The following is a 144,179-nucleotide window of genomic DNA, read 5'->3' as shown; positions in this document are numbered from 1 at the left end:
CCATCGCAAATGCAAACAAAGGCCCGGGCAGTCCTGATCGCAAATGCGACCATTTGGCTCGGAAATGCGGAAGGCCCTAGTCGCAAATGCGACGCCTTCTTTGCAAATGCGAACCCCTCAGAAATAAGGGATGGTCGCAAATGCGATATATTTCTTCGCAAATGCGAAGGTCTCAGCATTCTGAGGGTTGCAATTACGACATCAGAGACCTGTAAATTCATAACTTAGATGCATTTCAACCATTTTTCACACTCTTTCAAAACCAAAACAATCTAGGGCAATTTTTTAAAGGCAATTTCTTCTCCAAATCAATTGTAAGTGATTTCTAACTAGTTTTCTTCAATCTTTAACATCTTTTCCCCTGATTTCAACTCAAAATCAATGATTTTCATGGGGGAAATTAGGTGTTTTGGGTAGAACCTAGGTTTTTCAAAAAAATGGGGATTTGGACCTCGATTTGAGGTCCGATTTCAAAACAAATTATATATTTGGGTTCGTGGGAGAATGGGTAATCGGGTTTTGGTTCGAACCTCGAGTTTTGACCATGTGGGACCGGGGGCGATTTTTGACTTTTTGGGTAAAACTTTGGAAAAACTTATTTGCATGCATTGGCATTGATTATTTAGCATTTATTGATGTAATTAAGTAACTTGTGGCTAGATACGAGCGAATTGGTGGTAGAATCGAGAGGCAAAGCGATAGTTGAGGCTTGAATTGTGTTCGTGGCATCGAGGTAAGTGTTTGGTCTAACCTTAGATTGAGGGATTAGGAGTTGTGTCTTATTTGCTACGTGTTAATTGTGGAGTACGACAAATGGGCATGGTGACGAGTATATATACGTCGGTGTCAAGCATGCCCGTGAGTCTTGTATTGTAATTTTTATGACTCTGTTGTGGTTTATTGCGCTTCACATGTTATTATCTTTATTGTTCCCTTGCCGGGATGTTATTATCATTATTACCCTTGCCGGGATGTTGTCTTGATATTATTGTTCCCTTGCCGGGATGTTGTTGAAATATAATTGTTCCCTCGCCGGGATTCTTTTGTGATTGTTGTTGATTTGTAAATGGGATCGAGTGGCACGCCGCCATGAAAATATATGAAATAGGAGCGGGTCGGACGCCTGCAACGAGATATATGAAATGGGAGCGGGTTGCATGCCTGCAACGAGATATATGAAATGGGAGCGGGTTGCACGCCAATAACGAGATATATGAAATGGGAGCGGGTTGCACGCCTGCAACGAGATATGTAAAATAGGAGCGGGTTGAACGCCTGTAACGAGATATATGAAATGGGATCGGGTTGCACGCCTGCAACAAGATATATGAAATGAGATCGGGTTGCACGCCTGCAACGAGATACATGAAATGGGATCGGGTTGCACGCCTGCAACAAGATGTGAAATAAAAGTGAACTCTGCATTTGTTTTTCCTATCCTTGTTAGTAATTGGATTTTGGTTTCTTTATATTCCTTTTGATATTTTTTTGTTAACTGTTACTCCCCGCAGCATGTTTTCCCCGCACAATTTTAATTGTTATTATCTGCTTCTATTTTCGATGTATATGATTTAACTGCACAGGTTTATTTGGTAGTCTGGTCCTAGCCTCGTCACTACTTCGCCGAGGTTAGGCTGGGCACTTTCCAGCACATGAGGTCGGTTGTGCTTATATGTCACAACCCCGGTTCACCCTCCGTGAACCATCGTGACGGCACCTAGTCTCTACGACTAGGTAAGCCTAATTTGCGGAGCTAAACAATTTAAAACAGAAATAAAGTAGTAACAATATTTAAATGTGTTGCTCGGCTTACACCATGTTCAACTCTCAATACCAATACATAAATCCAAGGCCCGAAAACCCACGAATCACAAGTTAAGTTCAATACTACATAGCTCTAACTCTGGAATGTCTAATAAGAACAGAAAAGTACATAAGGGCTAAATACTAAAAGTAGGAATAGAAAGGGACTTCTCGGTCTACGCACACGACAGATGTACCTTAAAGTCTCTAGAGCAGTCGCCTCCTCAAGGCCTGAGTAGCGGTACCTGGATCTGCACATAAAAAACATGCGTAGAAGGGGCATGAGTACACCATAGCGGTACTCAGTAAGTACCAAACCTAACCCCGGTTGGGTAGTGACGAGGAAGGTCAGGGCCCTACTGAGGTTAAATAAAATATAAAGATGACAGGATAAGATAAGCAGTGCAATTGAGAATCTACAGTAAGAATCTATACAGGATAATAAGAGTACAATACGGAAACAAAGATGAAGGCAAACCACAAGGAAGTACCACAAATAACAAGGATGATAACCGAGGATCTGTTGGTATCCTCAATACATGCTAGGGATCTCTTGGTATCCTCAATACATGCTAGGGATCTCTTGGTATCCCGAGGATCTCTTGGTATCCTCAATATATCCTAGGGATCTCTCGGTATCCCGAGGATCTCTTGGTATCCTTAATATATGCTAGGGATCTCTTGGTATCCCAAAGATCTCTTGGTATCCTCAATATACGTGCCAGGGATCTCTTGGTATCCCACACCTCAGTTCAGATCATAAATACGTACATGGGATCTCTCGGTATGCCATCCCGTAGTCCCAAATTAAAAACACACAGAAGCAACACAAGAATACTCTACTAAATGCTAATTTCGTACCAAGTAAACAGTTAATTCTAGCCTAACATGCTTCACGCAATGCAATTAAAGCAGTTTAAGCAAATAGGCAATTAAGTCAACTAAACATGCTTTTCTAAACTACAACAGGCTAAATTCGCAAGTAGAATAAAGCAGGAAAAAGGAACTCAATTGAAATACTTAAAGTAAAACCAGATTTTCAACAATTAGATCAAGTACGCACTCGTCACCTCACGTACAAGGTATTTCAACTTCAAATATATCATATCCTAAGGGGAAGGTCCCCCATACAACGTTAGACAAGCCACTTACTTCGAACCAGTTCAAATCAATTCGAAACCACACTCTTGCCACGAGTACTCGACTCCAAATGGCCCAAATCCATTCAATTCAATTTCATAATGTAAATAACACTTCAAGTAACTGATTCTACAATTAAAGTCTAGGCTAATACGCAAAATTATGTAAAATGACCAAAACGCCCCTCGAACTCACATCTCGAAATCAAGTGAAATTTACATTTTCAGAAACCTTGTACTCCCACGAGTCTATACATAACAAGAACACTGAAATCGGAGTCCAAATGACCCATCAAATCCTCATTTAAAGATCTCTTAAACTCAAGCCCTAATTACCAATTTTTTCCCAAATTATTCACCACTAATTAGGTCTTTAATCACATAAAAATGAGTTATGAAGTCAAGGATGTTACCTCCAAGTGATTCCCCTTTGTTTTCCTCAAGAATCTTTCTCAAAAGCTTCAAACCCGGATGAAAATGGTGAAAGAATAGCTCAAATTCGCGAAGGCAACTATTTATATGTTATGGCCAGTGATTACCACATCTGCGGTCCCGCTTTTGCATAACAAAAGTCGCATCTGCGACAACTCATTAAAATCCCAAATTCCGCACCTACGACCTTCTCACCGCATTTGCGGTTACGCATGTGCGTAAATCCTTCTGCATATGCGGCCTTTGCTACTCCTCCTTATTTTCACTTCTGTGGTGACAACTCCGCTTCTGCAGCTCCGCACCTGCAGGACCCAAACCGCAGGTGTGGTTATGACAGATATCTGCAATGCAAAAATCTTCCTAAGTCAAAATTCAACTTCCGTTAAGCACCCGAAACTCACCCGAGGCCCCCGGAACCTCAACCAAACATACCAACCAATACTAAAATATCATATAAACTTGTTCCAACCTTTGGAACGCTCAAAACAACACCAAAACACCAATTTAACCTCGGATCCAAGCCTAAGAACTCCAAAATTCTAGAAATACGCTTTCGATCAAAAAGTTTATCAAATCTCGTCCGAATGACCTAAAATTTTTCACGCACGTCATATTCAACACTATGGAGCTACTCCAACTTCCAGAATTTCATTCCGACCCTCGGATCAAAATCTCACTATCGGACCGGAAACTCCAAAAATTCAACTTTCGGCATTTCAAGGCTAAATTAGCTACGAACCTCCAAAACACAATCCGATCACACCCCTAAGCTCGAAATCACCCAACGGAGATAGCAAAACTATCGGATTTCCATTCCGAGGCCATCTTCACACTGTTCTGACTACGACTAATTTTCCAACACTTAAGCTCTATTTAGGGACTAAGTGTCCCAAAACTCTCCGAAACTCAAAACCGAACATCCCCGCAAAAAAAAATAGCATAAATAAACTCGGGAAAAACAGTTAATAGGGGATCGGGGCGTTAATTCTTAAGACGACCGGCCGGGTCATCATATGATACTACACTCTGCACTCTTTTGTGCATATCTTAGAGTTGTAGACTTCGTAGCGCAGTGAGATTGTTGTTACCTGTTCATCAGGTGACCCGAGGTAGTCTTGCAGGCATCCGCAGGACTTGGCGTCACCTCCTATCTTTCCTTTATCCTATTTCCTTTACTTATTTTAGAAACAGTGTATCTTGTATTTCTTTCAGACCTTTATTTATTGTACTCTTAGACTGTCTGTGAAGCTGTGACTCCAGTTCTAGGTAGTCTTATTTAAACATTTGTATTGGTTATACTTAGTACTTTTATTATTTTTCTCCGCTTGATATAAATGTCGTTGTCTTTATGTTATTGCTCATAATTTCTTGTAATGGATTAAAATGGGAAAAAGGTAATTTGATCAACCAGTTAGATTGCCTAGCTCATACTAGTAGGCGCCATCATAAATCTCGAGGGTGGGAAATTCGGGTTGTGACAAGTTGGTATCAGAGCTATAGGTTACATGGGTCTTACAGTTCACAGACAAGCTTAGTGGAGTCTGAGAGATTGGTACGGAGACGTCTATATTTGTCCCACAGAGGCTACAGAGTTAGGAAAAACCTCTCATTTATTCTTTCATGTCATGCGGTTTGGCTTCTCAAAGCTTATCGAATTTTTACTCTGTTCTTTCGCGGATGGCGATAACACGCGCTTCCTCATCTACTGACCAGCAGCCCGAGCCCTCAGCAGCAGCTCCCACGAGGGGCAGAGGGTGAGGCCAAGGCCGTGCTAGAGGCCGAGGTAGGGGCAGAGCTCAGCCAGTTGGAGCAGTTCAGCCGGGTGTGGTAGCTCAGGCCGGTGATGGAGCAACTATGTCAATCGATGCTTTATGGAGATTGGACAAGTTCACCAAACTCTTCACTACTACTTTCAGCGGTGCATCTTCTGAAGATCCCCAGGATTTTCTAGACAGCGTCATAAGGTTTTCAGGAACATGGGGATAGTGGAGACCAATTGGTTCGATTTTGCTACTTTTCGCTTGTCGGGATCCGCCAAGACTAGTGGAGAGATTATTGCTTGGCTAGACCAGCCGGATCGCCAGCTTTGACTTGGGAGCAGTTTACTCAGCTATTTCTAGAGAAGTTTCTCCCCATCACTCAGAAAAAGGCCTATCAGAGGCAGTTTGAGAATCTCAGGCAAGGTTCTATGACTGTTAGTCAGTATGTGATCAGATTCATCGACTTAGCTCGTCATGCTCTTATCATTCTTCCCACCGAGAGAGAGAGGGTGAGGAGGTTCATTGAGGGACTTATTCAGCCGATTCGACTTCAGATGGCAAAGGAGACTAGGAGTGAGATTTCTTTCCAGGAGGCGGCCAATGTGGCCAGGAGAGTCGAGATGGTTCTATCGCAGGGAGGTGGTCAGGGGTCTAACAAGAGGCCTCGTCATTCAGGCCGATTCAGTGGTACCTCGTCTGGAGGTAGGGATTTGTATGGTAGAGGCCATTCTCCTAGGCTTTTTCAGTCAGCACTTCAGGTTTCTCACGGTGCTTCAGGTGGCCGTGGTTCTCATATGTAGTATTCCGATCAGCAGACCTACAATGCACCACCAGCTCATATCAGTGCACCGCCGCTTCAGAGTTTCCAGGGTCATCAGCCCCAGCAGCCGAGGGCTTGTTTTACTTATGGCAACATGAGGCACATTGATAGGTATTTCCCTCAAGCACCGAGTAGCTCTCAGTATCAGGGTTCCTATGCCATAGTTCAGGCACCGAGTGTTCCACAACCCGCCCAGCCAGCTAGAGGTGGGGGTAGAGGTGCTAGAGGTGGAGGTAGAAGTATTAGAGGTGGAGGCCAGCCAGCAGCAGGCCATCTCAGAGATGTAGTTTAGGGTGGTAGGGCCCAGCCCCGATGTTATGCTCTTCCAGCCAGGCCCGAGGTTGAGGCTTCCGATGCAGTTATCACGGGTACTATTCTGGTTTGTAGCAGAGATGCTTCAGTTTTATTTGATCTGGGATTTACGTACTCCTATATGTTATCTTATTTTGCACTGTATCTGGTCATGCATAGTGATTCTTTGAGTACTCTTGTTTATGTGTCTACACCGGTGGGTGATTCTATTGTGATAGATCGAGTCCATCGTTCATGTGTAGTTGTGATTGAGGGTCTTGAGACTCGTGTAGATTTGCTTCTTCTGGACATGGTTGATTTCGATATCATACTGGGATGGACTGGTTATCACCTTACCATGCTATCTTGGACTATCATGCCAAGAATCTGACCTTAGCCTTGCCGGGTTTACCTCGTTTAGAGTGGAGAGGGACTTCGAGTCATTCTACCCGTAGTGTTATCTCTTATATGAAGGCTCGGTGTATGGTCAAGAAGGGGTGTTTGACCTATTTGGCCTATGTTTGTGATTCTAGTGCTGAGATTCCTTCTATTGATTATGTGCCCGTTATTCGTGAGTTTCCTAAGGTATTCCCTTCAGACCTGCCAGGTATGCCACCCGACAGAGATATTTACTTTTGCATTGATTTGGCTCCGGGCACTTAGCCCATTTCTATCCCGTCGTATCGTATGGCCCAGCCTGAGTTGAAAGAGTTGAAGGAGTAGTTGCAAGACTTGCTTGAGAAAGGTTTTATTAGACCGAGTGTTTCGCCTTAGGGTGCGCCGGTGTTGTTTGTTAAGAAGAAGGACGAATCGATGAGAATGTGTATTGATTACCGGCAGTTGAACAAGGTTACAATCAAGAATAAGTATCCACTGCTAAGGATTGATGATTTGTTTGATCAGCTTTAGGGTGCCAAGGTATTTTTGAAGATTGACTTGAGATCCGGCTACCATTAGTTAAGGATTAGGGCATCTGATGTCCCTAAGATATCTTTCCGCACTCGGTACGGGCATTATGAGTTCTTGGTAATGTTATTCGGGTTGACAAATGCCCTAACAACTTTTATGGAGTTGATGAACCGAGTGTTCAGGCCTTACTTGGATTAGTTCATGATAGTCTTCATTGATGATATTTTGATCTATTCCCATAGCCGGGAGGAGCATGAGCAGCATCTTAGAGTGGTTCTTCAGACTTTGAGGGATAGTCAGTTATATGCTAAGTTTTCGAAGTGTGAGTTCTGGCTGAGTTCAATTGCATTCCTAGGTCATGTTGTATCGGCAGAGGGTATTCAGGTTGATCCGAAGAAGATTGAGGTAGTCAAGAACTGGCCTAGACCAGTATCAGCTACAGAGATCCGAAGTTTTTTGGGATTGGCAGGCTACTATCATCGGTTCGTGGAGGGGTTCTCATCTATCACATCCTCGATGACCAGGTTAACCCAGAAGGGTGCCCAATTCAGATGGTCAGACAAGTGTAAGGCGAGCTTTCAGAAGCTCAAGAAAGCTCTGACTATGACACCAGTGTTGGTTTTGCCCACAGTTTCAGGGCCTTATACAGTTTATTGTGATGCATCTTGTACTGGACTTGGTGCGGTATTGATGCAGGATGGCAAGGTCATTGCCTATGCTTCACGGCAGTTGAAGATTCATGAGAAGAACTATCCAGTTCATGATTTGGAGTTGGCAGCCATTGTTCACGCGTTGAAGATTTGGAGGCATTATCTGTATGGCGTGGCATGTGAGGTGTTCACGGATCACAAGAGTCTGCAGTATTTGTTCAAGCAGAAGGAGCTAAATTTGAGGTAGAGAAGGTGGTTGGAGCTATTAAAGGACTATGATATCACCATCTTATATCATTCGGGAAAGGCCAATGTGGTGGCTGATGCTTTGAGTAGGAAGTCAGCCAGTATGGGCAGTCTTGCTTATATTCCAGTCGGTGAGAGACCGCTTGCTTTGGATGTTCAGGCCTTGGCCAATCAGTTCGTGAGGTTGGATGTTTCTGAGCCCAGCCGTGTGTTAGCTTGCACAGTCGCTCGTTCTTCTCTATTGGAGCGTATCCAAGATCGGCAGTATGATGATCCTCATTTGTGCGTCCTTAGAGACACGGTGCAGCACGGAGGTGCCAAGCAGGTTACCTTAGGAGATGATGGAGTTTTGAGATTGTAGGGTCGAGTTTGTGTGCCTAATGTGGATGGGCTTCGAGAGTTGATTTTAGAGGAGGCCCATAGTTCCCGGTACTCTATTCATCTGGGCGTCGCGAAGATGTACCAGGATTTGCGGTAGCATTATTGGTGGAGAAGAATGAAGAAGGATATGTTGCGTATGTGGCTTGGTGTTTAAACTGTCAGCAGGTTAAGTACGAGCATCAGAGACCTGGTGGTTTGTTCCAGAAGATTGAGATTCCTGAGTGGAAGTGGGAGTGGATCACTATGGACTTTGTTGTTGGACTCCCACGGACTCAAAGGAAGTTCGACGCAGTGTCAGTTATTGTTGATAGGCTGACCAAGTTAACACATTTCATTCCTGTGGCAGTGTCCTATTCTTTCGAAAAGTTAGATGAGATCTATATCCGGGAGATAGTTCGTCTTCATGGTGTGCCCGAGTCTATCATTTCGGATCGAGGTACGCAGTTTACCTCACATCTCTGGAGCAGTTCAGCGAGAGTTGAGCACACGAGTTGAGTTGAGCACAGCATTTCATCCTCAGACGGACGGGCAGTCCGAGTAGACTATTCAGATTTTGAAGGATATGCTCCGAGCTTGTGTCATTGACTTTGAAGGCTCGTGGGATCAGTTTTTGCCTTTATCAGAGTTTGCCTACAACAACAGCTACTAGTCGAGTATCCAGATGGCTCCTTATGAGGCTTTGTATGGTAGGCGGTGTAGGTCACCGGTTGGATGGTTTGAGACAGGGGAGGCTCGGTTGTTGGGTGCGAATCTAGTATAGGATGCCTTTGACAAGGTCAGGATCATTCAGGATAGGCTTCGTACAGCTCAGTCCAGGCAAAAGAGTTATGCCGACCGTAAGGTTCGAGATTTGGCATTAATGTTTGGTGAACGGATATTGCTTCGAGTGTCGCCTATAAAGGGCGTGATGAGATTTGGGAAGAAGGGCAAGCTTAGCCCTAGGTTCATTGGCCCGTTTGAGATTCTTGATCGAGTGGGAGAGGTGGCTTATAGACTTGCGTTGCCGCCGAGTTTATCTGTCGTGCATCCAGTGTTTCATGTGTCCATGCTTCGGAAGTATCATGGTGATCCATCCCACGTGTTAGATTTTGGCACTGTCCAGTTGGATAAGGACTTGTCTTACGAGAAGGAGCGGTAGCTATTCTAGACCGGCAGGTTCGTCAGTTGAGATCGAAGAGTTTTCCTTATGTTCGTGTTCCGTGGAGAGGTCAGCCTGCTGAGGCATCGACCTAGGAGTTCGAGTCCGATATGTGGAGCCGTTATCCCCGTCTTTTTCCCGACTCAGGTACTTCCTTCTTATGTCCGTTCGAGGACGAACGGTTGTTTTACAAGTGGAGAATGTGATGACATCACTTGTTTTAGAAATGAAATCTATATTCTGAGGCCTTAAAAACCTCTTTTTGTCTCACCTTGATTTGCGTGCACAGTCCAGGCGCATAGTCAGAAAGCTATTATGTGAAAATCTGTGAAAATGATGAATTTTGACTTTAAAATGGATTTAAGTTGACTTCGGTCAATATTTTGGGTAAACGGACCCGGACCCGAGATTTGATGGTCCCGGAGGGTCTGTAGGAAAATATGGGACTTGGGCGTATGCCCGGAATCGAAATCCGACGTCCCAAGCCCGAGAAATGAATTTTTAAAGAAAATTATTTTCTGGAGTTATTTATGAGTTTTGGAAATGAAAAGTGTCTAAAACTTGATGGTAGCTGGCCCATATTTTGGTTCCGGCGCCCGGTACAGGTCTTATATGTGATTTAAGATAAGTCTGTGAAATTTGGTAAGAAACGGGCTTGAAATGACGTGAATCGGATCATTTTTGAGAAAATTGGAAAATTTGAAGTTCTTAAGAAATTTCATGATTTTGATGCTAAATTCATAGTTGTTGATGTTATTTTAGTGATTCGAATGCGCGAGTGAGTCCGTATGATGTTTTTAGGTTGGTGTGCATATTTGGTTTGGAGCCCCGAGTGCTCGGATGAGTTTTGAATAGGCCACGGGTTAGATTTTGGACTTGGAAAATTGCAGGTTTTCAGCTGGTATGATCAGGTCTGCAGGCTTCGCAAATGCGAAGCCTGGCTTGCAAATGCGAGAATCTCCATCGCAAATGCGAACAAAGGCCTGGGTAGGCCTGATCACAAATGTGACCATTTGGCTCGCAAATGCGGAAGGCCCCAGTCGCAAATGCGACGGCTTCTTCGCAAATGCGACGGCTTCTTCGCAAATGCGAACCCCTCTGAAACAAGGGGTGGTCGCAAATGTGACATATTTTTCGCAAATGCGAAGATCTCAGCATTCTGAAGGTTTCGCAATTGTGAACCCTGGTCGCAATTGCGACGTCAGAGACCTGTAAATTCATAACTTAGACGCATTTCAATCATTTTTCACACTCTTTCAAAACCAAAACACTCTAGGGTGATTTTTCAAAGGTAATTTCTTCTCCAAATTAATTGTAAGTGATTTCTAACTAGTTTTCTTTAATCTTTAACATCTTTTCACAGGATTTCAACTCAAAATCAATGATTTTAATGGGGGAAATTGGGTGTTTTGGGTAGAACCTAGATTTTTCAAAAAATAGGAATTTGGACCTCGATTTGAGGTCCGATTTTAAAACAAATTATATCTTTGGGTTCGTGGGGGAATGGGTAATTGGGTTTTGGTTCGAACCTCGGGTTTTGACCCTGTGGGCTCGGGGGCAATTTTTGACTTTTTGGGTAAAACTTTGGAAAAACTTATTTTCAAGGATTGACATTGATTCATTTAGCGTTTATTGATGTAATTAAGTAACTTATGGCTAGATACGAGCGAATTGGTGGTGGAATCGAGAGGTAAAGCGATAGTTGAGGCTTGAATTGTGTTCGTGGCTTCGAGGTAAGTGTTTGGTTTAACCTTAGCTTGAGGAATTAGGAGTTGTGTCTTATTTGCTACTTGTTAATTGTGGAGTACGACGAATAGGCATGGTGACGAGTATCTATACGTCGGTGTCAAGCATGCCCGTGAGTCTTGTATTATAATTGTTATGACTCTATTGTGGTTTATTGCACTTCACATGTTATTATCTTTATTGTTTCCTTGTCGGGATGTTATTATCATTATTGTTCCCTTGCCAGGATGTTGTCTTGATATTATTGTTCCCTTGCCGTGATGTTGTCTTGATATTATTGTTCCCTTGCCGGGATTCTTTTGTGATTGTTGTTGATTTGTAAATGGGATCGGGTGTCACGCCGCCACAGAAATATATAAAATGGGAGCGGGTTGCACGCCTGCAACAAGATATATGAAATGGGAGCGGGTTGCACGCCTGCAACAAGATATATGAAAAGAGAGAGGGTTGCACGCCTGCAACGAGATATGTGAAATGGGAGCGGGTTGCACGCCTGCAACGAGATATGTGAATTGGGATCGGGTTGCACGCCTGCAACGAGATACATGAAATGGGATTGGGTTGCACGCCTGCAACAAGATACATGAAATGGGATCGGGTTGCACACCTGCAACGAGATGTGAAATGAAAGTGAACTCTGTATTTGCTTTCCCTATCCTTATTAGTAATTGGATTTTGGTTTCTTTATATTCCTCTTGATATTTTGTTGTTATCTGTTACTCCCCGCAGCATGTTTCCCCCGCCCAATTTTAATTGTGATTATCTACTTCTATTTCCGCTGTATATGATTTAACTGCACAGGTTTATTTGGTGGTCTGGTCCTATCCTCGTCACTACTTCGTCGAGGTTAGGCTGGGCATTTACCAGCACATGGGGTTGGTTATGCTGATACTACAATATGCACTCTTTTGTGCAGATCTCGGGGCTGTAGACTTCGGACCGCAGTGAGATTGTTGTTACATGTTCATCAGGCGACCTGAGGTAGTCTTGCAGGTGTCCGCAGGCCTTGTCGTCACCTCCTATCTTTCCTTTATCCTGTTTCTTTTACTTATTTTAGAAATAATGTATCTTGTATTTCTTTCAAACCTTTATTTGTATTACTCTTAGACTGTCTGTGAAGCTGTGACTCCAGTTCTGGGTAGTCTTATTTAAATAGTTGTGTTGGTTATACTCAGTAATTTTATTATTTTTCTTCTGCTTGATATAAATTCCGATGTCTTTAAGTTATTGCTCATAATTTCTTGTAAATGATTAAAATGGGAAAAAGGTAATTTGATCAAACAGTTAACTTGCCTAGCTCACACTAGTAGGCGTCATCACGACTCCCGAGGATGGGAAATCCGAGTCGTGACATTATGACTAATAGATTCAAGAATCTACCAAACAAATAGAAATCATTTCATGTTATTTCCTTATTGGTAGCGCAACGCAATCACCGGGTGTGGGTGTGTAATGGCGGGTGGTGGCAAAATAGATTAAAGAAATAGTTATTTGTCCATATTATTCATTAAAAATGGGTTGGATAATAAATTTTTTTAAAAACGGGGTTGACTACGGATAAAAACCATATTATCTATTTAGAAAATGGATAATCAATGAGTTTAACTTTTATATTTGAATAAGCCATAGATAATATGGATATCCATATTAGCTGCTGATTAACCCATTTCTTATCCATATGAAATATAGGTTGAGTCGAAAAAATTTATCCGTTTTTTGTATTATTCATATTCGATTAGTCTCATATCCAACCTGCCCGTTTGCCACCCCTAGTAATGGTAAAACTAGCACAGGTTAGCTAATTTTTGGACTGTTCTTTCAAAAATAGCCAGCGTTTGCAAAGTCATTAAAAAATAGTCACTATTTTTCTGCAACACAAAAAGTTCCAGCATAAATATACTGGAGATCGGTGCACCTGTGTATTAACTTCCAGCATAATATAATTTTTCCGAATTTTGGATAGTGTTTTCGTTCAAATTTATCTTTACATAAAAAGTAGTTAAATTTCAATTACTTTTAAAATTTTGACTATTTTTGTATGAACACTTGTAAATCTGATTATTTTTGAATTTCTCACTGAGTAATGGCCAATATCCACCTTAGCCCAACATTCCCACATGGGTAGCTAGATAAGAACCGTTTGTCCCAAATCCCAAAATATTCTATTTCGATAAAACATATGGTCCACACTTGCCAACGCCCAAGCTCTTACCTAGGATTTCTGTATGCTCTTCTCACGACCATTCACAATAAAGCTGCAGCTGTGTTTCGTACACCAATTGTTTCCAATTTATGTAACCAGATATTCAATTTAGATGACACATTTTTTTATTATTCTATTTTAAAAAGAATTATATATTTTTATAATTAAAAATAATTTGATTTTAAATATATTATCTTATTGTTCTGACAGACGCATCCAAATTATTCATTTTTCTTGGTGTTGTAAATTAAAATGTGTAAATTTCTTGTTTCTGACAAATGCATCCAAATTATAGGTACAAATTATTAGACAGGTGGATAATATAGATACTCATATTATTCATGTATTTTTGAATGTGGTAACTTTTAGGAAAAGTCTTCCAAACTTGAGGAACCACCATTCTGAGTATTTTCTGTAAAAGTTAAACTCATTGGTTATCTATTAAGTATTCATTTTTAAGTGGATAATATGAATCTTTTCCATATTTGATCCATTTTTAAAAAGTTCATTATCTAACTCATTTTTTAGTAAATAATATGGATATACATTTATTTTTCCACCACTATTCATACTCTATAATTTTTTTATCGGTAAAAACATACTCGTACCCGATATTTATATTAAACTATATTAATTTATTATGATCCAATATTTTAACTAATGAAATAAGAATATATATATTAATTAATCGCGATTAAGCGAGATAGTTTATGTACAAAGCCATATCACATATATGTACTGATTTGCTATAAATACTAATTGAGTAAGTTTTTACTAAGGATATAAATGATGATAGTATTTTGATGATACGTTTTGAGTAATAATATTTGACTACAGTAGTGTTAGCGGAAACAAGTACTCTATATATTATATTTTGTATGCAACTTTTTTGGTATATAATATGATTAAAAAAGAATGGGGTTTCCTATATTTAAATATCTTTTGGCTATATATAAATTTTCTATTTACGTTTAATGACATACTAATTTTATAAGTATAGAAATCTCGTTGCATATTTAAGATTTCATACTGTAAAAATACTTTAATTTGTTTATAAATCCTTTTTTCTTTCTTTAATTTTGCATCTAGTCAAATATTATTGTATAAAATAAAATAAAATAAAAATAATAATAGTTACAATAGAACTCCTAGTAAGAAACTTTTACCTATAAAATGATAGACATTATTCTCTTCCCCTTTCAACAAAAAATATTTTTTTACTAATTCAAGATGACCAAAGGGCTGAGAGTTCCATTTTTTTTTTTTTTTGTAAAGTTAATTTTTTCCACGTACTCAAATTATTAGTTATAGAAGATCATTTTATCCTCGGCGCATGGGAATTGAACCAACGATCTTATAAAGGTTTTGAAACCCCTTGATCATGAGTTATGTTTTTAGGTTATTAAAGAATTCAAAATATAATATTTAAAAGTACAAAACGAATTTTATCTTATATATGTACAATGTTATATGCCGACCAACAGGGTATTCGGGTGAAACACTTCCGGTACGCACCTATTAAAACGATATTTTGTGTGTTATTGTTTGACAATTTTTATTTTGTTTTTAACTGCCCACGACAGGGGAAGGGTCCAAAGGTGGGACCCTAATCTCAATAGGGTAGTTCCAGCCTCTCACTCCACCTTCAATGATCATCATATACGTATAAATAAACTAGCTTTAGTGTTGCGCGTATGCCTAACCTTAATCAATAAAGTACAGAAAGAACATGTAAATCAAGTTATCAAATGGTAAGTTTTAAAATGCCTACATTAAATTAATATTTTACAATAAGTAACTTAGTACACAGAAAAGTATAAGGAGTTGTCATTTGTTTAAATGAATACCAAAGAAAAAAGAACTAATGACAAAAAAAAGGTAGTTTAGAATACCTCATTTGTTGTTGTTTGTTGACATTGTTACTCAGTCTTGAACTCTTGACCTAGTAGGTTAGAGAGAACTCCCCAACCACTATGTACAAGGATGGCCGGTAATGGCAACTCACTTAGAATATATTTTATCGCTTAAAGTGTTATGCTTATTGTTTGTCATTTGTATTTTAACAATTTGACTCTTAATACTATATTATAACAAATTTATATGATGAACTTCGAAAAGAATGGCTTGGATTTTTCAGAAATTAGTTATATCAAAGACTTTTTTGGTTAATTAATTTAAGGACTTAATTATTTATTCTTAATATTTTTGTTTATTCAAATCTTAATATTAGCTCTCCCAAGTTTTAATATCTAACTGTAATTATAATTCTTTTCGGTAAGAATTCCATATTCAGAATAATAAAAAAATCACTCTGACATATCACTTTTAAATTTGTATGTTAGTATAACCATTAATGTTATTGAATCTTACGAACACTTCTCTTTCTTTTGTATTCTTAAAATTAAATACTTTATGTTAAGCTTGATACTTGAATTCTAAAAAATTGGAATTGATGAATTTTTGAGATTACTACTTTTGTGATCGCTAGATAATTGTTCTTGCTCCCAAGCATCATTTAATAACAAAAAATTTAGTTGATATCAAAATTTTAAATATAAGAAAAATAATTAAATAATCATGTTTAAACAAAATACCCGTGAACTTTTAAAAAGAACTCCTAAGACTGGAGAAAAAGAGGAAATTAGGATAACTAAACCTAAATCTTTGTAACAAAAAAAAAAATACTCATAAACCTAATATAAAAAGAATACTCGTGAAGTGCTTGGATTTAATACCTTAAACCTGAGTTTATATGAAGTATTAGGGAAATAACTAAGAGAGTATTTCTAAATATATCGAAATAATTAAATGAGTATTCCTACAATTTAGGAAAATAACTTAAATTACTATTTTGTCCAACGTGAAAACTAGTTTTAAAGGGTAAAAAAAGATGAACGATATTTCGCTAAAGGTTTTCGTGCTTTTAATCTATCTATATTATTATAAAAGCATGAATGCAATGTCGATTTACCAAAATAACTTTATAATATTAAGCATAATAACTCATAATAAAAGGATATAATCGGAATTCTAGATATTAGCCTTATAATCTTATTAGTTTTAGGACATAATACTACACTTTAGGAGTCCAACATAATTACCTTTAACAATCCTATTAGTATAATTACTTTCGAGCGGTCTAATTCATATAAAATTGAACAGATACTTAAATACTTTATACACACTTGACAGACACAAAAATCTTTCACCGCACTACATCAAATTTGTAATGCTTTAGGTCCTAACTCCCTAAATACTTAAAGAGTTCTTATTCAACTGGGAATCATTACAGATTTTAGTTTGTATAGATCACCGTATGCTTTCTTTGTCTTTCATCTAACCATAGTTCGTAAGTGTTTTAAAACCAATAGTAAAAAATAAGCTTTACTAAAATTTTAATTTTTTTTTTTACAACTAAATTCCTTTAGCTTTCTTTTACGTGGTTTTTGGATTACTCTATGGCTCTGCGATGCATTAGTTTTTTTTAATTGGTTATTACTTTACTGAAGAGTTGAAGATATCTTATTAATTTAAAATGGGATTGATCTTCCTTGTATATAAGTTAATTTTGAAGAAAAGTGAGCCCATAATGCTACTGAAAAACTAACATTCATCAAATGACTTATGTAATGTTAACTAGAAAAGTAAATATCTTTAGCCATGTAATCCTATTACTTTTAGGATATACTTCTTAAAAATTTCTATTACTAATTTAATTTGAAAACGTATTATAATGTCCTATTGCTAATTTAATTCGAGAATGAATTATATTGTCCAGATTCATTTAGAAAAAGGAGAGCCTATATTATTATAAAAGCATCAATACATTAATATACCAAAATAACCCTAAAATATTAAACGGAAGAACTCATAGGTAAATGACATAACTACAATAACCTATTTTTTGGACTACAATACCTTCTATTCTAATTTTTAATATTTAAAATTTTAAAATTAATAAAATTTTCTCTATTAAATTTTTATTAAAAATATGTAGGAAGGTTTAATAAAATCAATTTCATAAGAATCCTCCATATTGGCAATACATTACAACTCTATAATGTCCAATACCAACAAAAAAATAAAATTAATATTAAATGGACTGTATAAAGAGTAAAAATTGAGGAGAAAAAAAAATACCCCCACGATAATATATTTGTATATTATATTTGAACTATTTTCCTCCTCAAATAATATTTTTTTTAATTAATTTCATGTAATATTAAAAAATATCCAGTTATTAAACAACAACTAAGAAACTATTTAAGAATATAAATGTATGAGAAAGAGAAAAAAAAATTGGTAAGAGTCAATACCATTAATGATTCTACAGACATAAAGATCTAAAAATGAAATGTCATATCAATCTTTTATACTTTGAAAATAAAATTTATGGTGGATAAAATTATAATTAAGATTAAATAATCAAAATAAGAGATGAACTAATATTATGTAGCGACCCGACCGGTCGTTTTGAGCTTTTGCACTTTGATCGCCAGTTCTCGGGCATGACTTGCCCCGTGTGATGTATTATGACTGATGTAAATCGTTGGTTTTGGTTTTCATGGAAATCGGTATGAATTTGAAAGAACGGTCTCAGTTGAAAGCTTTAAATTTGAAAGATTTGACCTATTTGTATATGAGCTCGGATCGGAATTTTTATGATTTGGTTAGTTTTGTTGGGTGATTTGTGACTTAGGAGCACGACCGAAATGGATTTTGGAGTTGTAGAGAAGATTTAGGCTTGAATTGTCGAAGTTGATAGTTTGGCGATTTCCGGTTGATAGGCGAGATTTTGATATAGGGGTCGGAAAGGAATTCCGAGAGTTGCAGTAGTTTCGTTGTGTCATTTGGGATGTGTGTACAAAATTTCAGGTCATTCAAATGAGATTTGATAGACTTTTGATCGAAAGCATAATTTAAGAGTTCTTGGAGTTCTTAGGCTTGAATCCCCTGTTAAATTGGTGATTTGATGTTGTTGTGAGCATCCCGAGGTTTTAAACAAGTTTGAACGATGTCATGGGATGTGTTGGTGCAATTGGTTTGGAATTCCAGGAGTTCCGGGTAAGTTCAGGGATGTTTTAGGCCAAAAATCATAGTTGTAGCAGGTCCATAAGGGTTGCAGGCCTTGAAATCCACCCATGCGGACCGCACAAAAGGAAGTGCGGTTGCGGTATGTGCTGTGTGGACCGCACAAAATGAAGTGCGGCTGCGGTGGTTTTGTGCGGGCCGCGGTGGTTTTGTGCGGACCGCGTTTCTTTTGCACGGACCGCGGTGGTTCTGTGCGGACCACAGAGGCTGAGATCTGAGGGGTACTCCATAAATACGAGATTTTGGGTTTTATTTAATATTTTGATCTAGAGAGCTCGGATTTTGGCAATTTTTCGAAGGTTTTTCAAGAAATTCATCGGGGCAAGTGATTCTAACTCAGATTTGGCTAGAGTACATGAATCTATCATTGAATTCATCATTTAATTCATGATTTGGGATGGAATTTGGGAAGAAAATTGTGAAACCTTTCAAAAATATAAAATGATGATTTGAAGGACCAAATGGTATCAGAATTGGATAACTTTGGTATGGTTAGACTCGTGAGGGTATGAGGATTCTGAAAATGTAAATTTTACCCGATTCTGATGGCCCGGGGCTCGGGTTTTACTAATTTCAGAATTTTTGATATTTTTCAAATGTTTTCGCTTGAGCTTTGTTCCCTTAGTATATTGTGACGTATTTGTTCCGATTCTGGATAGATTCAACGCGCGTGGAGGCCAATTCGAGGGGCAAAGGCGTCGCGAGCTAGAGAATTAGCCGGTTCGAGGTGAGTAATGATTGTAAATGATGTCCTGAGGGTTTGAGAACCCGGATTGCACATCGTAGTGCTATATTGAGGTAAGACACGCGTTGGATGATGAGTGTGGGGTCTTTTACTACTGGAGATTGTGACTTGGTCCGTCCCGATTGATAATTTTTACCGTGTATTTGACTGAAATTTTATTTGTTATCATCATGATTTGGGCTGATTTCCATATTTGGGCTTCATGCCAACTATCTGAACCCTTCGGGGATTTTGACTGATTTTCCTCGCTATACTTATTAAAAATCATATCCTCAGTCATATTTCTATCTGTTTTAAACGATTCGAGCTGGTTTTATCATACTATTCCTAAATGAGAGCAATTTATGGACTAAAATCCCTATCTCTTGTTATTGTGCCCGAGAGGCTGTAAGGTTAATGACTGAGAGGATTTAAGAACCCAATAGTGAGGATATTATATATGTTATGGATCGGGCTACATGCAGCAGCAATACTTATATGGATCGGGCTTCACGCCGCAACAATATAGCGTTTGGGCTGTAGGAGCCCCTCCGGAGTCTGCACACCCCTAGTGAGCGCAGTCGACTATCTATATGGATCGGGCTGCACGCCGCAGCGATGTACGGATTGGGTTGTACGCCGCAGCGGTTATTCTGATTGCGGTTATTATGAGAGATACATGGGTCGAGAGTTGAGAATGAGCACTAGTGATGAGAGTGAGCCCGAGGAGCTGATACTGTTCTAAGTGATTGATACTGTGCCCGAGGGGCAGATTTCTACTCCTTATTTACCTGCCAAATTACCTGTTTTACCTGACTTAAAGAGATTTCACTTGACTTCCTCACTAATTTACTGCTTTACGTGATTTTTACTGCTTTGATATAGAATTGCTTTGTGCCTTACGTGTTTTCATGCTTTCAGCCATTATTTATAATTATTACTCACTAAGTCGGAGTACACACATTACTCCCTGCACCCTGTGTGCAGATTCAGGCATCATAGAGTCCGCTCCTGAGTGCTGATCCTCCCAGTTCAGGTAGTGATTCGGAGACTACGAGGTAGCTGTTGGCGTCCGCAGCCCCGTGCCTCCCTTATCTTATCATTTTCATGTTCTTAGAACTATTGTATTGGATTTAGTGTTCAGTAGACTTGTATCCGGATTTCTTAGTTGCTCATGACTTGTGATACCCCGGTTTGGGCTGTGTCGGAATGGTTCTTACTGAGGTTTTCGTTAATTCCGCAAATTATGGATATTATATCATGTTTTAGAACTACTTATGATATTTAACTGTTTAAAAGAGGTGTTCTGTTTGGTTCGGCTGGCCTTGTCTTCACGAGAGGCGCCATCACGATCGGGTTCGGGAATTGGGTCGTGACATATTAAGATATGAATCAACATAGAATAAATTATTTTTTATGTTAAAACCAAATAATTAAATCTTCTAATTAATTATTTAGCAAGAGAATCCAATTCAATTATTTTTAAATTCATCATATGAGTAAAATTCTTATTCAAGTTTATCTAGCTTGTCAAAGTTATACTTCTGGCCTTAAATGAAAAAGATTCAACTAACAAGAAATATAAAGTAAAAACAAATCCAGTATTTAGTATCTTCTTACTTCGTGCTGGAAACGAAGAAGAACATCCAATAAAAAGATGATTTGGTTCTTCATAAACACTTGGTTATCAATCCCAATGGTAATAGCAGTGCATTTAATAAGAGAAATATTTCTATCATTAGATTAAAACGCAATTTGTGCAAATTACATGATAGAATTAAAAAGATATCTTAGCTAGCAGAAATGAATATGTTGATCAATTAAATAAAATATTGATTGCAAAATTTTATAGTAAAAATAAAATATTTTTCTATTTTTGACTCAGCAGAAAATGATACCAATATTTACTACCAAGAAGAATACTTTAATACCAAATGACCCTCTACCATACATGTTTGTTGTCAAGTTTATTATTTCTTGCGTATGTTAGTGTCACAGTATATATAATAGACTAAGTTAAAATTGATCTTCCATTGTATATAGGTTGATTTTGAAGAAAAATATGTCCGTCATGCTACTGAAAAATTTAGATACGCCGAATAGCTTATGTAATAGCACACAGATGATATATAGAAGTTTTGACAATAACGTCATACATGCAAAAATTATGATACTGGTTAATGTGCTTCTAAGTATATTATTATCCCTGAATTCAATTTTCGTCTTCCGAAACTAAGGAATACCTTTTTTAATTTGTGTGAAAATAATTTTTAGTATGTTTATGGTTTGCAAATATAATAATTAAAGCACAAGGACAAACATCCTAAATATTGGACTATATTTACTGCAATATGTTTTCTTGCATGAACAACTGTATGTTGTACTTTCAAGAGGGATATCAAGATCGACAATAAGAGTTCTGGTTAAGGCAGAGCAACCAAAGCATTAGGAGGAAACATACAAAAAAAGTATTGTCCACAAAGACGTGTTCGTTAAGATACCATCACATTAAATACTTTTAAACTATAATACATAATTATCTAATTAACATGGAAAAATTGATCATTTGTGTAAGTTTTGATGATGTCCTTTTATTTTAAATTCATAATATTATGCTAATGTAATAATATTTTTCGGTATTTAGATGATTTTTGTATTATTATACATAAAATTTCTATCATTAGTTATATTTTATTGTTCCTTTATATAAATAAATATTTAAATCATCAAGTGTCATTATTAACGTGCATCGCACGTTTATAGATGCTAGTATAGTATAGATATAGATGGATAGATTTGAATATGTCAAGCCTTCGTTGGAGTATACAAGTTAATCTATACAATTAGGATATATTATGTGTTTTATTATTTCAAACTGAGCCGAATGAGGACTTTTTGGTCGTAGATGTAATCCTACTTAAATAACATAAAAGCGAAGAACTCGAATAATTATTAATTTTTTAATCGTCATTTATGAGAGTCGAGATATAATATTTATTATTTTCAATGACTTCTACTTTTTAAATTTTTATTTTATTATTCAAATATATTATTTGATAATAGTCACGTGCCTTTTTAACATTATGTAATCATTTTTATGAGTAAGCATCTTGTTTTACGTGCAAATATAGTTCCACAAGAAATATATTTTCTTTACATAACTTGTTTTTACTTCGTTAGACAATTATTAGGAGTAGAAGATTTGACTTCCATAAATATCAATTAATTTCCTTGCATAGAAGTACTAATTAATTAATATAAGGAAATAATAATAAAGCTTTTATAAATTAAAGATACAATGTATGTGCAAATTAGGACTCGTACAAGTTAAAATAAGAAAATATTTAGTAGTCATCAATATTTTAGTTGATTTCAAACTCTTAATTATTAGAAAAATAATTAAATTACTATTTTGCCTAGTGCGAAATCTATTTTGAAAGGGTAAAAAAGTCGAACGACATTTCACTAAGGGCCTTCGTGTTTTTAATATAATATAGATAAATACTCCCTCCGTTCTATAATAAGTGACCAATTTGCTTTGGGCACACCCATTAAGAAAATACTAAATTCTAGACGAAAATAGTTAGTGTGACTAAACTACCCTTCATTAAATATTGCACCATAGTTATAGTAGTACTTACTTCTCTTCTCAAATGTGAGGAGTAAATGACTTTAGAGATACGTATATAAGGGTAATTTTGGAAAAATAAATTGATTTTTTTCGTATTATATAAATGGACCCTTATTTTGAACTAAAATAAAAAAAAGCAAATTGATCACTTATTATGGACCAAACAAAGTAAATAAAAAACTATGACCTCCTAACCACGTGACAACAACTTTACTACCAAAGCTCCCCTTCACCGTATATGTAATGTAACACAAATTAAATACTTTTACTACACGTGACTGCTGACAACTATCCATTTCCACAGAAGTAGTATAAATTCACATTTAATCATCCTAAGAATGCATCAATCAACAATTCTACGTACGCTTAGGAGAATAGTAGTAGTACGTTATATAGTTTCTTCGAACAGTCAAAAATTAAGAATAGTAATAGTACGTTATATAGTTTCTTCGAACAGTCAAAAATTAAGAAGTTGACTGGACTAGACTGTGTTTAATTCTCCACATGGCCACTATTACAGAGAATGTTCGGTTCTTGATTGTGAATCCCGAAAATGGAGGAATCTGGGACCTCGTACGCTTTGGCGTATAGGGAGATAAAGAAAGTGGTACTAAGTTTCTTGAATATTCTAGTACTGGTGATCATGATCATGTCCTTGAAAATGAAGAGTTACAGCTGCGTGAGAATGATGATGAGGTGGCAGATCATAGATGGGTCATATTTGTGAGGAAGATATTGAAGGTTTTTGGCAAGCCAATGGAATGGACTGACTTTTTTCTGGAGTTTATATATGCTGACTCTCTTCTCTCTCAATGGCAGCAGCTTTCTTGGTTTACTTTACAACCATTTGAAATAGAGACTGATGCATGCAGCATGGGCATTGGAGCTATATTAATGCAGAAGGGGCAGTCTGTTGCATACCTAAGTAAAGGGTTATGTCACGACCCATTTTCTGAACAAGTCGGGACCGGCATTCGATCACTAAACATGACCGAGCGAATCATCTCTGCTTATCAAATCTATTATAACCCCAAACTTTATATGCAACAAGGCAATACTCTAACCAAATGCTTTTGATTAATTTTAAATATTTAAATAAATCAACTCCAAAACTTTTTTCCCCAAGTTTATTTCTGCTATTTTGATTTACCGGGGTGTTCGATTTTGAGTTTCGGAGAGTTTTGGGACACTTAGTCCCTAAATGAGAGCTTAAATGTTGGAAAATTGACCGTAGTCAAAACAGTATGAAGACGCCCTCAGAATGAAAATCTGATGGTTCCGTTAGCTCCGTTGGGTGATTTCGGGCTTAGGGGCGTGTTCGGATTGTGTTTTGGAGGTCGGTAGCTAATTTAGGCTTGAAATGCCGAAAGTTGAATTTTTGAAGTTTCCGGTTCGATAGTGAGATTTTGATCCGAGGGTCGGAATGGAATTCCGGAGTTGGAGTAGCTCCGTAGTGTTTAATCTGACGTGTGTGCAAAATTTCAGGTCATTCGGACGAGGTTTGATAGACATTTTGATCGAAAGCATATTTTTAGAGTTTTTGGAATATTTCTTAGGCTTGAATCCGATGAAAAATAGATGTTTTGATGTTGTTTTGACCGTTCTGAAGGTTGGAACAAGTTTGAATAATGTTTTAGGATTGGTTGGCATGTTTGGTTGAGGTCCCGGGGGCCTCGGGTGTGTTTCGGATGCTCAATGGGTCATTTTGGAACTTAGAGAAATTGCAGAAAATTTGCAGCAGCCCAGTTCTGGTTTCTTTCTTCGCGTTCGCGAGTGGGGTCTCGCATTCGCGAAGAGGATCTGGGGCTGGTGAGGAATTAATGTTTCGCGTTCGCGAAGGAGCTTCCGCGTTCGCGAGGCTGTGGGACTTTGTGCCTACGCGTTCGTGAAGGCAGTCTCGCGTTCGCGTAGGAGGAGAGAAATATTCATCGCATTCGCGACTCAGCCATCGCGTTTGCGAAGAGGGAGACTGGCCAGTGGAACTTTAGTGCATCGCGTTCACGATAGTAGCCTCGCGTTTGCGATTAAGGAATTGCCTGGGCAGATTTTTAAAACTCAAAATCGAGGGTTTAAGCCATAATTCATATTTTGGACTTGGGAGCTCGGGAGATTGCGATTTTTGAAGAGATTTTTACCTGGACGATTTGGGTAAGTAATCCTACTCGGTTTAGACTAATTTCCATGAATCTACACTTAAATCCATCCTTTAATTTCGAAATTATGGTGGAAATTGGGGGAAAAGTTCTTAGACCAAGAAATTGAGTTTTGATTGGGGATTTGGCATTGGATTGGGATAATTTTGATATGGTTAAACTCATGAGAGCGTGAGGATTCTAAAAATATAAATTTTACCCGATTCCGAGACGTGGGCTTGAGGGACGTTTTGGTCATTTTACCTAATTTCACATATTAACTTAGAATTTCTTTGTAGAATCAGTTACTTGAAGTGTTATTTACATTATGCAATTGAATTGAAAAGATTTGGGCCATTTGGAGTCGAGTACTCATGGTAAGAGCGTGATTTCGGATTGATTATTGAGTCGGTTCGAGGTAAGTGGCTTGTCTAACCTTGTGTGGGGGACCTTCCCCTTAGGATTGGTATATTTGGTAATTAAGATGCCTTGTACGTCAGGTGACGAGTGCGTACTTGTGCTAATTGTTGGAAATTCGGTTTTCATTAAGTAATCATTAGCGTGTTTCCTTTCCTGTTTTTATTACTTGCACTATTAAGCCTGTTGTTAGCTTAGAAAAGCATGTCTAAGTGACTTAATTGCTTTATTTGCTCAACCTGCCTTACCTGAATTATGTGCAGCATGTTAGTCTAGAATCATTTGTTGCCTTAATATGAAATTTTTGCCATTTCTGTATATTTTCCTATTGTTGCTGTGTATTTATTTTGGGACTACGGATGTGGGATTCCGGTAGCTCCCCCTTGTCTGTTTATTTTGGGACTACGGATGTGAGATTCTGGTAGCTCCCCCTTGTCTGTTTATTTTGGGACTATGGGTGTGGGATTCCGGTAGATCCCTCTGCACAGTTATATGGAACTACGGGAATGCACCCGGTAGATTCCCCTAGTACTGGATATTTACATTTGGGGACTACAGAACAGAATTTCGGTAGATCTCCGCGCACTATGAGTTGGACTACGGGACGGGATCTCGGGAGATCCATTGGATATGTACATATGGGACTACAGGACGGTATCCTGGGAGATCCCCGATTGTTATTATTGGTGCTGAGCTGTATTCCTTTCTGTGTTTACCTTGCTTCTATAGTTGTTGTTGTCCTGTACATCCTGTGTTATTTTACTGCTGTACTTAGTTATACTGTTCTGTTCTATACAGATGATCTTTATATTTTATTTAACCTCAGTAAGGCCCTAACCTTCCTCGTCACTACCCGACCAAGGTTAGGCTTGGCACTTACTGAGTACCGCTGTGGTGTACTCATGCCCCTTCTGCACATGTTTTTCATGTGCAGACCCAGGTACTGCGATTCAGTCCTATCACCCTTGAGGCGAGGCGACTGCTTCAGCGACTTCGAGGTATATCTGCCGCGTTCGCAGACCGAGGAGTCCCTTTCTATTCTAGCTTTTGAACATTTGCCCTTCTGTATTTCTTTCCCTTATTAGATATTTTGGAGTTAGACTGTGTAGTGATTCTTAGCTTGTGATTCATGGGTTTCCGGGTCTTGGAAGTATGTAATGATTTGAGAGTTAACTATTGTGTATGCCGAGCGGCACTTTTAAACACTATTTTATCGTTCTTCATTCTGTTTTAATTTGTTTTTATTCCGCACTTGGTTTAACTTCCGCAATTTAGGCTTACCTAGTCGTAGAGGACTAAGTGCCTTCACGATGGTTCACGGAGGGCGAACCGGGGTTGTGACACTAACCAAATACTTTTGATTAATTTAAATATTTAAATAAATCAACTCCAAAACTTTATTCGTAGTAACTATTGAATTACTGCTAAGTTATTATCAAAAACATCTGAATCTTAACCCAACGACTATGTCTATGAAACCTTTACTGATAAAATGACGCACTGCTCAGGACATGAGATTTCTTGGCCAGTTCTCTAAGTAAACAAAGAAATAACTAAATAAAGATAACTCTAAGGAATACTCCACGAACAAAAGCGGAGCTTACCAATAGCACTGGAAGAGAATGAAGTCCTAACTAGTAGCATGCTCGCCTGCAAAACCGGTTCCTACGTTGTACCGCAGACCAATGTAGGTTCCCAAAAGAGAACGTCAGTACCATTCATTGTACTCAGTGAGTCTCAACAACAGGGGGCGAAACTTTAATAACATATACATTACGAGCAAATGTTCTAAATGCATGTAAAACATAAAACTTATAAGAATAATTCAAAAATAATTGCATAATAGCAGTTTATGAATATTCTAAAAGAAATTCTTTTCTTTTGCTTTCTTATAATAAAAAAATACTTCACTTTATACTTTGGGAGTTCCAACTATCCTGACTTAATTTTGTCTCAATCAGCGTGTGATCGGCACGAGTTCGATCCCAACCTGATCGAATAGGCCCAATCCACGAGGTACCACTCGCTTCATGGTTCTCAGCGCTCATGTATAATACCTTAGCATGGCTAAGTAAATTCTCAGCAACGAGACCCTCGGCTCGTGTGCTCCCTACTTTGGCACAAGTAGTTTCAGGAAGTCAACGCCTTGGTCAGGACCCTCAGCCTGGACGATGACCCCTTCTCAGAATAATACTCCCAAAAATCTTTTCTTTCTAAAACTTCTTCTTGTGACTTTTCAAGTCTAGATCTTTTCTTTATGGAACATCATGTACATGCTCATGCTGGTATCCTTAAATGTAAAGTATGGCATAGGAATGAAATAAACATGTAAAAGTATTTCTAAAGATTCTTGCTTCTTCATAAATTTTTAACATGAAAATAGCATATAAGAATAACACAAAAATCTAAAAATTTATGCACGTATATCATAATAAATCATTTAAACTTTTGCTAGAACAATTCTAAGTTAATAGGTACTCACTAGCTCCAATTAAGTAAATATAAACTCTTTTAAGCAATTCATCAAACACCTTGTATGCGTGCTTTTGTGAGTTAAACCACTTTAGTAAAGGGTTGTATCAACTCACCTCAAAACTCCTCGAGCCAATACGTAGGCCCCAGTCCAATTTATGCCCGTCAAACAGTTGATTCTACAATGACCGATGCCTTTTAAATAATTTCAAAGTTTCACACCTAAACATGAAATTTAATGTTGATACAGAGAAAGAAGGGAATTAACTATTCAATTCTTACCTACTACTACTTTAGGATAATTGAAAATAGAAAATTTTATATACCTGAGTTCGAGAATTAGTGATTTGTAAAGAACCCTATAATTACTTGTCTGCGTAAACAACCTTGCTGCCTTTGTTACTTATTGATACGTGAGTCTCACGAATAGAAGTTTTAAACCTTCTGTTTTGTTAAGGCTTGCCTTCAGGCCTTTTTTTAGTTGTGTTTGATTAAGGCTTTCAAGCCTTTTGACTTTTTTTAAAAAGAAATTCGTTTCAAGCCACTTTATGCCCCTCCCCCTCCTTTTTATTTTTATTTTACTTTTATTTCTTTTCCCTTTTTGTTTTGTTTTGACTTAACTAATAACTAATGATACCCACTTTTAATAATTAGTAATATTAAAATTATTAATATTACCATAATTATGTAACCAATTATTTATAAATATAGAAGTAACTCAAAAATCAATCACAAGGGGTTTTAATCCGTAATAAAAGTATAATTTAAGATTATAAAAATTAAATTCTATATTTAGCGGTCTGGAAACTTTTATAAATTTGAGGAGTGTTACAATCTTCCTTCCTTAAAAACATTCGTCCTCGAATGTTGCTAGGGCCGTATTCTTAAGCTAACAATCATTCCTTAAGTCCTTGAACCTCTTAAGTTTTCTTGCATTACTCACTCTTCTAAGGGACTCAAATTTTGGCTAACTCCCTAAATTTTCAAAAATTTCGGCAGAGTTTCCCTTGTAAATTGGATTATCCAAAAAAATATCCCTGTCACAAATACCACAACTATACCAACATCAACCAAATATACCATAACAGGCCATTCTTAGGCACCATACACAACTCATAAATTAATTACTCACACTCCGGCAAGGAGGTACCACAATAACCAACAAGAATCTAAAGCACAACACTTTAGCAAAAGTAAATCACTTTAAGGAGTTAAATGTACTCTGGCATGGCACTAAATTATTAAATAACTAAATACTCTGACAAAAACTAAATTACTTCAACAACTAAGTATAATCTAGTAAGGACATAAACACTGTCAATCCAAACCTAAGTTCACATACCTTTTTTTTCAAATAAATATGGATATTTCTTTCTCATATCTTCCTTGACCTCCCACGTAGCCTCTTTTGAATCATGATTACTCCACAAAATTTTTACCGATGCTAAATCTTTTGTTCTCAACTTTCTTACTTGCCTATCGAGAATTTCTAGAGGTACCTCTTCATAAGTCAAGCCTTCTTTAATTTCTATGGTATCGGCAAGTATTATATGCGACTCATCATGAATGTACTTTCTAAGCATAAACACATGAAAGACAGGATGAACAGAGAAAAACTCAACGGGCAAAGCTAGTTCATAAGCCATGTTTCCCTTCTTTTCTATTATCTCATAAGGTCCAATAAATCTAGGACTAAGTTTTCCCTTCTTACAAACCTCATAACTCCTTTCATTGGTGAAAATTTCAAAAATACCTTGTCACCAACCATAAACTCTAAGTCACGATGCCTCTTGTCAGAATAGGATTTCTGACGACTCTGAGCCGCTTTCAATCTTTCTCTAATTAGTTGAACTTTCTCTAAGGCCTCACAAACAAACTTTGGACCGATCAATGACACCTTATGCTGGTTAACCAACCCACTGGATACCTACATCTCCGCCCATACAACGCTTCATAAGGAGCCATACCAATGCTGACCTGATAGCTGTTATTGTAAGAAAATTCTATAAGTGGCAAGTGATCATCCCAATTACCTCAAAAATCTATAACACACGCACGCAACATATTTTCGAGAGTTTGAATGGTCCTTTGCCTGGCCATCGGTCTGTGGATGGAAAACGGTGCTTAAATTGACCTTGGTACCTAATCTTTTCTGAAATGCCTTCCAAAAATGCACCGTGAACTGAGGGCCACTGTCAGATATGATTGAAATTGGAGTACCATGCAATCGGACTATTTCTTTGATGTACAACTGTGCATACTGCTCTGGGGAATCTGTCGTCTTTACTGGTAGAAAATGCGCGGATTTTGTCAGTCGGTCTACAATAACCCAAATTGAATCATGCTTACGATATGTGCGAGGTAGACCTACTACGAAATCCATATTAATTATCTCCCACTTCCACTGTGGTATCTCTATATCTTGAGCTAGGCCACCAGGCCTCTGATGCTCGGCTTTGACTTGCTGTCAATTCAAACATTTAGCCACATGTTCTATTACTTGCTTCTTCATGCCTTTCTACCAATACAACTCTTTCAAGTCCAGATACATTTCGGTAGCACCTGGGTGGACAGAGTACCTCGAACTGTGAGCTTCTTCCATTATGGTTTTCCTAAGACCATCTACATCAGGCACACATAACCGATCATTCAACTTCAAAACTCTGTCACTTCCTAGAGTGAAAGCAGTGATTTCTTTGTTTCTAACTCCTTCCTTTTAACTTCACTAAGTACGAATCTTCATCTTGCTTAGCCTTAACATGTGCAACTAGAGAGGATTGCGCTAAGGCATAAGCAGTTATACCTCATTCTTTGGTCTCATCCAATCTAATTCCATCATTTGCTAGTTTTTGAATTTCTCGACCCAAAGATCGCCTTTGTACTACAAGATGGGCCAAGACACCCATTGACTTCCTACTAAGTGCATCTGCTACCACATTAGCTTTGCCCGGGTGATAAAGGATATTGATGTCATAATTTTACAATAGCTCGAGCCACCTTCTTTGTCTTAAATTTAATTCTTTTTGCTTGAAAATGTACTGGTGGCTTTTGTGATCTGTAAACACTTCAAAATGCTCGCCATAAAGATAGTGTCGCCATATTTTTAAAGCAAACACCACTGCTGCAAGCTCCAAGTTGTGTGTGGGGTAGTTATTTTCATGGTTCTTTAACTACATGGAAGCATAAGCAATAACTTTTCCATTTTGCATAAGAACATAATCAAGACCAACTCTTGAGGCATCACAATACAATGTGAACCCACCCGAACCTATCAGCAAGGTTAACACGGGTGCAGTGGTCAACCTCTTCTTTAACTCTTGAAAACTCTACTCACAAGCGCATGACCACTGGAACTTAACTGCCTTCTGAGTCAACTTAGTTAATGGAGCTGCAAGTGAGGAAAACCCCTCTACAAACCTTCTATAGTAGCCAGCTAACCCCAAGAAACTTCTTATTTCGGTTAGCGTTGTCAGCCTTGGCCAGTTTTTGACTGTTTCTATCTTCTGAGGGTCTACTTTTATTCCTTCACTAGATACCACGTGGCCTAAAAATGCCACTGACTACAACCAGAACTCACATTTTGAAAACTTGGCATAAAGCTCATTCTCCTTCAAGGTCTTCAAGGCTATTCTGAGGTGTTCTGCATGATCTTCCTTGCTCTTAGAGTACACCAAAATATCGTCTATAAACACAATAATAAATGTATCCAAGAATGGCTTGAAAACTCTGTTCATAAGGTCCATGAATGCAGTTTGAGCATTTGTCAACCCGAAGGACATCACTAGAAATTCATAGTGCTCGTAGCGAGTTCGAAAGGCTATTTTAGATATATCTTCTTCCCTGATTCTCAACTGATGGTACCCCAACCTCAAGTCTATTTTTGAAAAGTACTTTGCACCCTGAAGTTGATCAAATAAATCATCAATTCTTAGCAGTGGGTACTTGTTCTTAATGGTAACTTTATTCAACTACCGATGGTCGACACACATTCTAAGAGACCCATCTTTCTTTTTGACAAACAGGACGGGGGCACCCCACGGTGAAACACTCAGCCTGATGAAGCCCTTGTCAAGAAGGTCTTTCAACTGTTCTCTCAACTCATTAAGTTCTATTGGAGCCATTCTATAAGGAGGTATAGATATGGGCTGAGTGCCTGCATGAGATCAATGCCAAAGTCTATGATTCATTCAGGAGGAAATCCGAGAAGGTCATCTGGGAAAACTTCTAGAAATTCTCTAACAACTGGCACAGACTGAAGAGCTGGTGGTTCTGATTCTGGATTAATGATGTGAGCCAAATAGGCGAGACACCCCTTACCGATCATTCGTTGTGCCTTAAGGTAAGAAATAAACTTACCTACAAGCGCTGCTGAACTACCCTTCCACTCTAAAACTTCTTTATTTGGAAATTGGAACCTGACTATCTTGCCATGACAATCTAAGATGGCATAGCAGGAATATAACCAATACATACCCATGATCACATCGTAATCCACCATTTCTAACTCTATGAGATCGGCTTTGGTGTTGCGACCTTGGACTGAAACTATACAACCTCTATAGACTCTTGTGACTTTCACTGACTCGCCAACTAGAGTAGATACTAGGAATGACTCACTAAGTTGTTCAGGTTCTAGTCCAAGGTTAATTGCAAAGTATGGAGTCACGTATGAAAATGTTGAACCTGGATCCATTATGGCATAAGTATTATGTGAGCAGACTAAAAGTATACCTGTAATAACTTCTGCAGATGCCTCTGCACTCTGACAGTCAAGTGTAGCAAATAAACGGGGTTGCCCCTCTCCCTGAGTAACTCGATCTGCACCTCTGCCTTCCCCATGCCCGGTATGATTATGAGAACCACGAGCCTGGGATGGTGGAACTACAGTAGCTTAGGAACTAGAAGGACAAGTTGATCCACCACTAAAATTACGTCGCAACGTTGGGCAGTTGGCATTTATATGACCAATGTCTCCATAATGATAGCAACCATGAAACCCGAGCTTGCACTAAGCTGAATGTTGCCGCTTACAGGTTCCACAAAGACCTTATTGGTGTGAATGTTGCTCATCCTAACTCTGGCTATGTGAGGATGATGTCCTAAAATTCTGATTCTGGCGAGACTGATTTCCATAACTCTGAGTACGTCTAAAGAAAGACCCACCACCAGACTGATGACTGGACTAAGCTGGTGCTAATGACTCCTTATTAGAGGAATCCCTTCCATCTCCGCTGGGTATACCATTAAACCTGCCCGCTGTCCAGACTTTCTTGTTATGCTCTTTTTCTTCTCTCCTTTGTTGTTTGTCTTTTTCTAAGTGCTTAACGAATCCCACAACAGAGGAGAAAGTTGTCATTCCTACCACTGCAGCTGATGTCGTATCCTTAATGTGGTAAGCCAAACCGCTAACAAACCTGTGAATCTTTGCTTTTTCTGTCTTAACCATGTGAGGAGCATGTTTAGCTAGCCTTATGAGTTCCACGTAATACTCTTGAACACTTTTATTCCCTTGCTTAAGCTGTTCGAACTCTATAGCCTTAGCTCCCTATCCTCTTCTGGGATAAAGTTATCACCAGCCTAAGGCAAAGGTTGGACGACCTGGACCGAATGGTGCTCCAGGCCGAAGTTGACATAGAAAACATCAGTCGCGACTTTGAGGGAGACCGACAAACGGCAGCCATAGAGGCAGCCGAAATTTTTGGCAAATTTGAGAGACTCCAATAGGAGCGTGCCGAGGATTTAGCTTACGGGGCACAAGAGGCAGAGAGGGTGACTGCCATGCAACAAACTATTGATGACTTGACAGACAAGCTCAATGTTGTCAATGCTGCTTTACAGGGCCGGCTTCAAGGCGATGGAAACCAAATCTGGGGCGCTACAAACCCCATTTCCTTGACACAAAAACTTAAAATTCCTAATCCAAAGCCATACAGTGGAGCTAGGAATGCCAAGGAAGTGGAGAACTTCATCTTTAACGTCAAACAGTATTTCGATGCTGTTGGGGACCTAGAAGAATCTAAGAAGGTAGCAACTGCTGCCATGTATCTTCAGGGTGATGCTAAACTCTGGTGGCGGGTGAAGTACGAAGCCATCAGGGCCGGTGAAGATGCTCTCGAGACATGGGCAGAATTGAAGGCAGCCATACGCCTACAGTTCTTCCCCGAAAATGTGGAATACAATGCAAGGAGAAAACTACGGGAGCTCCGCCAGACCAAATCAGCGCGGGACTACGTGCGGGAATTCTCCGCGTTCATGATAAACATACGTGACATGGGGGACAAAGACAAGCTCTTCACCTTCCTGGAAGGGTTGAAACCTTATGTCCGTGTGGAGCTACAAAGACAAAGGGTAGATACCCTGCCCAAGGTAATCCAAGTAGCTAATGCCTTTGGGACTATTAAATGGAAGCTCGGAAGGATAGGCCTCAGCCGCCTACCCGAGCGGGATTCAAAGGGGGCCAGCCTAGAAATGGTGGCCCTAGCAAAAGTGGGGGATATCAGAGCTCAAACAAATATAAGGCTCCCTCCTCAGCCAGCAACAGTGTTGCATCAAACAACAATGACCGGGGGAGAAAGCCTCCTTCAGGATGCCGTCATTGCGGCGGACCACATTGGAACAATGAGTGTCCACATGCACAGATGAATGCCCATCAGGCTTTTGATGATGGGACTGATGATGACTCAGACGATGCGGACCATACTGAACCAGTAGGTGCCTTCAATGCAATTGTCGGCTCCATTTCTAAGGCATTAGCAGAGACCAGTGCTGGTATCCGTAAGAAGAAGGACCCATGTCCGTCACCAAGAAAGGAAAAAAGAAGGAGGATGAGGAGACTACTCTTAAACAAGAGAGAACCTTAATATTCGTTGAGATGAAGGTGAATGGCAAGCCCATTCAGGCTATGATAGACACGGGTGCTACCCACAACTACTTAGCCTCAACTCAGGTGGAGAGACTTGGTCTAGTTGTAGGGAAAGGTAGAGGTCACATCAAGGCTATTAACTCACCTCCCCAGCCAATGGGTGGAATAGCCAAAGAGGTACCGGTGAAGCTTGGCCCTTATGAAGGAAATTCAACCTGCGAGTGGTGATCATAGATGACTTCGAGTTGATAGTTGGGTTGGAATTCCTAAGGCAAACCAATACCATGCCTGTACCATTTGCAGACATGCTACTGATGATGGGAACCAATAGGTCCAAGCCCTACATTATCCCGTGCATGCCCATGAAGATAGCCGTTGAGAACATCTCGGCCTTGCAGTTGAAGAAGGGGGTCAAAAGGAATGAACCTACGTTCCTGGCAACTGTCTGCATTAAACATATTGAACGTTCCTCGAGTCCCATTCCTGAACCCATGAAGGAAATACTACTGGAGTTTGAAGATGTCATGCCACAAGACATGCCAAAGCGGCTCCTGCCTAGGCACACTGTGGACTATGAAATTGAGTTGGTGCCAGGTGCGAAGCCACCTGCCCGAGCGCCTTATAGAATGTCACAACCCGAACTCACCAAGCTTCGGAGACAATTGACGGAAATGCTAGATACAGGGATCATTGTACCCTCCAAGTCCCCATACGGGTCCCCTTGTTCTATTCCAAAAGAAACATGATGGCAGCTTGCGACTCTGTGTGGATTATTGAGCTCTAAACAAAATCACCGTGAAGAACAAGTACCATATTCCTCTAATGGCAAACTTGTTTGATAGACTGGGTGGTGCGACAGTATTCACCAAGATAGACCTCAAGACAGGTTACTGGCGAGTTCGGATCACAGAGGGTGATGAACATAAGACGGCTTGTGTGACAAGATATAGGTTGTACGATTTCCTAGTCATGCCATTCGGCTTGACTAACGCCCCAGCTACATTTTGCACTCTGATGAACCAAGTCTTCCGAGAATACATTGACGAATTCGGGGTGGTCTACTTGGATTACATTATGGTATATAGCCAAACATTGGAGGAACACCTGATGCACTTGCGGAAGGTCCTAGCTCGATTGCGGGAGCATGAACTATATACGAAGCTATCCAAGTGCTCTTTTGCTAAAAAGCAAATTGACTTCCTCGGACATGTCATCTAGGAAGGACGGATCAAGATGGACCAACAAAAGATTCAGGCAATCACAGATTGGTCGCCGCCTAAGGATATCCACGACTTGAGGCTGTTCCTTGGCCTATGCAATTTCTACCGGCGATTTGTGAAAAACTATTCCCTCATTGTGGTGCCCTAGACAGAACTCCTCAAGAAGGTCACACTCTGGATTGGGGACCGAGGCGAGCAGAGGCCTTCAACGCATTAAAAGCGGCTATGTCTAGTAGCCCTGTCTTGGCCCTCCCTTATTTGGCCAAGCTATTCGAGGTACAAACGGATGCATCCGACTATGCCCTGAGCGGTGTCTTGCTACAAGAAGGGCATTTTGTAGCGTATGAGAGTCAGAAGTTGAAGGATGCAGAGCAGCGCTATGCCGCCTATGAGAAAGAATTATTAGCTATCATCCACTGCTTGCGCCTTTGGAGGCACTATCTACTGGGGACCCCGTTCATGGTCAAGACAGACAACACAGTTGTTATCCATTTCATGACTTAGCCGAAGCTAAATGGTCGACAAGAACTTCTAGATGAATTCCACTTCAGCCTGGAGTACCGAAGTGGGAAGACCAATCATGTTCCTGATGCGCTCAGTCGGAGAGCTGACCTAGCATTGGTGTGCTTACTCACCACCCTAAGAGGGAGCGAAGTAGCCACCTCCATCAAGGACCAGATACAGGATCTACTCATTAAAGATCCTGTTGCACAATATTTGGTTGATTTGGTAGGACAGGGCAAGACTCGCTAGTTCTACATGGAAGATGGTTTCCTGAAAGTGAAAGGGAACCGACTTTATATTCCTAAAGGAGGAGATCTGCGAAGGACTCTTCTGGCGGAATGCTATGATACTTTGTGGGTCGGCCATCCCAGTGAAGAACGCACCATGGCGTTACTTCGCCGTGCATATTATTGGCCTCAAATGGCCGATAACGTCGCTTAGTATGTGAAGACTTGTCTAGTATGCCAGAAGGACAAGTCGAACCGCTTGACATAAGCGGGACTCTTAGAACCGCTAGCTGTCCCAAAAAGACCTTGGGAAAGCGTTTCCCTGGATTTCATCACCAGATTGCCCAAGGTCGGAGATCTCACAACTATCTTGGTTGTGGTGGATCGATTTTCCAAGTATGCTACCTTTATTGCAGACCCACAATATATATCAGTAGAAGATACAGCTCGAACTCTCATGTCGTCAAATATTGGGGCCTGCCCAAAGACATTGTTAGTGATCGCGACTCACGCTTCACTAGCAACTTTTGGACCCAGCTCTTTAAGTGCCTTGGGTCAAAATTGAGTCACAGCTCAAGTTTTCATACGCAATCTGATGGCCAGACGGAGCGGTTCAATGGTATGTTGGAGGAATATCTCCGCCACTTTGTAATCGGATCGCAGAAGAATTGGGTGAAGCTTCTGGATGATGCTCAACTGTGTTTCAATTCAATAAAGAGCTTTAGTACAAATAAAAGCGCTTTTGAAATTGTTACCGGACAACAACCGCTACTCCCACACACTATGAATGCACCAAATATGTCTAAATCTCCTCGAGCTGCTAGCTTCTCAAAAGAGTGGAAGCAAACTTTGGAGATAGTGCGAAGCTATCTTGTCAAAGCTAAAAAACGGATGAAGAGGCATGCTGATCAGAATCGTCGCTTTGTTGAATACCAGGTAGGAGAAGTGATGGTCAAAATTCCAAAGCGGTACTTATTTGCGGGGGTCCATGACCCTCTCATATTGCAAAAATACATTGGACCTCTGTCCATTGAAAGGCGCATTGGGAAAGTTGCATACCGGGTGGATACCCCAGCTTGGTGGAAAATTCATCCTGTCTTCCATGTCAGCCTCCTGAAACCTTTTAGGGAACACACGAAGGATCCTTCACGGAGCCAGCTCACAATACCCAGTATTCGAGGTCCCAATTCAACCGAGAAAAGGAGTGTTGAAGTTATCCTTGATGATAGAGTTATTCATGCCTCAAGGAAAGATCACCAAGAGTTGTTGGTGAAATGGCAGGGCTGTGATGCAGAGGAGAATACTTGGGAGAGGGGAGCAAACCTCAAAGCCTACAAGAGCCTAATTGAAGATTATATTGCAAGTAAGGCGCTGAGGACGTCGCCAACTCAGGTGGGAGAGAATGTCATGGGCGGCTTTCCAGCCATATTCCATGACCCCTTGGGCGCGCCCCGTGACGTCCTAGCAAGCCTCCCAATGCCTAGCGCCACGGATGGCCCCGTGGTCTTGGCCGTGCCAAGTGACAAACGCGCATGTGCCTCTATCACCCCACCGATATCCCTCGCCAGCGCCCAGCCGTAGGCAGATGCCAACAGCGCCGTGTTAGACAATGTCGCGTGTGCCGACCGTGATGCCAAAGACGCTACTGTTGACAACGGACCTGTTTCTGCCTTGTAGAAAACTAAGTCCTTTTCATTGTAAATGTAGAGTAGGTTTATTTCATGTACTTCCATTATGTTTCTCTAGCTTAGTCAAGTCTAATCTTGTAGCTTTGGATTATTTTTTTAAGCATTATTAGGGGGGATCAAACAATCAAACTTTCTAGCAAGCAAACAATTCTCTGTACTGGTGTCTCCCCCTCGACACCGCGTTGCTTTTTGTAATAGCTTTCATCAATGCAGTCAAGCTTTCTTTCATTCTCAATTCTCATTTCTGTTCTCTCAATTGCTCTTGACATTAGTTTTTCCGTACGACACTGAAAATCTAGTCTAGCGTACGGAGGGGACCTCAGTTGGCGGACAATAACTGCACTGACATCAGTTGCTTAGCCTTACGTCGCCCTGCCAAGGAATCTCAGGAAGGCGCCGCGTAACAGTACCATTGGCCATGTAGATGGGCGAATAAACTTATACAAGACTGAAATTTTAACCAACGAAATTGATCAACCTGATTTCGGAGATACGAAAATTCACGTGGAATAGGACACAGACCTCTTATGGACTTATGTATGATGGCTTCAAAGTTAACGAAAAGGTCGTTAGAGATGTTGTAAATCTTCACTGGAAGGTATACTTTAGCTTGTTTATTATTTTCTTTACCTTTTTTGTGGTATATTTTACATTAGCTGATCCAAGATTATGCTTCCCTTGTCATTTATCAGATGCATTTTGTGGGTTTTTACAACTGCTGGAATGGTGAGAACTCAACTTATATCCTTCATTTTCAAAAGATTTATCACATTGCTCCTTGCTTTTATGATCATATGAGTATTTGCTCTCTTCTCCTGTGTATTTATTGCGACAGATTACCAGAAAGAGAGATCCACACAAGTATTTATATTATGCGATAAGCCAAAAGATGCAAACTTGATTTTGATCAGCTTTAGGGGTACAGAGCCATTCGATGCTGATGATTGGATCACTGATTTTGACTATTCTTGGTATGAGATTCCGAAATTGGGAAAAGTACACATGGGATTTTTGGAGGCTTTAGGCTTAGGAAACAGAGGAAATACTTCGACGTTTCATGAACAAATCTTCGTTAAAAATGCAAAATATACCAATTCAGAGAATGTTGATGCAAACAGTGGATCAAACCAATCCTCCTCCGACTCAGAGCAGCCGCCACAGAAGACTGCTTACTATGCTGTTAGAAGTAAACTCAAAAGCTTACTAAAGGAGCACGAGAATGCTAAATTTGTTGTTACAGGACATAGCTTAGGAGGAGCGTTGGCTATACTATTTCCAACGGAGCTAGTGATGCACGAGGAAGTGAAAGTCATGCAACGATTATTGGGCGTATACATATACGGGCAACCTAGGATTGGGAACAGACAGTTAGGGAAGTTTATGGAAGCTCATTTGGAACATCGAGTGCTAAGTACTTTAGAGTTGTTTATTGCAATGATCTTGTTCCGAGGTTACCTTATGATGATAAAACATTCCTGTATAAGCATTTTGGTATTTGCATGTATTACAACAGCTTATACATTGAGCAGGTAAACATCAATGCCTTATTGTCTGCATTTATCTCGAACTTTTTTGGGCTGCGATTCGTGTTACCAGTGTATCTGAATGCTGGTTGGGAGTTCATTAGAAGCTTACATATATGGATCTGAGTACAAGGAGAGTTGGGATTCAGTACTGCTTGGGATTGTAGGGCTATTTCTTCCGGGCATTTCTGCTCACAGTCCAGTTGATTATGTCAACTCCATAAGACTTGGAAGGGAGAGCTGCATTCAGATGTCATCCTTCTAGAAATTACTATTAGTTGATGGAAATGCATCGATAAGGTGATTTTATTATGAGTTTCTGCAGCATTTGTATCAAATGTTGTTGATTTTGAAGGTCTTTTTTAGCATTTATGCCTTGAAAATAAACTCATTAAAGCTTTTGTTGTCTTGAATAACGTTATATGTTTACACATCACTACCCGCATAAGGTAGGGGCAAGGTCTACATACTCACTACCCTCCTCAGACCTCACATATAGGAATATACTGGGCATGTCGTTGTTGTTGTTATTTACACATCAATTTTAGGTGTTGTAATTGCAAGAATTGTTGAACCAGTTATGAGTTTTCGACTGAATGTATTAATAAGATGACATTCAAAGGGTTGTAGATTGGATTTGTTCCTGTCACCTTATTGAATAAATCTTATTTCAATTTTTACATGTTAGATTTGTTTGAATATGAAGATGAATTGCATCAGTTGATTTTTTATTCCACAAATCTTTAGCCAGGAAACAAGTACTTATCTGTGATCAGTTAAAACTTGTAAATGATGTAAGTGTATTTCACTTCATACTGCAAAAGATAGATTACACCTAGAATATATACACAAAGCTAGAGACATAATTTCAAGAGTGTATCCCTAAGATCATGACTTTTACCCACAATCTTTGACTATACCATCAGACACAATCTAACATACAATCTAATATTGAAATACTCTCTCACAAAATCTAAGTCTTAACACTCCTCCTCAAGCAGGAGCGTACATGTCATATGCTCCAAGCTTGCTACAAATGTATTCAATCAGAGCTCCTCTAAGGGACTTAGTAAGGACATATGCCAATTGGTCATTTGAACCGACAAAGCTAGTGGCAATGCATTCGGACTCGATCTTCAGCCTAATAAAATGACAATCCACCTCTATATGTTTCGTTCTTTCATGAAAAATTGGATTAGAGGCAATATGAAGGGCAGCCTGATTGTCGCATATAAGCTCCATCTGTTTGAACTCAACACATTTTAACTCTTGGAGGAGTTGTTTCAACCAAATAAGCTCGCATGTAGCAAGGGTCATAGCTCGATATTCTGCTTCTGCACTAGATCTGACAACAACATATTGCTTTTTGCTTTTCCAAGAGATTAGATTTCCCCCAATAATGATACAGTACCCAAAAGTAGAGCGTCTATCTGACGGAGAACCTGCCCAATCAGCATCAGAATATCCAACAATGTCTGTGTGACCTTTGTCTTCATTTAATAGTCCTTGCCCCGGAGCTTTTTTGATGTATCTTAGGATGCGAATTACTGCGTTCCAATGATCTTTACACGGAGCTCGGAGAAACTGACTAACCACACTTACTGCAAATGAAATATCAGATCGTGTGATAGTAAGATAATTCAGTTTACCGACCAGTCTTCGATATCTGCCAGGATCATTTAATGGCTCCCCCTGTCCAGGGACGAGTTTGACATTTGGATCCATAGAAGCGTCAATAGGTTTGCAGTTTAACATGCATGTTTCCTCTAGTATGTCCAAAGCATATTTTCTTTGTGAGATAGCAATACCGACCTTGGATTGTGCTACCTCGATTCCCAAGAAATACTTTAACTTCCCCAAGTCCTTGGTTTGAAAGTGACTGAATAGATGCTGCTTTAGTTGAGATATTCCTTCTTGATCATTTCTAGTTATGACAATGTCATCAACATAAACGACCAGATAAATATTATTTTCTAGACCATTATGTCGATAGAAAATGGAGTGATCTGCTTCACTTCGAAACATCCCAAATTGTTGGACAACATAGCTAAATCTGCCAAACCATGCTCTCGGAGATTGCTTAAGGCCATATAGTGAACGTTTCAGACGGCATACTAAATTTGACTTCCCCTGAGCAACAAACCCAGGAGGTTGCTCCATATAAACTTCCTCAGCAAGCTCACCATGTAAGAAGGCATTCTTTATATCTAGTTGATGAAGTGGCCAACAATGCATTGCTGCTAAGGAGATAAGCAGTCAGATAGATGCAATTTTGGCAATGGGAGAAAATGTGTCACCATAATCAAGGCCATAAATTTGGGTGTATCCTTTAGCAACAAGGCGAGCTTTCAGCCGATCAATTGTTCCATCTGAACCTACCTTTATTGTATAGATCCATCGACATCCAACAGTAGATTTTCCTTTCGGTAACTGGACTAATTCCCAAGTGTTATTGGTCTCTAGAGCAGTCATTTCTTCGATCACAGCACCTTTCTACCCTAAATATTCCAATGCTTCACCAACAGTCTTTGGTATAGGTACATGAGATAAGGCAGATACAAAGGTATAATATAATGGGGACAATCGATGATAACTTAAGCAGTTAAATCGTACTGGTTTTTGAGTACTGCGTATACCTTTGCATATGGCAATTGGTGGAGTTACTGCATCTGATGAAGGCATGAATGGAGCAGGTGACTTAGGAGCAAGAGATGAGTCATTGGGAGCTTCCAATGTATCCGGATCAGGTGTAGTGCTATCAATAGTATTAGCTAGAGGACGGGCACGTCTGGAGTATACTTGGAGAGGAGGAGGAGTGACTTGAGGTCTGTCTTGAAGACTAACCTGCGGTATAGGAAATGTAGGCACTGGCAAAACTTGAGGCATCAAATTTCTGTTTGTAGTGTTTAGTGAAAAATAGGGAGATGTCTTAAAGAAGGTTACAGCTGCAGAGATCAAATATTTATGTGCTTTTGCATCATAGCATTTATAACATTTCTGGTAACGAGAGTATCTAAGAAAGACACACTTAATTGACTTTGGTTGGAGTTTGTCATTTCCAGGACTGTGATCATGAACAAATCAAGTACATCCAAACAATCTCAAAGGTAAATGATAGGGATTTTGACCTGGAAAGAGAATTGAGTGTGGACTTTGATGTTGCAACACAGAAGAAGGCATCCTATTGATCAGATAACAAGCAGTGAGAGCAGCATCTCCCCAAAAACGAAGAGGAACGTGATGGTGTATAAGTAAGGTAGGAGCAGTTTCAATGAGATGACGATTTTTACGTTCGGCGACTCCATTTTGTTGAGGAGTATATGCACAAGAGGTCTGATGAGTGATTCCTTGAGATGACATGAAACTAGTGAAGGGGGATGATAAATACTCTTTTGCATTGTCACTACGTAATATTTTTATTGAAACACCAAATTGATTATTTACCTCAACGCAAAAGTTTTGAAAACTAGAAAACAATTCAGAACGATTTTTCATTAAAAATACTCATGTGCAACGGGAGAAGTCATCAATAAAGGTAACAAAATACTGAAATCCTAAACTTGAAACAACACGACTAGGATCCCAAACATCTGAGTGAACAATGTCAAACATAGATGACGCCCTATTATTGACTCTTTTAGGAAACGAAGTGCGGGTGTGTTTCCCAAGTTGACAAGATTCACATTCAAAAGAAAACAATGTGGAAAGACTAGGAATTAATTTCTGAAGCTTTGCAAGACTCGGGTGACCTAAACGACTGTGGAGTAGATCAGCTGATGCAACGGAAGTGAAGGCAACTGGTGGTTGTGATCTGGACATATGATATAGTCCCTGTGACTCATATCCTGTTCCAAACGTCTTCCCCATTCTCTAGTCTTGCACAACAACAGAGTTAGCAAAAAAAGTGACAGAACAATTAAGACTTTTGGTTAATTCACTAATAGAAATCAAATTGAATGGGCATCTAGAGCAAATAAAACTAAGTTTATAGAGATCGAGAGAAGAAGTTGCACTTCTATTATTCCTTTTACTGCAGTTCACGAGCTACTAGCAAGGGTAACCGCAGAGAGGGTTGATGAAGGAATAAGGTTCGAAAAAAGATTCTGATTACCGGAGATATGGTCAGATGCACCCGAGTCCAGTATCCACGAGCAATTGGGTGAAGACCTGCTCAGACAAGCAAAGGAATTACCAGTTTTTGAGGTGCCAGATGAGAGTGATTGTTGTTTAGCCGCTTGATACTGCAGGTAATCACTATAATCCACTCTAGATAAAGTAATAAAATCAGCATGTTGATCATCTGTTTCACCACCATTTTGAACCATGTGGGTTGTACTGCGATTGTTTGTACGTGATGGTCGACCATGCAGTTTCTAACAAGTTTGTCGAGTATGGCCTGGCTTGTTGCAGTAATTGCAGTATGGTCTGGTGCTTTTACCTTTTCCTCTTTGAGAGACATTTTGTTCTTGTGAATTTTCATTTTGCACAGCTAATACAGATGTCTCCACTTTATTAGTATCAAGTGTTTCTGTTCTAATATGCAATAGTCGAGCTGAAACCTAAACTAATGAAGGAACTATAGAGCTTGCCAAGATCTAATCCTTTACAAGGCTGAGATCAAATCGAAATTCTTTCAGTGCCAAAACCATAAAAAAATCTTATTTCTTTGTTCTTCCTGGGTGGTGACACTTGCAGTAAGTGGCATGAGTGAGTCAAATTGATCTTTCAAGGTATCTATTTGTCCTAAATAACTCGCCATATCTTGATTGGTCTTCTGAAGTTGGACTAAATCTGAAAGTACTTTGTATATTCGTTGTATATCGTTCGTATACAAAGCTTTAGCTTTAGTCCAAACTTTATAGCAAGTTGAGTAATTTAGGATCCAAAGAGTTCCATAAAAGATTACATAATTATGCATCAATTCGGGTCCACTTAGTCTTTTCACTAGTGTCAATTTCACTAGCATTTTTAACTAAGTGATCCTCGTATCCCTCTCCCATGAATCACATCTCAACTGAAGAAGACCATGGTGAATAATTATTACTACCTTGTAATTTAACAGTAGCAATAGTGGAAGGATTCGAAATTGAAGAGAAAAATGGTTTAACTTCTTCTATTGTGGATGACTCACCTGTCATTTTGATATTAAATTTCAAGAAGGTAAGGGTACAAAATAATATGGGAAAGAGGACAAAAGTAAGAGCACCATGTAATGAAATAGAAGACTTTGTTGGACAAGAAAGCTTGTAAGAATGGCCCTCACATGTAAAGATAAAGTAATAAAGTATGACTTGAAATAAAGAAAGCTTTATTTTTGAAAAAAGCTTTTCAAAACCAAAGTTTTACTCTTCTGCTTCGAACAAAAAATCTCCTCTATCTAACAGAATAGTTTTCTTTTCCTCTCACCAAAATTACAAGATCTGGCCGGGAAAAGAGCTTATTAATAGAGTCAGATCAGAGGGTAACAAGATCTGACCGTAAACTACTTCGGAGATTTTAGAGAATGTGATGGGTAAGACCGGAATAAATGGTCGACCCTCACGTATCTGAAATAAAAGTCAGAGATGGCCGGAAAAATCCGTCGAAGAAGTGGATGCCGGGAAAAGCAACCGAAAAAGGTGGTCGAAAAAATCCATCGGAGTAGTGACTGCCGGAAAAACAATCGGAAAAAGTATGAGTCTCTACCGAGATCGTAGAGGCTCTGATACCATGTGAATGATGTAAGTGTATTTCACTTCATACTGCAAAAGATAGATTACACCTAGAATATATACTCAAAGCTAAAGACATAATTTCAAGAGTGTATCCCTAAGATCGTGACTTTTGCCCACAATCTTTGACTATACCATCAGACACAATCTAACATACAATCTAATATTGAAATACTCTTTCACAAAATTTAACTCTTAACAAAACTGAAACTAAAATGTTCAAAATGGTTTACATCCATATATCAGTATTCCCTTTTGGATGTTTAAGTTAATGATGTTCTTTGTCTACACGATTAATGATGTCATTGTTATAGCTAAAGTGCATTCAACCTGCAACAACAATAACATAAACATACCAGTATAATCCTACATAGTGGAGTCTGGGGAGGGTAGTATGTACGCAGACCTTACCCCTATTTTGTGGAGATAGAGAGGTTGTGTTTCAATAGACTCTCGGCTCAGGAGAGCATAAGCACCACATTAATGAAAAGAAAAACAAGAAGGGACAACACCGAAAAGCCATATAAAAGCAGCATAAAATAAGAAAACTTTTCTTTCTGAAAATCTGCCAAATGATTACGAAATTTCAGAAACTACTGAATTAGTAAACAGATTAAATGCCCCTTCTTATGGAGCTTTATTATCACAAATTTGATTTGGTTCTAGCTGTCATATAAAGTGGTACAACAAATTAAAAGCAAGACACACCAAGGATTATCTTGACTTCCCTCGTAGAAACCTCAATTAGAAACACCCTCGACATGGTTGGTACATAAGATCATGAACAGCATTGTCTCTTGACATGTCTCTCGTGGAACGCATGAAATAAGATTTACTCTCGAGACAGATGGACAAGTTTGTTATAGGAGGAGATGGGATCTGTTGCTCGCGGATTCAAACTGTATAAGCCGTTTGAATTTTGTTGAAGTCCAGATTCTTAAGTCTTGCTACTGATTCAATATGACCTCTCAATGTATACAACTCTCTGAGCCTGCAAAGATTATATACAGCAAAGAACATTAGTCAAGCAGTGCATTCAACTGTCAGTTTGAAAGCACAACGTCCCAAATAGAGAGAAGGTAAAACTTTACTTGCACCCGGTGTTTATACCAAACCAAGAAATTTAACTTAGTTGTTGAAAATTAACGCGAGACTACATATCACTTAACCATGGCTAAGTGAAAAATGTGTGTATGCAAGACACCCGTCTTTCATTCATTGGTTTGATGTTAACACCAGATGCGGATAAGTTCTGTCAAGACAATGTATATAGGAGACCTGGTTATTTCTGCTCGATGCTTAGCTTGTTCAGCAATCATAGAAGGTCTCTTGCTTTTAGTTTCAAACTCCGGTGATATTACCCCTTGTAGAGTTCTCACATGAACCACCCACTTGGCCTCTCTGTCTTCCTTTCCGTAGTCCTTTTTAGAAGTAAAAGCAGTCTATCCAAACCCAAAAAAAAAGAGAAATGAATGACTGTAAACTAAGAAACCATAGTCTTTTAGTCGAATGACAATGAAATCCAAAAAATTTCCTCTAACCTTCTTATCAAAAAGTAGGTTCCAGGCTTCTCCAGTGAGACCATAACGAACAGCGAATTTAATTATATCTAAGGGAATATAGAAAATAAGACTATATAACCATATGACTCCTGCCCATCCCCAGCCGATGCCACTAATTGACGCGAATTCAATATGTGCATAAACTGCTATCAAGGTAGCAACCTGTACAAATAAATAAAAACATGTTTAAACTCCTAAACAACGAACGGAGTTGGGAGCTATAAATTTGGTACTCCTTACCAGTTGGGCAACCACAAATGCAAACATCAAAAGAAGCCCTGGTCTCTCCATAAATGACCAACTCTGACTGCGCGTAACAAATATTAGCGCCTGGCTAATAATACTGACTTGCAGATATATGGCTGCTGAGATTTCTTCAGTATTTCCACTTATAGATTTTACATGGAAGTGAGTCTACATGTAATAAATAGCTAACTAAGTAATTGAACGAAGTAACTGAAGTTAGAAAAACTAAGAATAATGATACCTCAAAGAGTTGAGTGCTGTCTGCAAGCCAGTAAAACAACACAGTAACTAAAGCAAGATAGGTGCCAATCACAATGCCAGTTGCAAATATCTCGTTAAGCTTCCAACTGTCGGGTCCTGGAGATGGTTTAACGCGATCTTTGGAAATAGTCATGATAGTACCTATCAATAAAGCAGAGAAAAATATGAAAGTCTAAGGAGAAACAGACAGAAGCGAGGAACTATGTGTGGTAATAAGGATTACAACAAGTCCTTCCCGAATAAATTCATATAAGAAAAAAAGGCAGCCCGGTGCACTAAGCTCCCGCTGTGCGTGGAGTCCAGGAAAGGGCCGGACCACAAGGGTCTATTGTACGCAGCCTTACCCTGCATTTCTGCAAGAGGCTGTTTCCACGATTCGAACCCGTGACCTCCTGGTCACATAGCAGCAACTTTACCAGTTACGCCAAGGCTCCCCTTCCCCGAATAAATTCATATAAGATTTTGATTTTGGTGATACCTTAGTTGCCATTCTTGTTGAATATGAACTTCTAAAATAAATAGCCATAAGATAAAACCTTACCATCATTTAGGATTGCAATTATCAGTACCATGAATGGAGGAAAGTCATATTCCCATATTAGTGCCAGAAGCATGAAACCAAGCTGCACACATAAGGTTTATCGCATATGATCATAAAGTTAAGACTAACAGGAACTCGATGCTAAAAATAAAGAAGTTAACAGGAACTCGATGCTCTACCACAATTCGTATGGTTATGGAGACAGCATAAATCTGCATTATTAGGAGTAGCAACGCATTAAATGAAGTTAGAACGGCAAAGATAGCAAATTATAAGATGTAGACAGGTGTATCGAAACACACACAAATAATGGATTTGACTTAACTGTATAATTTTTCATTCTTTGAAATATAGCCCTGCTAGTCAAAACAGCACTGACAATCACACTTAAGCCAGGCTCAGTCAAGACAAGATCAGAAGCGCTCCTAGCAGCATCAGTAGCATCAGCAACTGCTATACCAATATCAGCTTTCTTGAGTGCTGGAGCATCATTTACTCCATCACCAGTCATTCCAACTATGTGCCCGTTCGCTTGCAGGATCTTTACTATCTCATATTTGTGTTCTGTGTATAATATCGGAAAAATAATTGATATGGAACAGAAAATAATTTTGAACAGCTATAGTACTAAAACAAAAGCACAAGGATCGGAGAGGTTATGCTACAACACTGTTTTGAAATTAAGGGGAATTAGGTATAGAACAACATTGTTCGAAATTACCAGGGAATACACCAGCAAAGCCATCTGCTTTTTCAATGAGCTCATCAACTGGTAAAGCTTCATTTTCATCCTTGTCACGACCAAACAATGAAAATGAGGGGTACATATTTGTTCCCATTCCAAGTCGTCGGCCTGTTTCCTTTGCAATGGCCAGCTGGTCACCTGTTCTGGCATAAAACAAGTCAAAATAGAACTCGTTCTACTAGCCGCCTAGCTAGTCTTTTACTTTTCAAAAGGAAAACATGTCATGGACATGAACATTGAAACTTCTTCTAATGTTATTCCTCTATTTCCCTTTTCTTTTTATGTTCTAATCTTTGTTTTAAAACTTTTTCTCCTGTCATCATATTATTGAAGACGTATTTAAGTAAATAAAAGTTTGTTCTCTCTAATTGCTTAAGTTTTTAGATAAGATAGTCACACACTTCAACACAGTAGAGGTCCTGGGTTTGAGTCTCACCGCCACCCAACATCAAAAAGAATTTGCACGTGCTTGGCTCATAAAAAAGAATCAAGCCCGCACGCCCGTGAGGGGCATATTGAGGGCGTAATTTTCTTTTATATGTTCTAATCTTTGTTTTATAACTTTTTCTCCTGTCATCATATACTTCATCGTAAATATCCATGCCTATGCCATTTGTATTCCTCAGAAGAGATTGTAGGAAGTTTGCTAAAAAGAAAGTAAAATGAAATTTGACATGTTTCTGCTTTCCCCAATTAGGTGAACCATGATAAATATGAGAACTAACCATGTTATTATGTGTGCACATTAGCCGATTAATATTAAGTTATATACCTGTAATCATCTTAACGCAAACTCCTAAATTGAGTGCTCTGCGGATGGTCTCAGCACTATCGTGCCTTGGTGGATCAAACAACGGAAGCAATCCACAAAATGCCCAAGGCCCGCCAGGACTCTCCTTCGAATTTTCTGGAATTTCCTACAATACTCATAGCATATAGAAGATATAAGCTTTGTTACAGGAGAATTGTACTGCTAAGAATCAGGAATGTATCATAAAATCCTATACATTGGCTCATGTATCTGGCTAGTTTTGATACAATAAATACAAAGATCAACCTTCCATTTGCCTAATTTGTTTTTGTCAAATGTTTTTACATACTTACTAATCTCCACTTCAATTAACATGACAAACTATAGTAACTATATTCAGTGACTTGTAAGTTGTAATAGTAAATAAACAAGGAAAACCATTACCTGAAAGGCAACAGCTAGAGAGCGCAACCCTCTTTCGGCAAACCTGTCAATGATTGCATGCACTTTTGCAGCTATCTGTTGCTTCTCTTGGCACAAATCCAGTATCTAAGTTTCAGTAGAAAAAACAAACATGAATTAGTGGTAGATATCATATAAGGGCAATAATTACAAAAAATTCTCAAGGACACTGAAACTGGAAAAATGGATCAGGAAGAATCTGAAGCATAAGCAGAAAGGAAACTCATATTATTCACTACAGACATGCATCCATTGGCTGAGAAAAGAGAAAATATGGTCAAATTTTGTTGCTTCTTTCTGCTTTTCTCTAGGCAATTAGTAATAACTCAAAACTGTTTCCCTGCAAACTACTAATAATGTGATTATCAAATATTAGGTGCCAGTTACTTAGGCTAGAGAGATACCGTTGCTTTGAGAAAGGAGGTTAACAAACTGATCATAAGAAACTCAAAAACCTTAATCATTTAAATGACATCAGCACCTGTTCAGGAGCTCCTTTGCTGGCTCGATACCACTTGCCATCTGAATCAATGTAAGTGATTGCAGTCCGTTTATCCACAGGATTGAATGGAAGGAAATGCACTTGCCTGATATTTGCACGCGCCTGCATATACGAATGTAACTATAATTTTTGTCGTAATGCCCTAAGAGCTATTCAAGAAACTCTGTCGCTAAAGAAAATGATGAGGTCCCCAGATGGCATTAGGCTTCACCTCCTTTGGATCAGCAAGCATGTTGATAATTGCTGCATCGATAGCGTCCTGATTTTCCAGTCTTGATGCTCTAGCAGCAAGTAACATAACCATATCTTTGTCCATATCTCTTTGGAACACCTGTTTAGGGAAGGTTTTAATTTAAAAATTCATATGAAGAAAAGTCAAATAAAAAGGTTGTGTACCTCAATAAGATTCCTATCAACAGTGAGGCGATTCAGGGTCAGCGTCCCTGTCTTGTCACTGCAGAGTACATCCATACCCGCCATCTCTTCAATTGCCGTCATCCTTTTTGTTATAGCTCCCTGAAGTTAAAAAGGACAAAAAGCAAAAAAATTACTACATTATACAAGTACAGTCCAAACGCCAAATTAGAGGTTAGCTCTTGAGATCTTTCGGATGAGATGTGATGCATTATTATTTGTCTAGAGAAGATAGGCTAGTTGCATGACATTTTCAGAATATTCACAACTGTGTACCTGTTGAGAGAGTCGATGGGAGCCAATAGCAAGAGTAACTGATAGAACTGTTGGCATAGCTATTGGTATTCCACCAATTAAGAGAACAAGAAGGTTGTTAATTCCAGTCCTATATGAACGACGCTGAACAGCATACATGATAATGATTTCAAGTATCATTCCCACAGCTATTGAGCATATGCAGAAATTTCCAATGGAAGCAAGGACCTACAGGTGAAGCTCGCAAACTTTTAAACCACGAGTAGTGCAGCTTCTATTCTATATCTACTCTCGGCCTCATTCTCAGCATAACATGAAATTATCCAAATTGAAGAATCAAGAAAGAGCTAAGTATCACTGAATTCTTGTCTAACCTTCTGGAAGTGACCACTGACTTCAGTGGAGTCAACGAGATGTGCAGCTTTTCCAAAGAATGAGTTAACTCCAGTGGCGATTACTACAGCTTCTATTTCTCCATGTTTACAAGTGGATCCAGAAAACACTTCATCTCCTGTCTTTTTCGTGACGGGTAGAGATTCCCCAGTAAGAGCTGACTGCAAGAAAACCGTATTCATTAACCATACTTAAAAGGGCAGCCCGGTGCACTAAAATACGCGGGGTCCGGGGAAGGGCCGGACCATAATTAACCATACTTAAGTAACAAAATTAAGTAACAAATTCCATATTCCAATAAACTAAAAGGCTGTCATGGTACTATTTGTCGAATAAGGAATTGCCTGATCAACTTTCAATGGATCTCCTTCGAGCAATCGAGCATCTGCAGGGATGATATCACCGAGCTTTATGCTAATGATGTCTCCTGGCACTAAAATAGCAGCATCTTTTTCTTGCCACCTCCCATCTCTAAGAACCTATATATATATATATATATGCAGAAAGGGGATATTTTACATTTTAATTATTCCGACAAGATCATTGTGACAAGAGCAAAACCTTAGTTCGAGGAGCCAAACGTGCCATTAGAGCTGCTGCAGCATTTCCAGCATTATTTTCCTCTATGAAACTAATTGTTGAATTTATCAACAACAGACAAATAATACCAACAAAATCCTGCCAATCAGGACCTTGCCCCTGAAAATTCATGAACGCAAAAGATACTCCGGTAAAGATCTGTATTACAAACTGATCAACTGCAAACCAATTTGTAGTAAACGTAAACTCACTCCGCCATTAGCTAGTCCAATAGCCATGATTGCTGCTGCTTCCATCACCCAAGACAAAGGATTCCACATGAAACTAAGAAACTTAATAAACTTGTTCTCCTGCATCAATATATCAGTACCACTTTTATGATCTAGAGAGGCATTCAACTTTCAAAGGCCGACCTTAAATCTGAAGTAGAGCATTATTAATTACGTATTACTTTTATTCAATTCTTGGAAAACAAAATGTTTTAAAGCTCGTAACAGTCTATCTTCCGGGGCATACGACGATTCTTTCAGGACATTTACCTACTAGTAAATAATATCACCTGTCTCTACCCATGATGAATGCAATAATGCATTGTTATCCAGAGAAGCAGTTCTCCTCTAAGATTCAGCAATTATCTGATATTATGTACACGTATAAATATGGTGCTCTTGCTTAGTTAATTCTATTGATTCAACACTACAAAAGTTGGTAAGGTATACCATTGTCCTCAGTTAGAAACTTACTCGTTTCTCTTCAAGCTTGTTAGGCCCAAAAATGTTGAGTCGTCGCTCTGCATCTTCAGCTGAAAGTCCTTCCTTTGATGTTATCAATTGTTCGAAAACTTCTTCAAGTGGCAAGTTTTCCTGCAACAAGTCATGTGAATACGATTAATATGGAACTGCTAAAGATGGAAAAAACGCAATGAACGAATTTGTGAGGTTATTTAGGTGTCCATATATCAATGTTAAGAGGCACTACTATTAAATTTGAGTGTTGCACACATCTTACCAGATCAATCCCTTCCTTCATGAAATTTTCAGGACCTAGCAATGGTTTCTCCAGATCTTCAGCCATGTTTACTCTATGGAAACTGAAATTTACAAGTAAATAATACTCCATCTTTTAGGATGAGGAAAAATAAAATTAAAGCATATTGAGAAAAACACTCCATTACAATGTCCAGCATGACTGATCTAAGGCAGGTCGAAATTAAAATAAACTTGATGAGGATATTTAGCTCGTCCATTTGTTCCGATTTATATGGCACTCTTTCTTTCTTAATTTCTATATTTAGAAACTCCTTAACTTTGAACTTCCCATTTTACACCCAATGACATGCTCTTACCGCCATAGAAATGTCATGACATAACCACAAGTTCTAAGGGTACGTGCCAAATATATTTCTTTCTTAAACTGTGCACAATTATATAAAATGAAATAAATATAGTACTTCCTTTCAACAACAACAACAACAACAACAACAACAACAAATGCAATGTACGTAATCCCATAAGTGGGGTTCGGGAGAGTAGGTAGTGTGCACACAGATCTTCCTCCTACTTTTAAGAAGGCAGAGAGGTTATTTTTAGTAGACCCTCGACTCAGGAAAGATGAAAGGAATGGGAGCGTACTTCCTTTCAAAGGAAGAAAATTGGTGCACAATGGATACACACGCACGCGCGCTCGCACACACTAAATCACTTCTCCATAAACTTTGAAGAAAATAATAATAAAAGCTATTTCCAGTGAGAACTTCATGCATATGATTGTAGCTGTAGATGGCAAGGAAACGAAGAAGAATAATACTTAGAAATTTCACAAACCTTGATATGATCACTTACTTTAGAGCAAAAAAGCAGTAGGCTTATTAGACTAGTTTCTGAATCATGAGGTTTATTATTAAAGGAATATTGTCGCTGTTATTATATGCATTGGTATAATTTATTAAGTACATAAATGCTAACCATCTTTCACCACTGAACTTTCAAACCGAATAGTCCACTTTTATTTTTTAAGCCAACGTAACCACCTTTTTTACTCCCGCCTATAATTTAATTTCCTTAGCATTTAAACCTGTCGTGGTCATATTCCCCTTTGCTTTCCATATTTGAAAGTGCTCTTGGAGGTAAATATGCAAAATATAGGCCTAAAGTTTAATTAATATATATTTAATACCGAGTAATATGGTAAGTTATATAAATTCGTATAAGTGCATTCAAATGAGTTTTATAGTGTTGTTATAGTGGATAACGTTTTGTTACTCTATTGTTATAGGGCATAAAATTCAAGCTATTGCAATGTTACAAAAAATAGTTTGGATTTAATAGAATCCCTTTGTTGAAAAATTTAATGATGCTTGTAGAGCGTTAGTAGCCAAACTATAGAGATTTTGTAGATATAATTCTTTATGCTACACATTTTATGGGGATAATAATATATATATCTGGAAATCGAAGGCGATTTGGTCTTTGCTTATGAATGATTTCTTAGACAGAAAACCAACATGGAGGCTGAAACTTTGGCTTTGCTACATAGTTTACAAGTGTCATGCGGAAGCTAACAAATTAAATTTTGGCGATAATTAGGAGTGGCAAAATGGTTAAAAGAAAACAGTTAATCACCCATATTATCCACTAAAATATGGGTTGGATAATGAACTTTTTAAAAACATGTCAAGTATGGATAAGAACCATATTATCCATTTAGAAAATGGATAATCAATGGGTAACCAATGGATAACCAATGAGTCTAACTTTTATATTTGTAAAGCCACAAATAGGGGGTTCCTCAAGTTAGGAAGACTAAGAATTCTCCCAAAAGTGATCATATGCAAGAGGTCATGGATAATATGGTTACCCATATTATCCGCCGGTTAACTCGTTTTTTATCCGTATTAAGTATGGGTGGAGTCGAATAATTTATCCCTTTTTTTATTAGCCATTTCTTATCTGAACCATGTCCGATCTGACCCGCCCGTTTGCCACTCCTAGGAGACTATACACAAATAAAATTATACTAAGAGAATATTATAATATTTTTGGTCAATTAATTTACATATGATAAATTAATATAAAATAAAAATAAAAATTATTGAGAGAATAAGTTCTCCTTCTAATTGTTATGAGGAGGAATCTTCAATTTATTGAGGTGTAAAACTTCTCCTCGGAGGAAGTCTTCTAATTGTTATGAGGATGGATCTTCAATTTATAGAAGTGTAAAATTTTTCCTCCAAGAAAAGTATAAAGTATATAAAGAAGATTTATTTCTGTTAGAAAGAGAATTCTAATAAATTAAAAATTTCAGGGCAAAACCTAACCGTCTGGAACACGCTTTTTCCTTATATTTACCTGTATAAATTTGATTATATTACTTTTACCTCACCATGTTCACCTAAAGTAATATGGTTACACCAATTTTCTTATTAAAGGCAGAAAGTGAGTGCATATCTCATAATATTATAGTAGTTGACCGCATGCATATTGAAATATAACAAAACCAAACTAAAAGGATTGAGTGACGTAGTTAACCAACATGGTAGTAACAGCATAAAATTAAAAAAAAAAAAAAATTACTGATAAAACAGCTCCCGTAAATAACCTGTTAGGGCCGGGGTTGTTTGGAAGGATGCATTAGATAAATAATGTCTGCATTAGCTTTGTGTTTTAATAATACCTTATTTGGTACACTTTTTGAACCTATGCATTAGTTATACAAGCATTGATTATACACCCAATTTGGTATTATCCCATGCATAACTAATGCATAGGAAACCATGGTATTAACAATCTAATGGGTTTTAATGCATGCATTAGCTTAGTTAAAAATAAAATTTCCCTTCAAATTTTATACTTGATTAAAATATGCTATTATATTAAAGCAAGTTTGATACTGAAATTGCTCCCAGTATTTATATTTATACTCCGCCAATTTCTTCATTGTAAATTTATAAATCTGTACTCTATTACTACGCACTGGAATGCACTTGTAATCAACTCATTTTCCTTTTATTTTTTCATTCAAACTTTATTTGCCTGATAATCCAAAAAAGTGGGAAATAAAATTATATTCCTAGCAGATAAATAAATACTTAGCATATTTTTTTTATAAATAAATACTCAGTTCTATACTACAATATAGCTAGACAAATCAAATAATTTTTTAAAACCTTTTCCTTATTAAAATATTACTCAACATATGTTTCTTTTAAAAAGATAAAGTGATGGACTCGTTATGAGGGTATTTTTGTAAGCAAATAATTCTTTTAGAAATTGTGCAGTGCTTTAATACATCAAATCAAACAATAAATAAAAAGTATGTCAGCATTACTAATTCACATTATTCAGCTTATTCTTATGCACCGTATCAAACCACCCCTTGGAACAATCATTCCCTTCAGTATAACGGCCTGGAAAGAAGTACTAACTGATAAAGAATCTTTCCTGAAACTCCAGTCGAAAGCCATTGGAAAGAAAAATAGGAAGCGAAGAAAAGAAAAGAAAAAAAAGAATATCCCAGGCCGTTATAATCTCTTCTTAACTTGTCAACACTAACGCTCTATACACTTTCCTGAGGGTTCAAATTCGAACAGAGAGCTTGGATAGCATAATAGCATCATTATGTTATGTAAAACAAACCAATCTTCTGTTCAAATCCTCAATGGTACTAATTACTTGATTAAATACAGGATATGTCAAAAAAAAAAAAAAAACAGTTACAACAACAATAACCAATTGTCAATTACAACAACAGAGAAACCGAACACCTGGAACATGTGAAAGAGGTACAACAACAACAACAAACCCAGTCATTTCCCACAAGTTGGGTCTGAGTAAGGTAAGATGTACCCTTGAAGGGCTGAGAAGCTGTTTCCAATAGACCCTGCTGGAACATGTGAAAGAGGTACAACAACAACAACAAACCCAGTCATTTCCCACAAGTTGGGTCTGAGTAAGGTAAGATATACCCTAGAAGGGCTGAGAAGCTGTTTCCAATAGACCCTGCTGGAACATGTGAAAGAGGTAACAACTGCTATTGGGAAGTACCTAATCTAACCAGCATCACTGGCATATTGAATAGTAACATCATTTATCAATCCAATCTTTGAAAAGAAGCATCATATATAGAGGGACATTAAAAGCTGCAACAATAATAATTATACTTAATGTCCGCACTAATCTCCTAATTACCATCTTTGTCTTTGATTTGTTTGTCCGAGGCTGTGCTTTTACCGCGGCATCTAATCCTATATGTAAAGTCACATCCGTGGAAATTGAGGCATCCGTCTCTTGTGCATTAGGTTTTCTGGCAACTGACCGTATGACAGCATTACCCCTGCATTGGAATAAAATGTTGGGATCGAAATAACATGGTGCATGCAGAAACTAACAATACAAAGTTTGGTGGACGATAAATCAGACGACAAAAGAAAAATATATTAAACTAAGCATAATAGTTTATAATGGTTTGGTCAATTGATCTACATATGATAAAACTAATATAAAAGAAGAAAACTATCGAGAGAAAAATCTCCCCCTAAAAAAAACTCTTTAATGACTACATTGTAGATATTTTTTGTTGTACTCTTGTGAGAGGTAGAGATCCTTAATTTATAGATATGCAAAACTTATCTTCCAAAAAAAGAATAAGACATATTAAGGAAATTTAATCCTTTTAGGAGTCTTTTTCCATTCCTTTAAGAAAGAGAGTCCTAATAGATTAGAAATTCAGGACAAATCCTAACAATCTCCCCTTGGCCTGAATTTTCTTGACAAAGTTTATTCACCTTCTTCACATAATCTTCATCACTGCTGCTTGCCATGATTAAAAATCGGTAAAGGTTGAAAATCTTGGTATTGATAAAAAGAAGCCCAAGTATGGGTTAAAAGGATCCCACGTGTTAAGAATAAACATGGGGTAAAAGAAGCTCATGCATTAAAAAGAAGCGTGAGTTAAAACTGACATTGGAACTCATGCGTTACAAGTAGGCATGACTTAAAACTAGCATTGGTTAAAAGTGCCAAAATATGGGTTAAAAAGAGAGATGTAGCAGCAGGCGTTTTGAATACAGTTGTGATTGTAAATTTATCTCCATATGTAGTATGTTGAATAAATCTTCATTATCGTCCTGATCTAAACACGCATTGAATCTGTCTTCAACCTCGTTCAACCGTTGACTCTGCATCATTGGCTTTGATACCACTTGTTGGGATCGAAATAACATGGTGCATGCGGAAACTACCAATACAAAGCTTGGTGGACGATAAATCAGACGACAAAAGAAAAATATACTAAACTAAACATAATAGTTTATAATGGTTTGGTCAATTGATCTACATATGATAAAACTAATATAAAAGAAGAAAACTATCGAGAGAAAAATCTCCCCCTAAACAAAACTCTTTAATGACTACATTGTAGATATTTTTTGTTGTACTCTTGTGAGAGGTAGAGATCCTTAATTTATAGATATGCAAAACTTATCTTCCAAAAAAAGAATAAGACATATTAAGGAAATTTAATCCTTTTAGAAGTCTTTTTCCATTCCTTTAAGAAAGAGAGTCCTAATAGATTAGAAATTCAGGACAAATTCTAACAATCTCCCCTTGGCCTGAATTTTCTTGACAAAGTTGATTCACCTTCTTCACATAATCTTCATCACTGCTGCTTGCCATGATTAAAAATCGGTAAAGGTTGAAAATCTTGGTATTGATAAAAAGAAGCCCAAGTATGGGTTAAAAGGATCCCACGTGTTAAGAATAAACATGGGGTAAAAGAAGCTCATGCATTAAAAAGAAGCGTGAGTTAAAACTGACATTGGAACTCATGCGTTACAAGTAGGCATGACTTAAAACTAGCATTGGTTAAAAGTGCCAAAATATGGGTTAAAAAGAGAGATGTAGCAGCAAGCGTTTTGAATACAGTTGTGATTGTAAATTTATCTCCACATGTAGTATGTTGAATAAATCTTCATTATCGTCCTGATCTAAACACGCATTGAATCTGTCTTCAACCTCGTTCAACCGTTGACTCTGCATCATTGGCTCTGATACCACTTGTTGGGATCGAAATAACATGGTGCATGCGGAAACTACCAATACAAAGCTTGGTGGACGATAAATCAGACGACAAAAGAAAAATATACTAAACTAAACATAATAGTTTATAATGGTTTAGTCAATTGATCTACATATGATAAAACTAATATAAAAGAAGAAAACTATCGAGAGAAAAATCTCCCCCTAAACAAAACTCTTTAATGACTACATTGTAGATATTTTTTGTTGTACTCTTGTGAGAGGTAGAGATCCTTAATTTATAGATATGCAAAACTTATCTTCCAAAAAAAGAATAAGACATATTAAGGAAATTTAATCCTTTTAGGAGTCTTTTTCCATTCCTTTAAGAAAGAGAGTCCTAATAGATTAGAAATTCAGGACAAATCCTAACAATCTCTCCTTGGCCTGAATTTTCTTGACAAAGTTTATTCACCTTCTTCACATAATCTTCATCACTGCTGCTTGCCATGATTAAAAATCGGTAAAGGTTGAAAATCTTGGTATTGATAAAAAGAAGCCCAAGTATGGGTTAAAAGGATCCCACGTGTTAAGAATAAACATGGGGTAAAAGAAGCTCATGCATTAAAAAGAAACGTGAGTTAAAACTGACATTGGAACTCATGCGTTACAAGTAGGCATGACTTAAAACTAACATTGGTTAAAAGTGCCAAAATATGGGTTAAAAAGAGAGATGTAGCAGCAGGCGTTTTGAATACAGTTGTGATTGTAAATTTATCTCCACATGTAGTATGTTGAATAAATCTTCATTATCGTCCTGATCTAAACACGCATTGAATCTGTCTTCAACCTCGTTCAACCGTTGACTCTGCATCATTGGCTCTGATACCACTTGTTGGAATCGAAATAACATGGTGCATGCGGAAACTACCAATACAAAGCTTGGTGGACGATAAATCAGACGACAAAAGAAAAATATACTAAACTAAACATAATAGTTTATAATGGTTTGGTCAATTGATCTACATATGATAAAACTAATATAAAAGAAGAAAACTATCGAGAGAAAAATCTCCCCCTAAACAAAACTCTTTAATGACTACATTGTAGATATTTTTTGTTGTACTCTTGTGAGAGGTAGAGATCCTTAATTTATAGATATGCAAAACTTATCTTCCAAAAAAAGAATAAGACATATTAAGGAAATTTAATCCTTTTAGGAGTCTTTTTCCATTCCTTTAAGAAAGAGAGTCCTAATAGATTAGAAATTCAGGACAAATCCTAACAATCTCTCCTTGGCCTGAATTTTCTTGACAAAGTTGATTCACCTTCTTCACATAATCTTCATCACTGCTGCTTGCCATGATTAAAAATCGGTAAAGGTTGAAAATCTTGGTATTGATAAAAAGAAGCCCAAGTATGGGTTAAAAGGATCCCACGTGTTAAGAATAAACATGGGGTAAAAGAAGCTCATGCATTAAAAAAAAGCGTGAGTTAAAACTGACATTGGAACTCATGCGTTACAAGTAGGCATGACTTAAAACTAGCATTGGTTAAAAGTGCCAAAATATGGGTTAAAAAGAGAGATGTAGCAGCAGGCGTTTTGAATACAGTTGTGATTGTAAATTTATCTCCACATGTAGTATGTTGAATAAATCTTCATTATCGTCCTGATCTAAACACGCATTGAATCTGTCTTCAACCTCGTTCAACCGTTGACTCTGCATCATTGGCTCTGATACCACTTGTTGGGATCGAAATAACATGGTGCATGCGGAAACTACCAATACAAAGCTTGGTGGACGATAAATCAGACGACAAAAGAAAAATATACAAAACTAAACATAATAGTTTATAATGGTTTGGTCAATTGATCTACATATGATAAAACTAATATAAAAGAAGAAAACTATCGAGAGCAAAATCTCCCCCTAAACAAAACTCTTTAATGATTACATTGTAGATATTTTTTGTTGTACTCTTGTGAGAGGTAGAGATCCTTAATTTATAGATATGCAAAACTTGTCTTCCAAGAAAAGGATAAGACATATTAAGGAAATTTAATCCTTTTAGGAGTCTTTTTCCATTCCTTTAAGAAAGAGAGTCCTAATAGATTAGAAATTCAGGACAAATCCTAACAATCTCTCCTTGGCCTGAATTTTCTTGACAAAGTTGATTCACCTTCTTCACATAATCTTCATCACTGCTGCTTGCCATGTACAATACAAGGAGGCACCACATAGATTACAGAAAAATGAGAACCATTGTACTGAAGCGACTATCACATTGATAACTTTCTTACCTTGCACAAATCAACCACATAAAATCAAGTTTTCTGAAAGAGAAATAATGAAGGACTACTACATGCCAAATTTCCTCCACTGACTCTTTCCATCTTCGTGAGCCGAGTCTCTACTCCGGACCCCACTTGTGGGATTACACTGGTTGTTGTTGTTGTTGTACTACATGCCAAATTGCAGCATGATATACTCCGCATCGATAGCATACTTAGACACAGATTTTTAGAGATACATGTGACTTGCTGTAATGCACGATTCAACAATAACATACCCAGTATAATCCCACATAGTGGGGTCTGGGGAGGGTAATGTGTATGCAGCCCCTCTCTTGTGGAGGTAGAGATGCTGTTTTCAATAGACCCTCGACTCAGGAATGCACGATTAAGTTCTCAAAATGCATTGTTATCTAACAAGGTTGTGGTGTTCATCATTTAGGAGGCAACTTCCAGAAGCTTGAATGAATGTTGAGGTATGAGTTACACAAGCATGCTTAAGTGAATAGAAATAGTTACCCACTGCAGTTGAAGCAATGAGACTGGTCCTCTAAGGAAACTTACCGTTCTACTAAAGCGCTCTCGCTTGAGCATGCAGAAGAAACTTTAAAGGTTTTCTTTATGAGGTGCATTGATCCTTCTGCATCCCAAATCTCCTCATATTCATATATCTCATCTTCGCTTTTAAGTTTTGTCCCACCTCCAGAAAAGCTAGAACTAATTAGACTTCTTATATTCTTCAGAAATTCACCAAGATAGTGTGGAAAGAGCACCCCATTTGTTGGCCACAGGACGGCAATAAGAACGGTCATGACAAACAGCACTAGATACCTGACACATCCACAAACAACCTTTAACATTACAAGAAACAAGGTTTATAAGATAAATATTTTTTAATCTCAATATACTGAATTACCAAATATAAATGTATGTCTGCACAGGGAGAAAGCAAACTTTGGTGGAAATTGCCTCCTCTGGCATTGATCCGGCCGGTAAGATAAGATTACTTGCAGATAAGAGCATGAAAGATGGAAACAGATTTCCCATCTGCCAGCTTATGGTCCCTAGAGTGTGCTGCCCAACACTATCAATCAAACACCATCCAGCCAATACAAACTACTTTTTCAATTGAACAAGGTACAATACCTCTTTTACAGAACCATATTTGGATCTGTGGGTTACCGTACACTGATCGTGGTCATGCCCAGAAAGAATTAGTGCCTGCAGAAACTCGAATTAATGCATAGAAATTTCTTCCTTTTTTATTTGCTTTTTTGTTTTGAAGTATACCAAAAAGTAGAAATACTTACAGGTTTGATAGACTCAAGCAGGTCATTTGTTCCGTTTTCAGTAATATAGTTTTGATATCTGCAAATGGAATTGTAACCAAGTCTGACATCAATATCCATGCGTACAAACACCGTAAATCCATACTAAGCCACTACAGTGAGAGTAAGAGCTTACAATATTTCATTATCACGAGCAGCACGGTTGATTCTCTGAAATAAATAACAAATATGTAATTTTTTATTATAAATATGAGAGATATGTTAATTAACCATATTACAAAAAAAAAATCACAATTTTCTCCTCAAAATAGCAATAATCAAACAGAAAAAGAATTTTTGAGGACTGTTTAGGTTCTCGAGACTCTCAATAAGGATCATTTAGGTTCTCGAGACTCAATCGCTTAATTGGAGAGGAATGGTACATGAATGGCGGTTTCCAGACGAGGAAATCCTTCCACTATAAATAGAAAAAGCTAATTTTTTTTTATTTAAGTTTTTCAAAGAAAGGCTAAACGTTACCTGATTAATGGTTGATGATAAACGATATGGACCGCATGCAGTTAGACCTGGCCGATACAATGGTATATGAGTCAATAGAACCCTTGGATTCGAAGATGGATCTGCACAGAGAAGAGCAAAATGAGCCGAGGGTCTTACACGTAAGCCAAATTCAAAACATAGATGGATAGTGATTGGCGGAACATACGCTCTGAGACATTTTTGACAAAATTCCATGTGGCAGAGGTTACATTGTTTTGGGGATTCCCTGGAGACAAGATATCTTGCTGTGAGTCTTTTCAAAATAACAACACCATGAATCGAACCAACAGAGTCTCTGTTTCATGCTAACTGATAGGAAGAAAAGCAAATCATTAAGGTGGTGTTTGGTGGAAAATATCCGAAATTGAGTTGCCAAGAAAAAAGAAATTGAATTTTTTCAAACACCTTTTTTTTTCCTTTTGGTACCAGAAAGTTGCACCCAAGAAAATAACTTTTGCACTGCAGTCTGAAAAGAGGTTTATGGAACCAATTACTGCCAGAACTAATGTGAAGATGAAAGACATGAACTTGGCACGAAATTGTAAAAAAAACTAAAGATAAATGAATTAGCATTTTTTAGACACTACATTGGTGCATAAAAAGGCTTCGAACGAATTGGGAAGCAGTGAAATAAGAGAGAGAGAAAAAGCTACTATACTCTTGAACACTCAAATATGGATGGTACAACTTTGACACTGAAAACAATGAGAATAGTTTATCTCTAAACAGTAACTGATGAAGTCCCCAAAGTTTTATATACTAAAAAAGAGATCCAAACAAAGTGCAAATTGTGAAATTACCATCCAAGGTTTGTGCATCGACTGCGACGAAATCTACTTTTCCAGCTGTAAATTGATAGTTCCTTGCACCAAATGCTCTCTCATAGCGTCTGATAACCTGCATTATGGTGTACACAGATAAGAATTGAAATAGAATAGGAGGAAATGACGCTTAGACTGCTAAATGGCTGACATATTTTGAGCATGAGAATCTAAAGAAATCATTTACTGCCAATAAAACAGATAAAAACATCCAAGATATAAATGTCAGAGACTGGACGTAGGTCTGGATCATTGCTGATTGAACTATGCAACTTGCCAAGCTCCCTGTGTCTTAAAACTTAGTGAAGATAAGCACTTTTCTCTTGGCTGGGAAAGGCAACCAGCATCCCTTAAACAGTGACGCAACTGATTTGCAAATAAATCAAATTGGAAAGAAGAAATTGATGGCCGTCATGATATGTAAAGACAGTCATCCCTTCTCCAAAAATGAAAGATTCATAAAGCTAAATGTGAAAACTTCCTTATTTAAGAAATTATATTTGAAAGAAAAATAAAAATAATACTGAATATTCTGCTTCTTAGACCAGGCCTGAGCAATAAATGCACCAAATCTGTATGTCAAAGTTTCCAGTATGCAGATCTCCATCAGGAAAGTGACATCACAAAATAGCTAGCCAAATGGAAGCATGATTTTGTCTTATAGCTTAAAACCTTGAACTCTAGTAGCAAACTATAACTTCTGGTCAGAATCATAAGTTGACTTCTATAGAAACATTTGATGCTCATTGAAACAAAGCACTGATACCACAGGCATTGAAGTTTCTTTGGGTTTCTTTAAGCATCTATAAACACATCCAATTTACCATCAACAGCAAAAAGTAGATGACCGTTTCTGAATATTCTTCATGTTATGAATAATCAATTAGTTAACTGTACTGAGTAACCGGATGATCATCACTGCATTATTGAGTTCAGTCACCCAACCCAATGAACTATTGAATTATCCCAGTTATTCAACTTATTCTGCTATAGATGATGCTGCTGTCTCCGGATCCTCTCAATGTGAAAACATGGCACTCATCAGAACTTTTGGTTGTCGAGAATTTGGGTGGGTCAAAATCCCTTTATAATTATGATCAACATGGTAACTTGCCACAGGCAATCATGGACACTATTACAGCTCACAACTAAGTTTTCTTCCAAAATTTCCTAATGTGGTAACTGAGCTTGCGCAAGCCGGAGCTCGCCAACAAATATTTCTTCAATACTCATCGTACAACGATGATCCAATACATAATAAGTTCGTTTCATGTAACATTTTAGAAGATTTATCTCCATTCTTCCAGAAGCTTATGAGTAATTGATACATGATAAGAAATGGGATATGAACAAGTCAAAAAGCATATTAAACTCAAATTTAGCTTAGACACTCAAATAATATGTTCTGAGTATAGAACTCTATCTGAACAGTTAACACACCTCTGGCATATGCGAGTGAAAAGCAGCATACCCTATATCATGGTTTCCAGCAAGGTAGTAAAGCTTTATGTTTGCCGTTTGCTCAAGCATGTCAATGTTAAATATATGCTTAAACCGGCTCCAGGATTCCTGCCATCTATCAAATTAAATAAATCAAAGCTCAAAGCAGAAGAATAACTGGAGAACATTCAGATAGGTTATGCATGAAAACAACTAAAACATGACTTTTATAGAAGGAGTCAACTAAAAGGATTGGGCCTTGAATTAATCCAGATAATAATGTAAAAAGGGGAATGCCATGAGAACTTGTTTATCAGAGCCAGGTTTTGATCTTAATCCAAAAAGTAGTTTAACTTTTTTTTAGGAAAGACCTTCAGGCAGAACATTAAGCATATACAACTTAGTAATTAGTACTTACTCTTCATCAGACAGAAAAGGCCCACCATCAAAATAATCACCTAAGAACAGAATCACATCTGGTTTGAAAGGTAAAATAGAAGATAGGAATGCCCTGCGCATGTACAAATCTGTATAGAACTGAGCAGCTTCAAGTGCAAGGGATTTCGGGGCAAGATGAAGAGAGGTTCTATCCATGAGCTGTCAAAATGTAAGATAGCTTGTAAATATGAAGTAAAAATCGCAAAGCACAGAAAAATTATAAAATATGCACAGTAAAGCCAACTTTAGTTTCAGAAGGAATACCTGAGGATCAGTAACAACAGCAATTTTCACATAGTCACGTTGATGATCTACTCCATCCCTCTAAAATCAAGGAGAAGAAAGGTTAGTATGCCTGAGGGGTCTTTTTTATTATGATTGATGGTATAGCAATAATAATACAAAATCCCACATAACATAGTACAGTGTTTGGTTGGCTGCATAAGGAAAAAACAAATAACTAATACAGCGTTTGATTGGTGGTATTAAGCAAAACCCGTATTAAGTTATGCAGTAACTTCTGTATTATTTTTTACGGGATAGAATGTAGAATAAGAAGCATTAGTAATGCGGGGATGAAACTATTTAAAGACAAGAATCTCTTTATTATTGATGGCTGCATAACAATCTATTCAAGTAATCACCACACAATCAATATTTGCATTATAATCCCGCATAACTAATATGAAAACCAAAAGCGCCCCCCCCCCGAGCCGAGTGTCTTACTATGCATTTTGGCACACGCCAAGCAGGAAAAACTATTACAATAATTTTTGCACTAAAAAAAAGCTTGAATGCTTATGAAGGGGACAAGCCATTAAAATGCACATACGTTAGTACTTAGATAATTAAGAAGTAGACTTCATTAAGGGGAAAGTTACCAGCAATACATGCCTTGAGTCTTACCAATGGGTATTATGAAACTTCCCCTATCTAGAGCTATCAAATTATTGCTCGAAATTAACCACAGAATTTTCCTCATGAAGGTATTTAGCATACAAATTTCACCACTCATACATGTACGTATAAGTTAACTTCCCCACAAGACTTCTTAATTTTCCTTTTAATTTTTTAAACAAGCTGTTGAAATTTTGTTGCTTTCAGTTACTGCAGTAACTTTTTTAGCATAATAAGTTACTTAGTTTTATGATAAATCTACTTTTTTGAATTTAAATTTCGGTTAGATTTTTTAGGTTTGTTGAGATATTTTGGGATTTTTAAATTCCTCTTATGCAGATTTTTCTGCAGATTATGTTCCTAATTGGCTATTTAAAGCCTTGGTATGCTTAATAAAATTATTGAGAGACTTTTTCAATCAATACTTTAAATCCTTTTGCTGCCCCATCTTTTAAAAAACCAACAGTGGTATCAAGAGCTTCATTGATCTTACGGGATCTATGAGTTCTTCCAAAAAATCATTTTCAAATCATTTTTAACCAATATCAATTTTTAAACCTATTTTCAAACATGGCAAGCAGCAGTCTCTCTTTGAATGCCCCACAAACTTTCACTGGCGACTACTATCGAATTTGCTCAGTGAAAATAAAACCATATCTTAAAACCTATGATTTGTTGAATGTTGTAAAGGAAGAACAATCCTTACCAGCAATCCATGAAAATCCTATCATTGTCCAGAATCAAATACTTTCAAAAGAGATTTTAGATAAGACAAGGTCACTAAGGGTGTTCTTCGTGCACAAAACCATAAGACGAAAAAGAAAGAAGAAAAAAAGAAAAAGAACTGCACTACAAAAGTGTGCAATTTCAGCGATGCTCAAAACAATCCTCAAGGACAAATAACCGAAGCAAGAATTGAGGAGGAGCAACTTTTTAAATTGTAGCAACTGAAGCAAAGGAGGAGTGTTGAAATTTTGTTGCTTTTAGTTACTGCAGTAACTTTTTTAGCATAATAAGTTACTTAGTTTTATGATAAATCTACTTTTTTGAATTTAAATTTCTGTTAGATTTGTTAGGTTTGTTGAGATATTTTGGGATTTTTAAATTCCTCTTATGCAGATTTTTCTGCAGATTATGTTCCTAATTGGCTATTTAAAGCCTTGGTATACTTAATAAAATTATTGAGAGACTTTTTCAATCAATACTTTAAATCCTTTTGCCGTCCCATCTTTTTAAAAACCAACACAAGCCAGCCTTTTTCCAAAGTTGGATCAATCAGGAGCCTTTGACATGCTTGGAATCTCAATGAGTACACAAGAATGAAAATAGAGGAATTTTCATAAAACACTACAGTTAGAGCCTAATTACCATACACAACTATAGTTTGCCTAATTATCATTCGTAGCTACTGTTCAATTATTACCAGCTTGTACCATTTGCATTCAGACGCACAACGAATACAACCTGTAACAACTGTATTCGTTCGCGCAACGAATACAACTTGTATCAACTATATTCGTCGCGCCACGAATATAACCAAGACAAAATACAAGGATGATATAAAGGATACAACATGTATCGACTGTATATTCATTCGCACAGCGAATACAACCAGGGCGAAATACAAAAATACAGAAAAATAGAATGTTCTAGTTGAGAGTCGAACTCAAGACCTCCGCTTAGTAAGCGGGACGCTTTAACCAATTGAGCTACATGAGCTTATTGCTCTCTTGTTTCAGTTCAAAACAATTGATCTCTTTGTAACACCCCGTACATTCAGACTAGGTGTGGATATGTTAAATGGGTATTAATTTGATATTTTAGACATATGAAGTCCTATCAGGATGATTATGGGTGAAAATAGTTATTTCAAAATCAAGATGGAAAGTGAGGTGCATAAGATTTGACAAAATCGACTAAGTTTGCAGAAGGTTCGTATTCCAGCAGGTTTTAGTAAAAATGAGTAAGGAATTTGGGAAAACTCAAAGCATGAAAGTTGTAAGCCTTTGAAATAGCTTTCCAACGATATATTATGGAGCCCGAACGGATCTCTGTGCAAAAAGTTATGCGCGTTTTACAGAACAGTATGTGATATGCGCGCCGGTAGCGCGCCCTTAGCGCAGCCGCGCTAATTTTGAGGCAGTGTTACTGCCGTTTAGCGCGGTCAGTAGCGCGGGCAGGCCTACAGATGCGCGGGTGCGCTAGTGGGGGGTCGTTTTAAAGCCATATTTCGTCCCCCACAGCCCCAAAACATAAAAACTTGCTCTAGAAAGGAGAACTCTCAAAAACCTAACTCCCTAAGGGTCCTTCCACCACCCAATGTAAGTTCTAATGGTGATTCTAAGTTAATTTCTATATCCCAACATCTTATTAACATGGGTAAACCCTCCATATCATTAGATATTCGTTTGGGGCATCATTGTTGAGAGAAAAAACCCTAGAACTCGAATTCAAGAAGATTGAACGTCAAAAAGGTAATGTCTTCACCCTCTAATTGATTCTAGCATTGGATTAATGATTATTGACTCAAGTTCATGAGATATGAGTTGATGGGTTTGATAGAAAAGCATGAACAATTATAGGTTTGGCTTGTTGATTGTTGATTATTGGTTAAGGGTGTTGTTTACCTTATGGGTGATAAAGAATAATGTTGATTATAACCATTTGAGACTTTAGAATTTATTTAGGAGCAAGAAAATGGGTTATTGGGTGTAGAAACATCATTAATAAGGACTATGAAGTTTTATGCCACCAAGTGTTTGAGAAAATGCCTAAGTGACCAAAACATGAGTATTATTGCTAATATGGAATCCCCTTGACTTGTATTGATATAGATTGAAATTGAAGGGGTTGACGAATGTTGTATTATGCTCAAGAGCAGGAAGTTAAGGTATGTGAGGCTAACTCTCTATGTTTGGGAATATTAATGATTCTCCCTACACTACGTTTCTTTTACGACGTATCAATTGCCTCAAAAAATATAGTTAAGCCTAGTTCCTTGAATAGTTGTAGAGCTTCTATTCTCTAGCCTCATAAATCGTTCATGACTTTCATTCTGAACGTTGTGAGCTCAGTGCGTATTCAATATAGACTTGGGTTTGATGCCCCCGAGTCTTAGTATAGATTACTCAGTATGCCATAAACAGTTGAAGTTTCAGTGTTCATAATCAGTTCAAGAATACATGTCTCAGTCTAGTCCTATTCAGTATCCCAGTATTATGTAACTCAATGTGATTCAGTATTTCACTATCATATATTGCAGTATGATTCTCAGTTCCTGATTTTAAATCCCTGAATGTTGAACACTTGTATTTGGGCATGAGGCCGCAGTTTATGCTTTATGCATCTTTGGGCCTGAGGTAATGCTGTACGGTGGGCCGGGCTGGGACCGGGACCGGACCGGGCCCGAGGTCCTAACGGGCTAAACGGGCCTGGCGGGCCGGTCTTGATGGGCCGGTCCCTAATGGTGCAAAAAGCCTGTGGCGGGCCGGGTATGGTAAAAAAGCCCACGATCCCGGGACCACTAAGCCCGGGACCGGCTGGTGGGCCTGGGCCGGTCTTACCGGGCCTAACGGCTACTTTTTAAAAAACAAAAAAAAAAAAAAATTTAAATAGCAACGGTCAAAAATTAAAATTATAGCTGTTGGGCTGCAATTTTGACCGTTTGGAAGTTTAAAAAATAGCCATTTGGCCCCCAAACTTTATATAATTACACTTTTTCCCAATTCTCAACTATAAATACTCCCTCATTCTTTCATTTTTACTCACCAATTCATCAATCTCTCTCAATCTCTCTGCTATAATTGCTTATTTTATTGTTGAAATTTCGTGAAAAATTGTGAAGTTGGTGAACTGAAGTATTCAAGTCTTCAACGATTTTCAATTTTCAAGAAGTTGTTCGGCAATTCGGTAAACGCGTTCCAACTCTTAAGTTTTAATATTATAGTTTTGTTAGTTTTATTTAGTATAATTATAATTAATATGGCATTTTCTTTGAAAAATATTTTTGGTGGTAAGGGTAAAGCTAAAATTGGTGAAAGTAGTGGCCAACCTACTACCCTTCCCCCGGCTCCCCGACCCAGACCTGGTAGACGTCCTGCTGCTCCTATTATTCTTGATAGTGATAACCCCTGTTTTCAATTTTCCGATAGTCAATTTTGCCATAATGTTGCACCAGGTGAAAATTTAGATGATGAAACTATGAATGCTCTTTATCCTAATGAAACTGTCTTTAAAAATGAGGATGAAGATGAAACCCAACCGGATTTAGATGATACACCTACTAGTCCTTTTAATAACCCAACTGATGTACCGCCCGATCCACCTGTAGAAACCCCTAGTTTTAATAGACAACCTCCTAAACGCCTAGAAACATCATTAGTTTGGAATTTTTTTACTCAAGTAAGAGAACAAAATAAGGCTAAGTGTAAAACATGTGGGAAATTACTGGCGCATAAATATACTGGAGACCGTAGCGCCACGGGTAGTTTGACTAGGCACATAAAAACACACCCTAGAGATAAAGCTAGATATTTACAAATGAAAGCGCAGCTAGAGGGAACACATGTAGATTCTGATGTTAACCCTAGTACAGGTTCAAATCTAGTTCAACCAGGAATTAATACTGTGACCGGAGGTATTTTATATTACGATCCAAATAGAGATCGTGAAGAATTAGCAAAGATGGTTACCGTTATGTGCTTACCCTATTCTTTTCCCTCTAATCCTAATTGGGTGCATTATATTAGAAGAGTTTTTAATCCTACTTATAAAGGTTGGCCTCGCGCAACAGTTAAGAGCGATATTTATAAATATAAACATGAATATGAACAATATTTGCGGTATTTATTTACTCATATAAGTAATCGGATTTCTATTACTACTGATATTGGTAGAAGTGGTAATGATTGTGATTATCTAACTGTTACAAGTCATTGGATAGATGAGGAGTGGACAATGCAAAAACGCATTATTGCGTATAGAATAATTAATTCATTTCACACAGGTAAGTTTATAGCTAACACTGTTGCAGATATTTGTAGATATTTTTGCTTTAGAGATAAAATAATGGCAATTTCTATGGATAATGCTTCTAGTAACACTAGTGCTATAGGCATACTTACAACAACACTAAATCCCGCATTTAGGAATATATTCCATGTTAGATGTATTTGTCATATTTATCATTTAATTGTCGGTGATGGTATGCGAATTTTAAATTTAGAAATTGAAAAGGTTAGAATGGCTCTTAATTGGCTTTTTTATTCAAACCGTAGAAGTAGACTAAGAGAATATTTTAAAAAATGTGATGAATATGGCCTTAGAGAAAGAAAGGTTCCTAAAGTTTGCCCGACTATATGGAATTATATGTACGAAAGTTTAGTAGTTGCATATGAATATAGAAACCCAATTAATGCAACGTTTAATGCTCGGGTAGGTGGTGAGGATGATGATGAAATGCTTACTACTCAAGATTGGATGAATGTTAAAATTCTTATAGATTTTTTAGAACATTTTCAAATTGCTACAAATGCATTTTCTGGGCAATATTATCCTACTATTTCAAACTGTTTAGTTTATATTGCAGCACTATGTGATTTGTTTGTTGAATTTTCGGAGGGTGGGGAAATTTATCAACTTGCTATAAATGCAATGAAAGAAAAGTTTAAAAAATATTTTTTCCCTATCCCTCCTATTTATGGTGTTGCTGCAATGTTAAATCCTACAATGAAATTAAGAGATCCTCATTTATAGTATACTATACTAGTATACTATATATACTACAAAACAAGATTTTTCAAAATATATAGTATACTATACTAATATACTATACTAGTATACTATATATACTACAAAACAAGATTTTTCAAAATTCAAAATGAGGGCCCCACCCTCAATGACCACCAACGGCCATATTGCACAAATAGCCGTTTTTTTTTCAATTTACAAAACTAACTTTCTCTAACACTATAAATACCCACCTCCCTCTTCTTCATTTCAATACTCAATACTCATTTCTCAATCTAAATTTCTCTAAATCTCTCAATCTCCAATTTTCAAGACTTCAAGTCTCAATCTTAATTTTCAAGTTACATCATGTCTCGTTCAGAAAGAGTGCGCTTATTTGTTTCGGACTACTATGAAGTGCTTGAAGAAAATGAAGAAGGCCAAATATTAAAATGCAAGAACTGTGGAAGAGTCTTAAATTTTCGTTCAGGGTGTACCACAGGCATTTTAAGGAGGCATTTTAAGGAGGCATATAACGTATTGTGTTGATGACATTTATCCGCAAATTCGTCTTTAAGATATTTCAACAATTTGTGTTATTTTAAAATTATTAGACGTATTTATGCTTCATGTTGTACTTTCTTATTAATTTATTATGCATGGCAATTTAGTTTTACTATTGTTTTGTTATTTTACTTTTTCGTCAAGCACTTTAATAATTAGATTTCTACATATATATTACATATATATTATTTATATAGCCATGATATGGTTTACAAGAAATTGCCTGAAACAAAAAAAATTAAAAAAAAAAGCCCGGAAATAAAAAAGCCCGTTAGGCCTGCTAAGCCCACGAGCCCGGCCCGTTTAGCCCAGGACCATATGGGCTTATGCCCGTCACGGGCTGGTTCCACCCGTTGAGCCCACGAAGCCCGGGACCGTGAGGCCCGGGACCGCCAGAGCCCAGGCCCGTTAAGCCCGGCCCGTTTGGCCCATTTAGGCCCGGACCCGGCCCGGAATACAGCATTAGCCTGAGGTCGCAGTTATGTATACGTATACTTGGTCCCGAGGCCGCAGTTTGTGCACATATATATATTGGGCCCGAGGCTGCAGTTTAATATTCAGATAAACAGGTTGTTCATCGTTCAAAAGAGGGAGTATTCATATCTTTACTTCCTTTCAGTTCAATTATTAGTTACCGTTCAGTTATCAGTTACCAGTTACCAGTTACCAGTTACCAGTTATCAGTTCAGTTACCAGTTATCATTTCAGTTTCAGTTTCAATAGTTATCATTTCAGTTATCAATTATCAATTCTCAGTTATCAGCTTAGTTTGAGTTTCAGCATTTATAATTCTTTCTTTCAGTTGCCTTACATACCAGTACAATTCAAATGTACTGACGTCCCTTTTTGCCTGGGGCCTGCATCTAACAATGCAGGTAATGATTTACAGGTCGACGACGCAGAGCGCTAGGATTCTCGTACCAGCTATTTGGTAATCCCCAGTTCTTTTGGGTCATTATCATTACTTTACAACCTTTCAGTATTTACAGATAGTCAGTGTTTTCAGTACTTCAATAGAGGCTTCATAGACTAGAGTAACAGTTAGACAGAGTCTCAGACTTTTCATATTAAGCTATGTTGGCTACAAATATGTTTCAGAATTGTATTAGTATTTCCGCACTTTGATTTATATCATCCAGACTTTCAGTATATCAGCATATGTTAGTTTATCTTCCGCATTTAGTATGTTATGATATCACATGTTGATTCAGCCAGCCAGTTGGTTCGCTCGGTCACATGTAGTCAGGCACCGAGTGTCGTGTTACGTCCAGGCCCAGGTTCGGGGCGTGACACTCTTGTTTTAGTTCTACAGGTAAATTTGCTATAAAATCCAAAGCTATTTCTGAAAGCATAGCTACGAATGGTAAATATAGTGTATATGTTTGCTATGTCGCGTAATTTTTCAATGATAATACCATTCACTGCTCCCAATAGCAAGGAAGCAATGCACAAGTACAAATTGGTGTTGGGGTTTGGTTTGGGGGGGGGGGGAGGGGTGGACATTGTACAATTTAAAGATGATGACAATTGACAAGGTGGGTGTAACTAAATTGCATAAGCTACTTCAACAGATCAATTGGGAGAATAAATTTCTTCTCTATTAGTCAACGCAGAGCTGAGTAATTCCTGATCTGAATTTATGCTGCTTAAGATGAATTAGTCTTAAATCTAGCTCAAGTCAAAGGTAAAGTCAGTGAATTCTTATTTCATCAAATTTTGGAGCTATAAAGTAAGAATAGTACTTCGGCTTACCGTAGAAGGAGGAAGATGAAGATGAGGCCAAGAACAGGACCAAAGATAAGGCACCCAAAATGCGAACATCTCGCCATAGATGAGGCTCAATGCCCAAATTAAGCTAAGAAAAGCTGCTAACTTCAACATTTCTTCTCTTCTTAGCTGACTGGATCAATTAGTGTTCTCTAATTCCATTTGTTAACTATCTCGTAGTCGTAGATCCTAAAGTAAAAGCTCAGAGAACTGGACAAAAAATTTGTTGTTCAACACTTGACTCTTACCCGTTAATGGTGATTTCTTTTATATTTTTCGGTCCTTGTTATTTCCCGTTTGGACAATATTTAAGTTAGCAGTTGAAACAACCACTATTTCAACAATACTGGAAATTAAAGTTGAAATAAAGTTGAAATAAAGTAACTTGTTATATTTTTGTTATATTTGGACATGAATTTTACTTCAAATTTTTTTATATTTGTGAGTGAAAATTATTATTTCACTTGAAATACTTCTCTGTTCTCAAACAAAATTGTTAATATCACATTTTTATTTCAAGTTAAAGTTGAAATGAAGTAATAAACTAATTATTAATTTTACGAAAGTTATTTTCAATATTTGTAAATAATATTTGATCTGAAGTTATGTTCTAAATATTAGAGTTCGAAGTATAAAAGAAAGATAATTGTGTAAAGTAAGTATTAATTTTTTAATCTTTTCGAAATAAAAATTTATATTGTAACATCTTGTTATTAAGAGTAATTGACTTCCCATTCAATAATGTCAAACCAGTTGATGAAGGGTGTAATATTATTTGTGTTGGATAACGTTTTAAATTATATGAAAATAATAAATAATTTACTTACTATTTATTATTTATTCTTTGGCACGACACATATTATTGTTTATTTTTATAATAGAAATAAATTGGCATCTTATATAAAATATTTTAGTATGTGATGTAATAAAAGTTTTATCTTAAGATGATTAATGTTTTAAATGATTAAAAATCTAATGAAGTATTTATTTTAATAGAGAGAAAACAAAATTCGCTTAAATCACATCTATATATTATTAAAAGGAGAGGAAAAGCCCTCTCCTTAAGTCTAGTGGCAGCATTAAAATTAGCTACATTTGATGTATTAACTAATAACTAATTCAGCCATATGACATAACCAGAAAAAGCCATTTATAAATTATTTCTTAATTAATTAATAATAAATAACTAAATAAAAATATTGAAATTTTTAATAAAATATCTATTCATATTTTTAAAAAGAATAATATGATACTACATAATCATACCATGACAAATGAAGATTTTTAGGACAAAGCTCCAAAAAAGTTGGAGTTTAATTATTTTATAATAAAAATGAAAAAATAAGAAAAAGGAACTGCCCATTCAAATTGGGGAGTAGTTTCAAGTTAGAATTTTTAAAATAAAAAACTGGCAATTTAAGTAACGAATAAATAAATTTACTCACAAGAAAAAACAAAAAAAAATTATTATAAAATTATAAAGATAAAAGTTATTTGAATTTGAGATTAGAAAGTACACACGTCAAAAAAAAGATGAAAAAGCATCTTTTAAATTATAATGAGAAAATTCATGCAAATAACAAAATATAACTAAAACCATAATAGATAAAGTCAAAAATAAAAAGATACAGAACAATGAATGAATTTCAAGTAAAAGAGTAATAAATTAATAATCAGTTTTCATATGAGTAAGAAATCTATGCTATATTAAAGCAAGTAATAAGCAAGGACATTAAATCTAAAGGCAAACTAATAAAAATTCACATGATAGTGCAATCATACTAAGCAATGATGTTACACCCCATGTTTTTGTACCTGAGAGTACGTCGTAAGTTAATTGGTGTAAGCTCAGAAATGAGATCGTCTTTGAAAGTACATTAAGTAAGTTAATCATATTACCTTGGAGGTTACAAATATTTAAGACCACGAATAACGAGTACCAAGAGGGTTAGAAAGCTTAAAAGTTAAACCAATGGAAGAAAATAAGTTTCGTCGAATGTCGACAAGTTGGGAATGTTATAACATGTACTTTCGGAGTGATACTATGGTGCTTAACATGATAAGAAGGTTATGTTATGAGCTATTTTAGTCATATGGTAAACGTGCGTTAGGCTTTGAAGTCAAGTGAGTTATGGAACAAAAGTTGGCAAAGGTCATCACAAGTTACATTCATAAACATGCTGAAAATTAAGTCAAATATAGTTGAACTTTTCTCCAAATATACTTGGGATTATGGGGTGATCTATCTACCAAATTGAAGATCTACGAGTCTAGTTTCTACTCATTTAACCATTCGTCGATACGATATCGGAGTAGAGAGATATTCGCGCTTCGTGAGAGTGCGCAAGCAGTTCCCATGGGATCCACAAAGTCGGTGTAAAACTTCAGCTTGTATTTAAGTCAATTATATGTCGTTTTAACTCATTTTTCTCATCCAAAACAGTTCCTAAACCATCCTAAATGATCTCCAAGGGTTCCTCCATGATTCTAGGGTGAAAACCTAATATAAAAACATGAATCCAACACTAGAAATCCCGTAGTACTTGCTAGATCGTAGTTCTTCATCTTGTGGCTGTTTTGGAGGGTTTTTCAAAGGTAAGTAACATCAAATTTCGTGTTGTTCTTTATTATTAAGCTAATAATCATTCTCTCCTTCATATATATTAGAGTTTCAAGGTTAAATACAAGTGTTTACATACCAACTTGAACACAAAAGTTGATTCAAGAAGAGAATACAACTCCTATAGTATTCTGGTGTGATTGAGGATTATTGGGAGCTACACAAGCTGGGTATTTCAAGTTGTATCTACTGCTTAAGTTAAGCAAATCATGTTCTTGGTTGTTCTTAAGGTCAATCATGTGTTGGTTAAGTTGTTTGAGTGAAAATCTACAAGATAGTAATTGACATGGCATAAGGAATCGTTATCTTTTTTTGTGGGCTGTGTTGAGGCTATATATATAGTTTGTTGTGGCTGGAATTATTATAAATAGTTTTATTATGTTGTGGTTGCTGTTGTTAAGGTTAACTATGTGTTAATTTAATGGATTGAAGAAGATAACATGAAAAATAAGAGGTTGACGATAAAGGTTAAGGTGCTAGGCGTGTGGACTATATTTGAAGATTATGCTTATGATGTTTTGGGTCGAAAATGATATGGTAAGAATAAGTGTGATGTTACAGATGTTGTAGGCAACATGGAAAAGGAATTAGATTCAAATCATATTTTGTTAATCGTAAATCGAGCTTGCCGCTCAAAATGGTTGTTGAACTAATCTGAGAGCTTATTATGAATTATATTATTGTTGTTTAGGCTATTTGGTGACTTTTGGTAACATATGGGATGCAGTACAAATAGAGGAGGTTCTGTTCATTTTCTTATAGAATATTGGTTTCTAAATATGAGAGTCAGAAAGCTTATATGATGACGACGAAGTCGGTTACTCACTGTAGACATAAAAAGATCATATTGAGCTTGCTTGACGATTGGATAGAAGATTTCAAAAGTATGTTAAGGCACTTCCTTCTTTATTTTGGCATGATCTAAAATAAAATGAACATAAACGATACTCTATTTCATAACAGATCTACTCCTAGCAACTAAGGCTGCCCGTGTTGTTCTTTCCTTATAAAGTTATTCTAAGCAAGTATGTATAATCTTTGAATCCTATTGAGGTTCATATTGATAGTATGGATGTCAATAATGTTAATCGAGGGTGTGACGACCTTATGTCACTCCGAAGGGTTTAGAACGTGATTCCATGAGTCTAGCATGCATTAATATATGTATCTATTTTACTCTACCGAGCTGCGTTATAGTCATCCGTTGTGCAACCATTGATCATTTGGGTTTTACCGAGCTCCACATGGCCGGATACGATTCTACCAAGCCTTATGATAGCCGGGTACGTTTTTACCGAGTCCTCTTCGAGGTCGGGTACGATATGATGATGATGATGATGATGCCCATAGAGGCGTATGTTTTTAAAAGTATATGTATATATTTATGTATCATGCATTTCATGTCAGTCGCCCTCAGAGGCACTCAGATGTTACAGGTTGTATCTTCTCCACCTCTCTTTATATTATTGTTAATATTTATGTTTTTTCTGCCTTACATACTCGGTACTTTATTCGTACTGACATCTTTTTTGCCTGGGAATACTGCGTTTTATGCCCGCAGGTCCTGCTTGACAGGTTGATAGTCCTCCTAGTAGGCTATCAACTCATCAGAAGGTGTTGGTGCACTCCACTTGCACCGGAGTTGTCTATTTTGTCAGTATGCTTTGGACATGTATTGATTGGTTTGGCGGGGCCTCGTCCTGACCTTTATGACATTTATGTACTCTTAGAGGCTTATAGACAGATGTCATGTATATGAATACTTATATGGCCTTGTCGGCCTATGTTTTGAGTGTCCAAATGATCATTTCGGTCTTATAGGCCCGTACGTCACATGTATAAGTTTGTATATCATGTCGGGTCGTCATATGTCGAGTATTCCTTTGTGTTTTATTCTTGTTATTGTCACAACCCAAATTCCACATTAGGTCGTAATGGCGCCAACTCCGTTGTTAGGCAATCCAACACTAATCAACTAGTGAATCCTCATTAAAATAATTAATACGTGAAAACCACCTTCCTTATTAATAAGGAAACTAGGAGTTTGAGACTTAAGCATAATTTGATGAAAGTAATAATTACGAAATTTAAATCATGATAGAAATCCAAAATCACAAGTCTACCAATGTGTGTGCCAAGACCTAGTATCACAAGTATAGGACAATCTAGCAGAATATACAAAACCATACTATCCTACTGTCTGCAAAGGAAATAGATAGGAAAAGTAAAAACATAGAAAGACTCCAGCTGTTGCAGAACGGCTCAGAAGGGCATCTCACCGGAAGAAGCCAAAGAGTCCACTCTACGCACCGGACTGATGGCCAAATGCACCTGCCTCAAAGCCTGCTCAATCAAGTGCAGAAGCATAGTATGAGTAAATAAACAATATGTACCCAGTAAGTATCCAGTCTAACCTCGAAGAAGTAGTGACGAGGGGTCAACTTGACACTTACTAGGGTCAATAAATATAATAATATGAAGTTTAATATTCTAATTCACAATGTACATAGATAGCAACAAGTGCAAACAAGAATAATACTGAAAATCCTCTCATCAAATCAATAAATCTAGGCATTTCCTTCATTTAAAACAACTGGCCTTTCAAGCAATGATCATACAAATTATAAGAGGTTCTGGTTCCATTATCACACACAAATACCACCGAGGGCGTTCGGCCCGATCCAACATAAATGTAAATTGTGCACTACCGAGGGTCGAACGGCCCGAACCATATATATACAATTATCATATTGTCGAGGCGAACGGCCCCCTCCCATAAGAGTAGTGGAAGTAATCACCCCGCTCGCGGAATATATACTTGCGACGCGGTTAACCATAAATACAACTTAAATGTTTCCTTAATTCTTTTCAAAATAATTATTTACTTGACATCATGACATTCTCAACGAAGTTTCAGTCAATTCAATTTAACAATTTATAATCATATAACAGTACCCACAGAGCATGGTGTAAGCCTAGAACTATCCGGACATGACAGGAATAGTAGCTACGTACGGACTCTCGTCACTTCGTGCGTACCTAGCCCCCCACAATTAAATAACATATTAATTAGGTTCACCTATGGGGAAATTTCCCTCTTACAAGGTTAGAAAAGAGACTTACCTAGTTTCGGGCCTACTTCCAACTCAAGAATGTGCTCAAACCCTCAAACCGAAGCCGTACAATCCAAAACTATTCAAATAGTGTGAAATCCATTCATTATAGGTTTACAAGTTCATAATCTAGCTATTAAAGTGATTATGCAACCCCAAAGGCAAGATTCCTAAAATTCATCCCCGGACCCACTTGTCCGGATTCCGGAAAATTTCGAAGAAAGTTGTTACCCATAACCTAAGGATCAAGAATATATGATTTATACTTCATGCCATAACGCGTTTTGTGGTTAAATCTTGTTTTATTAAAACCCTAGGTTTTACTCTAAACTCATAATTTTTACTAATTTACATGGTGTAATCTATCCAAAACCCAAGTATTAAACTCACATTAAGTAGAAATAACTTACCTCACAATGCTAGGTTGAAATCGCCCCTTTGGAAGCTCCCAAATCACCCAAGGATTTAATAAATGACCCCAAATATGCCTAAGTCCCGATTTTTAAACTCACTGCGCTGCCCCCTTCATCGCGAACGCGACAGGGCCCTCGTGTTCGCGAAGACCATTGGCCCAAGCCCTCTGAAGGCCATTCAGCGTGAACGCGACAATTGGCACGCGAACGCGAAGGCTAGCTTGGATAGACCTACGCGAACGCGATGGGGACTTCACGAATGCGAAGAACAAAGCTGACCCGACCTAGCTAGTCTACTATATGTGAACGCGGGAAGCCTCACGCGAATGCGGAGGGCACTGGCCCAGAACTTCGCGAACGCGAAGAGCATTCCTCCCCCAACCCAACTCCTTCTACGCGAACGCGATGGTTCCTTTGCGTTCGCGAAGAAGGAAACCAGAATTGGGCAGATCTGGTATCATGCATTTAGCTCCGAGGGGTCCGAAACTCACTCGAGCCACTTGGGATCCCGTCCAAAGGCACTAACAGGTCTGTAATCATAATACGAACTTGCTCAAATTCTCAAAATGCGAAAAACAACAACGAAACCAAGAATTATAGCCCAACACCAAATTGAATCAAACTTTGAACTTCAAGTTTTCCAAATTTGCCAAATGCGTCGAATCATACTTAGACTACTCGGAATGGTACCAAATTTTGCGTGCAAGTATTAAATAACATTACGGAACTATTCCCGGTCTCAGAATTCAATTCAGACCTCGATATCACCAAAACTTGCTCCAAACCAAATTTAAAGAACTTCAAAGTTCTTCAAGAACTAACTTTCACTATTAAGCGCCAAAACGCTCCCAGGTCATCCAAAACCCAATCCAGACATACGCACATGTCCGAAATCATCATACGAACCTATTGGAACCGTTAAATCCCGATTTCAAGGTCGTTTACTCAAAATGTTGACCGAAGTCAAACTTGGCCCTTTAAGCCAACCTTAAGGAACCAAGTGTTCCGATTTCAACCCAAACTCTTCCAAATCCCGAACCAACCATCCCCGCAAGTCATAAATCAGTTAAAGCAAGTATGGGAAGTCTTATTTAGGGGAACAAATTTCTAAAAAGCAAAACAACCAGTCGAGTCATTATATTCTCCACCTCTTAAACAAACGTTCGTCCTCGAATGGGTTTAGATTCATACCTGAAGTGCCAAAGAAATGTCGATATCTGCTACGCATGTCCTCCTCGGACTCCCAGGTCGCCTCCTCGAGTGGTTGACCCCTCCATTGGACCTTTACCGCAGAAATCCTCTTGGATCTCAACTGGCAATCTTGTCTATCAACAATGGTAACTGGCTCCTCCTCATATCCCAAGCTCTTATCTAGCTGAATAGTACTAACATCTAACACATGAGACAAGTCGGTGTGATACCTCCGAAGCATAGACACGTGAAAAACTAGATGAACCCCTAATTCTGGGAGGTAAAGCAAGCTCATAAGCAACCTCCCCAACTCACCTCAACACCTCAAATGGGCCTATAAACCTTGGGCTCAACTTGCCCTTCTTCCCAAATCTCATAATACCCTTCATCGGCGAGACTTTCAAGAGAACCTTCTTGCCGACCATGAATGATACATCACGCGCCTTTTGATCCGCGTAGCTCTTCTGTCTGGACTGTGCTGTGCGAAGTCTTTCCTGAATCAACTTCACCTTTTCCAAGGCATATTTTACCAAGTCAGTACCATACAACTTAGCCTCGCCAGGCTCAAACCACTCGATAGGAGAACGACATCTCCAATCATATAAATCCTCAAATGGAGCCATTTCTATGCTGGACTGATAATTGTTGTTGTAAGCGAACTCGGCCAAAGGCAAGAACTGATCCCACTGCCCTCTAATGTCAATCACACATGCTCTCAGCATGTCCTCTAATATCTGAACTGTCCGCTCCGACTGTCCGTCGGTCTGAGAATGGAATTCTGTGCTGAGCTCCACATGGGTCCCCAACTCACTTTGAACAACTCTCTAGAAATGTGAAGTGACCCGAGGGCCTCTATCTGATATGATGGAAATAGGCACACCGTGCAACCGAAATATCTCCTGGATATAAATTTAGGCCAACCTATCTGAAAATAGATAGTCACAACTGGAATAAAGTGTGCTGACTTGGTCAGCCTGTCGATAACGACCCAAACCGCATCAAACTTCCGCAAAGTCCATGGCAACCCAACCATGAAGTCCATAGTAATTCACTCTCATTTTCACTCAGGTATAGTCATCTGCTGAAGTAAATCACCTGGCCTCTGATGCTCATACTTGACCTGCTGGCAATTTAGGCATCTAGCTACATACTCCACTATGTCTTTCTTCATCTGCCGCTTCCAATAATGTTGCCTCAGGTCACGATACATCTTCGTAGCACTTGGAAGAATAGAATATCGTGAACTGTGTGCCTCTTCTAGATTCCTCTCCCTCAAGCCATCGATATTAGGAACACATAGGCAACCCTAGAGTCGCAGAACACCATCGAACTGCCGAGCCTTAATCTGTCCCAATAATGAAGACTGAGCAACAATACATGTAAGGACCCGGCTGGGCTCTGAAATGTCCAACCTCACAAGTCTGTTAGCCAAGGACTGAATGTTCAAAGCTAATGGCCTCTCATCTGCTGACATGAATGACAAGATACCCATACTCCTTGCCTTCCTGCTCAAGGCATCCCCGACCATATTTGCCTTACCTGGATGATAAAGAATGGTGATGTCATAGTCCTTCAGTAACTCAAGCCACCTACACTGCCTCAAATTGAGATCCCTCTACTTGAACAGATGTTGCAAGTTGCGATGGTCGGTATAAACCTCACATGACACCCCATACAGATAATGCCTCCATATCTTAAGAGCATGAACAATCGCGACCAACTCTAGATCGTGCACAAGGTAATTATTCTCATGAATCTTCAACTAACGTGAAGCATATGCAATAACTCGCCCCTCCTGCATCAATACACAACCCAAACCAACGCGTGAAGCATTGCAATACATAGTATACATCCTCGAACCGGAAGACAACACTAAGATTGGTGCTATAGTCAAAGCTATCTTGAGCTTCTGGAAGCTCGCCTCACAATTATTGGACCAACGGAAGGGAGCACCCTTCTAGGTCAATCTAGTCAAAGGTGCTGCAACGGATGAAAAGCCCTGTACAAATCGGCGTAATAATCCGCTAATCCCAGGAAACTTCTGATCTCAGTCACCGAAGTGGGATGTGGCCAACTCTAAATTGCCTCAATCTTCTAGGGATCTACCTTAATACCCTCTCCTGACACAACATGCCCCAAGAATGCTACTGACTCTATCCAAAACTCACACTTGAAGAACTTAGCATATAGCTTCTACTATCGCAATGTCTGAAGCACTACTCTCAAATGTTGTTCGTGCTCCCCCAGGCTACGTGAGTAGATCAGGATGTCATCAATGAAGACAATAACAAAAGAATCAATATAAGGCTTGAACACTCTATTAATCAAGTCCATAAATATTGTTGGGGCATTAGTCAATCCGAAAGACATCACCAGGAACTCATAATGGCCATATCTAGTATGAAAGACAGTCTTTGGGACATCTGAGTCCCAAATCTTCGACTGATGGTACCCCGATCTCAAGTCGATCTTAGAAAACACCCTAGCACCCTGCAACTGGTCAAACAAATCATCAATACGAGGCAATAGGTACTTGTTTTTTATGGTGACTTTGCTCAACTGGTGGTAATCAATGCACATCCGCATAGTCCCATCCTTATTCTTCACAAATAACACTGGTGCACCCCAAGGTGATACATTAGGTCTCACAAACCCTTTGCTAACAACTCCTCAAGCTGCTCTTTCAACTCATTTGGAGATATGTGGTATGGTGGAATAGATATAGGCTGGGTACCTAGAGCCAAATCAATACAGAAATTAATGTCACAATCTAGAGGCATGCCTGGAAGGTCAAAAGGAAACACATCGGCAAACTCCCAGACTACTGGCACTGAATCAATCATCAAAGACTCTGGGTGGTGTCCCAAACATATGTTAGATACGCCAAACAACCCTTCTCGACCAGATGTCGAGCGTTCATAAAAGAGATAACCCGACTAGATGAACTAATGGAGGAACCCTTCCACTCCAATATCGGTAACTCTGGCATCGCTAAAGTAATAGTCTTGGCATGACAATCAAGAACGGCGTGATATGAAGATAACCAATCCATACCCAAGATGACCTCAAAGTCGATCATGTCAAGTAACAAAAGGTCCGCTCTAGTCTCGTAACCACAGAAGGTAACCACACAGGACCGATGGATCCGATCCACAACCACAGAATCGCCCACAAGAGTGGACACATAGATAGAAGTACCCAAAGAATGACGGGGAATATTCAGGAAATGAGCAAACAGAGATGACACATATGAATATGTAGACCCTGGATCAAACAATACCGAAGCATCCCTACCGCAGACAGAAATAGTACCTGTGATCACGGTATCTGAGGCCACTACATCTGGTCTAGCGAGAAAAGCATAGAACCTGGCTGGTCTCTACCTAGCTTAGCAATGGCTGACTGACCTCCCCCCACCTCTAGGACGGCCCCTGCCAACCTGTCCCCACCTCTGGGTGGCCAGATGGCTGGTGCTATAATCATAGGCTGATGACCCTGCTGCACTACCTTGCCCCGAAGTCTGGGACAAAATCTCTTCATGTGACCCAGATCCCCACACTCATAACAACCCCGCAGTGTCATAGACTACTGTCCTAAAGCCTGACCCTGCTGGCCTGAATACCCACTAGAAGAACCCTGGATGGCTGGTGGGCAGTATGAACTCTCTGGCATAGCATTGAAGTAGGCACTAGAAGAACCCTGTTGACCAGAACACCCGCTGGAGGAACCCTGAATAGTTAGAGAGCGGTAAGAACTCTCCGGCATTGCACTGAAATAAGGCCTCACTAGATCACCTCGAGGAGGTGGTGGTGGTGTCAAATATGGGGGCCTGCCTGGATGACCCCTCCCAAAGTGACCTCTGCCCCTAGATGGAGCACCTCTAAACTCTCCAGAGGATCTGATCCTCTTATCTTGCTGCAACTGCTCTCTACCCCTCTGTCGGTAACCCTCAATCCACCGAGCAATCTCTACCACTAGCTGATACTCAGTCCCCATCTCAACCTCTCAGGCCATGCTAGATCGAATACCTGGGTGTAACCCCGAAACAAATATATGCACTCTCTCTACGTCCGTAGGAAGTATCATGAGGGCATGGCGATACAACTCAGAGAATCTCGCCTCATAGTCGGTCCCAGATATCTGACCCTACTCGAGCTGCTCAAACTGACACCGTAACTCTTCCCTCTAAGAGGGTAGAATATACCTGTCCAATAGAAATTGTGTAAGATGATCCCAAGTCATGGGAGGAGAACCTGCTGGTCTACCAAAAAGGTAAGACTGCTATCATTTACGAGCCCTGCCCTCTAAGTGGAAGGCGGTGAAATCTACTCCATGGGACTCCAATATCCTCATGTTGTGCAGTCTGTCTCTGCACCTGCCAATGAAATCCTGGACGTTCTCATGATGCTCACCTTTGAAGATAGGAGGGTGTAGCCTAGTACATCTGCCAATAGCTTCTGTGGATCGCCGTTCACAGCTGGTCTAGGCTCAAGTGCCACTGCTACAACTGGCTGAGCACCGCCCGCAGGTAGAGTACCCGGAGTCTGATATACGACAGATACGTACCCAAGAGCTTGAGCAATAGGGGTCTGTGCTCCCCCTCATGCTTGAGATGTGGCAAGGTCTGCTGGAAATAAACCATCCTAGGTTATAGAGTCCATGAACCGCCATATACAGCCCATGACCTCCTAGAAGCCTGGTGCTGCTATGAAATTCGTCGGGGCAGGCGCTGTCCCAGGCACCTCGCCCTGCTCCTTAATAATGGGATCCCCTGCTGGATTTGCCAGTGGCGCAACTAGGGAAGCTCTGGGACGCCCTCGTCCTTACCTCGGGCCGATGCCCTCCCCTGGCCTTTGCCTCGACCTCTAGCAATGGGGGAGAAGCTCCTCTCGGGTCTAGAACGTCCGTCGTATGCGTCCTCACTATTTGTGAGAGAATAGAAGAAGGAAATTTAGTATACCATCAACTGCACGATAGAAGATGAATAAATAGTAGTTTCGTAACACCCTATAGCCTCTCGAAGATAAGTACACACATCTCCGTACTGATCCGCAAGACTCTACCAGGTTTGCCCTTAACTTGTCAGACCTACGTGAACCTAGTGCTCTGATACCATATTGTCACAACCCAAATTCCACATTAGGCCGTGATGGCGCCAACACCATTGTTAGACAAGCCAACACTAATCAACTAGTGAACCCTCATTAAAATAATTAATACGTGAAAACCCTTCCTTATTAATAAGGAAACTAGGAGTTTGAGACTTAAGCATAATTTGATGAAAGTAATAATTACGAAATTTAAATCATGATAGAAATCCAAAATCACAAGCCTACCAATGTATGTGCCAAGACCTGGTGTTACAAGTATAGGGCAATCTAGTAGAATATACAAAACCATACCTACTATCTAGAAATGAAATGGAGTAGGCAGAAAATACAAGCAAAAGAAAAGACTTCGGCTACTGCGGAACGGCTAGGAAGACAGTTCACCGTGTAGTCTCGTAGAAGCGATCAAGTGTGCGCGCAGGACTGATATCCAGATGCATCTGCCTCAGACCCTGCACATTAAGTGCAGAAGTGTAGCATGAGTACATAAACAATATGTACCTAGTAAGTATCCAGTCTAACCTCGAAGAAGTAGTGACGAGGGGTCGACTTGACACTTACTAGGGTCAATAAATATAATAATATGAAGTTTAATATTCTAATTCACAATGTACATAGATAGCAACAAGTGCAAACAAGAATAATACTGAAAATCCTCTCATCAAATCAATAAATATAGGCATTTCCTTCATTAAAACAATTGGCCTTTCAAGCAATGAATCATAAGAATTATAAGAGGTTCCGGTTACATTATCACGCATAAATACCACCGAGGACGTTCGACCCGATCCAACATAAAAGTAAATTGTGCATTGCCAAGGGGCGAACGGTCCGAACCATATATATACAACTATCAGCCTGTCGAGGGGAACGACCCGCTCCCATGAGAGTAGTGAAAGTAATCACCGCGCTCGCGGAATATATACTTGCGACGCGGTTAAGTATAAATACAACTTAAATGTTTCCTTATTTCTTTTCAAAATAATTATTTACTTGAAATCATGACATTCTGAACGAAGTTTTAGTCAATGTAATTCAATAATTTATAATCATATAACAGTACCCACAAAGTATGGTGTAAGCCTAGAACTACCCGGACATAACAGGAATAGTAGCTACGTACGGACTTTTATCACTTCGTATGTAAAACGTAGCCCCTCACAATTGAATCACATATTAATTAAGTTCACCTATGGGAAAATTTCCCTCTTACAAGGTTAGAAAAGAGACTTACCTCGTTTCAGGCCTACTTTCAACTCAAGAATGCGCTCAAACCCTCAAACCGGAGCCGCACAATCTGAAACTATTCAAATTGTGTGAAATCCATTCATTATAGGTTTACAAGTTCATAGTCTAGCTATTAAAGTTATTATCCAACCCCAAAGGCAAGATTCCTAAAATTCATCCCCCGGCGCACGTGTCCGGATTCCGAAAATTTTCGAAAAAAGTTGTTACCCATAACCTAAGGATCAAGAATATATGATTTTTACTTCATTCCATAACAAATTTCGTGGTTAAATCTTGTTTTTACCAAAACCCTAGGTTTTATTCTAAACCCTTAATTTCACTAATTTACGTGTAATCTACCCAAAAACCAAGTATTAAACTTACATTAAGTAGAAATAACTTACCTCACAATGCTAGGTTGAAATTTCCCCTTTGGAAGCTCCCAAATCGCCCAAGGATGTAATAAATGACCCCAAATATGCCTAAGTCCCGATTTTTAAACTCACTGCCCAGCTGCCCCGTTCATCGCGAAAGCGACAGGGGCCTCGCATTCGCGAAGATCATTGGCCCAGGCCCTCTGAAGGCCCATCAGTGCGAACGCGACAATTGGCACGCGAACGCGAAGGCTAGCTTGGCTAGACCTACGCGAACACGATGGGGACTTCGCGAACGCGAAGAACAAAGTTGGACCAACCTAGCTAGTCTACTCTAGGCGAACGCGGGAGGCCTCACGCGAACGCAGAAGTCACTGGCCCAGACCTTCGCGAATGCGGAGCAGCTATCTCGAACGCGAAGAGCATTCCTCCCCCAGGCCAACTCCTTCTACGCGAACGCGATGGTTCCTTCGCGTTCGCGAAGAAGGAAACCAGAACTGGGCAGATCTGGTATCATGAATTTAGCTTCAAGGGGTCCGAAACTCACCCGAGCCACTCGGGACCCCGTCCAAAGGCACTAACAGGTCTGTAATCATAATACGAAGTTGCTCGAATTCTCAAAACGCGAAAAACAACAACGAAACCAAGAATTATAGACCAAAACTAAATTGAATCAAACTTTAAACTTCAAGTTTTCCAAATGTGTCGAATCATACTTAGACTACTCGGAATGGTACCAAATTTTGCGTGCATGTCTTAAATGACATTACGGAACTATTCCCTGTCTCGGAATTTAATTCGGACCTCGATATCACTAAAATTTGCTCCAAACCAAATTTAAAGAACTTCAAAGTTCTTCAAGAACTAACTTTCACTATTAGGCGCCAAAACACTTCCGGGTCATCCAAAACCTGATCCGGATATACGCCTAATTCCGAAATCATCATACGAACCTATTGGAACCGTCAAATCCCGATTCCAAGGTCGTTTACTCAAAATATTGACCGAAGTCAAACTTGGCCCTTTAAGCTAACCTTAAGGAACCAAGTGTTCTGATTTCAACCCAAACTCTTCCAAATTCCGAACCAACCATCCCCACAAGTCATAAATCAGTTAAAGCAAGTACGAAAAGTCTTATTTAGGGGAACAAAGTTTTAAAAAGTAAAACGACCAGTCGGGTCATTACAGTTATCTCAGGACGGCCTTTCTGGCTCATTTACCCATGATAGTATGATAAGGAAGATATGTTACATTGGTACTCAGTTGAGTAAGGTACTGGGTACCCGTTGCGGCCCTTCAGTTTGGGTCGTGACAAATGAATAAAGCAATAATGATAATCGAGGAACAAAAGAAGAAAAAATGGCATAAAATATAAAATGATAAAATGTATTAGAATTTCAAATCAGAAAGATTATTGAATTTTAATGACAAAAATCATACATATGTAAAATATCATGTAAATTAAATCTTAATAGATAAAGTCAAAAATAAAAAAATATTAGGTAATAAAAGAATATCAAGCAATAAAGCATAATTTTAAAAGATAGTTGACTTAAATAATTAAATCTTAAAAATCAAAATTCTAATAAAACGTCAAAGGAGAAGAAAAACTTATTTATTGGCATATAAGACAAAAATGACAATTAGTTAAAACATTGTTAGATTATTAACTAAAAAATTTTAAAAATAATTTATAGTTTTGATGAATTCAAATGAAGATGTCTTGGAAAAAACGTTTCAAGAAAAAGTTTTAGGAGCAAGAAAAAAAAAAAAAATATATATATATATATATATATATATATATATATATATATATATATATTAATATTATATTAAAAAGAGATAATTACAAAAATATTAAGTGAAGTGACAAGCTAATAAAATGTCATAATATCAAATAAAATAATAATAAATATAGCAAATTATATAATAAAGAAAAGTGAGGAAGTGAAAATTTATTCGATGGCCATATGATTCTTTTTCTAATTTCATCGATTTTCTTATTGAGCATGTTTCATTGGATAAAAAAAGAAAATTAAAATTTAATTCAAACAATATGATATAATATGATCAAACAAATTAAATCACACACCATGATTTATATTATCTGCACATCGTGCAAGTGCTATACCAGTAACAAATTAAAAAAAAATGTTTGCATGACGTCCTCCTCTCCTTCAACCACGCGCACGCAACTATTAATATTATACTTAAAACATCAAATCTAGAAGACTAACAAGTCACACAGTGTAATTAAAGCAGTACAATTATGATACCTACAAATACAAAATTTCTATTATAACATCTTGTTATTAAAAGTATTTGATTTCCCATTCAATAATGTCAAACCAGTTGATGAAGGGTGTAATATCATCTGTGCTGGATAACGTTTTAAATTATATGAAAATAAATACTTACTATTTATTATTTATTCTTTGGCCGAGCATATATTATTGTTTGTTTTTATAATAGAAATAAATTGACATCTTATATAAAATATTTTAGTATGTTATGTAATAAAAAAATTTTATCTAAAGATTATTCATGTTTTAAATGATTAAAAATCTAATGAAGTACTTATTTTAATAGAGAGAAAACAGAATTCGCTTAAATCACATCATCTATATATTATTAAAACGAGAGAAAAAGCCCTCTCTTAAAAGCCTAGTGGTAGTATTTAAATTAGCCACATGTGATGTATTAACTAATTAGCTATTGACTAATAACTAATTCAACCATATGGCATAACCAGAAAAAGTCATATATAACTTATTTTTTAATTAATTAATAATAAATAGCTAAATCAAAATATTAAAAAACTTAATAAAATATCTATCCATATTTTAAAAAGAATAATATGATACCAAATAATCATTAGATGACAAATGTGGATTTTTAGACAAAGCTCCAAAAAAGTTGGAGTTTAGTTATTTTATAATTGTTTACCCTCAAAATCAGATAATAATGAAATTTGTAAGTGATTTTAAGAATACATGGTTTAATTCGACATAAAGCAATTGATGAAGTAAATAACGAATAAAGAAAAACAGAAATAATTCAAACCACACGAGTGAGTTAGTTTCAGTCTTGTCACACCTCCTTTTTACGCCCCCGCTAGGGTACAAGGGAGTTTTTTTCCGATTAAAGGACAATCGAAACGAGATTTATTTATTTATTTCAGAGTCGCCACTTGGGAGATTTAGGGTGTCCCAAGTCACCAATTTTAATCCCGAATCGAGGAAAAGAATGACTCTGTATTATAGTCTGCGCACCAGAAATCCGGATAAGGAATTCTGTTAACCCGGGAGAAAGTGTTAGGCATTCCCGAGTTCCGTGGTTCTAGCACGGTCGCTCAACTGTCATATTTGGCTTAAATATCTGATTTTTATACGATTATGAGCTCATGTGAAATTTTTATCTTTTTATCGCTTTTATTATTGTTATTATTATTTTTACCAGAATGTGAACATTGTTTAAAATATGTCTTTGGATTACATCACATGAAATGCTCCCGCAATCCGGAACACATTTTTATTCAATGTTTTGGGATTTGGATTTGGGTTGCATGAAATACGCACCCGAGTTTAAGAAGATAATATTATTAAATACGCGCCTAAAGCGACTAGCGTATCATTATTTTGGGTAGGGCCGAGAAATTTGCTAAACGGCTCCTCCCGAATTCTAAGCAATTAAATGTACATTTATTGAGGGCCCCGCAATCTATACATTTTATTAAGCGAGGCTCATCTCATTTATTTTAAATGGACAAATCTTAAAGCGACTACATTTTCTATAAAAATTAGTCTCTAAAATAAAGAAAGAAAATCATAATTAATTACTAGCTTTTATTTTATTTATTTAAGAAAACATGACATACTAATTGCTAGATTAATACAAATATTGATGAAAATGAATTATATATATAAAAAAATCGAAATTATAAATAAAATAAAAATTTGACAACTAATATTCAAAAGAATCAAATACAGTTAGATTAAAACTCGGCATTGTTATAAAAAAAACTATTGAGATTAATTATTCACAACCATTTGAAACTAGATTTTTACCATAATTACTAAATCTTTTTAGAAAGTCTTTTAGACTTAAACGAAGTTTCTACTCTTGCCTGAACTCAAATGCCTTAATGCCTAATTTTCGAAAATTAATTCAAATTCATGCCTTAACTAAATTTAGCTACTTATTCATGATTAACCTACTGTTGATAATTTTGAAACCTTCATAACTAGTGAATTAACCCGTTTTGCCAAACCGATTCATTAAAGACTAACTTATGTTATTTTTTTTCTTATTTCAATTATTATTCAGTAATACATGAAATAGTTTAAATACAATCGATAAAAGGAAATAAAAATGATATTAAAACTTCAAAATTTCATTCTTCATATGTATTCATGCTTTCCACATTATTAGCTTTGCAATAGCTAGTATTACAGTCGTGTACCTGGTATTGGAAACCAAAGAAGATGAGAATCAGCAGCAGTAATAACAATACAGCACAACAACAACAGTCCAGCAGCAGTAACAACCCAGGAACAGAGTTTGCAAACCAGTGGAGCAATAATCCCAAAAAACAAAAGCTTCAAGCTTTGATGAAACCAACAACAATTAATGTTGATTTCAAACAATGAAAGAAAGCAGAAGATTTTTTTTAGTTTTTTTTTATTTGAAAGTTTTAATATTTTTCGGAATTTTTCTTTCTCTCTTCAATATTCAGCTCTCTTTTTTTTCTCTTATTCTCTGTTATTCTCCTTATCTCCGTTCTCTTTTTTCTCTCGTCTCCCCTTATTCTGATTTCAAGACTTCTTATATATCACCGATCCCATAAATCTTTCAATTAATTAAAATCAATATTTTTTCTCTACCCAACCCATTATCTTCCCACTCATCCCCATTACATTAAATAAACATATCACACCACCCCATTATATTTTGTCCCCCATGCCTAACATAAAATAATACAAGATTCCCCCACTAAATTTTGTCTTGTCCCCCCTTTATATTAAATAACCATATCACAACCCACCCCATTTCATTTTGTCCCCCATGCTTCATATAAACAATTACAAAATGTACAATTCCTAAACTACCCCTCCGACCCTATTGCAAATTACTATTTTACCCCCGAAAGTACTATAAATTACCAAACTATCCATCAGCTATAACACATCAATTAATCAAACTTAACCAAAATATAGACAATATGATTAATTTCTAACAATGTTCAAACAACAAATTTCATGAACATGATTTCTTCAACATTTCAACAATAAATCACATGAACATGATTTCTTCAACATTTCAACAACAAATCACATGAACTCAAATTGAACAACAAAGAACAACTAAAATTTGATTGAACAATATTTTAGCAACAAACAATCCTATTTTCGGATTCAACAACAACAACAAACAAGTATATTTAGATTTCTAAATTCAATAATATTGAACTTAAAATCAACTACTCTAACAACATTACAACAAACAATTCCTATATTAAACTTAAACAAGATTATGAGACAAATTCAAGAAATAATCATAAATGATAAACAAGAAATCAAACTATACAAAATTCGGATTCAAGATCATCCAAACAAAGTATGAACATGAATGAATCTATTTTAACACAACAAACATGACTGATTAAATGATTAAACCAACATTACTAATTTCTGGAAAATATATAACAACATGAAACAAATTGAAGAAATAATCAATTAAATTTCAATTTGAATCTAACAAACATCAAGCTAACAAATTCTTACCTAAACAATAAAACAAACATGAAATAAACATGAAAACAAATTAATTAATTTACCATTTGAATCTGAAAATTAAAATCAACAAAATACATGAACAAACTAGAAAATTATTTCAAACGATAGACAAACCAAACAAGAATTAAATCATTTATCGATTTTGGATCCGAAAAATACCAAACAAAATATGGACGATAAATGAGATTCAAAACCAACTAACCGAAAATGAAACGATGAACAACGATTGTAAACAAATCTGTCTGGGCCTCGACTCAATGAAAGACCTTCGAACCTTTGACGATTCGAAGAAGATGAAGCAATGGCAAAATAGAAGAACCTGCTGTGACGATCAGCAGAAGCAGTCCGTCAAACACCTGCTGCGACGAGCAGTAGCAGCATGACGTCGAGAAGCAACATGAAGAAGATGGGATGCGTTTGGCTTGCTTGTACGAAGAAGATGAAAGCAGCAACAGCATCGGCGAGGCAGACGACGCAACACCGGAGGTTTGTTTGGACGAAGCTTCTGCTTCAGCAGTAGCGGCTGGGGACGGAGAAGGTCGACGCGATGGCAGTCATAGATGCCTGTGTCGATGAGGCAGAAGTTGGACGAGGCAGCAACGTTTGGTTGTTGCAGATGAACTTGACGATGGCTGTTTTAAGCAGTCCTTCGAAGCGGACGCAGCTTGACGCAGCAGACATTTTCGTTGGTGCCCCGAAGAAAGATGACGAAGCAGCGGGCAGTCCATGGACGAGCTGGAAGGAGGGATCGTTTACAGTGGGGTTTCCACCATGGGAGGGCAGCTATGGCGATGGTGGTTGACGACGAAGATGTAGCAAGGTGGTGGTGGATGTCGCGGGTTTGAAGATGGTGACGGAGAAGAAGCAGACGGACATGGGTTCGAGGCCAGCCATGGACGAGCTGCCATGGATGTGTGTGTGAGAAAACTTGGAGAAGATGGAGAGAAAGAAAGGGGGGGGGGCGGATCTTCTTTAGGTTTTTTAGGGTTTTTTTCTTCTTCTTTTTTGTTTTTGTTTTGTTTTTGTTTTGTAAAAAATGAAAGACAAAGGGGGTTTGGGTCTTTTGGGTTATGGACTGGGTCGACCCAATTCGAAATGGACTGGGTCGTAGGGAAGATTGGGCCATTTTTTGGGCCTGTGGCTTGAAATTGAAGAAGAGGCCCAATTCCGGCTTTCTTTATTTTTCGCTCTCTTTTCTTATTTTATTTCTCTAAAACTAAATTATAAAAATACTTAAATGATTATTAAGAATTAAATTAAGTTATAAAAGCGCAAATTAACTCCCAATAACAATTAACGCACAATTAAGTAATAATTAAGCATAAAATTGTTCATTTGGACATTAAATGCTAAAAATGCAAAAGATGCCTATTTTTGTAATTTTTAATTTTTTGTAAAACTAATTTAATTACTAACAATTGTAGAATTAAATCCTACATGCGAAATGCGACATATTTTTGTATTCTTTTTTATTAATTTAGCAAATAAACATGCAAAGACAAATACAAATAATTATTCAAAATATCACAAAATTTCACACCAAGGAAAATTATTTTATTTTTGAATTTTTTGGGAGTAATTCTCATATTGGGCAAAAATCACGTGCTTACAATTGCCCTTCTTTGCCCGAAGACACGAAGGGTTTTCGTGCAAAGATAAAGCGAGCGATTTTTGCCCATCCGAGTACTCTGTGTGAAGCATTTTTTTTTGAAAAAGATTTGACCGAACATTTGCTTCAAAGGTTTCCTACATATCCTGGGCTAAACAGGAATCAGGTCAATGTAGTTCGGGAAGTTTTTTTTTTTGGTAGCTGGGACTACCGTGGGATTGCATTGTTACTGTTGTTGCATGCTATTACTACTGCTTACCGATCTCCTTGTTACACCTTGCTTAAAAAGAAAACAAGAAGCTAGGCTATACTGCAATTTTTCTTGTTGTCTTGCTTTCTTGTCTGCTTGCATTTTTTCCGGTGTTTTTCTTCCGATGCTTTTCTTCCTTTCGACACATGCACTTGAGTTTTTGCTGGGACCTCTTATTGTAACCTTCTGCTTCCTGATGCTGGGGATTTTTATTGTTTTCTACTGGGGATTCCTGTTGTAACCCTCTGTTTTATTGTCCTGTGACTTGATCTTGAAATGTATGCCTCTGTTCTATGGGCGGGCTCCCAACTTTAATACTTGAAAATTAATGTTGAAAGTGTTCCTCTGTTATATGGGCGGGCTCCCAACTTCAACACTTGAAATGAAAAGACTGAAATGTATGCCTCTGTTATCTGGGCGGGCTCCCAACTTCAACGCTTGAAATATAAAGACTGAAATGTATTCCTCTGTTCTATGGGCGGGCTCCCAACTTCAACACTTGAAATATAAAGACTGAATGTATGCCTCTGTTATCTGGGCGGGCTCCCAACTTCAACGCTTGGAATGTAAAAACTGAAATGTATTCCTCTGTTATCTGGGTGGGCTCCCAACTTCAACTCTTGAAATGTAAAGACTGAATGTATGCCTCTGTTATCTGGGCGGGCTCCCAATTGCTAACTTTGAAATGGAATATCTCTATTCTCCAGGCAGACTTCTGACTTTTAAAATTTAAACTATGTGTCTCTGTTCTTCAGGCGGACTCCTGACATCAAACTTGAAAAGTATGTCTCTGTTCTCCAGGCGGACTCCTGACTTTTAAAATTTAAGCTGTATGTCTCCGTTCTTCAGGCGGACTCCTGACGTCAAACTTGAAAAGTACGTCTCTGTTCTCCAGGCGGACTCCTGATTGCTAAATTTGAAATGAATGTCTCTATTCTCCAGGCGGACTCCTGATTTTTGAAATTTAAACTGTATGTCTCCGTTCTTCAGGCGGACTCCTGATGTCAAACTTGAAAAGTATGTCTCTGTTCTCCAGGCGGACTCCTGATTGCTAAATTTGAAATTGAATGTCTCTATTCTCCAGGCGGACTCCTGACTTTTAAAATTTAAACTGTATGTCTCCGTTCTTCAGGTGGACTCCTGACGTCAAACTTGAAAAATACGTCTCTGTTCTCCAGGCGGACTCCTGATAACTTGCATTTTATCCTGATTAGTGCTTGTTTTTCCCTCCTGGAGAATTCCTCTTCAACAACTAACTTTTCTCCCCCTGCTCAATCAAAGAAAATTTTGTCAGTTTAAAAACGGTGGTTAGTTGATGGCATTCTTGCTGAAAAATCCTTCCACTGCCTTGCTTTGTGTTGACTAATTTCCACGCACTGACCCTGAACCGCTTGACTTTTTGATCAACTTTTAAATTTCCCAACCTCTGGCGACCTAAATGTTTTACACCCCTGCTGTTATTTCACTTTTCTGACCTTTTTGTTTGAGCTTTCGCCTTTCCCACGACATTCCCCAATCATTTCACCGATGAAACTTCCGTTAATTCCCTGTATTCCACTTGACATCAAGTTGTTTTTGACATGCTCTGACCACGTTGTGCTTTACAATTCTAGAAGCTGGTAGTGAACTTTGAAGTCCTTTCTGCTTGCATTGAACAAAACTGGCACTGAAATATCTCAGCTAGATAAAACCCTAAAAATAAAATGAAATGCAATGATTCTTGAGTTAAGGATAAGAAGAATCCAAAACCAGATGACTGTTTGAAAGGAGAAGGAAAAGAAACTTATCTGAGCAAGACAACTAGTACCAATGGTCATGACATGCATTTTGGATTAATCAGCCCAATCTGTCCAACCAAACAAACTCTCAATTGTCGTACCTCATTGCCCAGAACTTCCATCACTTGTTTGATTTATCCAGACCTTAACCTTGTTTCCCTGCGGTACCGCGAAACGGTTTCTATCAACAGACCTTTCTCAGTTTTCCATTTCTTAGCTCACCTTCGCCTTGAGGTGCCCGTAAAGGTTTTCACCAACAAGACTCTCTCATTTATTTTTTCTCTTAGCTCCCGTCGCCTTACGGTGCCCGTGAGGGTTTTCACCCATAAGACTCTCTCATTTATTTTTGTTCTTCTTGCTCGAACCAGAGTGTTGCCCCTGTCGTGGGTTATTCCTACCTGTTCATCTTGGCATTTCTCAAAACTGATCATAAGGTCTTTCTTTGGTTCGTAATGTAGGCTTTTGGATTGAGTTAGAAAGAAAGGTATAAAAGACTCAAAACAATTCAAATGGGTTCAAATTACAACTTTCGGAATCCAACTTTCATAACAATCACCACTTCTGCCCCAGTTTCTTGCTTGGGGATTTTTGGATTTCTATTTGGTATGACTGAACGTCGGAGTAAGGCTGCCTACGTACCCTTTCGGGATCAAGTCAAACGTAGTTCACTTCATAGAGACTACGTTGTTATGTTTCTCTTCTTTCCCCTTTTTTTCTTCACTTTTCTTTCCTTTTTTTTTTTTTTTTTTTTTTTATGTTCGACACTTGTGTTCTCTGATAGTGCCGCTGATTCCGAAAGAGGTGTATGAAAAATAAGTAAGGCTCGAAGGGGATAACAAGGGATAGGAGTGTTTGAATAGCAGAACAAAATGCCTTCATCATTTCAATCTTTAAGATATGCCAAATACGAACAGATACATTCAGAAAATAAGGAAATCATACATAATATCTCTTGACCGCATCGGAATTGATGGTCATTTCTACACATTTTCCTTCCACATCTGTCAAATACAATGCTCCATTAGACAACACTCTGGTTACTACAAATGGTCCCTGCCAGTTGGGGCAAATTTTCCTTTTGCCTCAGCCCAATGAGGCAAGATTCGCCTCAGTACTAATTGCCCGACTTCAAATTTCCTTGGACGTACTTTTTTGTTGTATTCTCTTGCCATTCTTCGTTGGTACAGTTGGCCATGACACACTGATGCCAATCTTTTCTCATCGATCAAACTCAACTGCTCAAGACGGCTTTTCACCCATTCATCATCATCGATCTCAGCCTCTGCAATGATTCGCAGAGATGGGATTTCCACTTCTACGGGTATTACTGCCTCGGTACCGTATACCAATGAGTAAGGAGTCGCCCCTACCGAGGTACGCACGGTGGTGCGATATCCTAACAATGCAAAAGGCAATTTCTCGTGCCATTGTCTAGATCCTTCAACCATCTTTCAGAGTATTTTCTTTATGTTCTTATTGGCCGCTTCAACCGCACCATTTGCCTTGGGACGGTACGGAGTAGAGTGCCTGTGAGCAATCTTAAACTGCTCACATGTCTCCTTCATCAAATGGCTATTAAGATTAGCCCCATTATCTGTGATGATTACCTTTGGGATCCCAAACCGACAGATGATATTTGCATGCACGAAGTTAACTACAGCCTTCTTGGTCACAGACTTGAATGTCTTCGCTTCCACCCATTTGGTAAAATAATCTATAGCTACCAAGATAAACCTGTGCCCATTTGATGCTGCTGGATCAATTGGCCCAATAACATCCATGCCCCATGCAACAAAAGACCATGGCGCGGACATCGTATGTAATTCTGATGGTGGAGCATGAACCAAATCTCCATGTATTTGGCATTGATGACACTTACTCACAAAACTGATACAATCTCGCTCCATCGTGAGCCAATAATAACCTGCTCGGAGAATCTTTTTTGCTAGAACATACCCACTCATATGCGGTCCGCAAACTCCGGAATGCACCTCAGTCATGATAGTTGTGGCCTGTTGTGCATCTATACATCTCAACAAACCGAGCTCTGGCGTTCTTTTGTACAGTACTCCTCCACTAAGGAAAAACCCACTTGCCAACCGTCGAATTGTTCTTTTCTGATCACTGGTGGCCTGCGTTGGATATACTCCCGCTTTGATGTACTCTTTGATATCATGCTGATCACGGACTTGAATCTGCAATGGATCAACATAGGCCTTATCTGGATGGTGCAACATTGACGCCAAAGTAGCCAAAGCGTCAGCAACCTCATTATGAATCCTTGGAATGTGTCTGAATTCTATGGCCTGAAAATACTGGCAAAGCTCATGCAGACACTGCCGATACGGTATAAGCTTCAAGTCCCGTGTTTCCCATTCCCCTTGAATCTGGTGTACTAGTAAGTCCGAGTCACCCATGACCAAGACTTCCCGTACACCCATATCCACAGCTAATCTCAATCCCAATATACACGCCTCATATTCTGCCATATTGTTTGTACAGTAGAAACGAAGCCGAGCTGTAACGGGGTAATGCTGACCTGTTTCTGAAATGAGTACCGCACCTATTCCTACGCCTTTCATATTGGCGGCCCCATCAAAGAAAAGTTTCCATCCCGACTTCTCAGCTTGTTCTAATTCTTCAATGTGCATTACCTCTTCATCAGGGAAATAAGTTTTCAAAGGCTCATAATCTTCATCAACGGGGTTCTCAGCCAAGTGATCGACTAATGCCTGTGCTTTCATGGCAGTCCGTGTCACATAGACAATGTCGAACTCTGTAAGTAAGATCTGCCACTTTGCAAGCCTTCCTGTGGGCATGGGTTTCTGAAAAATATACTTCAACGGGTCCAAGCGAGATATAAGGTAAGTGGTGTAAGATGACAAGTAATATTTCAATTTCTGTGCCACCCAAGTTAGGGCACAACATGTCCTTTCCAGATGAGTATACTTGACCTCGTAAGATGTGAACTTCTTACTGAGATAGTAGATAGCCTGCTCCTTTCTGCCCGTAACATCATGCTGCCCCAGTACACAGCCAAATGAACTGTCCATAACTGTCAGATACAGAATCAAAGGCCTCTCTGGTTCTGGTGGGACCAACACGGGTGGGTTTGAAAAATACCCCTTTATCTTATCAAAAGCCTCCTGGCATTCATCAGTCCATTTGACCGCGACATCTTTCTTTAGCAATTTGAAAATTGGTTCACACGTTGCCGTGAGCTGAGCAATGAACCTGCTGATATAGTTCAGTCTTCCCAACAAACTCATTACCTCGGTTTTGTTTCTTGGAGGTGGCAACTCCTGAATAGCTTTGATCTTTGACGGGTCTAATTCAATACCCCTCCGGCTAACTATAAATCCCAACAACTTCCCAGATGGCACCCCGAAAGCACATTTCGCAGGATTGAGCTTAAGATTGTACCTAAGAAGCCTTTGAAAGAATTTTCTCAAATCTCTGACATGGTCAGATTGCTGTCTAGACTTCACGATCACATCATCCACGTATACCTCGATTTCTTTATGTATCATATCATGGAAGATAGTTGTCATGGCCCTCATATAAGTTGCCCCAGCATTTTTCAAACCAAACGGCATGACCTGATAACAATACGTTCCCCACGGCGTGATGAATGCCGTCTTTTTTGCATCTTCCTTATCCATTAGAATCTGATGATAACCCGCATAACAATCCACAAAAGAGCCAATATCATGTTTGGCACAATTGTCGATCAGTATATGGATGTTGGGCAGTGGGAAATTATCTTTTGGGCTTGCTTTGTTAAGGTCTCGATAATCGACGCACACCCTGGTCTTGCCATCTTTCTTTGGCACAGGCACGACATTGGCTAACCAAGTGGGGTACCGTGTAACCTGAATGACCCTTGCCTCAAACTGCTTGGTGATCTCTTCTTTGATCTTCACACTTATGTCTGTTTTGAACTTTCTCAACTTCTGCTTGACAGGGAGGAGTGCTGGATCAGTGGGCAATTTATGAACCACCAAATCGGTGCTTAGACCCGGCATATCATCATATGACCATGCAAAAATGTCTTTGTACTCATGCAATACTTTAATTATCTCCTCCTTGAGTTGTGGCTCCAAATGAACACTTATTTTAGTTTTCCGTACATTGTCTTGGTCCCCTAGATTAACTGCTTCTGTGTCATTTAGGTTAGGTTTGGGTTTTTCTTCAAAGTGACTTAATTCTTTACTAATTTCCTCATAAGCTTCATCATTATTACAATCCATCCCATCATCACACTCGATCTTTTGTATTATTACTTCTGAACTAGATTGGCTTTTAAAACTGGGCCGAAGATTCCTCATGCATGTCATGTCATTGATATCAGCATAAAAAGAACTGTACAAAGAAAAGAAAAGAAAATGGAAAGAGAATTAGGGACGAAGAAAATTGCATTTCATTAAACGTAAAGACAACAAGGTTTTAACTCATCCAAATGGACGGAACATAACAATTGGATTGCAAACCCTGGAATAATCCAGGTGACAAAAAGGAAAACAAAATCCACTACCACGACTCCCTCCAAACTGGAAGAGGAGTAGTTTCCCAATTGCTGATGTTAGCACGTGGTCCGATGTACTGTACGTCTGCTCTGCTTGACCCTTCCCCGGCCTCAACCATGTTTACTTCAGCAAATACTTTCTCAAACACCTTATCCAAATTCCCATCTGCCTCAATTAATGAACCTGACATCTTTGCCAATGACTGTTTCTTAATACTCGGTCTGACGAAGGACCTGGACAATCGAGGAATTGGTTTAGGGAGCACCCAAGCTTTCTTCTTCAATTTACGGGCCTTTCTGACATCTGCCGCTGTTGGTTTGAACCCTAACCCGAAGGTGTCCAGATTTTTGGGCAAAGACACATGTTGAGTAATGCCCTGCAGTTCAACCCCCAAACCCTTCCCGGGCACGAACCCGTTATTCAACATTTCTGACACTACCATGATGGTCGCAACTGACACCCTAGGACATGGCATGCTTTTACCCTCAGGTACCCTGCTCACCGGAACCGTGTCGAGGATCTGATACACCGATGGCCCCTTATCATCTTCGGTCTCTATAAAGGGTACAATGGCATCATTCATGGCGCATGTGGGATCTTCCCCATGTAACACAATTTCTTGTCTGTCCCACTCGAATTTGATCATTTGGTGCAGTGTGGAGGGCACGACTTTTGCCGCATGAATCCACGGTCGACCCAACAAAAGATTATAGGATACTGCAGCATCCAACACCTGAAATTCCATCGTGAACTCGACTGGGCCAATAGTCAATTCGAGTACAATATCCCCTACCGTGTTTGTTCCCCCTCCATCGAACCCTCGAACACAAATGCTATTTTTGCGGATTCTATCCTCATCAATCTTTAACTTGTTCAATGTGGATAACGTGCAAATATTAGCGCTCGACCCGTTATCGATTAGTGCCCGAGTAACCATTGAACCTTCACATTTGACCGTCAAATAGAGAGCCTTGTTGTGTTCTGTGCCTTCCATAGGCAATTCATCATCAGAAAATGCTACCCTGTTCACTTCAAAGATCTTGTTGGCAATTGTCTCTAAATGGTTTACTGAAATTTTGTCAGGCACATGAGCCTCATTCAATATCTTCATTAAAGCTCGGCAATGCTCATCAGAGTGAATTAATAATGACAACAACGAGATTTGGGCCGGTGTTTTTCTCAGTTGCTCAACAATGGAATAATCTTGTCCTTTCATCTTTTTTAGAAACTCTTCTGCCTCTTCTTCCGTTACAGCTTTTTTAACTGGCACTGGATTGTCTTTTGTGCCCTTAGCTTTTCTCAACTCTTCAGGGGCGAAACAACGTCCCGACCGGGTCAGTCCCTGTGCTTCACAACTTTCTTCCTCAATTTCCTTTCCTTTGTATGTCACCACTACTTTGTCATATTTCCAGGGTACGGCTTTGCTATCAACCATGGGTAACTGGACTACCGGTTTTATGACAACCGGTTCTACATAGACTCCCTTCACAACCACCACGGGCGCGGATACTGACCTTGGTATCACTATCTTGACTGGCTCCTGCTTTTTCTCGGCCGCAAACGGTCCCTTTCCCATTACTAGCACTGGCTTGTCTTTTATTGCTTTCAACTGAACCACTGGCCTTGCACTCACTGTCTTTTCTTTGGTTTCCGTAGAACGAATCACCATAACCACCTGCGAAGGTTTCTTAGGCTCTGCCCCCTTATGTATCAGTTCGATCATGTTGGCCTCATAATGTGCTGGTAACGGATTTTGATTGATGTTCGGGGCCTCTGGAGCCTGTACCTCAATACGACAATTATCAATGAGCTCTTGGATTGTATTTTTCAACTTCCAACATTTTTCAGTATCGTGCCCCGGCATCCCTAAGCAATACTCGCAGCTAACAGAGTGGTCCAGGTTTCTGGGAAGAGGATTTGGTGCTTTGGATTCAACTGGGGTCAGCATCCCCAACTGTTTCAATCTGTGGAAGAGAGAAGTGTAAGATTCTCCCAGCGGAGTAAATGTTTTTTTGTTTGGGGCCTTCTCATTTCTAAAAGCTTGGTTTGGGCGGAAGCTGGTTCCTGGTCTGTTAGCCCTAGGAGGTGGATAGGTGTTTTGTGGGTGTGGCTATGTATTTTGGGGACTTGGTGTACGCCATTGCGAGTGCACTGGGGGTTGAGTGTAGGTTTGGGCGTGGTGAATAGAAAAGTGTGGTTCTGGTGGTGGATAATAGTGTTGTGGTGGACCATATGGGGCATATTGATAGTTTGGGTGGTGGGGTCTGGGTTGGTTGTAGTAGAGTGGACGATTATTGTGCCTGGACCAAATATTAGCTTCAACTGTAGCAACTTCTTCTTTCTTCTTCTTCCCTAGCACACCACCAGTACCGCTTTGGATGGCCTGGGTGGTTGCTTTCAACGCAGAATAGCTCAAGATCTTGTTAGATTTCAATCCTTCTTCAATCATGGCTCCCATCTTTACCACTTCAATAAACGACTTCCCGACAGATGTCACTAGATGACCAAAATAGGTAGGTTCCAATGTTTGCAAGAGGTAATCTACCATCTCACTCTCCCGCATGGGAGGATCAACCCTTGCAGCTTGTTCCCTCCAGCGGAAACCAAACTCTCTAAAACTTTCCCCAGGCTTCTTTTCTAGTTTCAACAATGACAGACGATCAGGGACTATCTCGAGGTTATATTGGAAATGGCCAATGAATGCCTGGGCCAAATCATCCCATGTATACCATCGGCCGGGGTTTTGCCTCGTGTAACATTCTAGTGCTGACCCGCTCAGGCTTTGCCCGAAATATGCTATCAACAACTCATCTTTTCCCCCGGCCCCTCTCATTTTGCTACAAAAACCACGCAGATGGGCTACTGGGTCACCGTGCCCCTCATATAAGTCCAACTTCGGCATTTTAAACCCCGCAGGAAACTGTACATCAGGAAAAGGGCACAAATCTTTGTATGCGACACTAACTTGGTTTCCTAAACCATGCATGTTCCTGAAGGATTGCTCCAGGCTTTTGACTTTACGAATCACCTCCTCTTGTTCTGCATTCTTAACCGGTTTCTCAACTTCTCCCGGGATTTCAAAATGGGGAGAAGAGGTATATGGCTCAGGCGCTTTGAAAGTGGGTTCGGGAGGGCAATATTGGGTGTCGTGGGCTTGGAATAGCGGCTCACTGGATGATCTATGTAGTGGAGCTGGGGGAGGTGCCACAAAGACGGGAACCATGGGTGGTGGAGGGTTTTGTTTGGAGGGTGGAGCTGGGGGAGCGTATGACGTGGTACCATAACCCTGGGCCTGATAAGGGAAAACTGAAGATGCGTGGGGAGTGATAGGCTCCTGAGCTTGAACCAAGGGTGGGATGTAAGATGGGTTGGCAGGATATAGTGGTGCTGGGTGTCCCTGCGACCATGCCTGATGCATTTCAGCCATTTTTGCTTTTAATTTCCTCATCTCATTCGAAGGGTCTACGATGCTGATTTCCGAATCCTGCCCTGCCATTTTTACTTGATCTTTCGACCGGGTGTTGTATGGATGAGTTGCCAGAATTGCCAATCAATTAACCACCTGCCCGGTATCACACATTTAGACAACCACTTTGTTAGCGATTAGGTCTTAACAGATTTAACAACCACACGTTGGCATGAATGCACTTATACAATTATTCCTTTCTATTATGCATTTGCCTGATTGCATGCGTCATCCCGGCATTTCATTCCTTGTTTCATTTTCCTTCTCCTCGCCTTATCCCTCTCTTGTGCTTTTTCTTTTCTCTCTCTTGTTTTTCCGCTCTTTTCTTTCTTTCTATTTTTCTTGGTTTTCCTTATATTTTCCTTTTCATTCTTTTTGTTTTCTTTTTGGTTATGGTCGAATCTTATGGAGATTGCCTACGTATCGTGACCCCGCACGAATCAAACCAAGCGTAGTTCATGAAGATAAATGTAAAAATAAGGGTGGAAATAAAATGCTCAACTTTCATTAATAAACAGACTCTTACAAACTCGACATCTTTTGTTTTGGAAAGAAACTAACAAACGCAATCTGAAAGCAAACAAAAACTCTAAGCTTGCAAACATACTCAATCCAGAAAGATAACGGACGTACAAAAGACTGACTCAAAATGGTAGACACTCACAGACACGGACTATGCATATTCTAGTGCTTCAAACTTAGGTATCCGCGGGGCGTCGTTCGGCCTCGCCACGGGTCTAGGATCCAAATCCCTTTCAAGTTGCTCTAACTCATTCATGGTTCGCTTCACATAGATCATCACTGCTGAGATAAAAGTAGTACGGGTCATGTCTTCACAAACCCGGCATCTCCTGACAATAGCATGAGCAATGGCTCTAATCCTGTCTTTTGTTTGCTTCTTTTCTATGAGCAAGCGTCTTATCTGATCGCTGCACGTCTTTAAAGCTCGGGAGTCTTGCAAGTGCTGGTCTTGCAGCTGTTGCACTTCTGCCTCCATTTGGGCTAACAAGTTGTAACAATGTCCGCTTTCAGTTTCGAAGTCTCTAGCCTCCCTAACCGCTCTACCTTCAAGGGCAACTACTTTTCTCTTTAAATTGGCAACAATTTTCTCATGGTCCCTTTTCAACTGATTCAAGTATTGGCGACGCTCTTCGGTTCTTGTCGCCCACTGTGCTTTAAGTTCTGCCATGACATTTCCAACTTTTCCTAGCTCATCCCGCCATTCTCTGACTTCGCTTTCCAATCTTTTTACCAATTGTTCATCGGATCGGCTCCTCGGTTGATTATCGATGGTTATCTTCAACTGTCGGACTTGGGCTTTAAGAGCGTCATTTTCTCTGGCTAGTCTATTCTTTTCACCTTGATCCTCGGCAACCTGTACACTGTTCTCGAATTTCAGACTCTCGACTTGTTGCTTTAATTTACCAATCTCAACTCGATAGCTTTCTTTCTTTGCTAACCAATCCCACTGCTCTTGGGACGACTTGGCAAAATCTTCAAGATGAGGTCTTTTAGCCGGTCTTCCATATGCCACGTCACCTCTGAACCATTCGTGATACCCTGGAGCAATTTCCCCTCTGACCCTATTAGACACACAAGTGTTTGCCATCAGATATTGACACTCACTCCAAATTTGACGAACCTCTTCCTCGGGGAATTGACCGTCAGGACTAATTTCGACCACTTGGGTACTTAAATCTTCATCTCTCGGTATTACTTGATATCTACCGAGTTGCCTCAGAACCCGATACTGTGCATAAGGTTGTATGCTTTTGAGTCCTATTAACAAAAAATGCGGTCGGGCTGCTGGCATATATATGACTTCCTTGACAGACAACCATCCAAGCACCCACTGTATCTGGCTAGCCTCGAGGTTCCGAAATAATAATGCCCAAGCCGTGACTCCTTCAGGTAGACCAGCCCCTTTGATTCTCGTACAAAATTCCCCTATACAAGTTTTCTCAGCCGAGCCATAACTCAATAACTGAGAGCGCGGGCACAAATGCTCAATCATACACATTTGTAACAATAAGTTACATCCCTCAAAAAATTTGCCCCCAGCTTTGCACGCAGTGAGAGCTCTGAAGATATCAGCCACAATCATAGGTGCTAAAGTGCTTTTCCCCATGGTTTGCAAAGTACTGACGACGCCTGCTACTTTCAAATCAATATTACCATCTTTCCTTGGGAATATTACGAGACCCAAAAAAGCTACCATAAATGCCACTCGCCTGTGTTCCTCCCATTTTTGTCGGCTATTTCTGCTGCAAAGCTTAAAGTCTGGATTATTGAACCCGCCCACATGGCCATATCTATCATACACGAAGCGGAAACTGCAGAAACCCTTTGCAAAATCTGAGTGATGAACTGTCCGGGGTACTTTCAAGGAATCCAGGAATCGATGTATGGTAATGGCCCTAGGAGCAATCAAGTATTTGAATCTCAATGGAGCTTGGTCACTTCCAATGTACCCCGCTATTTCCTCTATTGTTGGGGTGAGTTCAAAGTCTGAAAAATGAAACACATTATGTGTCGAATCCCAATGGGCGACCAATGCCCTGATGATATCCCCTCGAGGCTGAATGTCTAATAAATCCGGAAGGTCTTTCAAATATTTTCTCACTTCGTCTTGCCCTTCTTTGCCCAAATCATTCCACCACAATTGCAGCTCAAAAGGGATTTTGGTCATTATTGAAAAAGGCTCATTTATTGTCGTGCTCATCCTGCACATTTATTAAAGCGTTAAGCAAAAGAAAACTTTTATTTAACTCCAAAAACTACTATCTATATTATCGACTCAAAATTAATCCTATATTTCAAATGAAGAACTCAATTCTTAATTCTAATATTTTTAGATAAAAGAACCGATATTGCGACACGGCCTTCCTGCGCCTCAGGGGCGAAAATTTTAAGGCTGTGAGGGTCAAAAATCAAAATACGACCAAAGGTGGTTGTTTATGCAAAGTCAGCCCTCCGGTGCCCCGTTTGGGAATATTTGGCTATTTATGACATAACAACATCACCTGACTTATTTATGACTCTTTTTTTATCGTTTTTCAAATTAGGAAACTCAATATTGCAAACACGGCCTTTCAACGTCTCGAGGACGAAGATTTTTAAGGCTGTGTGGGTCAACTGGACCAAATCTTAAATATGACCCAAAAGTGGCTGTTTATGCAAAGTCAGCCTTCCGGCGTCCCCTTCGGGAACATTCGGCTATGTCTTCATAAAACAGCGTCACCCGACTTCTTAGAAATTTGACATATATATTTTGCTATTATTTTTTTTTGTAAAAGGGGAAGTTGGACATCACCCGACTTATTTATGACAAAATTAAAAATCTTGACATTTTTTTTTGTTTTTTTTAATTTGTTTTTGGCTTTTTTTTAGCAAAAGGGGGGGTTGGACCCGATGAGGGTTGCCTACGTATCTCACATCCGGTGAGAATCAAACCCGCGTAGTTCGGGCAAATTAACCGAACTATTTTAAAACATGACTCTTTTCCATTTTTATTTTTTCCTGGCAAGACAATCTATTTTCCTTTTCTATTTTTGAAAAAGACAAAATAACGATTTTTTTTTCATTTTCAACAAACAATAAAACAATCTATTTTTCCAAAAAATAAAAGACTCTTTTTTTTTTATATTTTTTAGTAAAACAAAATAAATATTTTTTTTTTTTTCAAAATTTCGGCAGAGTTTCGCCAGTAATTGGTCATTGATTTTTTTCTAAAATAATCAATTAACTCCTTAACTGATATATTCTTTTTCCTTTTTTTTCCTTCAATTTTCCAACATTCCCGAGATTCAGAAACCGGTCAACATGCAAGTTCGAAACAAATATATGTACAGAGCAAGTAGGAGGCATCAGAATGGTCTTTTCATTTCAGGTTGCTAGTCCTAGACGGACTCAACCCCTGTGTTGAGTCCCCTAAGTCAAATGCAACGTGATGCAAATAAGCGTTCCTACTAGGGATCCGGCATGAAGTCACGTTATTCTATATTCAAAACCTGGGTCAGTGTACTAGACTGTGTACCGAGCGGACAACTCGAGTCGAGGAGGGGGCAACTTACCGGGAACCAAAAGGCCATCCGGCTTCGTAACTTGTCCGAACTCTTTCTTATTTCAGGGTATAACACTAACAGAATAGGGAGTCTCAACCAGTAAGCACATCCCCGGAGGTGAAGAGAGAAGGGTTCGGCACAGTTTATATATACAGTCAAATAATATCAAAGCGGTAAAAGCAGCATTTAGCACATTAGGCTCAAACATGTAAAAATCAGATAAAGCCAAATATAACAATTTATCTAAGCTCGAATCTCTAACCCCGAACCAGTGGTTCTGGGTTACCATATGAATCCCCAGCAGAGTCGCCAGAGCTGTCACACCTCCTTTTTACGCCCCCGCTAGGGTACAAGGGAGTTTTTTTCCGATTAAAGGACAATCGAAACGGGATTTATTTATTTATTTCAGAGTCGCCACTTGGGAGATTTAGGGTGTCCTAAGTCACCAATTTTAATCCCGAATCGAGGAAAAGAATGACTCTGTATTACAGTCTGCGCACCAGAAATCCGGATAAGGAATTTTGTTAACCCGGGAGAAGGTGTTAGGCATTCCCGAGTTCCGTGGTTCTAGCACGGTCGCTCAACTGTCATATTTGGCTTAAATATCTGATTTTTATACAATTATGAGCTCATGTGCAATTTTTATCTTTTTATCGCTTTTATTATTGTTATTATTATTTTTACCAGAATGTGAACATTGTTTAAAACATGTCTTTGGATTACATCACATGAAATGCTCCCGCAATTCGGAACACATTTTTATTCAATGTTTTGGGATTTGGATTTGGGTTGCATGAAATACGCACCCGAGTTTAAGAAGATAATATTATTAAATACGCGCCTAAAGCGACTAGCGTATCATTATTTTGGGTAGGGCCGAGAAATTTGCTAAACGGCTCCTCCCGAATTCTAAGCAATTAAATGTACATTTATTGAGGGCCCCGCAATCTATACATTTTATTAAGCGAGGCTCATCTCATTTATTTTAAATGGACAAATCTTAAAGCGACTACATTTTCTATAAAAATTAGTCTCTAAAATAAAGAAAGAAAATCATAATTAATTACTAGCTTTTATTTTATTTATTTAAGAAAACATGACATACTAATTGCTAGATTAATACAAATATTGATGAAAATGAATTTTATAAAAAAAAATCGAAATTATAAATAAAATAAAAATTTGACAACTAATATTCAAAAGAATCAAATACAGCTAGATTAAAACTCGGCATTGTTATAAAAAAAACTATTGAGATTAATTATTCACAACCATTTGAAACTAGATTTTTACCATAATTACTAAATCTTTTTAGAAAGTCTTTTAGACTTAAACGAAGTTTCTAATCCTGCCTGAACTCAAATGCCTTAATGCCTAATTTTCGAAAATTAATTCAAATTCATGTCTTAACTAAATTTAGCTACTTATTCATGATTAACCTACTGTTGATAATTTTGAAACCTTCATAACTAGTGAATTAACCCGTTTTGCCAAACCGATTCATTAAAGACTAACTTATGTTATTTGTTTTTCTTATTTCAATTATTATTCAGTAATACATGAAATAGTTTAAATACAATCGATAAAAGGAAATAAAAATGATATTAAAACTTCAAAATTTCATTCTTCATATGTATTCATGCTTTCCACATTATTAGCTTTGCAATAGCTAGTATTACAGTCGTGTACCTGGTATTGGAAACCAAAGAAGATGAGAATCAGCAGCAGTAATAACAATATAGCACAACAACAACAGTCCAGCAACAGTAACAACCCAGGAACAGAGTTTGCAAACCAGTGGAGCAATAATCCCAAAAAACAAAAGCTTCAAGCTTTGATGAAACCAACAACAATTAATGCTGATTTCAAACAATGAAAGAAAGCAGAAGATTTTTTTTAGTTTTTTTTTATTTGAAAGTTTTAATATTTTTCGGAATTTTTCTTTCTCTCTTCAATATTCAGCTCTCTTTTTTTCCTCTTATTCTCTGTTATTCTCCTTATCACCGTTCTCTTTTTTCTCTCGTCTCCCCTTATTCTGATTTCAAGACTTCTTATATATCACTCATCCCATAAATCTTTCAATTAATTAAAATCAATACTTTTTCTCTACCCAACTCATTATCTTCCCACTCATCCCCATTACATTAAATAAACATATCACACCACCCCATTATATTTTGTCCCCCATGCCTAACATAAAATAATACAAGATTCCCCCACTAAATTTTATCTTGTCCCCCCTTTATATTAAATAACCATATCACAACCCACCCCATTTCATTTTGTCCCCCATGCTTCATATAAACAATTACAAAATGTACAATTCCTAAACTACCCCTCCGACCCTATTGCAAATTACTATTTTACCCCCGAAAGTACTATAAATTACCAAACTACCCATCAGCTATAACACATCAATTAATCAAACTTAACCAAAATATAGACAATATGATTAATTTCTAACAATGTTCAAACAACAAATTTCATGAACATGATTTCTTCAACATTTCAACAACAAATCACATGAACATGATTTCTTCAACATTTCAACAACAAATCACATGAACTCAAATTGAACAACAAAGAACAACTAAAATTTGATTGAACAATATTTTAGCAACAAACAATCCTATTTTCGGATTCAACAACAACAACAAACAAGTATATTTAGATTTCTAAATTCAATAATATTGAACTTAAAATCAACTACTCTAACAACATTACAACAAACAATTCCTACATTAAACTTAAACAAGATTATGAGACAAATTCAAGAAATAATCATAAATGATAAACAAGAAATCAAACTATACAAAATTCGGATTCAAGATCATCCAAACAAAGTATGAACATGAATGAATCTATTTTAACACAACAAACATGACGGATTAAATGATTAAACCAACATTAATAATTTCTGGAAAATATATAACAACATGAAACAAATTGAAGAAATAATCAATTAAATTTCAATTTGAATCTAACAAACATCAAGCTAACAAATTCTTACCTAAACAATAAAACAAACATGAAATAAACATTAAAACAAATTAATTAATTTACCATTTGAATCTGAAAATTAAAATCAACAAAATACATGAACAAACTAGAAAATTATTTCAAACGATAGACAAACCAAACAAGAATTAAATCATTTATCGATTTTGGATCCGAAAAATACCAAACAAAATATGGACGATAAATGAGATTCAAAACCAACTAACCGGAAATGAAACGATGAACAACGATTGTAAACAAATCTGTCCAGGCCTCGACTCAATGAAAGACCTTCGAACCTTTGACGATTCGAAGAAGATGAAGCAATGGCAAAATAGAAGAACCTGCTGCGACGATCAGCAGAAGCAGTCCGTCAAATACATGCTGCGACGAGCAGCAGCAGCACGACGTCGAGAAGAACCATGAAGCAGATGGGATGCGTTTGGCTTGCTTGTACGAAGAAGATGAAAGCAGCAACAGCATCGGCAAGGCAGACGACGCAACACCGGAGGTTTGTTTGGACGAAGCTTCTGCTTCAGCAGTAGCGGCTGGGGACGGAGAAGGTCGACGCGATGGCAGTCATAGCTGCCTGTGTCGATGAGGCAGAAGCTGGACGAGGCAGCAATGTTTGGTTGTAGCAGATGAACTCGACGATGGCTGTTTTAAGCAGTCCTTCGAAGCGGACGTAGCTTGACGCAGCAGACATTTTCGTTGGTGCCGAAGAAAGATGACGAAGCAGTGGGAAGTCCATGGACGAGCTGGAAGGAGGGATCGTTTACAGTGGGGTTTCCACCATGGGAGGGCAGCTATGGCGATGGTGGTTGACGACGAAGACGTAGCAAGGTGGTGGTGGATGTCGCGGGTTTGAAGATGGTGAAGGAGAAGAAGCAGACGGACATGGGTTCGAGGCCAGCCATGGACGAGCTGCCATGGATGTGTGTGTGAGAAACTTGGAGAAGATGGAGAGAAAGAAAGGGGGGGGGGGCGGATCTTCTTTAGGTTTTTTAGGGTTTTTTGGTTTTTTTATATTTGTTTTGTTTTTGTTTTGTAAAGATGAAAGACAAAGGGGGTTTGGGTCTTTTGGGTTATGGACTGGGTCGACCCAGTTCGAAATGGACTGGGTCGTAGGGAAGATTGGGCCATTTTTGGGGCATGTGGCTTGAATTGAAGAAGAGGCCCAATTCCGGCTTTCTTTATTTTTCGCTCTCTTTTCTTCTTTTATTTCTCTAAAACTAAATTATAAAAATACTTAAACGATTATTAAGAATTAAATTAAGTTATAAAAGCGCAAATTAACTCCCAATAACAATTAACACACAATTAAGTAATAATTAAGCATAAAATTGTTCATTTGGACATTAAATGCTAAAAATGCAAAAGATGCCTATTTTTGTAATTTTTAATTTTTTGTAAAACTAATTTAATTACTAACAATTGTAGAATTAAATCCTACATGCGAAATGTGACATATTTTGTATTTTTTTATTAATTTAGCAAATAAACATGCACAAACAAATACAAATAATTATTCAAAATATCATAAAATATCACAAAATTGCACACCAAGGAAAATTATTTTATTTTTGAATTTTTTGGGAGTAATTCTCATATTGGGCAAAAATCACGTGCTTACAAGTCTTAGTGGAATAATCGACCTTGATTCGGGCTCACCATGATCAACGCTAATGAACAAGAAAGATAGCTAGTAGCAGAGAAAATAATAATATATTGCCTTTAAGTGCGACTTATAACGTGTTACATGAATTATCAGACCCCTTTATATAGTAGGGGAGTCCTACTTTAGGTACAACTATATAAAAGGTAAAAAAATCTTCTGATTAACTGATTGTTGGTTCCTTATCGATACATGCCGAGATCCCCGTCGTGATATCCGGCCGGTTACTGATATTTCGGCTTCTATTGGCTATGCTTGATCATCCGATAATGTTCCTTGAAGTTGTTTGAGGCTAGGACCGATTCTGTAACTATGACCTCGATATTCCCGAGGGTAGGCGTCGTGTCCCCGGGCTCTAGCTCGATGGGACTTCCGGCTTGATTTTGGTCCCTTGCCATCTGTGACGACCCGACCCGTCTTCTCATGAGTTACTGTCTCATTCGTCCCATTTTCTGCTTCCTCATGTTTCATTATCGGTATTGGGTGCATTAAAATTTATTTGGAGCGATTTTGATAAGAAATGAGACATTTAGTCTCTTTTAAGAAGGTTTAAGTTGGAAAAGTCAATCGGACGTTGACTTATGAGTTAGAGGGCTCGAATGTGAATTTCGACAGTTCGGTTAGTTCCGGGAGGTGATTTGTGACTTAGGAGCAGGACCGGAAGTAATTTTGGAGGTCCGATGTTGAATTAGGCTTGAATTGGCGAAGTTAGTATTTTGGCGAATTTCGGTTGATAGGTGAGATTTTGATCCGGGTGACGGAATGAAATTCCGAGAGTTGTTGTAGCTTCATTGTGTCATTTGGGATATGTGTGCAAAATTTCAGGTCATTCGGACATCGTTTGGTCGGGTTTTTGATCGAATGTGTGTTTTAGAAGTTTTAAAAGAACTTAGGCTTGAATTCGATATAATTTGATGATTTTGGCGTTAGTTGAGGTGTTTTGACGATTGGAGCAAGTTTGGATAATGTTTTAAGACATGTTGGTGCTTTTAGTTAAGGTCTCGGGGGCCTCGGGTGTATTTCGGAAGGTTAACTGATCGATTTAGGCACCAAAAAAATAAAGATGCTGCATTTTTTTATAGCACTGTGAATAGTATCTGTATCTGTGAACAGTGCCCGTGAACAGTATCTGTGAATAGTGCCGTGAACAGTATCCGTGAGCAGTGCTGTGAACAGTATCCCGTAACAGTATCTGTGAACAGTACCCCATGAACAGTAACACGGGGAGAACAGTAATTCCGAAAAATTCTGGGCAGAATGTTTACATTTCATTCGCGAAAAACACCCCATTTCTCCACCATTTTTAGTCATTTTGAGAGCTTTTGGACGGGGATTGAAGGAAGTTTCAACTAAGATCGATTGGAGGTAAGTTTTATGAGTTAAATACATGATTTTATTGAAGAATCATCCAGAAATCCATGAAAACATAGCCAAATTATAAGAAATTAGGGCTTAAGATTGAAATTCTAAATTTAGGATTTGAGGGGTCAAATGGACTCCGATTCTTGTGAATTTGGTATGTATAGACTCGTGGCAAGATAAGGAACATTTTGATGTAAAAATTTCTGGATTTCAAGACGTGGGCCCGGGGCCGTGTTTTGCAAATTTCGTGATTTTTGATATTTTTTGAGTCTTTTCGATTGGGTTATATTCTCTTAGCCTATTGTGATGTATTCGTTGTGGTTTTAGCCAGATTCGACGCGCGAGGAGGTCGATACGAAAGGAAAGGGCATCGCGGAGTAGTATTTGGCCGGCTAGAGGTGAGTAATAGATGTAAATGATGTCCTGAGGGTTTGAAACCCCGGAATTTCACATCGTAATGCTATATTGAGGTGACTTGCACGCCGGATAACGGGCGTGGGGTAGAGCACCATTGGGGATTGTGACTTGGTCCGTCCCGAGAGATATTTTACTATATTTTTGGTTGAGACGTATACTTTATTATTGTGAATTGGGCTTGTTGCCATGCTTGGGGACTTGTGCCGACCTGTAGAACCCTTAGGGGATTTTTGACTAGTTTTCCTCACTTATTTTGTTAAAGAATTTATATCCCCAGACATTTTTCCAATTGTTGGCTTCTTGCCAATTATTTGAATCCTTCAGGGATTGACATCACTGTTTTCGCATACATGCATATCATTTGATCTCAGTCCAAGGTTTTAAATACTGTTTTGCAAACTCAGCCATCTTTCTAAGATTTGAAAACTTAAATGATATTTCTAAATGATATTTCGGGCTGAGAACTACTGTTTTACAAATGCCCAAGGGGCTTATGATGATTTTTGGACTGAGCATGGGTCGGGCTGCGCGCCGCAGTAGTGTTATATTGATATTGAGGCCGACAGCCTGGTTGATTACATTGATATTGAGGCCGAGGGCCTGGGTGATTATACTGATATTGATATGAGGCCGAGGGCCTAGATTTGATGCCACGAGATGGCTTGATATTGCGCTTGGGCTGTAGGAGCCCCTCCGGAGTTTGTACACACCCCCAGTGAGCGCCGTCGACGATAAATAAAATGGATGGCTCGGGCTGCACGCCGCAGTGGGTACTAGAGAGTACCATCATATGCATTGCATTTCACTCATGCATAGAGTGTACCATCATATGCATTGCATTACACTCATGCATTTGTTTTTATATGTTATACTTGTCTCAGTATTTGGTACTCTGATTTAATTGACATGTTGCTTCACTATTTGTTGTTCTAAACTGCAGTTATAGTTTACTTTGTATTTTTCCACGATTTCTTATTCTCAGCCTTTATTTATGTTTATTACTCACTGTGTCGGAGTACTCACATTACTCCCTGCACCTTGCGTGCACATCCAGGTACACCACAGGCTGAGTGAGGATTTGTTTAGCTGAGCAGTAGTATCCGGGAGTATTGAGGTAGCTGCATGGCGTTCGCAGCCTTGATCTCTCCCCTCTATCTCTATCATTTATTCCGCATTCTTCCTAGACAGACTTGAAATAGGTGGATATTCTATATTAGAGGCTCATATTCGTGACACCAGATTCTATTGGGCTATGGTGTGGTATTTTAATTGAACTTCCGCAGATTTTATTATTAATTGTACACTTGAATGTATTGACTTAGTAAATTCTCTGTGATATTTATCTATAATCTGAATAAGAAATTTGGGATAATGTTGTTGAATGGTCGGGCTTGCCTAGTAGTATGTTGAGCGCCATCATGACCGGGGTTGGAGTCGTGACAAGTTGGTATCAGAGCCTAGGTTAATTGGTCTGGCGAGTCATGAGTCGGTTTAGTAGAGTCTTGCGGATCGGTACGGAGACGTCTATATTTATCCTCGAAAGGCTATAGAACCTTTAGGAAAACTTCACATTCTTGAATTCTTATCGTGCGTCCTTGATTCAGCTTGAAAAGTAACTCTTACGATTCCTTCCACATGTTTGTATGGGCGAACGAGCACTCAGTATTCAATTTACCTTGATGGCTTGTAATTCCCCGATAGAAGGTCGAGACGTGATCTCGGTGAGTTTGATGTTAGGCCAGTCTGGAGGACTTGAGGCCGGATCTTGCCTATGGCTTGAGCACTGAGGTGCTGATTGTGCGAGCAAGTGTTTTGAACCTTTATGTTCGGTATTGTCCCTATTAGTGGGAATCATGGCTGGATAGCTACGTGAGGAGTATGATAGTACTGCGAGATGTATCTATATGACTTGGAAGTGACGAGGAAGGTCTACTGGATGATAGATGAACTATTGAGTGTATGATTTCTATTGTGATAGGATGTGTAGTCCCAAGTTATGGGTGCGTGAAGAATCTTTTTATGTCTCCTATTTGGAGTGAAGTAAATTTCATGTTACAGTATGAGTTTAGACTCAGGAAGATTAAGTGATTGTGTAATGTGTATGGCAGTGGAAGGTATACAAAAAATATTAACTAAAGGTTGTAACGACCCGATCGGTTGTTTTGAGCTCCGGCGCATCATTCAGCAGTTTGAGGCCATGAGCAGCTTCATCTCAGGTATATTGACTTGAGTGTATGGTCAGAATTAAAATTCAGGAAGTTTGGAGTCAAATCTAAATGGAAATTCTCATTTTGAAAGCTTAAAATTGAAGAAATGAACTAGTGTAAAAGACCTCGGAATTGGGATCCGAAGGTTCCAACAGGTTTGTATGATGATTTCGTACTTGGGCGTATGCCCGGATCGGGTTTTGGATAACCCGGGAGCATTTTGGCGCCTATTGTGGAAGATAGCATTTTAGAAGAAATTGCATCAGTTTGGCTTAAAATGCATTTCAATGTTATTGATGTCCGTTTGGAATTCCGAGACTGGGAGTAGCTCCGTATGGTGATTCTGGATTTGGGAGCGCGATTGGAAGTGAATTCGGAGGTCCGTAGGTCATTTTGGAGCTGTTTGGCTAAATATAAAAATTTGAAGGTTTTTGAGAAAATTCGACCGGAAGTGGAAATTTTGATATCGGGGTCGGAATGCGATTCCAAAAGTTGGGGCAAGTCCGTAATGTCGAATGTGACTTGTGTGCAAAATTTGAAGTCATTCCTGAATGATTTTGGTAAGGTTTGAGACACTTAGTATCTTTTAAGGAAGCTTAAGTTGGAAAAGTCAACCGGATATTGACTTATGTGTTAGAGCACTCGAAATGTGAATTTTATGGTTCGGATAGCTTTGTTAGGTGATTTGGGACTTAGGAGTGTGTCCGGAATATTTTTGTGATGACCGGTGTAGAATTAAGCTTGAATCGGCAAAGTTAGTATTTTGGCGAATTCCGGTTGATAGGTAAGATTTTGATCCAAGGCTCGGAATGAAATTCCGAGAGTTGCTATAGCTTCGTTATGTCATTTGGGACTTGTCTGCAAAATTTGAGATCATTCGGACTAGTTTTGACGTGTTTCGACATCGGATGTGAAAATTTGAAGTTTCAAAGTTCATAGGCTTGAATCCGTGGTGAATTTAGTATTTTTGCGTTGTTTTTGGTGATTCGAAGGAACAACTAAGTTTGTGTCATATTATGGTACTTGTTAGTATACTTTGTTGGGATCCCATGAGGCTCGGACAAATTTTGGAAGAGTTTTTGGAAGATTTTTGTTGTTTTGAGCATAAATGTAATGATCTAAAGGTTCATTTTTAGTTCTAGAGATCCAAATTAGATTCCGAGACTTCCGGAATTTTGATAATGAATTATAGGACTGATCTGAAAATTTTGGTCTAATTTCATCAAGTCGCGATTAGGTTTTTGACGCGAAACATGAGTAATTGTTTAACGAGCAAAATGGATATCGCACTTGGCAAATGAGCTCCGAATTGAGTTTCGATTGAAGGGTTGTGTTCGTATTATTATTTGTGACTCATAGGAACAAGAATCGTCTAATTCCGAGTTCGTATGATGGATTTAAAGCCATTTTTAGTGAAAAATGGCTGTGCTGCAATTTAAATTGGCTGCTGGTGCATTTTTTAGCAGCAGTGAACAGTAACCCACGCGTGAACAGTACCGCGCATGAACAGTAATTGCGAAAAATCTGGGCAGTGAGTTTATATCCAATTTTGGGTCATTTTTCCACCATTTTCAGTCATTTTGAGAGCTTTGGACGGGGATTGAAGGGAGTTTCAACTGAAATCGATTGGAGGTAAGTTTTATGAGTTAAATACATGATTTTATTGAAGAATCATCCTTGAAATTCATGAAAACATAGCCAAATTATAAGAAATTAGGGCTTTAGATTGAAATTCTAAAATGAAGATTTGAGGGGTCATTTGAACTTCGATTTTGGTAAATTTTATATGTACGGACTCGTGGCGAGACGAGGAATCCGGTGGTGTGACTTTCGTAATTTTTCGAGAAGTGAGCCCGCTCGGGTTTTGCTAATTTCGTGATTTTCGATATTTTTCGAGTCTTTTCGATTGAGTTATATTCCCTTAGCCTATTGTAATATATTCCTTGTGGTTTTGGCAAGATTCGGCACGCGAGGAGGTCGATTTGAAAGGAAAGTGCTTCGCGGAGTAAACTTTTGGCCGTCTTGAGGTGAGTAATAGATGTAAATGCTGTTCTGAGGGTTTGAAACCCCGGACTTTCACATCGTAACGCTATATTGAGGCGTTACACACACTCCATGGCGAGTGCGGGGTCAGATACTATTGGGGATTGTGACTTGGTCCATCCCGTGTGATGTTTATACTATACTGGTAATTGATACACATACTTCATTGATATTACGGGGCTTGATGCCATGTTTGGGGCCTTGTGCCGATTTGTAAAATCCTTCGAGGATTGATATTACTGCTTAGCATGATTTGCATATCATTTAATTTCAGTCCAAGGTTTTAAATGTTGTTTTGCAAACTCAGCCATAATTCTAAGTGTTGAAAACTTAAATGATATTTTTAAATGTATTCCGGGCGGGGAACTTCTATTTTGTAAATGCCCAAGGGGCTTATTATATTATTTTCTAGACTGATTATAAAGTGACTTGAAACAGTGGTAACAATGACACTGTATGATATACTTGAAACAGTGGTAACAATGACACTGTGCGATATACTTGAAACAGTGGTAACAATGACACTGTGTGATATACTTGAAACAGTGTTAACAATGACACTATGTGATATACTTGAAATAGTCCTAACAATGACACTGGATGATATACTTGAACAGTGGTAACAATGGCACTGTATGATATAAATTGGTCAGGTAACAATGGCTGACCGGTCAGGTAACAATGACTGACCAAGATATTGCGCTTGGGCTGTAGGAGCCCCTCCGGAGTCTATACACACCCCCAGTGAGCGCCGTCGACGATAAATAAATATGGATGGCTAAGGCTGCACGCCGCAGTGGGTACTGGAATGTACCATCATATGCATTGCATTGCATTCATGTATTTCTATTTATACTGTTGTTTAGCTGCTCATTTCCATATGTTGCTGTATATTTGGATTTTAGCTTACTTTGTGTATTTACTTGATTTTCTTATCTTCGGACTGTAGTTACTTTTATTACTCACTGGGTCGGAGTACTCACTTTACTCCCTGCACCTTGTGTGCAAATCCAGGGCAGTCTCAGGCTCAGTAGATCCAGTTGATCAGCAGATCCAGCTTATGGGAGTATCGAGGTAGCTGCACGGCGTTCGCAGACATTGATCTTCTCCCTCATATCCTATCTCTTTATTTCTGCATTTTCAAACTTTGGATATACCATGTATTAGGATGATATTCTGTATTCTAGAGGCTCAGATTCGTGACACCGGGTCCTAGTGAGATTATATTGTGTATTTTGTTAAATTCTTCAGTACTTTAATCTTGCTTAATTGATATTTCTTTCAGCTATTTTTGATAAATTGGGTTAAGTGTTGAATAATGGTCGGGCTTGCCTAGTAGTGTGCTGGGCGTCATCACGACCGGAATTTGGGTCGTGACAAGTTGGTATCAGAGCCTAGGTTACTTGGTCTCGCGAGTCATGAGCCGGTTTAGTAGAGTCTCGCGGATCGGTACGGAGACGTCTGTACTTATCCTCGAGAGGCTGCCGAACCTTTAGGAAAACTTCACATTCTTGAATTCTTATCGTGCGTCCTTGATTCAGCTTGAAAAGAAACTTTTGAAATTCTTTCCGCGTGATCGTATGCACCAACGGGCGCTTAGTATCAGATGTGTCTCGATGGCTTTGATTCCCCGATCGAGGGGCGAGGTGTAATCTCTTTGAGTTTGAAGTTAGACCAGTCTGGAGGACTTGAGGCCAAATCTTTGCCAATGGCTTGAGCACCGAGGTGCTGATTTTGTGAGCAAGTGTTTTGAACTCATATGTTCATTATTGTCCTTGTTAGCCGGAATAGCGGTTGGATATCCATGTGATGAGTATGTTAGTGTTGCGAGGTGTATTTGTATGACTTGGTAGTGGCGAAGAAGCCTACTGGATAGTAGATGAACTGTTAAGTGATTCGTTTCTTATTGTGATCTGTTGAGTAGCCCGAGTTATGGGCGCGTGAAGAATATTTTTTGTGTCTCCTAGTTAGATAAGTCTGGGAGCTGAGATCGCTTCCGTAAATGTATTATGACGAAATCGTTGAGTCAAGGAGACCACCTTGAAGGTCGAAAATATTAAAGAAAGAATATGTTCCTACTTGGTTGAATAGCCCAATAATGGAGGGTTGAAGGGTATTTTCTATGTGTTATGATTCAAATAGGTGCAACGCATGTCCATGTATCAATTTAGATTTATGTAATTGATATGCATTGTGATGCTTTGTCAAGTTGTGGATGTGTTGTTAGGATGGTTTTGGTGATTCTCTAGCAGGTGGATAGGACCAATTACAAAGGAGGCTCTGCCGAAATTTTTGAAAAATTTAGCACTTATTAAAAAAAAATAAAAAAAAATGGTCGCTTAGAGAGTGGGCTTAACTGTTGTGTGAGTAAATGCAAGAATTGTAGAAGAGTTAAAATTCCAAATGATTCGTGTTTCCACGAGCTTATGATGGAGTGAGTTTAATCTCACCATGATATTACGACAGCAATAGAGTATATGTGTTGTGATCTATGGCTTTGAGCCAAGTTGGGGTGCTTGCTGTTGATTAGCTGATTGCACGGTTTATTACCTGCGTGAATTCTGGTTATTGGCGTATTGGTGGGTTATTGCAGCTACGGAAAAGGACCATGAGTGGTAATTTGAGTAAATGAATTGTTGGATGCATGCTATGGTTAGCCTTATTGGCTCATATTTAGACTTGAGGGAAGATTCATGATTTATGCCTCGTATAGGTGCAGGCTTCGAGGGAAGTAATTCCGTTGGGTGCTTTATCGAGATGGTATTCATATGTTATAAAATTCAGTAGAGTTGGTTGCATTCGGGGCCAAGTCAGAGCTGGGTGGCTCTCAATAGCGGTCCTAGTGAATTCAAGAGGCAAAGTGTGGTGCCTGATGATTCTCAGTCTATAAGTACAGTTAAGAGTCAAGCTTTTGAAGCAGCTTATGAAGAAAGACACAGAATGTTCTATGATGTTTTGACTTGCGGTGTAGCATTGAGAGACATGAAATGGTAATGGTTTTTGAGACAGCATGGTCTCATGATTTAAGGTCACTCAGGGTGAGTGCGGTTGGAATAAGTTAGGTGTTGAAGGGAGATATTATTATTTCTAAGGCAATCAAGGATAAACTGGAAGGAAGTAGATTGATTAGCCATAGTTGAGTTGGCATATTGGTGTCAGTGATCGGTTCGTTCAGCGTGATCGAGTTATGCATGTGATTTGTGGCGGTGCGTGTGAGGCTTGTCGGCCGTAGTGATTGATGTTATTCTGAATCATTCTTCTGTTAGGGCCTGTTATGAGTAGGCGGATCCCGGAAAGGGTTATGGCGGCTTGGACCACTACTTAGAGATTGGCATATTCGACGGTTATGAGAATTCGCCTGTATGTTGCTATAGTTCTCCCGAAGTGAGTTAAATGGAAGGTCTTATGTGATGAAGTATTAGCCTATCATCGGTTCCAGAGTTGTGATGGAGATCGTGTCTATCGTATATCGGCACATGAGGTGCAGTGAGTGGTATGGAATTTGAAGTAAGGACCAAGGTCGCAGTTTGGTCAATGAATGTGATGTCAAGAGCTCGGATGAGCAGGAAAGGAGTTTCAGTGTTCTGAGTAAGATGGGTATTGGCGTCAGTATCACCTGAGATCGGTGTTCTGTGAGAAATGCCTTGCATCCTGGTTAGGGATTCCTGATCGCTTTTCAGTGTTAGTGCAGCCGGTGGTTTGAATGTGCAGGCCTGTTAATTATTTCGGAAGATGGTGGGAGCTTGTCCCGCGGGAAGATTGTATAAGTGTGACATGTAGTCACTTGATTAATTAGAAATTTAAACCAAGTATGAGGATTTTGGTAATATCATCCATTTGAGAATTTATGCCTAGAGGGCACTCTGCTTATTAGGTTATAGACCTGTGAAATATTATTGGCCTAGCTTGGCACGATCAGGATCGACTTGAGGTCGGGGGATATATTTAAATGTGGAAGTGAGCCTTACATCAGGCCAGTTGTGTTTATTTCAGCATGCGCTCTTTATGGAAGGATAGTCGCGGTCTTATTTCGTGGTCAGATAATTCATGTAAAGATATATTGCGATGTATGAGTTGTGAGATGGCTTGGTAAATTCCTTATGTGTTGAGGTTCCGCTCAGCGGTGATGTTATATGAGCTGGATGGCTCTTGAGACTTATATCATGTATCGCACCTCAGTTGTGCTTGAGTTGTAGCCTATAACGCTATATGTTTCCTTGGGAATGGTATTATGCACCTTAGTGTGTTTATGACCGATATTCGGTATTTGGATGTGGTGAGCTGTTCAGCTCGACGTGTATCTCCTTATGTGAGTCCTATATGTGGATCGGGTGGCACGCCGCCATGGGTATGTTGTTTGGATCGGGTTGCTCGCCGCAACAGTGTGATGTTCAGTTCATTGACCATATTTGCTTTTATGTGTTCTGTTTCCCTGTTTTCTGAGGAAGTCCATGTTAGTGTGCGAGTTGAGTAGTTCCTCTCAGAGTTCGCCTTCCTTTTGTATTGTGTTCGAATTGTTAGCCCACTGGCACATTGTGGCGTCTTGTGGGATTTTTGATTATGTCCGAGGTGACTTATTGCCTGAGTAGTTCGTACCGGGTGAGACGAGGTTACTAGATTTGGGGTCAGTGCAAACTGATTATATGAAGTATATTATAGAGCAAAGATCATTCTTTGGTTTGAGACAAGGTAATGGAACTTGTCAGGAGTATAGATCCAATGAATTGTTGATTCAACAGTTGATTATGAATTTCGGCACATCTCTTCAGTCGTATCGGTGTTGTAAAAACTAGAGCAAGACCTATGTAGGTCATGAGATGCAATGGGAGCATCAGATTTGTGGAATTTCGACTATTAGGTTTAAAGAATGTTATTGTGGTCCTATGAGTAAAGTGATGCAAAGTGTGAATTCAGCAAAGTTATGCAGCCATGTTGGGTACAGCGTGTGGAGATTGATATGGTGGTCGTATGATGGAAACAGGCTTGGCAGGAAATTCAGGATGTTGGAATTGGACATAATGGCTTATTTGCTTGAATAAGGGAGTATACCTACAGAGTTGTCGAGCTAATGTGCTCAACTGAGTGGTGGTAGCACAGGAAGGTGCATGAGGTGTTAAACAAGTGATTTCAGACTACTTTAGTGTAGTTCTCAGCACGTTCGAGAACGAACGTATGTTTAAATTGGGGAGATTGTAACGACCCGATCGGTCGTTTTGAGCTCCGGCGCATCATTCAGCAGTTTGAGGCCATGAGCAGCTTCATCTCAGGTATATTGACTTGAGTGTATGGTCAGAATTAAAATTCAGGAAGTTTGGAGTCAAATCTAAATGGAAATTCTCATTTTGAAAGCTTAAAATTGAAGAAATGAACTAGGATTGGAATTTTGAGTAAAAGACCTCGGAATTGGGATCCGAAGATTCCAGCAGGTTCGTATGATGATTTCGTACTTGGGCGTATGCCCGGATCGGGTTTTGGATAACCCGGGAGCGTTTTGGCGCCTATTGTGGAAGATAGCATTTTAGAAGAAATTGCATCAGTTTGGCTTAAAATGCATTTCAGTGTTATTGATGTCCGTTTGGAATTCCGAGATTGGGATTAGCTCCGTATGGTGATTCTGGATTTGGAAGCGCGATCGGAAGTGAATTCGGAGGTCCGTAGGTCATTTTGGAGCCGTTTGGCTAAATATAGAAATTTGAAGGTTTTTGAGAAAATTCGACCGGAAGTGGAAATTTTGATATCGGGGTGGGAATGCGATTCCGAAAGTTGGGGCAAGTTCGTAATGTCGAATGTGACTTGTGTGCAAAATTTGAAGTCATTCCTGAATGATTTTGGTAAGGTTTGAGACACTTAGTCTCTTTTAAGGAAGCTTAAGTTGGAAAAGTCAACCGAATATTGACTTATGTGTTAGAGCGCTCGAAATGCGAATTTAATGGTTTGGATAGCTTTGTTAGGTGATTTGGGACTTAGGTGTGCGTCCGGAATATTTTTGTGATGACCGGTGTAGAATTAAGCTTGAATCGGCAAAGTTAGTATTTTGGCGAATTCCGGTTGATAGGTAAGATTTTGATCCGAGGCTCAGAATGGAATTCCGAGAGTTTCTGTAGCTTTGTTATGTCATTTTGGACTTGTCTGCAAAATTTGAGATCATTCGGACTAGTTTTGACGTGTTTCGACATCGGATGTGAAAATTTGAAGTTTCAAAGTTCATAGGCTTGAATCCGTGGTGAATTTAGTATTTTTGCATTGTTTTTGGTGATTCGAAGGAACAACTAAGTTTGTGTCATATTATGGGACTTGTTAGTATACTTTGTTGGGATCCCATGAGGCTCAGACAAATTTTGGAAGAGTTTTTGGAAGATTTTTTGCCGTTTTGAGCATAAATGTAATGATCTAAAGGTTCATTTTTAGTTCTAGAGATCCAAATTTGATTCCGAGACTTCCTGAATTTTGATAATGAATTATAGGACCGATCTGGAAATTTTGGTTTAATTTCATCAAGTCGCGATTAGGTTTTTGACGCGAAACATGAGTAATTGTTTAACGAGCGAAAAGGATATCACACTGGGCAAATGAGCTCCGAATTGAGTTTCGATTGAAGGGTTGTGTTCGTATTATTATTTGTGACTCATAGGAATAAGAATCGTCTAATTCCGAGTTCGTATGATGGAGTTAGAGCACTAAAAATGGCTGTGCTGCAATTTAAATTGGTTGCTGGTGCATTTTTTTAGCAGCAGTGAACTACTGTTGTAATTGCACGCGTGAACAGTACCGCACGTGAACAGTACCGCACGGGTGAATAGTAATTGCGAAAAATCTGGACAGTGAGTTTATATCCGATTTTGGGTCATTTTTCCACCATTTTCAGTCATTTTGAGAGCTTTTGGACGGGGATTGAAGGGAGTTTCAACTGAGATCGATTGGAGGTAAGTTTTATGAGTTAAATACATGATTTTATTAAAGAATCATCCTTGAAATCCATGAAAACATAGCCAAATTATAAGAAATTAGGGCTTGAGATTGAAATTCTAAAATGAAGATTTGAGGGGTCATTTGAACTCCGATTTTGGTAAAATTTATATGTACGGACTCGTGGAGAGACGAGGAATTCGATGATGTGACTTTCATAATTTTTCGAGAAGTGGGCCCGGGGCTCGGGTTTTGCAAATTTCGTGATTTTCGATATTTTTCGAGTCTTTTCGATTGAGTTATATTCCTTTAGCCTATTGTAATATATTCCTTGTGGTTTTGGCAAGATTCGACGTGCGAGGAGGTTGATTCGAAAGGAAAGGGCATCGCGGAGTAGATTTTTGGTCGTCTTGAGGTGAGTAATAGATGTAAATGTTGTTCTGAGGGTTTGAATCCCCGGACTTTCACATCGTAACGCTATATTGAGGCGTGACACGCACTCCATGGTGACTGCGGGATCGGATACTATTGGGGATTGTGACTTGGTCCATCCCGTATGATGTTTATACTATACTGGTGATTGATACACATACTTCATTGATATTACGGGGCTTGATGCCATATTTGGGGTCTTGTGCCGATTTGCAAAATCCTTCGAGGATTGATATTACTGCTTAGCATGATTTGCATATCATTTAATTTCAGTCCAAGGTTTTAAATGCTATTTTGCAAACTCAGCCATAATTCTAAGTGTTGAAAACTTAAATGATATTTTTAAATGTATTCCGGGCTGGGAACTTCTGTTTTGTAAATGCTCAAGAGGCTTATTATATTATTTTCTAGACTGATTATAAAGTGACTTGAAACAGTGGTAACAATGACACTGTATGATATACTTGAAACAGTGGTAACAATGACACTGTGTGATATACTTGAAACAGTGGTAACAATGACACTGTGTGATATACTTGAAATAGTGGTAACAATGACACTGGATGATATATTGAACAGTGGTCAGGTAACAATGGCTAACCGGTCAGGTAACAATGACTGACCAAGATATTGCGCTTGGGCTGTAGGAGCCCCTCCGGAGTCTGTACACACCCCCAGTGAGCGCCGTCGACGATAAATAAATATGGATGGCTCGGGCTGCACGCCGCAGTGGGTACTGGAATGTACCATCATATGCATTGCATTGCATTCATGTATTTCTATTTATACTGTTGTTTAGCTGCTCAGTTCCATATGTTGCTGTATATTTGGATTTTAGCTTACTTTGTGTATTTACTGGATTTTCTTATCTTCGGACTGTAGTTACTTTTATTACTCACTGGGTCGGAGTACTCACTTTACTCCCTGCACCTTGTGTGCAAATCCAGGGCAGTCTCAGGCTCAGTAGATCCAGTTGATCAGCAGATCCAGCCTCTGGGAGTATCGAGGTAGCTGCACGACGTTCGCAGCCATTGATCTTCTCCCTCCTATCCTATCTCTTTATTTCTGCATTTTCAGACTTTGGACATACCATGTATTATGATGATATTCTGTATTCTAGAGGCTCAGATTCGTGACACTGGGTCCTAGTGAGATTATATTGTGTATTTTGTTAAATTCTTCAGTACTTTAATCTTGCTTAATTGATATTTCTTTCCGCTATTTTTGATAAATTGGGTTAAGTGTTGAATAATGGTCGGGCTTGCCTAGTAGTGTGTTGGGCGCCATCACGACCGGGATTTGGGTCGTGACAAAGGTAAAGCTTGTGGGTAATTGGCTTATGAGGGGAATCTATTTGTCATACTAGTTAGATAAGTCTGGGAGCTGAGATCGCTTCTGTAAATGTATTATGACGAAATCGTTGAGTCAAGGAGACCACCTTGAGGGTCGAAAACATTAAAGAAAGAATATGTTCTTACTCGGTTGAATAGCCCAATAATGGAGGATTGAAAGGTATTTTCTATGTGTTATGATTCAAATAGGTGCAACGCATGTCCATGTATCAATTTTGATAATATAATACATGTAATATTGAGATTAATGTTGTTGATATACATTGTGATGCTTTGTCAAGTTGTGGACGTGTTGTTAGGATGGTTTTGGTGATTCTCTGGCAGGTGGATAGGCCCAATTACGAAGGAAACTCTGCCGAAATTTTGAAAAAATTTGGGACTTAGTAAAAAAAATTGTCGCCTAAAGAGTGGGCTTAACTGTTGTGTGAGTGAATGCAAAAATTACAGAAGAGTTAAAATTTCCGATGATTCATGTTTCCACAAGCTTATGAAGGAGTGAGTTTAATCTCACCATGGTATTACGGCAGCAATAGAGTATATGTGTTGTGATCTATGGCTTCGAGCTAAGTTGGGGAGCTTGCTATTGGTTAGCGGGTTGTACGGTTATGTACTATGTTAGTTTCGATTTGATGCATGCTGGTGAATCAATTCTGGTTGTGGAAATTAGGCCGAGAATGGCACGAGTGAAGGAAAATTTTTGACAAGATGTCATGAGCTCGGATGAGCAGGAGATAAGTTTCAATGTTTACGGTAAGTTGGAATTGTCTTTAGCGTCACCTAAGATCGGTGTTTTGTAAAAAGGGTTTTGCGTCCCGGTTAATGACTCTTGATCGCTCTTCAGCGTTAGTGCGATCGATGGTTTGGAGGTACGCTCTAGATATTATTGTGGTAGGTTGTGGGAGTGTGTCCCACGGGAAGATTATATAAGTGTGGCATGTGATCACTTGATTGATTAAAGATGTAAACCAAGTATGAAGTTTGTGATGGTGTCGTTAAATTAAAGATTCATGCCTGGAGGGCACTTGGCATATTGGGTTGTGAACTGGGGAGGATTACCCCGATTGTGATGGTTGTTCTTGTGTGTTATGAGAAAAATGGGAGTTATTATGGACCTTTGAAAGGTTATCAGACTAGTTTAGTGTTATCAGAATCGGCTTGAAGTCGATGGATAGATTTAATGTGAATAATGGCTCTATATCAGGCCAGATGTGTGCATTTCAGTAACGCGGTCCTCATGGAGGAGTAGTTAGGTTGATGTTTCATTATCAGATATTTCGCGTAGTGATACATTGCGCCGTGGGAGTTGTGAGACGACTTAAGAAATTGCTATGTGTTGAGAATCTATGTAGGAATGACGTTATATGAGCATCTTGGCTCTTGAAATTCAGATTGTACATCGCACCTCAGTTGTGCTTGAGTTTTGTAGCTTATAACGCTATATGTCCCTCAGAGATATTATTATGCACTTAGCATGCTTACGACCGATACTCGATATTTTGTTGTAATGAGCAAATTTGGCTCGATATGCATCTCCTTATGTGAGATCTATGTGTGGATCGGGTGGCACGCCGCCATGGGTATGTTATCTGGATCGGGTTGCACGCCGCAATAGTGTGATATTGAGTATAGTTTTCTATATGCTATTTTGTATGCCTTGCTTCCTGTTTTCTAAGGAAAGTCTGTATTAGTGTGTGAGATTGGTAATTCCTTCCAGAGTTTGTTTTCCTTTTGTACCGCGTTCGAATTGGTAGCTTATTGGCATATTGAGGCATCATATGCGACTTTTGATTATGTCTGGGGTGGCTTATTGCCTGAGCAGTTCGTACTGGGTGAGACGAGATCATTGAATTTGAGATTAGTGCAATCTGAGTATATGAAGTAAATTAAGGAGCTAAGACCATGATTTTGCTCAAAATGAGGTGATAGTTCTTGCCAGGAGTATAGAACCAACGAATCGTTGTCTCGACAGTGGTCATGAATTTATGCATACCTCATCCGTCATGTCAATATTGTAAGAGTTAGAACAATACATGTGTACATCATGCAGAACATGAGATGTATAGCGATTTTCTTCTAGGTGATTAGAGAAAAAAAAGCTTCAGATGATTAGGGCGAATGATCTTCGGATGATTGGGGAAATAGTATTGCTAATTGAAAGTGACTTGACGAGAGTATATGTCTCATAAAAAGGTAATGTTATTAAACTAATGATATTTCGGTAGTATTGCGGCATGTTCTTGTTGGGTTCGCTGATGGTACTGATGAGCTTGAGGTACGGCTCTTTCGTTTGAGTCATTTTTCATGACTTGAGTATGTTCAGGCCGTTTCTTATTGGTGTGAGTATTATGAAAGTTGTGGCTTAGGCCTGTATTGAGGTGTCATATCACCAGAGTGGTGTGTTGGATTCGAGGTAATCATTGGGGTCATTGATGAATACGAACGGATTTGATTTCAGCATGTTTGATGGGTAAATATCGAGGTTCGGTTTTAAAAAAAATTGTTACTATAATTGCTAGAGGAGAAATGGCCTCATGAATGGTTGATCTGAGCAATGGTTATGATTTATTGCGTGTTTCAATTATCATTGGCAGTATATGAGAGTGTTGGAATGAGATATTTGCTAATAAGAGATTTCTATCGGTATTTGGTTGTTGTGGGCAGCTGTTGTGAATGGAAGTTATTGCCGCATTTGTTTGAGTTATTGGTATATCATACAATTGCACATGAGGTTGCAGGCATGGTCTATTACAGCTGGTTCAGACTTATTTTGAATATAGGTGTGAGGTTCTGATCCTGTGTATGATTCTGAAAAGTGAAATGTGGTTCTATGATTTATGGGCTAGACTGGATTGTGTGATTTTAGTTAAAACGTGTTATCAGACCCATGTGAGATAGGGTGACATGGGATCATCCCCGGGTTTATGCTTGATAAGGTCATTCAGCTTTTGGTTGGCTTCTAGGACAACTCTGGGTACGCTCGAGGACGAGCATTTGTTTAAGTTGGGGAGAATGTGACGACCCGACCCGTCGTCTCATGGGTTACTGTCTCGTTCGTCCCATTTTCTGCTTCCTCATGTTTCATTATCGGTATTGGGTGCATTAGAATTTATTTGGAGCGATTTTGATAAGAAATGAGACATTTAGTCTCTTTTAAGAAGGTTTAAGTTGGAAAAGTCAACCGGACGTTGACTTATGAGTTAGAGGGCTCGGATGTGAATTTCGACGGTTTGGTTAGTTCGGGGAGGTGATTTGTAACTTAGGAGCAGGACCGGAAGTAATTTTGGAGGTCCAGTGTTGAATTAAGCTTGAATTGGCGAAGTTAGTATTTTGGCGAATTTCGGTTGATAGGTGAGATTTTGATCCGGGTGTCGGAATAAAATTCTGAGAGTTGTTGTAGCTTTATTGTGTCATTTGGGATATGTGTGAAAAATTTCAGGTCATGCGGACATCGTTTGGTCGAGTTTTTGATCGAATATGTGTTTTAGAAGTTTTAAAAGAACTTAGGCTTGAATTCGATATAATTTGATGATTTTGGCGTTAGTTGAGGTGTTTTGACGATTGGAGCAAGTTTGGATAATGTTTTAAGACATGTTGGTGCTTTTAGTTGAGGTCTCGGGGGCCTCGGGTGTATTTCGGAAGGTTAACGGATCGATTTAGGCACGAAAAAAATAAAGCTGCTGCATTGTTTTACAACATTGTGAACAGTAGTTAAGAACAGTGCCCATGAACAATACCCCGTAACAGTATCCGTGAATAGTGCTATGAACAGTATCCTGTAACAGTATCTGTGAACAGTACCCCATGAACAGTAACACGGGGAGAACAGTAATTCCGAAAAATTCTGGGCAGAATGTTTACATTTCATTCGCGAAAAACACCTCATTTCTCCACCATTTTTAGTCATTTTGAGAGCTTTTGGACGGGGATTGAAGGGAGTTTCAACTAAGATCGATTGGAGGTAAGTTTTATGAGTTAAATACATGATTTTATTGAAGAATCATCCTAGAAATCCATGAAAACATAGCCAAATTATAAGAAATTAGGACTTGAGATTGAAATTCTAAATTTGGGATTTGAGGGGCCAATGGACTCCGATTCTTGTGAATTTGGTATGTATAGACTCGTGGCGAGATAAGGAACATTTTGATGTCAAAATTTCTGGATTTCAAGATGTGGGCCCGGGGCCCGGGTTTTGCAAATTTCATGATTTTTGATATTTTTCGAGTCTTTTCGATTGGGTTATATTCCCTTAGCCTATTGTGATGTATTCATTGTGGTTTTGGCCAGATTCGACGTGCGAGGAGGTCGATACGAAAGGAAAGGGCATCACGGAGTAGTATTTGGCCGGCTAGAGGTGAGTAATAGATGTAAATGATGTCCTGAGGGTTTGAAACCCCGGAATTTCACATCGTAATGCTATATTGAGGTGACTTGCACGCCAGATAACGGGCGTGGGGTAGAGCATCGTTGGGGATTGTGACTTGGTCCGTCCCGAGAGATATTTTACTACATTTTTGGTTGAGACGTATACTTTATTATTGTGAATTGGGCTTGTTGCCATGCTTGGGGCCTTGTGCCGACCTGTAGAACCCTTAGAGGATTTTTGACTGGTTTTCCTCACTTATTTTGTTAAAAAATTTATATCCTCAGTCATGTTTCCAATTGTAGGCTTCTTGCCAATTATTTGAATCCTTCAGGGATTGCCATCACTGTTTTCGCATATATGCATATCATTTGATCTCAGTCCAAGGTTTTAAATACTGTTTTGCAAACTCAGCCATCTTTCTAAAATTTGAAAACTTAAATGATATTTTTAAATGATATTTTGGGCTGAGAACTACTGTTTTACAAATGCCCAAGGGGCTTACGATGATTTCTGGACTGAGCATGGATCGGGTTGCGCGCCGCAGCAGTGTTATATTGATATTGAGGCCGAGAGCCTGGTTGATTACATTGATATTGAGGCTGAGGGCCTGAGTGATTATATTGATATTGATATGAGGCCGAGGGCCTAGATTTGATGCCACGAGATGGCTTGATATTGCGCTTGGGTTGTAGGAGCCCCTCCGTAGTCTGTACACACCCCCAGTGAGCATCGTCGACGATAAATAAAATGGATGGCTCGGGCTGCACGTCGTAGTGGGTACTAGAGAGTACCATCATATGCATTGCATTGCACTCATGCATAGAGTGTACCATCATATGCATTGCATTGCACTCATGCATTTGTTTTTATCTGTTATACCTGTCTCAGTATTTGGTACTATGATTTAATTGACTTGTTGCTTCACTATTTGTTGTTCTAAACTGCAGTTATAGTTTACTTTGTATTTTTCCACGATTTCTTATTCTCAACCTTTATTTATGTTTATTACTCACTGGGTCGGAGTACTTACATTACTCCCTGCACCTTGCGTGCAGATCCATGTACACCACAGGCTGAGTGAGGATTTGTTTAGCTGAGCAATAGTATCCGGGAGTATTGAGGTAGCTGCATGGCATTCGCAGCCTTGATCTCTCCCCTCTATCTCTATCTTTTATTCCGCATTCTTCCTAGACAGACTTGTAATAGGTGGATATTCTGTATTAGAGGCTCATATTCGTGACACCAGATTCTATTTGGCTATGGTGTGGTATTTTAATTGAACTTCCGCAGATTTTATTATTAATTATACACTTGAATGTAATGACTTAGTAAATTCTCTGTGATATTTATCTATAATCTGAATAAGAAATTTGGGATAATTTTGTTGAATGGTTGGGCTTGCCTAGCAGTGTGTTGGGCGCCATCATGACCGGGGTTGGGGTCGTGACACCATCACATCTCGAGTCTGGCTTATCTTGTCGTAAATAGAGGTGCATCATGAGCTTGGTTTTACCCCATATACAGATAGTCCCCTTGTTTCTCGAGGGTAAATGACGAGAAACGATATGAGCTTCTGATTCTTACCTCGACATACCGTGGAAGAAATGACAAAAAACCCAAAATGTCCCGCCGGTGACGTCATAATGGCATTTAATGCATGTCGGCCGCCAGTTGGCTTTCCCTAAATGCGAAACGTCGCCTAACTATATAAATACCCCTTCCGTTGTTCATTTTTACTTTACATCTCATGAGGCCAATGCGTATAATATTTTGCTACTCGTACTCTATCAAATTCTAGTATAGTTTATGATATCGTCCCACAAAGATTGGAGAATCTAGCTACAAACTTATAATGTTCTTACTAATATTTGAGAGAATCAAACTGATGATGTTTTGTTTGTTGAAAATTTAAATTGCTTAAGTTGAAACTAAATAACTTTCGGAAGATTTATATTTAAAAAGAGTTGGGAATCATTAAATTCACTCGATAGCATGATAATAATAAAATCTTAGCTTCTAATCAATTAACAACACTCCGCGAGGTTATGTAAATCAATTGATATATTACTTGTGATGATTAAACCGAAATAATTTTCTTGCCTGAATTGTGCTAAAAGATAGCAAAAACCTCTTGCGATTACTTTTTACTAAAAATCAATAATCTTGCCAACTACAACTCCTCTATGAGAATTAGAATGGAAGTAAGCAAGATTACAGACTTGGAATGATAGCTTAAAAAGAATTACTCTCACTCTATTCTTTTACCCAATAGTTGTCGTATATTAATTATGCTTCGTGAGAATTACAAAATTGATATACAACTAACTTTGGAGAATAAATAGATAGAAGTGATAATAATTAATTAAAACTAATATTCCAGTACAATATAGAAATATAATTCAGAAGTTTCAGGTCAAGCATGTAGTAAAATTGAGATTAATATTATAATGCTATCGAGCTTCATCAACTATCCCAACAAAAGAGATTACTCCATTATGGAGTATTTAAATCTCACAAAGAAAGAAATTCTTAAAATACTATCAACACTCTTAGAAAATTCAAAGACTACAGGATAAAATGAAATAGATAAAGAGAGAAGTAAAGACCAAAGCTAGAGAAAAGTTGCCAATTAGGCACGTATCATCTCCTTCCTTTCAACACAAACATCCTATTTATAGAAATCAAATCTCATAAGGTGCCACGATGCCTCGTGGTTCTTTTTCCATGATGTGTCATGCTTGTATTGCCATGATGCGTCGTGCTTCTCTTTTATTCCTTTATTTTCTTTATCATGATATTTTTATTTCATTCAAAATACTCTTAGAAAATACAGATAATTGACATATTATATATATACACACACACATTATTTAAAATAATTTATTTTTAAGTATATAATATATGAATATTTTATAGTCATCAAACTCCCCCACACTTGAATCCTTGCTCGTCCTCGAGACAGTAATTTTATTAATAATTGTTGTTTCTTGTAGAGTAGAAAAGTAAGAAAATAAAGTTTCACATAAAATTCAAAACCTATAAGTTTTTTAAGTCGCCAAATCTATACCTTCTTTCTGCTTCTGCTTTTGTTTACCAAAAACTTTCAACTCCTCTTTTGATGAACCTTTTGAGATTGATAACATTATGATTACAATTTCGAGTTTCTCAAATTTTGTCCATAGGCTTTCCCTTCATGTCAGTCTCCACTAATGTAGAATCAACACAAATTTCTAAAATTATTTTAGGACTTTTTTAGGCTTGTAATGATAGGCTTAATGCTGGTAAGGTAAAAGGATATATTTGTAGTGACTTTGTTCCATCCAGCTTTATTATGAGAGCCGATTATTTTATCAAAGTAACTATGTACAACTCAACACAAGAAAATAACTCTAGAGGTTGCGCTAAAGGTACCGGTCTCCAATTTCATAATTAGTATCACTTAAGTCATCATTTCTTTCAATAGATTTCTTAAATTCAAGCTTCTTGAACCAATAATCTATTTTACAGGTATATACACCTTGTTTTCCGCTTCTTTTTTTAAGAGTGAAATAGAACATTTACTCCATAAGTATTCCTTTATCGCTTGCTTTAGTAATCATTTTTGCTCAACTATAGCCGGAAGGAGTAGTATCAATTTTTTTGTAAGGTAAACCAATATGGTGTATCAATAAAAGTTGGTTTATCCCTCTCTTTTTTTTTTTTGGGCTCAAAGTTGGGTGCTAAAAGGTAAAATATAAATATTTGTGGTTAAAAATAGATAGGCTAAAAAAGGTGTCAAAGAAAGCCTAATTTCATTCTAAAAATAGTGTTGTCTAGAATTTCGCCTTGATAGACATTTGGGGCATGTTCTAGCAGAATTTTATTGATTCTACCTGTTGAGATCATAATGCTTCTCAATTCCAACACTTTCTCAAATTTGGAGATATTCGTTCTTGTCTTCACAAAAATAAAATCACAAACTTGGAAGTTATATGGCATAAATGAAAAAAATTATATTTGAAAAATATGTAAACTTTTACTTTAAAACTTTAATATTGTACAAGAACAACAATTAAGAATAAAATAAAAGATGGATATATATATATATATATATAGAGAGAGAGAGAGAGAGAGAGAGAGAGAAACTTGAAAGAGTGTGTGACAACACATGTTTTTATATATAATAGACTGACTAGTTTAAGACCTTATCAGTCATTTGGTCCTGGTTTAAATATAAACCAACAAATTTACCTGTGCGAACATTTTGAATTGATTCATTAAATGGTTAATCAACCAGTTACTTAGGCATACCGATCACCATGGAGTTACTCCTGCACAGGTGACTCTGTTTTTGTAGAGGCCTTCATGAGATGTTCTGGTTGTACAATAACCTAGATATTGACCAGATCAATTGATTAAGCATTTAATCACCCCAATCTATGTCGGGCTTATGAGGCTCCACTGCTTCTCCCTCAATGGCTACGGATTTTGTATCTTAGTTCTGAGTTTAACGTCGTCAACTCGACTTATTAATTGCAGAATTCATCAGTCTATCAAAGTAACCGATGGATGTTGTTCAAAATGTCTTCCATAGTACAATTTTAGCCTGTGACCATTTACCTTAAACTTGTCTCCTCCATTTTTCTGAATTTCAATTGCCCCATACGGAGTAACACCTATAACATTGTAAGGACCCGTCCACCTGGATTTTAATTTTCTTGGGAATAACCTGAATCGGCTATTGTAAAGAAGTACCTGATCTCCAATGTTGAAACTCTTTGGTCGGATCAACTTGTCATGCCATATTTTTGTTTTTTCTTTAAAATTTTTTAGCATTTTCATAGGCTCCCAATTTCAGTTCTTCCAATTCATTAACCTGAATAAATCGCTTTTTACCCAGCGGAGGTTAAATCAAAGTTCAGTGTTTTCAATGCCCAAAAAGCTTTATGTTCTAATTCTACGGGCAAATGACAAGCTTTTCCAAAGACTAATCTATATGGAGATGTTCCAATTGGCATTTTGAAAGCCATTCGGTACGCCCATAATGTATCATCTAATTTTAAAGCCCAGTCTTTTCTTGAGATTCCAACTGTTTTTTCAAGAATTCTTTTTAACTCGCGGTTGGAAACCTCAACTTGCCCTTGAGTTTGAGCATAATATGGTGTTCCTGTTTTGTGAGTCACATTATATTTTGACAGTAAAGTAGAAAATTGCCTATTGATGAAATGAGTTCCTTGGTCATAATGATGACTCGCGGTGGGCCAAATCTGGTAAAAATATTTTTTCTAAGAAAATTACACACTGTACGAGCATCATTCTTTCTTGTGGGGATGGCTTCAACCCATCTTGACACGTAATCCATAGCCACAAGGATATATTCAAAAGAGTGAGAAGAAGGAAAAGGACCCATAAAATCTATTCCCCAAACATCAAATATTTCACATACTTGTATTGATTGTAGTAGCATCTCATCTCTCTTGGTGATATTACCTGTTCTCTAACACCTATCACATTGTGCTACATATGCTCGGGCATCTTTAAAGAGTGTGGGCCAGAACAATCCGGCTTCTAAAACTTTAAAAGCTGTTCGATTTGCTGCATAATGTCCTCCAATTGCTCCATCATAACAGTGATATAGAATTTTATTCATCTCTTCTTAAGGTACACACCTTTTAATGATATTATCTGCACAATTTTTGAATAATAAAGGTTCATCCCACATATAATACTTTGCATCAGATATAAACTTTTTTCTTTGCTGGTAAGAGAAATCTTGCGGTATCCACTTTCCAACCAAGTAATTCGCGATATCTGCAAACCAGGGTGGTTGAGTCACAATTGTGTCAACTGAAAAAATATGTTCATCAGGAAATTCTTCTTTTATCTCATTAAACTCAAGAGGAGGGTTTTCTAATCTAGACAAATGGTCAGCTACTTGGTTCTCTGTCCCTTTTTTGTCCTTTATCTCAAGGTCAAATTCTTGCAGAAGTAAAATCCATCTTAATAATCTAGGTTGAGCATCTTTCTTAGCTAAGAGGTATATTAAAACTGCATGATCAGTAAAAACAGTGACTTTGGTTCCTATCAAATATGAGCGAAATTTATCAAAAGCAAACACTACTCCTAGTAACTCTTTTTCTGTCGTGGCATAATTCAATTCTGTCTCACCCAATGTCCTACTAGCATAGTAAATGAGATGAAAAATCTTAACCCTTCTTTGGCCTAAAACAGCTCCAACTGCTGTATCACTAGCATCACACATGACCTCAAAAGGTTGGTTCCAATCAGGGGACACAACTACATGTGCATTTGATAACTTTTCCTTATAGGTTTCAAATGCTTTTACACAGTCACCTGAAAAATCAAACTTAGTGTCTTTTATCAAGAGGTTAGTCAGCGGTTTTGAAATCTTTGAGAAGTCTTTTATGAATCGTCTGTAAAACCCTACATGACCTAGAAAGCTTCTAATTCCTTTCACAGTTGTGGGAGGGGGTAATCCTGCTATAAGATTAATTTTTGTCTTATCAACTTCTATCTCTTTAGCAGTGATTTTATGTCCTAAAACAATTCCTTCCGTAACCATAAAATGATATTTTACCCAATTAAGAACTAAGTTTGTTTCTTCACATCTTTTAAGAACTAAGGTCAAATGGTTTTGACAATCCTTATATGTTTTGCCAAATAGTGTAAAATCATCCATAAAAATTTCAAGAAATTTGTCAGTTATGTCAGCAAAAATTGCCGACATGCAACGCTGAAATGTAGCAGGGGCATTGCACAAACCAAATGGCATTCTCCTATAGGCATATGTTCCATGAGGGCATGTGAAGGTTGTCTTATCTTGATCTTCTGGTGCAATTGGTATCTGATTATATCCTGAATAACCATCAAGAAAACAATAAAAATCATATCCTGCAATTCTTTCCAACATTTGATCAATAAATGGCAAAGGAAAATGATCTTTTCTAGTGACATCATTGAGATGTCTGTAATCAATACAGACTCTCCATCCTGTAATAGTCCTGGTAGGTATGAGCTCATTATTTTCATTTTTTATAACTGTCATACCTCCTTTCTTTGGTACTACCTGAACGGGACTTACCCACGGCTGTCAGAAATGGGGTATATAATACCTGCTGCCAATAACTTTACGATCTCTTTTTTCACTACTTCCTGCATTGCTGGATTCAATCTTCTTTGCGACTGGACTATTGGCTTGTAGCTATCCTCCATGAGGATTCTGTGTGTACAAATAGCCGGACTAATCCCTTTAATATCTTCTACAGTCCACCCCAAGGCTCCTTTGTGTGCTTTCAATACTTTAATCAAACTATTTTCTTGTTCTGCAGTAAGAGAAGATGAAATAATTACTGGAAATAATTCTTGCTCAAGATAAACATATTTCAAATGAGAAGGGAGAGTTTTGAGTTCAATTTTTATTGAACTTTTTCGGATTTCATCTCTTCTTCTTCTGAATCTTAGTCCAATATTTCAGCTTCTTTTCTGATGGTGGGATCATCGTCCTGTGTGGTGCCTGATTTGATCAAGCATCTTTCCATTGAATCTGGAATTAATTGATCATCTTTGAATTCATCTGTAAGATAACTAATCATGTCAATTGAAAAATATGAAGATGATATTTCATCTCCTGAATATCTTAGTATCTTTTGGATATCAAATATGACTCTTTCTTCATCAACTCTTAAAATTAATTGTCCTTGATGAACATCTATAATTGCTCTTCCTGTAGCAAGAAATGGTCTACCTAAAATTATTGGTTCATTAGGAAATTCTTTCATTTCAAGTACTATAAAATCTACAGGGAAAACAAACTTATCTACTCTTACGAGTACATTTTCAATTATTCCCTTAGGTTTCTTAGTACTTTGATCTGAAAATTGAAGAGAAACACTTGTGTCTTTTATTTTACTAAGATCTAACTTTTTAAAGATAGAAAATGGCATTAAATTTATTGAAGCTCCAGAATCACAAAGTGCTTTTTCAAAATATACTCCTCCCAAAGTGCATGGAATTATAAAACTGTCTGGATCACCAAGTTTTTGTGGTAGCTTATTTTGAAGTATAGCACTACATTTTTCCGTAAGCATTACCACAGAAACTTCTTCTAATTTTCTTTTACTTGACAAAATTTCCTTTAAAAATTTGGCATATGAAGGCATTTGTAACAAAGCATCAGTAAAAGGAATATTGATGTGAATTTGTTTTAAAATCTCCAAAAATTTTGCAAATTGGTTGTCAAGCTTTTCTCTTTTCATTTTTTTGTGGAAAGGGAATATTCACAGGGAGAGGAGTCAATTTTTCAATAATTTTTTCTTCTTTTTTCTTGACTTCATTCTTTTGAGATGGTTCAGAGGGTATTTCAACATTCTTACCGTTGTTTACCTGTTGTTCTGACTGGTCTACATAGGGTTCATCAAGCTCCTTACCTGATCGTAAGGTGATGGCCTTAAGGTGCTCTTTTGGGTTTTTCTCTGTATTGCTTGGTAAGGGACCTTGAATCTTTTCTGAAACATGAGCTGCCAATTGGCTCAACTGTATTTCCAGATTTTTGAGGGATGAATTTAGGCTCTCCATCTTTTCATCAGTGACCTTAATATACTTATACAGAAGGTCATCAAGACTTGAATGAGCTTGTTGAGGCCTTTGCTGATAGGGCCCTGCTTGTTGATAAGGTCTAAAGTTTGATTGACCATGGTTTGGATTCTAGTATCCGGGTGGACCCTATATTTGTTGCTTCTGGAAGCTTTGAGAGTTCTCTGCACCATTTGGATTGCTCCATTGAAATCCTGGATGTTTTTTTACCATTGGACTTCCAAAAGGATACTGCTTGTAACCGATGACATTGACATGTTCATCATTGTGATTGGTTGCTTGACATTCATGGTTCTGATGATTTCCTCCACACATGTCACAAGCCTTAAATTGTCTTGGTTGTTGTGTATTCACCTGAAAAGTTTCAAACTTTTGTGCCAAAGAAATAATTTGTTGTAGTAGTGTATTTAAAGCATCAACCTGATTTACTGTAGCGGCCTTCTTGATAATTATATGCTCAGATGACCATTGGATGACATTCTCAGAAATTTCATTCAACAATTGCAACGTTTCCTCTGTTGTTTTTCCCATTACTGAACCTCTTGCAGCTGCATCTATCATATTTCTAGAAGAGAGTTTTAGCCCGTGATAAAAAATATACAATTGCATATGTTCAGGAATATCGTGGTGTGAACATTTTCTTAACATTGCTTTTAAAATTCCCAAGCTTGATAAACTGACTCTGTGTCAGTCTGCAAGAAATTAGATATGTCTTGTCTTAACTTTGTGGTTTTAGCATGGGAAAAATATTTGTTTTAAAATTTCTGAGTCATTTGAACCCATGTGGTAATGGAACCTTGTGGCAAACTTCGCAACTAAGTCTTGGCATCTCCTTTTAAAGAGAAAGGAAATAGCCTTAACTTGATAGCTTCAAGAGGTACTCCATTATACTTAGTTGTTTCAACAAGTTCCAAAAAGTCAATTAAATGACAGTGTGGATCTTCACTTGTGTCTCCAGTGAAGATGCAAGACTGTTGAATTGTTTGAAATAGGCCATCCTGATTTAAAGTTGCTGGCTGCCACTGGAGGTTTTCTGACACTAGATTCACAGTTGAAGCGGTCAGGTCTAGCATAATCCCTTAGGATTCTGTTTGCTGGCATTGGCGCCACTTTAT

At 38.3% G+C, this 144,179-nt stretch overlaps 4 protein-coding genes and 1 pseudogene across 4 annotated transcripts; 1 reads left to right on the top strand and 4 right to left on the bottom strand.

Annotated features, from left to right (window-relative positions):
• The first annotated feature begins 23,468 nt into the window (after positions 1–23,468).
• Positions 23,469–40,302, top strand: LOC142174551 (triacylglycerol lipase OBL1-like; annotated as a pseudogene).
• A 700-nt stretch (positions 40,303–41,002) lies between these two features.
• On the bottom strand, positions 41,003–43,876 carry LOC142174550 (uncharacterized). Its single transcript, XM_075240368.1, has 4 exons — positions 43,557–43,876; positions 42,623–43,073; positions 42,389–42,502; positions 41,003–41,821 (listed from the first exon to the last, which is right to left on the bottom strand). The coding sequence occupies exons 1-4, from the start codon at positions 43,874–43,876 to the stop codon at positions 41,003–41,005; spliced, it is 1,704 nt and encodes a 567-aa protein (XP_075096469.1).
• Positions 43,877–46,296: 2,420 nt separating this feature from the next.
• On the bottom strand, positions 46,297–53,531 carry LOC107796004 (ATPase 10, plasma membrane-type). Its single transcript, XM_016618709.2, has 21 exons — positions 53,401–53,531; positions 53,136–53,255; positions 52,644–52,742; positions 52,414–52,551; positions 52,197–52,331; positions 51,834–52,013; positions 51,481–51,687; positions 51,187–51,306; positions 51,002–51,121; positions 50,770–50,892; positions 50,271–50,375; positions 49,848–49,992; positions 49,052–49,213; positions 48,656–48,894; positions 48,510–48,542; positions 48,331–48,412; positions 47,770–47,930; positions 47,523–47,696; positions 47,262–47,444; positions 46,999–47,162; positions 46,297–46,711 (listed from the first exon to the last, which is right to left on the bottom strand). The coding sequence occupies exons 1-21, from the start codon at positions 53,509–53,511 to the stop codon at positions 46,615–46,617; spliced, it is 2,898 nt and encodes a 965-aa protein (XP_016474195.2). The 5' UTR covers positions 53,512–53,531; the 3' UTR covers positions 46,297–46,614.
• Positions 53,532–56,965: 3,434 nt separating this feature from the next.
• Positions 56,966–75,468, bottom strand: LOC107814183 (uncharacterized protein C630.12-like). The gene is made up of 13 exons (XM_075240872.1): positions 75,167–75,468; positions 66,491–66,550; positions 66,207–66,385; positions 65,789–65,924; positions 64,328–64,424; positions 63,694–63,753; positions 63,507–63,607; positions 63,163–63,197; positions 63,009–63,066; positions 62,845–62,919; positions 62,615–62,772; positions 62,263–62,529; positions 56,966–57,723 (listed from the first exon to the last, which is right to left on the bottom strand). Exons 1-13 carry the CDS (start codon positions 75,293–75,295, stop codon positions 57,474–57,476), a joined length of 1,605 nt encoding a protein of 534 aa, XP_075096973.1. The 5' UTR covers positions 75,296–75,468; the 3' UTR covers positions 56,966–57,473.
• Positions 75,469–141,929: 66,461 nt separating this feature from the next.
• LOC142174549 (uncharacterized) lies at positions 141,930–142,631 on the bottom strand. The gene has a single exon (XM_075240366.1). It carries the CDS (start codon positions 142,629–142,631, stop codon positions 141,930–141,932), a length of 702 nt encoding a protein of 233 aa, XP_075096467.1.
• Positions 142,632–144,179: the final 1,548 nt, after the last annotated feature.

This window comes from Nicotiana tabacum, chromosome 20 (genome assembly GCF_000715075.1).
Source record: "Nicotiana tabacum cultivar K326 chromosome 20, ASM71507v2, whole genome shotgun sequence".
In the NCBI taxonomy this organism is placed as follows: domain Eukaryota; kingdom Viridiplantae; phylum Streptophyta; class Magnoliopsida; order Solanales; family Solanaceae; genus Nicotiana; species Nicotiana tabacum.
Note: the sequence above shows the minus strand (reverse complement) of the source record. Positions and strands in the feature narration are given on the sequence as shown.

Excerpts from the sequence above, each read along its gene's own strand:
- LOC142174550 (XM_075240368.1), bottom strand. The coding sequence starts at position 43,876 with ATGGGGAAGACGTTTGGAACAGGATATGAGTCACAGGGACTATATCAT. Across the intron at positions 43,074-43,556 it reads GTTTCAAGTTTAGGATTTCA|TCCTGGAAATGACAAACTCC; the intron begins GTATTTTGTTAC and ends TCATGATCACAG. Across the intron at positions 42,503-42,622 it reads TACGCAGTACTCAAAAACCA|AAAGGTGCTGTGATCGAAGA; the intron begins GTACGATTTAAC and ends TATTTAGGGTAG.
- LOC107796004 (XM_016618709.2), bottom strand. The coding sequence starts at position 53,511 with ATGGAGTATTATTTACTTGTAAATTTCAGTTTCCATAGAGTAAACATG. Across the intron at positions 52,552-52,643 it reads TTGGACTAGCTAATGGCGGA|GGGCAAGGTCCTGATTGGCA; the intron begins GTGAGTTTACGT and ends ATGAATTTTCAG. Across the intron at positions 49,993-50,270 it reads CTCTAGCTGTTGCCTTTCAG|GAAATTCCAGAAAATTCGAA; the intron begins GTAATGGTTTTC and ends TGAGTATTGTAG.
- LOC142174549 (XM_075240366.1), bottom strand. The coding sequence starts at position 142,631 with ATGCCTTCATATGCCAAATTTTTAAAGGAAATTTTGTCAAGTAAAAGA.
- LOC107814183 (XM_075240872.1), bottom strand. The coding sequence starts at position 75,295 with ATGTTGAAGTTAGCAGCTTTTCTTAGCTTAATTTGGGCATTGAGCCTC. Across the intron at positions 66,386-66,490 it reads CTGTTGTTACTGATCCTCAG|CTCATGGATAGAACCTCTCT; the intron begins GTATTCCTTCTG and ends ACATTTTGACAG. Across the intron at positions 63,608-63,693 it reads TGTCAAAAATGTCTCAGAGC|ATCCATCTTCGAATCCAAGG; the intron begins GTATGTTCCGCC and ends TTCTCTGTGCAG.